General features: G+C 42.2%; 5 protein-coding genes across 7 annotated transcripts; 2 read left to right on the forward strand and 3 right to left on the reverse strand.

Annotated features, from left to right (window-relative positions):
• Positions 1-8754: 8754 nt before the first annotated feature.
• LOC115857756 (interferon-induced protein with tetratricopeptide repeats 5) lies at positions 8755-18994 on the reverse strand. Of its 2 annotated transcripts, none has more exons than XM_030865031.2 (2): positions 18856-18994; positions 8755-12789 (listed from the first exon to the last, which is right to left on the reverse strand). In XM_030865031.2, the coding sequence occupies exons 1-2, from the start codon at positions 18858-18860 to the stop codon at positions 11346-11348; spliced, it is 1449 nt and encodes a 482-aa protein (XP_030720891.1). In that variant the 5' UTR covers positions 18861-18994; the 3' UTR covers positions 8755-11345. The 2 variants fall into 2 exon arrangements, with proteins under 2 accessions (XP_030720891.1, XP_060142755.1); XM_060286772.1 differs by lacking the exon at positions 18856-18994 and adding an exon at positions 15171-15273.
• Positions 18995-19028: 34 nt separating this feature from the next.
• Positions 19029-106811, forward strand: LIPA (lipase A, lysosomal acid type). 2 transcript variants are annotated; one of them, XM_030865035.2, is made up of 10 exons: positions 19029-19167; positions 73052-73163; positions 75227-75344; positions 91658-91856; positions 92978-93087; positions 94637-94773; positions 97498-97644; positions 98530-98601; positions 105053-105124; positions 105999-106811. In XM_030865035.2, exons 2-10 carry the CDS (start codon positions 73053-73055, stop codon positions 106230-106232), a joined length of 1200 nt encoding a protein of 399 aa, XP_030720895.2. In that variant the 5' UTR covers positions 19029-19167; position 73052; the 3' UTR covers positions 106233-106811. The 2 variants fall into 2 exon arrangements, with proteins under 2 accessions (XP_030720895.2, XP_060142756.1); XM_060286773.1 differs by lacking the exon at positions 19029-19167 and adding an exon at positions 70013-70310.
• Positions 25334-34943, reverse strand: LOC115857757 (interferon-induced protein with tetratricopeptide repeats 1-like). The gene is made up of 2 exons (XM_030865032.2): positions 34822-34943; positions 25334-27417 (listed from the first exon to the last, which is right to left on the reverse strand). The coding sequence occupies exons 1-2, from the start codon at positions 34824-34826 to the stop codon at positions 25980-25982; spliced, it is 1443 nt and encodes a 480-aa protein (XP_030720892.1). The 5' UTR covers positions 34827-34943; the 3' UTR covers positions 25334-25979.
• LOC115857761 (interferon-induced protein with tetratricopeptide repeats 2) lies at positions 41193-42673 on the reverse strand. Its single transcript, XM_030865037.2, is given in 2 exon segments — positions 41193-41935; positions 41938-42673. Coding segments are annotated over 2 exon segments (1233 nt in total). The 5' UTR covers positions 42659-42673; the 3' UTR covers positions 41193-41423.
• A 152-nt stretch (positions 106812-106963) lies between the features above and the next one.
• Positions 106964-114643, forward strand: CH25H (cholesterol 25-hydroxylase). Its single transcript, XM_030865036.2, has 3 exons — positions 106964-109490; positions 111337-112528; positions 112928-114643. The coding sequence occupies exon 3, from the start codon at positions 113046-113048 to the stop codon at positions 113856-113858; it is 813 nt and encodes a 270-aa protein (XP_030720896.1). The 5' UTR covers positions 106964-109490; positions 111337-112528; positions 112928-113045; the 3' UTR covers positions 113859-114643.
• The last annotated feature ends 29536 nt before the right edge of the window (positions 114644-144179 follow it).

Below are 144179 nucleotides of genomic sequence, written 5' to 3' on the forward strand. Positions count from 1 at the left end.
CAATCAGTATAGATGGGAGGATCCTGGATTGGAAATTTCCAAGAATCTTTCCAAGAGTCTGGTTCTATCAAGACCACTACTTCCAGGCTAAGTGGCTTAATTTGCTGTCTATTGATCCAGGCTCCTCTTTGGGAGTATTTGTCGGGGCGGGGAGTGGGGGGATGGGAGGATGTGGAGAAGGCTGGGCAGCATGCTTTGTCCCACCTTCCGCATTACCAAAGTCACGCTTTCTCAGTCAAGAGGTGAGTTCTTTCTGAAGTGCCTATACCATTGCCCAGTGATGATGAAGATGGTAATATCTATTTGGCACTCATCTTCCTGGTCCCAATAGGTCTAATTTGGAAATTGTTTATTGAAATGAAATAGTGTGAATTCAAGGTAGATATGAGTTTTTCTTCTCATGCTTCAAAGTTTGTCTTTTTTTTTCAAACTCCACTGAACCATACATTTTTATACATGTTGCCAGAGCAGCTACCAGTAAGAGATGACTGGGATTTTGTCCCATTAGCACAGAGAAATATTTGGTGGGAGGATTGGGAAAAATATTAAATAATGATAAAAAGATTGATGTTTAAAACATTTTATTATGAAAATTTCCAAACATATACAAAACCAGAAAGAAAAGTACAATGAACTTGATGTACCCATCCCCCAGCATTTATCTACCCCTTTCCCTACACCCCTGATGAAGCTGTTTGAAATATGTTGACAGAACAAGGAATAACTAAACTTGGCAAGAACATGCTAGCGGAGGGTATGGGTGGTCAGTATCACCTATTCAAGAGCCACATCATTACCTACAAAGCTGATGGGGACCCCTTGCTTGCCGCAGTCTTCCTTTGGGCGTCTGAATTGCAGGCTAAAACTCTTCCTGCTTCGTTCCCAGCCCCGATGTGGTCTATCTACCTGAAGCTTAAGGAGGTGTCAAATAAGTGAAAAGTGCTTCTGAATTCTGGGAGAGAGTGATCACTATTACTTTCATTATTCCTCGTAATTATTTAAGTGTCAGAGCCCTCTTTGAGGGGTCCAGGACCTAGGATTGGTCTAAAATTAAATACAAAGCACTTTTTTTTTTTTTTTTTTTTTGCGGTACGCGGGCCTCTCACTGTTATGGCCTCTCCCGTTGCGGAGCACAGGCTCCGGACGCGCAGGCTCAGCGGCCATGGCTCACGGGCCCAGCCGCTCCGCGGCATGTGGAATCCTCCCAGACCGGGGCACTTACCACTGAGTCCAGTGCGTAATTCATAGTCACTCAATAAACACTTGGTGAATGAGTGAAAACAATAAGTGAGCAAATGAAAAAAAGAACGAAGGAAGAAACAGCTAAAGAGCATTATAATGCAGCAAGGGTAGGGCTGACTGAAGGTCAGGTTTGCTTGAAGTAGCTCTTGTACCCAGAATGCATAGGAAATGTTAGATGTTCCCAATTCAGTGGCCCTAAATAGGACACCTGGTAAGAAGTGTCACGTAAATAGCAGGAGCTCCAGAGCACTGAGTATCATGGGGCAGGTTTGGGAAAGGGAATAAAGGTGGCAAAGAGAAGAGTTGGTAGAAATATATTAATTAAAACTTTAGATTAAGGCCTGAATGTAAAAATGATACAACTGTGTTGAACCCAGACAGACGTAATTAAATAGCTCTGTTGTGATCAAATTGAGTGGGAGGCCTGGGCAAGAGGCACTGCCCGTGCAAAGGAGCCCTGGAATATTGGGAAAAGGTGGAGCGCAGGAGTCTCATCGTGAAAAGATGGGGTTTCAGTTACAGGGACCACACAAGCTGCTTTTACTTTACATGAAAACCCTGCTCCAGGATTTGGCCGGGAGCAGAAGCCCCTGACTGGCGTCTTGCCCGGTACTGTGGCTGGCCTCTAACTCACAGGGCATGACTGAAAATCAGACGGCGTACTGGCTAACTTTTTTAAGAGTTGGTGAGAGGAGTTAATCAACCAAAACCATTTATTAAGCACCTCCTTGGAATCTGGCACCATGTTATATATGGTGGGGAATTCAAAATACACGTACCACCCCTTCCATGATCTCAGGTGTACTTCCTAATTGGTAAATTGAAACTAACTCAGGTGAGAATAATCCCAAGAGGTGTTTAAACGCTGACTGAGGCTAAGGGCGTTGGTTCTCTGGGCGTCAGGAGAGGAAGAATTCGTGCTCTGCCAGAGAAATTTGAGATGATTCCGAGGAACTCAGGTATGGAATTGAGTGGGTTGGAAACAGCCTCTACTCTTTTCAGGGGAAGAAGCTGGGGAGTAAGGGAAGAGGATGTGGGGAAGCCTCTTTATGTGGCTACCTGAAGTTCTAGTCGATTCCTAAGGCCAATGCAAAATCAAACACAAGCTGACACTAATAAATGTTCTGGTGAGGGGATCCACAAAGGTGTCTGGAACTTTGGGGACTGCTGGGATTTTGGGCTGCATTTGGCTAAATTAAAAACAGGGATTTTCAGGGCCTGGGGTTATACTTTAACAATTACCTCTCAACTCTAAAAAGGAATCATTTAGGGCTTCCCTGGTGGCGCAGTGGTTGAGAGTCCGCCTGCTGATGCAGGGGACACGGGTTCGTGCCGCGGTCCGGGAAGATCCCACATGCCGCGGAGCGGCTGGGCCCGTGAGCCATGGCCGCTGAGCCTGCGCGTCCGGAGCCTGTGCTCCGCAACGGGAGAGGCCACAACAGTGAGAGGCCCGCGTACCGAAAAAAAAAAAAAAAGGAATTATTTGTAAGTTTTTTCTTCTTAAATAGTCCAGAGATTCAAGAAAGTTTTTGTTTTGGTTTGTTTTGTTTGTTTTGTTTTGTTTTTCAAATAACTACATGTTATGCAGCGCTGCCATCTGCTGGAATTAGACCACTTCCCAAAAGTTGGTGATGCCTCCGATTACAGTTTAATTGGACAAGGCCAGCCTTAGAACAAAGTTTGTTGTTCCCTTCTCTTCCCTCCCCTAGTCCCTGCTCACTACCCATCCCACATGTATCCTCTTCCTCTTGCAAGTACAAATATAGGGATAAAGATGCTGTGTTGTATTTTTCAGGATATATTTTCATTGCCTAGGTCACTTCTCTATGTAGAATATCGAAGTTAATATGAGTGATAATTTTAATTGACTTAACTAGGGCTAACCATAGGTAAAATTTAATGTGAAAAAAAATATTTTGAGCCCTCTGTGGCCTTCTTTGGGAATTCAGATTGCCATCCTGGGTCCCATTCTTGGTCCCCTACTATTGTGTTAATTGATTTGATATGAGTTGAAAAAGGATTAAGTTAAAGTGTAAGATGAAATCTCAAACACATACCAGAAGTCAAATTTTGAGAAATGTTGAAACCAAATGACATAGGGGAGTGTATTCTGTATAATTTGGAAACATAAAATGTCATGCTGGTTATACTGTATACCAATTATGACAGATTTAGTGATTGAATTTACTTTTAAATGTGTACTTCCCATGAAATTGTGAAGGGATGTTATTTATAGCAACAATTGCCTTCAAAGAGAGTGTATCATGTTAAAATGAAAGACTCTTTTGTTGAACTAAACAACTAAATGAATTTGGTTATGCATAAGTGTGTCTGTGGCTGTATATGAGGATAAGAGAAAACTGAATTACTCTGTTTCAGGAAAACAGTGGAATTGGTTTTTTTTTCAGGAGAAGAGTAGAGATAGGGAAGGAGATAAGGCCCAGAATCATGGCAAGAGGCAGGAATATCAAGAAACGGTTGAGGGTGTTTCCTTCTTTCTTTCTCTTTTCCCTTCAATCCATCTCTCTCTTTTCTTTCTTTCCTTCTTTCTTTCTCCCCATCTCCTCTCCTCTCTTTCCTTCTATGCTTTCTCCTGCTCTCTTCCTTAAAAAAGTGATTATATAATATTAAATTACTAAGTTGTGGATTCTCCTCTCCTAAACTTTATCAATAAAGGGTTTTTATATACAAATGGCCTGTAAATGGCTTTCATTTTTGGTGTTTGTTTGGTTTTTATGTTTGTTGTTTGTTTTGGTGAGATTGAGGTGTAAGGTTACCAGTGTTAAGGTGGTATGGAAAAGGGAAATCATGTGAAGAGGTGAAGTGCCTCTTAAACTAAATTAGTATTCAGTGGAATTAGGGGCTCAGAGCTACTTTCCAAAGTCCATGGCTTGGAGGCTCAAGGCAAACTCAGGGGATATTAAGGGGCAGGTGATCCCAGACTACTTCTTGTCGTTTCATGAGTTACAGCACCCTCCTTCCTTGCCTTCTTGTGTTGTTCTCCACACTGGGTAAAGTTCTGATTCTGGTTGGTATGTGCATGGGAGATATATCCTACTTCCCAAGGGCAAAGAATGGGATATTCTGGCTTCTAATTGTTTACTGGTTTTTCAACCTTCCAAAGTAGGTTTGCTTCCTTTTTCGAGGAATTTATTCCAAATCTCTGATTTCTAACATCCAACTCTTAAGCCCCTCCCTTAGACTGAGTCCCTTGATTTCTCAGGCCATTCTCTCCAGGGGTTTCAGAGCAGCTTTTTTTTTTCGGTATGCGGGCCTCTCACTGTTGTGGCCTCTCCCGTTGCGGAGCACAGGCTCCGGACGTGCAGGCTCAGCAGCCACGGCTCACGGGCCCAGCCGCTCCGCGGCATGTGGGATCTTCCCGGACCAGGGCACGAACCCGTGTCCCCTGCATCAGCAGGTGGACTCTCAACCACTGCGCCACCAGGGAAGCCCTCGGAGCAGCTTTTAATCCCTTTCACAATTCCTTCCAGGGAGTTCTGGGACTCTGTGAAAGTGTTGGGTGACCTATGATTGTAGAATGTCTGTGCTTTGTGTGATTCTCTGTAGCATTCTCCTACAGTTTCTGTAAAGATTGGTCCTATCGTCCCATATCCTTCATTACAAATTTTAAAGCTATTTAGAAAATATTGATTAGTGGTTAAATGTTAGATTCTAGAACCAGATACCCAGGGTTTGAATCTCTTTCTACCTCTTATTAGCTACGTGACCTTGGGCTTACTTAATCTCTCTCAATTTCAGTGTACTCATATGCAAAAGGAAATAACAAAAATGCTTATCTATAGAGATTTTGTGAGGATTTTATAAGTTTAATACATGTAATGCACTTAAAACAGCACCTAGTACATATTATATTCTATGTAGCTATGAGTTAGCTATGGCTATTCACATGACACTATAGTCTATATATGTGGCTGAACTAGGATTCCCTCCTTCCTAGGGCTTTGCTCCAATCTGGTGGTGAGTTAGGGACATGTTTGGAGGAAGGTGACCTATAGGCTCACTTTTGAACTCTTGGGTATTCATCTCTTTCTTCCTCACCCCATTTTACCCTTTATCAAATTGGAATGGAAGAAGTTTCAACAGGAATGGCTTTTCCTGAAGAATAGGAAAGGCCAGTGTGTTCAGTGTCTTTGGTGTTAAATCCAAGTGACATCAATCCATGCTTGTCCTTCAGAGTTTATCCACGAGGCATCTGTGTGCTCCCATGAGATTTGGCTTTCCCAAAGCTTACACATCTCACCTTCATTATTTTGTTGTTTTCTCTTCCTAGAGCCCATCATGAAAGGAGATATTGAGAATTCTAGTTCATCACTTATAAAGGACCCCTAGGTTCTGAGCAGATAGAATATATACATGGCATTTCTGTGCATGTTCCTAGTAATTAGATCTGTTTTTTAATTCACTTAAAGTGAAGTACAGCGAAACACTTAACAAATTTATCTTAGCAAATAAGACACTGCCAGAGAAGGTGGGAGTTTTGTTTGGGGTGGGATAGGTATGTGTGGCTTGATACAGGAAAAGAAGAAGCTAAGGCAGAAAAGAAACCACATCTCAGTGATCCAGAGAACTTTGGCTAAGAAGAGAATTGCAGAGGAATGGGAGGCTGTGGTCCTGGGAGAGAAGTGGGAGAGAAGAGTGGAGAGGTAAGATCCTCCCCAAACCTCTGATTCTACATTATTCTTGCTTATTCCTTGTTATTTCCCCTAACCTTTTTATTCAGAGAGCTTCCACATAACAGGGTAAAAGTTGTATCTAAACTTGGACTGTTGTTAACTTTAACCTAACATATGTAGTTTCCCTTAGGATTTCTACTTACAAATGGAATGCATAGGATGTAGAGCAGACAAGACCATCCCCCCAAAGTTATTACAGTCGTTTCCTTACCTAGATGATCCTCAGAATCCCTTTGGGTGCTTTACAAATATATAGGCCCCACCCCTGGAGGTTCTAGTTTAGTAGGTCTTTCATGGGACCTGGGAATTTGATATTTAAAAAACTTCACCAGTGGTTCTGATTTAGGGTTAGGTTTATGAACCACTGATACAATGCAGAGAGAGTGGACTGTAAATGAGGTCAGATCTGGTCCTAGCGCTACCACTTAGTAACTAAGTAGCTTGTGTGATTCTGATAATGTTAACTAACTTCTGAGCGTTGCTCTATTTATTTGCAGTGTTGAAATAGTTAAATAAGGTATAATATTAAAGTATCTTATAATTAATGCAAAGCAGTTATTTTTATATGGGCCTTTACCATTACATATATATATATATATACACACACACACACACACATATAGCTGTACATATATATGTACAAGCTGACCACGTGGGTAATCTGGCTGTCCTTTGATGTCTAGGTCATCCCATACTCACTTTTATCATCTACCTTTTCCACTTTGAATTTGGACAAGTCCAGTTCAAGGCCTGTAGACCTCACAGCAGCTGTGAATAAGCTGGTGATGGCTTCTTCAGCCTCTGCTCAGCTTTATTGGATATAAGTCATTATTTCAGTCAACACAGCCATCTTTGGTACTTCAGATACATTCACAGCCATAATTCTACCTATTTCTAAAAATTTTATTTATTTATTTATTTATTTATAGCTGCGTTGGGTCTTCGTTGCTGCACGCGGGCTTTCTCTAGTTGCAGTGAGCAGGGGCTACTCTTCGTTGCAGTGCGTGGGCTTCTCATTGTGGTGGCTTCTTTTGTTGTGGAGCACAGGCTCTAGGCACGCAGGTTTCAGTAGTTGTGGCATGCAGGCTTCAGTAGTTTTGGCTCGTGGGCTCTAGAGCGCAGGCTCAGTAGTTGTGGCGCACGGGCTTAGTTGCTCCGTGACATGTGGGATCTTCCTGGACCAGGGCTCAAACCTGTGTCCCCTACATTGGCAGGCGGGTTCTTAACCACTGCGCCACCGGGGAAGCCCATAATTCTACCTATTTTTTGAAGTTGTCTGAATTACAGTTGGTAGCAGTTGCTACAATGTGAGTATAACTTCTTCCCTTGCTCCACTTTCCATACCCCACTCCCCCTACCCATGATGCTGAGAACAGATCTGTAGGAATAAAGAGGGATAAGAGAACCAGACTGAAATCTCAACAGAAAAAGTTTACTGGGGGCTTCAGTAATGACTAGAGCTAGAATGACTACCTCCTTTTTGAAATACTTCACTTGCTATAGACATGTATGGAATGGGGAAGAAGACAAAATTTGAATCTACATGACTTTGGTATTTTTGGCTGCCAGTATCCAATCCCGATTTTCTCGATAATTCCATCCCTGCACCTTGCAGTCCATGCTTCTAAGGAAGTTAACTTTCTCCTCATTCCTGTCTTTCTGTGCCAGCTATGTCTCAGGCCTAACTAATGAACATGGTCTCTTCCTGTCTGGCCATGATGACTTATTTGAAAATGGTTCCATAACCTATGACAGTCCTATCACACTGCAAACCTGGACTTCTCAGATGGTTCAGGGAAGAGATGTGCTCTTTTCCACTGCATAGAGACAAGAGTGCATGTGGCAGCCATCTTAGGATCACAAAGGTAGTTTTCTCAGAATGGAGCCAAATTTGATAAATCAGTGCTGAGAAGTAGAGACAGTGATTGTGTCTTGGCCACAGTGCTTTGAAATGATTAAGCCTTGTTTGAAAACACGATTTACTTTTGTTTCTTACTGGTTTAAAGACAGATTATGCCAGGTTTTCTATTTTCTGTCATTTACAGTGGATAGCATCTTATATACAAATATTTATACAATTTCTTTAAGAGATGTGGGTCATCTGAATTGAAGTACTGAATGCTACCAAGGAACATAAAACACTTTCAAAAGCCAAATGGTCAGGTATAGGATATGTAAGGCATGCCTTAAAACGGCATGTGTGGAAAAACCTACACATAAGTAGATAGGAAGTGGATGTTATTATTTTGGCTACATTAATATACATATAGTTCATAGAAAAGATAAGGGATAATTCTACCAGAGTCCTAAAACCTCACTTTAGGTATGAAGTTAAACCCTGTGCACAAACCCTTGCCAAAGGATAAAGACAATTTGAAGAGAATTCAAAATAACCATGATGGGGAGGAGACTGCAATATGTCTTATGGCGGTGGGTGAAAGGAAATGGAATGTTTAACTCAAGTTTCAGGGGACACAGGGCAATTGTCTTCAATTACTTTAAGATATGTGTAGTAGACATTTGGTTTTTGGCAACTCAGTGTCACGACTTCACATAACAGCCATATGTATTTGGTGATTCATTTGTTCCTTCAAATTTATCTGAAATTAGTGCTGCCCCTGGACTATTAAATTACATCATTCATTATATTTTCATTTTTGCTTAGGTCAGTTTAGCTGAGTTTTTTGATTTGCAATTAAGAGTTTTAACTAATACAAAATGTCATCTCTAAAAAGCATTAGATCTTTGAAGTCCCTAAGGACAGACCAAAATGTGTAAACTACACGCTAGAAGTCTTCAGTTAAATGGCAGAAACAAATTTTATTTTTTTAATAAATTTATTTTTGGCTGCATTGGGTCTTCGTCGCTGCGCGCGGGCTTTTTCTGGTTGTGGCAAGCGGGGGCTACTCTTCGCTGTGGTACGCAGGTTTCTCATTGCGGTGGCTTCTCTTGTTGCAGAGCTCAGGCTCTAGGCGTGCGGGCTTCCGTAGTTGTGGCTCACGGGCTCTGGAGTACAGGCTCAGTAGTCGTGGCGCACAGGCTTAGTTGCTCCGCGGCATGTGGGATCTTTCTGGACCAGGGATCTAACCCGTGTCCCCTGCATTGGCAGGTGGATTCTTAACCACTGCACCACTAGGGAAGTCCCAAATTTCTAAGAATAAGGACTATCTGAAGACAAAAATTATTGTTTAGGAAGATAATTCAACCTTCAAATTTTGATGGTTAATTAATAAAGGTGAATTTTGAGGTCTTTTTTAAACTGAAGAGTCTATGAAAGTATCTCTAAATAAAGTTTAGGAAGGCAAGCACAATACTGACAAAATTTAAAGTTATTATAAATATTAATTTTAGTTCAACTTATATAGTTGTATTATTCATATGCTGATTTTATACTTTCTTAGTGTTATGCTTCTTATATATTTCAATATTTTAATATCTAGTGGATTTTAAAATCACTTAATAGACCTTAAAGTCTAATGTTTAAATAGAGAGGCTTGTATAGTTGTATCTTTGTTTTGATATCACAACTGTAATTTTATTGCATATGAAGTCTCTACTTGGGAACATAACCTTAATCGTAACATTATTCCCAATGGGAGAAAATGACTTGCTGCAAAATAAGCTATTTGCTGCAAAACAGGACAAATGCTTCCACTGATAGGTTAGGACTTCAGTCCTGAATTACTGAAATACTTAAAGACCATTCCCTTGCCTGTTCTTAATTCTTGAATAAACAAGTGAAATCAGCGAAATAAATAAAACCAGCAGGGAGATAAGTAAAACGAACCTTAAAAAAAATTTAATTCATGAGATACACTGCAGTATTTATGTATGTTTGAATATGCTGAGAAAAAAATATCTGGAAGGATACCTATCAAATTATTAACAGTTTACCTTGGGCATGTGGAACTGGGGTAGGGCGAAGGAAGTGCTCTTTTAAATTCATATACTTTAGTATTGTTTGAAATTTTACAATGAGAGTTCACTACTTCTATAATAATCAAAACTATAATAGAAATTTAAAAAATAAAAATAGTAACAAAAAGTAAAAAACACAGTAGTTTTAGGAGGTATGGAGAATATATACAGTATATATTACAGTAGTTTTAAGAGCTACATTGAAGGTATGGAGAATTAAATCATATGGCATATTTTTCCACTAACACTGTGGTGGTAAATATAATTGTGTCGTCTATAATCAAGGAAACAACATTAAAGAAGCCACTTTTAGCAACATCCCGATTTAAAAAGTCCTCTGGGGTAAAAGCCCTTAAGCAGTGACCCTTCAAAGTGGATATTAAAACTGAAAACAGGGCTTAACTATTCCTAGAGGATCTACAGGAAAACATGTCAATCTGAAAACTTCAGACAAAAGGAAAAGCTTCATAGAAGTAACTTTGGAATACTAAAACAGTTAACCAAAGGCCAGAAATTGTGTGGATGAGAATTCCAACCAGTCCAGACCCAAAACTAAATCACTGAAATCTTGGTAATCTGGGGATGTAGGTTAGGGGCATCTACTTTACCCATTTGTTTATCATTTCTCCCAACTTCTCAATTGGTCCGCTTTTTATCTCAATGATTTTAACCTAAAAATACTGCAATTTTAATTGGAAGGAATAAAATTAATTCCATCTAGATTAACTTTAGGTTTATTCTTCTAGTTAAAAGAACTAGAAAAATTTGAAACTAATGACTTTCCATTATCCATTTTTTTCCTCATCACTATTTCTAGCTACTTAATGAATATTTTGGGAGGTAATACTTTGGATTTCTCATGGGTCCCTGAAGTTCTGTATATGGGGAAATCTTTTTTCTCATGTTCTAGTATTTTCTCCTTTTATTGAAGTCATCAGGGATGACAAACTTCTATTATAAACTTTTTTCTTCCAACAAAGAGGATTCTTTAGGTAACTATCATGTTGATGGTTAAATATCCTCAAAGTTGGAACATCTGTAACTAGAGGTTTCCGTCTTTTGCAAGCTACATAGTTAAGTGCTTAACTAATATAATTTTGCACTCCTTAAAAGACTGTTCCTGACATAGGTGTCAAAGGCATGTGTAGGATTATACTCGCAGCATAAGGAAGTGATATGGAAAACTTCACAAAATCTAATCAGAAAATTATTATAAATAGCAGAGATAAAGGATATAAAGTCATAATGACCATACTTTATAAAGTTACAACAGCTGGAATTTTACTGTTTCTCAATGGATTACTGTATTTTAATTAAAAAAAAAGATTCATCATAACTAAATATATAAAGTATTTAGCATGATGCCAGATACAAAATAACAATTCAATAAAACTTAGCTCTATAATGAACAATGGATTAAAACAATAAAGAAAAATATAAGAAACCAAAATGGAGGAAAAAAGCTTAGAACTAATTTCCTGGAGTATGTATTTAAATGGAAAGTCGAAGCTCACAGAGAGCAGTAAGAAATTCTGCATTTTCTGGATCTATCTTTTGGGCCCTTTCATAGTACTCAGCAGCTTGCCTCTTTTCTCCCTCCAGCTTGTAAACAAACCCTAGGGCACTTAAACTCTGCACATCTGAATCATTGTGACCAAGTCTCTTGGAAGCCAATTTCTTTAGAGCACTTGTCAGTTTAGTACGCAGAGATGACCTGTCTTTGACCTTTAAGGCTTCTAAATAATGGTGGATGGCAGTATTTTCTGATTTACAGTGAAATTCCTGAAAGCGGCCATAGTGGTAGTGGATCTGATGTTTGTGGTCATCAGTTATGTTCTCCAGACGAAGAGCTTTCTGAAAAATGTCTTCAGCGTTGCCATACTGGCCTCCCTCAGCATACATGTTGGCCAGGTCCGTGTAGGCAAATGCAAACATAGAATCTCGCTCCACAGCTTCTTTGAAATGAAATATAGCTGATGTAATCAGCTCATCAACTTTCAGTTTATCCTTTCCTTTAGGTCTGTTGCGAGTGGCCTTCTTGATTTGGATCATTTGTGCCCTATAGCAAAGTCCCATTTGGTGATGCAGGAAAGAAGAGGTTGGTGTTGCCTCTAAGGCCTTTTTCAAAAGTTCAAGAGCTTTGTCCCAGGAATTTTTTCTCCTATAGAATTTGGCTGCATAACGAAGAACGTAAGGTTGGGATGATATTTGGTCCAGGATTTCTTCAATATACTTTTCCCCTTCGGCTTCTGCATGTACATCTTGAAGCTTCAGCGCCAGAAAAACCTTAATATAGGAATTATCTGGGTTCAGGGTAACAGCTTTCCGCAGGGGGCCCAGAGAAAAGCTCTTTATAGACCCTTCTCTGTCAGAATCATCCAGCCGATACACTGTGATGGCATAGCCGATGTTAAATTCTGGATTGTCGGGTTCTGCTTCCAGAGCCTTCTCAAAAGCTGCTTTAGCCTTTTGGTAATACTTTCCTCCAAATTTCAAGAGTGCCCACCCTTTCTCACAGTCAATCTCTGGACGCTCCAACTTGTAGTCAGAAGGACTGGACAATTTCTTGCAGACGTTCCCTACCTTGTCTATATACTTCTGAGCTTCTTTAAGCTGGTCCATGTGATAATAAACCCAGGCATAGTTTCCCCAAGTGACCAGACTTTGTACTTCTTCTTTGTCCGAGTGTTCTCGCTGTATTATTTCTTCTGCTTGTTTCAAGCACTCTAGAGCATCTTTATTTTGGCCCTTCAGGTGTTTCACATAGGCCAACAGGTTATAAAGAGTGAGTCTGGATTTTGTGGTAAGAAATTCAAGCTGTTGCCCAATTGTATCTTCTACATCAAACAGATCAATGTCTTCCTTAAGTAAGTTCCATGTGAAGTGACATTCTAACTCCAACAGAATGGCCTTCAATGAGTCCTTAGGAATTTCACTGTCAAAGATAAAATCCTTTTTAATTTTTGAAGAAATAAAGGAAATAATAAATTTTTAAAGCTTAAACAGGTTGTTAAGCAAAGAACTGTATTTTATCTATTTGATCTTACAGTTAAAGCACTAGGTTTCTATAACTCTATACACAGAGGAAACTAGTATAGTTATGTCCTAAAATATTTCATTAAATTCACATTATTTATTGCAAAACCAATTCTGGAGAGATGACAGCATTTTCTATGTTATAGGGTATCTAGTTCCTTTTGGCAGTCACTAACCCACAAGGACCACCTATTTTTAGGGAGGGGAATTTAAAATATCGTATTTACTAGTTCTGAAAATTAATAATAATAGATATATACACAGTTAATAAACAACATAAAAATTTCTTTTCTGTATTATGAGTAGTGAAGGGAAAGAGGAGAAGGTGAGAAATAAGAAAAATAAGTACACTGAAGGAGAGAGAAGCCACATGAATATATAATTTTTGCAGAGAAATAAAGAAACAAACAAAGGAAACCCCACAGAGAAAAAAAAAGACACAGAGTCAGAAAGGAACAGGAACACCAAGAGACGGGAAGAAGTATAAGTTTGAGATATAACAAAGATTTAGAGAAAATGGGGAAAAAGCAAAGGGAGGGTTAGTAGGTTTTGATGTTATGTGGAATATCCTTCTGACCTTTAGGATTGTGGGCATAAATAAAGGCTACCACCTATTATTAACTTAACATTACCCTTAATGTTCACTTCACAAATATTTGTTGAACTCCCTTTGTGTGAAGCACAGTGTTATCTCTGCAGGGCCTAGTTTCATCTCTGAAGCTAGGAAGCTGAAGGGGAAAGGAAGGGACAGGAAGTATTTATTCATTACCGAAAGACTTTTATGTGCAAGATGTTCTGAATAACCCTGGGGATGTAACTGTGAATAAGACACAGCCCTGCTTATACAGAGCTTATAAGTACACTAAGTACACAGTCAATTACAACTCAGCATTCCAGTAAAGTTCCATGGAAGTGACTCAGGAAGGGCACATAGTCCAGTGTTGTGGACATCTGGGGCCTTCATTTGGTGGAACATCTCCCCCTACTCTCAGTCCATGTGATCTGAGACAGGCTGTCTACACTTTCTTCCAGTCTGTAGGAAAGCACACATATTCCAGCCATTCCTTGGACCCAGTGATATATTCAGAGATAATCCAATTAAAATATAATTTTGCTGAAATGGGGCTTTGCTGGAACTCTCTTCCAAAAATTTTAAGCTTGTAGAATATAAGCTGGAGTTGCTGGTGGCCATCTTTCCAAACTCTTGGGGACAGCCTGCCTGAGAAAGAATCAAGCATAGAGGAAAGCAGGGCTTAGACAGGAATAAAGACAGATTGCTTGTGGTGCTGATTAAATACCTGGATCACCCTATCCATCCCTGGACTTCTACTTTTTTAAGGAAATAATCTCTCTTTTTGCTTAAGCCAGTTTGAACTGGGTTTCTCCTGTCTGCAACTGACAAAATCCTGATTAATATACCTAGTTTTGCTGATGGTAGTGGCGAGGCAGTCAGGAAAGACTTTCTAAATCTACAATCGGCCACAATTAAGGGTTGAAAGAAATTTACAGAAAAAAAAAAGCTACTTAAGGCTTCTCTCAAAGAGGGAAATATTCTAATTATCGGATGAATAATGTACAGTGTGTGTATTTCCCTTTATGCTGTGCACAGGACTCTCCTCCTTATATGTATGTATGCATATTTGTATAAATGTTTACGGGAACTATAGTATTTCTATCAAGAAACATTTATTGGGGACTTTCCTGGTGGTCCAGTGGTTAATAATCCGCCTTCCAATGCAGGGGATACGGGTTCGATACCTGGTTGGGGAACTAAGATCTCACATGCCACGGGGCAACTAAGCCCGCACGCCGCAGCTACTGAGCCCGCACACTCTGGAGCCCACGCACCACAACTAGAGAGAAACCCGCACGCCGCAATAAAGAGCCCACGTGCCACAACGAAAGATCCCGCATGCTGCAACGAGGATCCCGTGTGCCGCAACTAAGACCCAATGCAGCCAAATAAATGAAAAAAAGAAGGAAACATTTATTGATCACCTCATGTCATACGTGCCAGGCAATATGCTGGTTGTAGTGAATACAGTAATGAGCAAGATAGAAAAAGGCCTTTTCTTCATGGTAATTCTATTATAGGAGAGGAGGGAACAAAAGGGGTTGACAGAAAATAAACATGTAAACAAATCAACAGACAACATAATTCCAGACAGTAGTAAGTGTTAAGAAAAAAAAAAATCAGAGTAATGGGATTATGTGGTGGTGGTGGTAGTGGTGGTGTACTTTAGTTATGATTGTCGAGGAATTCTTTTAGTTGGGGCTGACCTGTGCATTGCAGGATATTTAGTAGCATCCCTGGCCTTGACCCAGTAGATGTAACTAGCATTCCTCCGGTGGTGACAACCGAAACTGTCTCCAGACATCACCAAATGTCCCCTGGGGGAGCAAAAATCACCCTGGTTGAGAAGCACTGGCTTAGACCATTCTGCCCTCAGATCTTTTATGACTTCCTCCTTTTCATTGTTGAGATCTTACTTCAACTCAATTGCCCCTTTCTAATCTTAATAATCAGTAGGGGAGCAGATAAACCAAGAAATCTCGTGTCATGAAAGCCTAAAGAAGAAAATGTTGATTTTGAAAAAAGAGAAATGTTTAATGTGCACAATGATCCTAAGAGGTTGAGAAAATGAGGACAGAGATCACTGTTTGGGGAGGAGTAAAGTTGTGGGGGAACTTGTTGTTTTAACAGAACGGTAGGGATGAAAATATTACTGGAGTGGGTTGAGGAGATAATGGGAAGAGGAGAAGAAGTGGATATGGTCACTCCTTCAAGGAATTTTACTTATTTAATTTTTATAACAGTGTCTTATTATTTTCACAATTTTATGGATGAGGGCTGGGAAACAGAGTTTAAATTACATGTCCAAGGTTACACAGCTATAAAGTGTCCAAGCACAGATTCAAACCTAGTTCTGCCTGACTTAAACAAAAGGTTATGCCTTTTAACCATAATGCTATACTACCCCTTTCACATAAAAATTGACGTTGTTTTTAAGAATAGTTTGCTTTAAAATATAGGATATGTCTAATGTATGTAAAATTCACTTTGCCTGGGAAGGACTTAAAAGAAAACAAGAGATTTTAGAGCGGCTTAAAGAGCAGGTAAGAGGTTGTGTAACTGCCCATTGGAAAGGACATGTCAGACAGTTAAAGGTCTCAGGATAAGAAAACAATGGTTTCAAATACGAGCCCTCAATCTAAAGTCATAGCATTCTGCATTGTTGGAGCTGTTTTGAGATGGAGCTGCTTCTCACTAGGACACGCTGTGGAGGGGCAGAGAGGGTGATTAATGATTCTTTCAAATAACAAAAGAGCTGGGTGGAAATGTATTAAAAGTGATCTGAAGGAAGGACAAAAATCTTAGTTATCAAAGATATAATTATCATCATTATTCATGTAAGGGAATTAAAATACCTTTTTTTCCATAATCCAAAGATATGCTGATGATCTTCCAAGGTATTTCTTCTATCTCTGATCTCTCCCCTGAATTCCAGACTTATCTAACTTTTAGTTTACACCTTCAATTAGAAGTTCAGTTGGCATCTCAAGTAAATATAGAAATTATAGAAATCTGGGTTCCTTGAGCCTGTTCCTCCCTTGGTTTTCCCCACCTTGTTCGGTACCTCTTAGTTCCACAGGCCAAATAACCTAGGAGTCATCTTTGATTCCTATTCTTCAATAGGAAGTCCTGTTAATTCTATCACCCAAATACATCTCAAATCCATCCACTTTTTTCCATTTCCACTGCTAGTCTAGGAAAATAGGAAAGACTATTACCTTTCCTTTGAGCTGTGGCAAAAATCTGGTCTCTGTTTCCACTCTTGGTCCCCATACAGTATTAGTAAACTTTTAAAAATGTAAACCAGATTACGTCAATCTTCTGGTTTAAAATCTCCCAATAGCTTCCCAACACCCTTAGATTTTAATCTAGCCTTTGCCATGTCTTACAAGTCCCTAAAGGAGCTGGACTTGTCTACCCACCCAACCTTGTCTTCTCCTACTCTCCTCCTCATTAACTGTGTTTTAGACATACTGACCTTCTTCCTATCTTGAACATATCAAGTTCAAGGCCTTTTACACCTGTTGTTTTTACTCTACTTAAAAAGCTCTGCTCCTAAATCTTTGTATGACTAGCTCTTTCCTTTAACTCAGCTCAAATATTCCTTACCCAAGAGGCCGCCTGTGGTAGAGCTATCTAAAATCACCCCCTCCATTCTAGGTCACTCTCTTAGCACTATTTTATTTTCCTTATAGCTGTTATCACTTTCTGAATTATGTTGATTATTTACTCATTCATTCTTGGTTGTCTATTTCCCCCATTTAAATGAGAATAAGGACCTTACTCCAGTTTTATGTTTTTCACCTCTGTGTCCCCAGCATCTGTGATTTCAGGCATATAAGAGAAACTCAATAATAAATATTTGTTGAGTGAATGCAATTATATACTGGTAGCTTCTGGCATTTCCAGCCCAGAGGCATGAGCCTAGCATGAAAAAAAAAAAAAAGCACCTGAATTTCAGATGAGGGAATTCCTGCTAGCTCTTCCCATCTTGCTAATGGCTCCAAACTTTCTGCCACTTCAGTCTCCCCTATCCAACATGGGCTTACCAGCCCTCTGCCCAACCACAGAGTAAAATGAACATCTGCCTCTGCACAAGGACGATGAGGACGGAGGGCTGCCCCAGGCATTATGATGTGGCTGTGAGATCTCCAAGGGACATTCAGTTAGCCGTGTAAGTGCTTTGCCCACACTCTGGAATTTATGCACAACTGGACACTTATGACAAGTTTTACTTTTTCAACTATGTCTACTTAATTTTTAAACTTTGTCTTTGGGAAGCTGGCAGAGAGAGGCTATTGTGTCTCAAGAGGCAACATCTATCTTCAGGTAATTTTGTGTGTGTGGGGGGGGTGTTTTTTGTTTTTGTTTTTTGCCAGGAAGGAGTAGTCTTTCATTTTTCTTGGGAGACAGTTAGTGCCCAATGGGGTCCACCCCTCTTCCACACCAACCTGCATCTACATACTGTGCACCCGCCTTTCCTTCCCTATTTCTTCAGGCTCCTTCCTGATACTTCCCACCTCCCTCCCTTCTTACAAATGGTAGAAGTGAGGCATTTATTAAATATTTTTAGTCAACATTTGCAAGTATTATGTGCCCCCTTCTACAGTCCTAAGAGATGGATGCTATCAATTTCTACAGGTAAGAAACAGACCCACCGAACTGAAGAAACTTTGCTTTGGGTCACCCAACTCGTAGGTGGTCAAAGTCAGGATTTAGAACAAAGGGCTCTACGGGCTTCAGGGGCCCAAGGTCGGAATCTCCCACTCCTCAGCTTCCCGATGGAGAGCGTTAACTACCCACGTGCAGGGCAGGGGACCGGATTACATGGGTCAGCCTAGGACCACCCACCACACGCCAGTCAAGGAGACGAGAAAGAAAGCCTCATAAAACGGTGGATGGGGTGGAACTAGAGCAATCTGTCCATGGTACAAAGGAGGGGGAGAAGTCAGACCCAGGAATCACAAGGCAAAATGGCAGGAACGGACGCGTGTGACGCCGGGCGCTGAGGCCTGCGGGGACCGGCCACGCAGAAGCCGCCCGCACCGGTCCGGGGCCGGCGACGACCAAAGCCGCAGGGAGGTGACAGGCCCGCGGGACGCGTCGCCCGGCACCACCAGCCCCGCCGCCCCCCGGCCCGACAGTCCCGACCGCGGACGCCCGGGGCTCCAAAGAAGGGTCCGCTCGGCCACCCTCCCCAGCAGGCCCGCCTTCAGCCGTCCCGGGCCCGGACGGGGCTCCCGGGGAGCGCCGCCAACGCAGATGCCTGGCGGCCGGGCTCGGCCCCTTCAAAGGCCGCAGCGCTGCGCTGGAAATGGAATACGCGAGAAACGCGGGTGTGCCACAAAGGCCCCACGGAGTTGGGGAGAAGAAGCGGGCAGAAGCCCTCACCTCATGGTGGCTGGGCTCTGAGTCCGTCTTGGGAGGCGCCGGTCCTCTCCGCTTCTCCCCTCAGCGCTCGGCTGCTGCGCGGACTGAGCGGCCCCGTGCGTGTGCGCGCGCGCGAGCAAGATGACCGCAGCGCTAGTCCGCGTGCGCGCGCGCGGGGGCGTCCGCTTTGTTCAAGGCAGGACCCGAGCGGGAAGAGGAAACTAGAAAGTGAATCTGATCCCCGACTAGGCGGAGTCCAGCCCCGGAAAACAGAAACTTCTGGAAGAGCTAGTTGAGTGGGCCCCGGAGCCGGCTGAGGAGTCTCAGTGAGAGGTTTGCGCGGCGCGGGGTCGTTCGGGGTGGAATTTACAGCTGGGCCTCGAGACTTCGGTATTGGCTCTCACCTATCTCGCTGAGGCCACTTGCCTCAAGATTAGCTTTCTTGGGGATGGTTGTTTGTTGTTGTTGTTGTTTTAACTAAAATGACAGGAGATTGCTCAGCGTTATTTTGGTTGGGTGGAGGCGATGCTCTTTACAGCTTTCTGCGTCCTAGGCTGGAACTCAAGTCTTGATTCAGCCAACACAGGTGCAGTGCCGTGCACTTGTGCCATGATTTCCATTGGGTAAATCTAGAGAAACTTGGGGGCCAAAATGTGTATACATTCAACATTTTGGTAGCTATTGCCGAATAGCTTTGAAAAGATGTTTATACACCCCCCACCCACAATTGTATGAAAGTTCCCTTGCCTTCCATGCCCTTGCCAACCGAGCTTCCTATAATAAGGTCCCAATAAAGATGAGGTGGTATTAGGAATCTAAGCAGAAAATAGCGAACGCCAATACACTAAAAATTTTGTCCCCTTCGAATTCAATCATTCATTTCTTCAACAAGTTTTATTAAATAACTCCTAAGAGCCAGACATTGCTGAAGGCCCTGTCAATATAGCTGGGAATAAAAGAGGCAAGGGGCAAGCCCTACCCCGTTCACCGTCTTCTGCATTTTGTTCCTGGTTGTGCACAGAGAGGGGAGATAATTCTCAAACTTTGAGAAAACGTGTTCATCATCGAAACGTTTCAAAGGCACCAGCTTATCACTTTTATACCATCCTAGTCACTTTGCTTTCAAATGAATGGGCAGTGATGTACAGTTTTTACTATGTGGTCACTAGTTTTAAAAGTGCTGACTTTTTCATTCAGTTTTGCTGGAAAAAGGGGCCTGTAGATAAAGTCAGTTCTTGCTTCCCCAGAATCACGGCAAACATGGCTAACAGTGTAGGTACAGAAGTGTAGTTAGTTGTGTGTTTGTGATTTTATTGCTCTCCTATTTGTTTGGAGATAATTTTTAGTGTGAGAGGTAAAGATAAAGAACATATAAAACATTTTTTGTTAGGTGGTGCTATGGAGAAAAAAGCAGAGAGAAGGTTGGAGTGCAAAGTGTTTTGCTGTTATAAATACCTTGGTGAGGGAAGGTTTCACTGAGAACGTGACAGTTGAGCAAAGATCTGAAGGGGGTGAACGAATGAGCACTGTAGATATGGGGCTAAGGAAGAGCGTTCCAGGCTGGGGGAACGGTAAGTGCAAGGCCTGGAGGTGCAAGCATACTTGGCAAGCGCAGATGGTGTGGTTGGAGTGCAGAGAGTAGGGAAAACGTCCTAAGAAATGAGGCCGGAGCGGTAATGTGGATGTGTACACACCCACCTACACAGTGGGTGTGTAGTCTGTTGTAATGTTTAAGTGGGAAGCCACATTTTAGAAAAAGTACTGAATGGTTTATTTGGAGGTAGAAAAATAAGCCCAGAATTTCCTCCTTCCTAAGGATGTAGAACATTTAATAGAGCTCTGTTTGAAAAAATTTCCAGTGCGTAGGTAGTGTTTTTTCTTCCTTGTTCGTACTCCTTTCCTTTCCTTTCTTTTAGCTGTATCTGGGCCAAGAGATAGTCTTTGCTTATTAAGGTTTGCGTGGACAGCAACTAAACAATCAATGATAAAAACCAAAAGGGAAAAAAGGATCCTGGTTATCATCTTATATTGTTTAGGAATTCAAATTCAGAAAGACAAAAACCATCTATAAAAATTTTAAAGGAATATACACTTTCACGATTGGGAAGAAGCAAAGACCCGACTGTTGAGTAGGTGTTGAACATGCTGAAAGTACTGGATGGAATTTGAATCTCAGTCTTTTTTTCACAGACTGTTGGATTGGGTGGATTCTTGGGAAAATTAATCGTGTATTACCTTCTGAATTTATTCTCATCAACCTGTGAAACACAGCAACTAGAGAAAAAGAGAAATAGAACATGAAACATGGCAGCTGATCAAAAATCTGCTTGGGAAACTGAAACTTAAGTAATAACTCTTCCAAGAAATAGATATAAGCCAGAGTTTCTCAACCTTGACACTATTGACAGTTTAGGATGTTTAAGCAGCAATCTTACATCTCTCCACTAGATGTCAGTAGCACCCTGCAGTTGTGACAAATGAAATTGTCTCCATATAATGCCAAATCCAACTTTTTTTGTTTTTTGTTTTTGTCCCGAGGGGCAAAATCCTCCTCTTCCCTCTTCCCCACAGTTGAGAATCATGTAAGTAATACCCTCATGTATATACCTAATTTATTTGAATTAGTCTTCCAGCACAGCCCGAAAGAAAGAGGAGGTGGACTTTAGGTAGGAGAGGGAAAGTGGATACAGATGAAGGGAAGTTGGGGGTGATACTGGAGTTCAAGAGATGGCCTGGGTGAGAGGATTGATATCCAGGGGAATGGCAGTAAAGGCCTACTCCCTTCAGCATGGGCTTCAAAGTGGAGGTGCCTGTATCACATTTGGTCTGGCTGGGGACAAGATACAGAGCTATGGACACAGACTGAGGGTGGGCAGTTCAAGCTGGGGCAGGCTGTAGGGTAGAGGCTTTTAGTCCCAATGCAGTTCCAGCTCTAGCAGCATCGTGAGAATAGAGACATTGGTGGCCAGGATGATCCTCAAGGAGGCAGAGCCAGTGGTGGTGGGTAGACAGCAGTTAGCAAGGACTTGGGCTGGGGCACCTATAATAGTAGTGAATGGCAGGAGGTATGGCTTGGCTTGATTCAGGGTACATGAGAGACCCCCGCTGGGCACCTGGGGGGAACTCTAAATAAGGACACCGACTGAGGTTCTGTCAGTCATTTCCATGGGAGTAACAAGCTCCTGAAATTCAGCTGTCAATCTAAAGCCATCAGTTACCGCTTGGTAATCCCTGGATATATTCATTTGTAAGCTTGGCAATAGTATCTTTAGTACCAAAGAGCATCTGTTTTCCTGGATTTGCTGCTTGTTGTTTTCCTCTGCAAACATCCAGGCTGTCACACATTTTAGTTTTACTGAGCTCCGGGAAGTGCAGAGATCTCTTCCAGAGTTGGGAAGGATGGGAGAGAGAGGTGGTATTAGGTTATAAGTTATACACACTTAAGTAAATGTGATCTCTGAAGGTTGTCAAACACATCTCACACAAACACCTTACATAATCCAGAGATTTATTTTACTTTATTTATTTTATTTTATTTTATTTATTTTACTTTATTTTATTTTACTTTATTTTATTTTATTTTTAATTTATTATTTAATTTTTAATTTATTTATTTTATTTTTAATTTATTTAATTATTTATTTTAATTTATTTTATTTTAATTTATTTTAATGAGCTCTGCTTTCTGGGTACAAACGATGTATAACAATACCTGGGAAAAACTGCCTAGTTGAGAATTGACCACTTATCCAATAATTATTTACTTTTAATATTTCTGACTCGGGGAATTGGCAGTGAGTTAGACTTATTTTAGTACCTTACAGCCTCCTCCCACCAACACAAGCACTTTAAGTTATGTTTTTGTTAATCTAATAAATCTCTTGTTTTAGTGATAAGGAAATTGTGAAGATTGCTTCTGTGTAACTCTGATGCCTGCCCCTCAATGATATAAATTTTGCTCACTTCATTTCCTATAGAATTTCAGTAGAAAGCCAAAGCCTTGCCCAATATTTCTGGGAATTCCCTGGGGACTTGTATTTTCTGTGGATTAGGGGTCCGCACCAGGAAATACAGGCAGCCTCCAGAATCTGGAAAAGGTACCAAAAGAATTGTCCCCTAGAGCCTCTGGAGGGAATTTGTGCCAACACCTTGATTTCAGGCCAATGAAACCAATTTCAGACTTCTCATCTCTAGAACCATAAGATAATAAATTAGTGTGGTTTTAAGCCACCAAGTTTGTGGTAATTTATTAGAGCCACGACAGGAAATTAATACATCCTCCCCCCCAGACACACACAAGAATGAAAAAACAATAACATTGCTTCCTTAATTTTCCTTTTAAAAACATTATTTGTTGTGCATTGTCTATCAATAAAATATCATAATCAAAGATGATTGCTACAGACGGTCTCTCAGATCCTTTAGCATCCTTTTAATATTTCTTTTTTCTTTTTTTTAACATCTTTATTGTTAAAGAGTATAATTGCTTATTGCTTATTGTTAAAGAGTATAATTGCTTTACAATGGTGTGTTAGTTTCTGCTTTATAACAAAGTGAATCAGCTATACATATACATATATCCCCATATCTCTTCCCTCTTGTGTCTCCCTCACTCCCACCCACCCTCCCTATCTCACCCCTCTAGGTGGTCACAAAGCACCGAGCTGATCTCCCTGTGCCATGCAACTGCTTCCCACTAGCTATCTGTTTTACATTTGGTAGTGTATATATGTCAGTGCTACTCTCTCACTTCGTCCCAGCTTACCCTTCCCCCTCCCCATGTCCTCAGGTCCATTCTCTACATCTGAGTCTTTATTCCTGTCCTGCCCCTAGGTTCTTCAGAACCATTTTTTTGTTTTAGATTCCATATATATGTGTTAGAATATGGTATTTGTTTTTCTCTTTCTGACTTACTTCACTCTGTATGACAGACTCTAGGTCCATCCGCCTCACTACAAATAACTCAATTTCATTTCTTTTTATGGCTTAGTAATATTCCATTGTGTATATGTGCCACATCTTCTTTATCCATTCATCTGTCGATGGACACTTAGGTTGCTTGCATGTCCTGGCTCTTGTAAATAGACCTGCAATGAACATTGGGGTGCATGTGTCTTTGAATTATGGTTTTCTCTGAGTATATGCCCAGTAGTGTGATTCCTGGGTCATATGGTAGTTCTATTTTTAGTTTTTTAAGGAAACTCCACACTGTTCTCCATAGTGGCTGTATCAATTTACATTCCCACCAACAGTGCAAGAGGGTTCCCCTTTCTCCACACCCTCTCCAGCATTTATTGTTTGTAGATTTTTTGATGATGGCCATTCTGACGGGCGTGAGGTGATACCTTACTGCAGTTTTGATTTGCATTTCTCTAATGATTAGTGATGTTGAGCATCCTTTCATGTGTTTGTTGGTAATCTGTATATCTTCTTTGGAGAAAGGTCAATACCAGCAAATGACTGAATCAATAACACTTCAAACAAAATGGCATAAAACAAGAGAAACTACTTGGCACAGTTTGACAATGAATTAAATTTCAAACATCTTCATGGGGAAAACTGACCTTTAATTGACTGTGTATTTGTTTTACTGTCTTTCTCACTAGATTGTAAGCTGCATGAGGTTTGGGGAAAATGTCTGCTTTGTTTCACTGAAGGGTAGCAGAATATGCCACCCCCAAATATGCCACCTTGCCATAGGATTATTTTGAGCTAAAGGCAGTTGAAAAGAAGCAGATATAAGGAAAGCTCTCTGCTCTCCCCCGTCTTCCTGAAAAAAATGTCTCTCCTCCTCTACCGGGAAGGAGAGAAGTTGATCACCTGAGACAACTCTAGTCCCTAATCAACCCAGAGACACAAACAGAAAAATATACATAACAAACCTTATAAGCAGGCTATTATCTTCCATTAGTTTCCCTCATATATTTGCCTTCCTATAATTTGCCACTTAGAAACTAAAGTTCTTTGCCTTTGCCTTATCACTTCGCTAAAAATGTATTGTTTGTTTGTTAGGATGCTATGTAAACCCACCCCTTTGAATTACTCATCACTGGGTACTCCCCTGGATATGCCCAATGCATGTGTTAATAAACTTGTTTGTTTTTCTCTTGTTAATCTGTCTTTTTTCAGTTTAATTTAAGGCCCAAGCCAATGAACCTAAGATGGGTACAGGAAAAATAATTTTCCCTCCCCTACATCACCATAGTATTTTTGGTATCTAGCACTGAAAACTATTTATTGATAAAATGAATAAATTGAACATTTTATTTTACGTAAGTCCAGTGGGTTTTTTTTTAATAGATCTTTATTGGAGTATAATTGCTTCACAATACTGTGTTAGTTTCTGTTGTACACCAAAGTGAATCAGCCATATGCATACACATGTCCCCATATCCCCTCCCTCTTGAGCCTCCCTCCCATCCTCTGTATCCCACCCCTCTAGGTCATCACAAAGCACCGAGCTGATCTTCCTGTTCTCTGCAGCTGCTTCCCACTAGCTATTTTACAATCAGTGGTGTATATATGTCGATGCTACTCTCACTTCGCCCCAGCTTCCCCCTCCCACCCCGTGTCCTCAAGTCCATTCTCTATGTCTACATCTTTATTCCTGCCCTGCAACTAGGTTCATCAGTATCATTTTTTTGTTTTAGAGTCCATATATAGTTAGAATACAGTATTTGTTTTTCTCTTTCATACTTACTTCACTCTATATGACAGACTCTAGGTCCATCCACCTCACTACAGATAACACAATTTCATTTCTTTTTATGGCTGAGTAATATTCCATTGTTTATATGTGCCACATCTTCTTTATCCATTCATCTGTCGATGGACATTTAGGTTGGTTCTATGTCAAGGCCAGTGTTTTACTTGCTACAAATCTACTCAACAAACTTTTTTTTTCTACTATATAACATTCACAGAGAAATGGTTCTTCTCTCTCTTCCTCTCTCTCTTTCACACACAGAGACCTGTATAGTCTGTTTCACTATTTTCCCAATACAACCAATGTTTTATCAGGTTTGAGTAACTGTTCAAAGATTACATCATTGCAGTGAATTACATGTTTCTGAAAGCAGCAAGCAGAAAAGATGATTAGTATATGTTGATGTAAAATCAAATGATATGTAAGAGTGGTCCATATTTCAGTGCGTACAGGTCACAAACACAGAGTTCTCCAAGACAGGATCCAGCCTCAGGGCCTGCTCGTAGTACTCCAGGGCTTCATTCATTTCTCCTCGTACTTTGTGGGTGAACCCAAGGATGCACAAGCTTTCTATATCGGATGCATCTCTCTGAAGTTTCTTTAAAGCAAATTTCTTCAAAGAACTGATACTTTTATTCCTTGCTAATGATGCCATTTCTACTTTTACTGCTTTTAAATAATGGCTGATTGCATCAACTTCAGATTTTTTGTGAAATTCCAGAAATTGGCCATAGTGGAAATGTACCTGTTGCAGCATATATTGGTTGAGTGATTCCATGCGTAACACCTGTTGATAAGCATCTTCAGCTTTTTTGTGGTCACCTGCTTCTGTGTACATTTCTGCCAGGTCTATGTAAGCAAACTCAAATGTGGGCTTTTGTTGCACAGCAAATGCAAAATGAGATATGGCTGATTGTATTATTCTGTTGATGTTTTCTTTATCCTGTCCTTTAGGCTGCCAGTTTGTAGCTCTCTTTATTTGGATAATTTGTGACTTGTAGCAAAGCCCCATCTGGTGATGCAGCGTGACAGAGGAGGGTGTTGCTTTCAAGGCCAGTTTTAAGAACTGAAGAGCTTCATCCAGAGAGCCTTTTCTTCGGTAAAACGTGGCAGTATATCGGAAGACATAGATCTTTGAGGACCCGTTGGTCAGTGCTTCTTTAATGTATTTTTCTCCTTCAGCTTCTCGTCCTGCACCTTGAAGCTCCAGGGCAAGGAGAGCCTTAAGATATGCATCTTTTGGGTTTAGCCTGACAGCCTGTTGTAGGGTATTCAGACAAAATTCCCCAGTACGCTTTGCTGCTTTGTTAAAGCTCTCCAGGCGATAGACGGTGATTGCATACCCAGCGCTGAATTCAGGGTTTTCAGGGTCCACTTCCAGAGCCTTTTCAAAGCAGACCTTGGCCCGTTCATAATTCTTTCCTCCACATTTCAGCAAGGCCCATCCTTCCTCACAGTCCATATAAGGACACTCCATTCTATAGCTGGAGGAATTTGCAAGCTTCCTGCGAGTGTTCTTCACCTTGTCCAGGTAAATCTGGGCTTCTGCATGTCGGCCCATGTGGTAATGCAGCCAGGCATAGTCGCCCCAGGTAACCAGACTTCTCATGTCTGAGTGGTTGGCATGTTCTTGCTGGGTTAAGTCTTCAGCTTCTTTCAAACTCTTCAAGGCTTCCTCATTCTGGCCTCTCAGGTGTTTCACATAGGCCAGTAAGTTGTATATTCCCACTTTGTATGTGTTGTCTAGGAACTCAATCTCCTCCAAGACCCTGTTTTCTAATTCAGGTATTTCAGTGTCGTCAATGACCAACTCCCATGTAAAGTGACATCTCAACTGTTCCAGTTTATCCTTGATCTGATCTTCATCAGCATTAGTACTATAAAAACAAAAGCAGATTTTCTTTGTTAGGTGACAAACAGCCAATAGAAATAAGCTAGACAAAACACTGCGTATTTAGAGCTTAGCCTTGAAAAGGGCACGCCTGCTTTGATCTTCCTTTGAGTTCCTGTATTTCTAAGATCCCTGTGGCCTTTAAATGCAGTTTGCTTGGCTTCATACACTGGCCCCAGCACTTTCTACCCATGCAGCCTCTCTGTGCTTCAGAGTCTCTTTTGTAAAGTGGGGAAAATAATAGACTTATCACACAGGATTTGGTGAGAATTAATAAGCCTATCTATGGAAAGCACTTAGAGCATACAGATTTCATGCTATGTAAGAGTTTCCTAGGAGACTGGTTCAAGATGGCAGAGTAGAAGGACATGCGCTCACTCCCTCTTGCAAGAGCACCGGAATCACAACTAACTGCTGAACAATCATCGACAGGAGGACACTGGAACTCACCAAAAAAGACACCCCACACCCAAAGACAAAGGGGAAGCCACAGTGAGACGGTAGGAGGGCCACAATCACAATAAAGTAAAATCCCATAACCGCTGGGTGGGTGACTCAGAATCTGGAGAACAATTATACCACCGAAGTCCACCCACTGGAGTGAAGGTTCTGAGCCTCACGTCAGGCTTCCCAACCTGGGGGTCCGACAAGGGAGGAGGAATTCCCAGAGAATCAGACTTTGAAAGCTAGCGGGATTTGATTGCAGGACCTTGACAGGACTGGGGGAAACAGAGACTCCACTCTTGGAGGGCACACACAAAGTAGTGTGTGCATCAGGACCCAGGGGAAGGAGCAGTGACCCCATAGGAGACTGAACCAGACCTACCTGCTAGTGTTGGAGGGTCTCCTGAAGAGCCCAGGGACAGCTGTGGCTCACCGCAGGGACAAGAACACGGACAGCAGAAGTTCTGGGAAGTACTCCTTGGCGTGAGCCCTCCCAGAGTCTGCCATTAGCCCCACCAAACAGCCGGTAGGCTCCCGTGCTGGGTCACCTCAGGCCAAACAACCAACTGGGAGGGAACTCAGCCCCATTCATCAGCAGACAAGTAGATTAAAGTTTTACTGAGCTCTGCCCACCAGAGCAACACCCAGCTCTACCCCCCACCAGTCCCTCCCATCAGGAAACTTGCACAAGCCTCTTAGATAGCCTCATCCACCAGAGGACAGTCAGCAGAAGCAAGAAGAACTACAATCCTGCAACCTGTGAAAGGAAAACCACATTCACAGAAAGATAGACAAAATGAAAGGCAGAGGACTATGTACCAGATGAAGGAACAAGATAAAATCCCAGAAAAACAACTAAATGAAGTGGAGATAGGCAACTTTCCAGAAAAAGAATTCAGAATAATGATAGTGAAGGTGATCCAGGACCTTGGAAAAAGAATGGAGGCAAAGATCGAGAAGATGCAACAAATGTTTAACAAAGACCTAGACGAATTAACCAACCACTAGAAGAATTAAAGAACAAACAAACAGAGACGAACAATACAATAACTGAAATGAAAAATATACTAGAAGGAATCAGTAGCAGAATAACTGAGGCAGAAGAACGGATAAGTGACCTAGAAGACAGGTTGGTGGAATTCACTGCCATGGAACAGAATAAAGAAAAAAGAATGAAAAGAAATGAAGACAGCCTAAGAGACGTCTGGGACAACATTAAATGCACCAACATTCACATTATAGGGGTTGCAGAAGGAGAAGACAGAGAGAAACGACCCAAGAAAATATTTGAAGAGATTATAGTCAGAAACTTCCCTAACATGGGAAAGGAAACAGCCACCCAAGTCCAGGAAGCACAGAGAGTCCCAGGCAGGATAAACCCAAGGAGAAACACTCTGAGACACATAGTAATCAAATTGACAAAAATTAAAGACAAAGAAAAATTATTGAAAGCAACAAGGGAAAAACAACAAATAACATACAAGGGAACTCCCATCTTACAAATTCAAATTTACAGGATTTTTACTTAACCTAATTGATCCTACATCTGTGTATTTTTTCCTCCCAAATTGAATATCTCTTTTCTATGTGATACCAGCGTACATATGATCTATTCCACAATACACTGACAACAGTCTCAGAATAACAAACTCAGAACACCTTCAAAATGATTGCTGAGTAGAGTTTAGCGGTTTTGTTTTTGTTTTTGTTTTTTGCTGTTCTTTCATCGTAAGATATAACCTTCTAAAGATGTAGAGTCGAATTACAATGTATTAAAAAAACCACTTGGAATACTTCTCTGTGTGGTTTTATCCTTTATCTCACATATATTTTGGTTCATTTGCCTCATTTTGATTTACTTCTAGAATACTTCTTTTTTTTTACTTTTTTATCCTAACATTTTATTATGAACATTGTTAAACATAGAGTTCAGAGAATTTTCCAACAAACACTAATACACTCACCACCTAGATTCTACAGTTAACATTTTACCATATTTGCTTTATTACATATCTATTCAGCCATCAATTTCTCTATCCACCCATGAATTTATCTTATTTTTTTGTTGTGTAAGAAGGTAATCAGTGCAATTAATTGATAAAACATTTCAGCATGCATATTGTTGTAACTTTAGTCAGACCTTGTTTACAAGGAAAAGACGATATTCCTGCTCTAGTAGTTTTCTTCTGGTTAAATCTAATAAATCTGCTCTTAGTTTAGTATCAAAGTTGAAATGGGTGTTACTTGTGTGTTCCCCAGGTATCATCTGAATGACCCCACTCAAAACTCCCTTACCCTCTGCCATTGGTCAATTCCAGCTCTCAGGGATCAGGTAGCATAAGTCAACCTTTTAATTCCATGGCCTGTAGAAGTAAATCCACCCCCACTCCCAATATTTAAAAAAATTCTTGGTAGGGTTTATATTCCCATGGCTTCCTTGCCTCAGGTCTTCTACTGCTATGTAAGTTGCCTCTGTGTTTTTCTACTTCCACCCAAACAAAGAATATACAAAAAGCATACAATCTTTTAAAAATCTCACCAGTAAAATACATGCAGAAACTTTATTAGCTTATTGAGTTGTTAACTTTATTGAATGTTTTTGGAGAAAATATTTTAGGGAGAGAAAGGAGAAGATTATATCACATACCACAAAGCAAACACTTAAAAGATACATGAAGGTATTTGTGTCATTTTTAGCTTGCACATCCTAAACAGGTTTTTCCCTTACTTTGCCTTTCCACAGTACATTTTAACTTTGCTTAGGTGTGAATAAATGTCCAGCCAAGTGTTTGGAGCACATAGGTCTCTCATGATTGCCAGTAGCTGGACAAATGTAAATTTTAAAGTTTGAATTTATTTTGAGGTTATAGACTTGGCTCACTAACCAGCAAATCTGGGAACTCAAATCACATCTGAACCCTGTTTTCTAAATCAGATATTTGTGTCTTCAATTAGCAACTCCCATGTAAAGTGACATCTCAATTGACCCAGGCTATGTTCCATGAGATTTCCATTTGATTCATCACTGTATTTGTATTTTTTAGGAGGATTCAATCTAATGGAAATGAAGCCAGTACTTTGAATACTCAAATATTATCCGTCCCCCGTGTCCTTGCCTTCTTTATCTGTTGCCTCCCAGGATTCTATGGTCACGTCATTAGGACAAAAAGCACGTTGGTGTAAAAACCCTGAGGAAATGCTAATTACTTCATGGTGCCAACAGGCAGGTAATGTGAAGTCTAAAAGGCAGCTGGAAAGAAATTAATTCTGCTAATGTTAAAATGATTTCAGCATCACCCTCAACACTGCAAACCCCTTCTTTCCTTCTGCCCCCTCTCAGCATTGTAGTACACCACTAATGCTGTCAGAAGAAATGTGGAGAGAGGGTTCACAGAAGTGTAGATTCCTAACTCATCTTTTCCATATTCCCAACACATAAACATGTTTTGGTTTTCTCACTTCCCAGGAAGGGTTCTGAGTGAAACATGAGAGCCAAATATGCAGGGCCTAGTAATTTGCGTTCTAATAGAGCACTCAGGTCGGGTGTGGTACAGGGAATATGCCACGCAGTTTGAGAGACTCTGTGACACTTACTCCCTGTTTATAGTTCACACGGGAAGTCTAGCAGGTCGGTAAGAAGACGGTTCACGTAGACATATCCCCCAGTCCTGTCAGAGCATATTTCAAGGCAAAAGCGACTTCATTATGAAGTTTCATAGTGCTGAACTAATCCTTAGCACGTTTGCTGAGAAGTAAGCGTGCTTTTAAAATAACCACAGCAACCATAACAAAACACACAAAGCTCTGATTTTGTCCCTTCAAATATAAGAAACAAAAGGGGGACCGGGACCTGCAGCAACTTTCCTCCAGGCCCCAGCTCTCATTGACCAGATTTTGCCTGAAGGGATCTGAGCATGCCCTCCTAGGCTCTCTCAACATCCCTTCCCAGCTGCCAGCTGCCAGCTCTGCTGGGAGCACCTCCCTCAGCGCCTGACTCTGTAAATCGGGAAGAGCCACAGAAATAAAAGTGCATGAATTGGTAACATAGGTCAGATAGATGATTAGTGAAATGCATATTTAATCTACTAGCAAAAACTGACTCAGCATAATTCAGGAAGTTGCACTCAAGAACAAGATTTGGGAGAGATTCTCAACTTCCTATCAGAGAACCAGGGAACATTGACCTCATGATGGCTGTTTCCCTGCAATTCTGAAAAGCTGGGGTTCAGGCAGATTTTATTTTCTGCTGTGGGTTGCAAGCAAATGCAGAGGAGGTTTCCACTCAGGATGCTAGCTGTTAGGTCTGTGCTTTTATAAAATAGAAAAGGAAAACAAAACTGAGGGAATGCTATCAAGATTCCTGCTGAGGAGAAACTGCAACTGAACATGCAGAGCTGAGCTCAATTCTCCACTGGGAGTACCATTCTACACAGATTCTGCAACTGTGCTTGAGAATTTGAAAGAAGGCATTGTCGATGCCATGCACATTATAGGCCCTCCTCCCAGAGATTCAGATGCAACCTAGGGGCGGGCTTGGGCTCCGGACTCTGCATTTTAACAAGCACCCTGGAAATTCTGTTGCAGAAGTCCCTGTATTGTGATTTGAGAAGCATAGTCCTGGAGGTATTTTGTTTTCTGTTTTGTTTTGTTTTTTTTGGCAGTACAGTATGCGGGATCTTAGTTCCCCCACCAGGGGATTGGACTCATGCCCGCTGCAATGGAAGTGAAGAGTATTAACCACTGGACTGCCAGGGAAGTCCCTAGAGGTATTTTGAAAAGCAGTTTCCCATTTACTTGTAGGAGATCATGTAAGTATCAAACAGTGAGTCAGACATCTAGAAGAAAGGAAAATAACCACAGAAAGCCTGGACTTCGGTTTTCTCTTTGACCAGCCCTGGGGTATTTCTTGAATCACATCACAGCCTCATTTCCTCACTTCTAAAATGGCCTGGAATAAATTTCCTTTTTTCTTCCATCCAAATGATAGGAAACTGTGCTGTAGGGAGATGCACTTTTACCTTCATCTCAGGTGTGGCTCTGGGCACTCTAAGGACTGATCTTCCCTCTCCAAATAGGGACCCGAGGGTCCAGACCTCCCAGTCCCTGCCCCTCCTCTCTAATGTGAGCATAATTAAAAGCATTAATACATTTCACCCGTTTGGCCTTTGTACCCAGAAGAAGCCCAGCCCTGGAGTTTGGCACCTTAGTAACGACCCTGCTCTGACACACTCTCTATATGACTTCTTGGCCAAGTAATTTGCCCTCTGAGGCCCATTTTTCTCATCTAGAAAGTGAAGCTAATAAAAAATAATAGCGTTCCCTTCCTAGGGCTACTGGGAGGATGATGATAGATAATGCGTGTAGAGCCCTGGACAGAGTGCACTTCCAACTACAAGGAAACTGTTACTGCCATGGTAACTGGCATATCAGTGTTATCATTTTAAGTGAATTCTGAGTGTGCAAAGGGGCCAACAGATTTCCTCAGTGGATGGGGCAGAGGAGGGCACTCATTAGCCAGCCAGCAGGTATGAGGTGTTTCCCCAGGTGGCTTCCCCGTTTGGAAATTTTTAGCACAGCCGAGAAGGAACAGCCTAACTTGCCCCTGTCCCTACAGCCTCTGGGAACAGGGCACCTTGACGTGGGCCTCAGTCCAGCATAGTCCAGAGAGCCTCCCTCAGAATTGCTCAGGTCCGTGGCTCTGGACACACCCAAGCACAGATCACTGCCAAACTTCTTAGGCAGACTGGCTACCAAGGCACTGGGCAGGGCTAGGTTTTTCTGGTCAACTCACTCATGCAGACATGATTCACATCACTCATGCCTGGGAGCCCATCACATAGGGGAAGTGACCTGAGGCATTTAGCAGTGAATTCCTCATATCCACCCCATCCCCAGATACAAGCCTGCAGAGCATTTGGGAGCCCTTGGGTCGCCCTGTCCTCATTCCCTGAATGGTCACTAGGGTGCTCCCTCCCCAGCCAGTCAACCCCTCGATCCCTTCCCAGGTGTTTGATGGGAAAGTTTTCCTTTTCTCTCAGCTGTTTTTTTCCTGAGGCTCTAACTGATGTTAGAACTCAAGCAGGTCTATATGAATTTTTGAAAATCAAATTTACTAAGATTATGCTTTACATTTAATAAAATGAACCCATTTAAAGTGTAGTTTGATGAATTTTGACAAACATATATACCCATGTAACCACCACCACTATCTCTCTATAGACTATTTGCATCATCCCCTGTGTACCCTCCTCGTCAAGCCCAGTCTCACCCTCCACCAACCCCAGGCAACCGTTGCTCTGCTTTCCTTCATTAGAAATTAGATCAGTATTAGGAAAGAGATTAGGTCATTATGTTTTGAAGAGAAATTATTTTCTGCTGCTCACAAGTTCTCATTACAGCAATAAAAATAAACTCCCAGCTTCCAGTTTGTTTTCCTATAAGAAATGGGAAAAATGTCCATCTGTAAGGATTGTTTTTTCCACTTCTCACCTTGAAGTGATCAAACTTTCAGGGCAAAATTACCAACATGAGTTGCCTTTTTACTACCAATTTCATCTTTAATAACATCTGCTGAAAAGAAATGCTTCCTTTTAAAATGACAAGAAGAAAGCCTCTTAGTTCTTTCCAAGAAAACAACAGAAAAAACCTCAAAAGAGTAATTTGCTTAGATCTGACTTTGAACCAGCAAACTTTGTAGCTGATTGGATCTAACCACTCCTGCCAAGCCTCCCTCACATCCGGCTCCTGGCTCCCAGCTCCACCCGTGAAGCTTAGGGAGCCGGAGTGCACACACCAGAAAAAGTCACAGAAATAAAAAGTACCCATATTGGTAAAGGCATGTTTAGTCCACAAGCAACAGGACAACTCTGGAACTTGCCTGCACCCAAGAAGCTCAGCTTACAATTTGGTTTCAAGATCGAGGGTGCTTGCAAGGTATCTCACTGACCTCATGATGGTGATCTGTTCTCTGCTGTTCTGAAAAGCTGGGGTCCAAGCTGATTTGCTCTTCAGAAATCTTTCACGTCTGCCTCAAGTAAATACTGAGGGGGCTATAAAAGAGGGATGTGGGGTAGGGAGAATGCATCAGCTGATATTTTCTCCCAATCTCTGAGTGACTGCCTTTATGAAACCGAAGAGGATTTGGAAAGTGAAACTGATTTAAAATCAAGAGGAGGAAAAAGAAACTTAAGAATCTGTCATGACTCAGTAGAAGTAAATCGTTTAAAAATCATGACTGGGGACTTCCCTGGCGGTCCAGTGGTTAAGACTCTGTGCTTCCACTGCAGGGGGCGTGGGTTCCATCCCTGGTGGGGGAACTAAGATCCCACAAGCCTCGGGGCACAGCAAAAAAAAAAAAAAAAATCGCACTCCCAGGAATCTGACCCTAACTCTAGGGTGGGTCCCAGGAAATTGCTTTTTTAAGGAAGTCTGTAGGAGATTCTGGTGTAGGGGTTTCTGGGAGCACATATTGTGAAAGACTGCTCCAGAAATATGTTGTAAAAAGTAACTTCGTCAAGTCAATTTACTTGTGGGAGACAATTTGCACCTTGAGACCTGGATTTAATTCTCTGTGTTATTTACTAGCTCTGGGATTATCCATGAGTCAAATCACTGAGCCTGATTTTTTTTCCCCCATGCTAAATGTAAGAAGCCAAGCCCTGGGGTAAACCCTGAGCACTTTCAATCTCTGAGGTCTAAGGCAATCGTTCAGTTCTTCCAGCTATAAAATGGGAAATAGTAACACATATAATATTGTTGGCAAGCTGCCTAGCTGATAAATTTACATATTTATGCTTTAAGTTCTGAAGGAGTGATAATACCCTGAGAGATTTTTTTAAATAAAATTTTCTATGATGTAAATATCCGTGAAAATATAGGGAATATAGTTCTCATGGCTGATTTGAAGATGCAAGAATCGTCAGTTGCGTAGGAGAAAGGCTCCCTCCATTCTGAAGCTGCAGAAGGTGAGAGAGAGAGATGCTTGTGTAACAAAACTGACACCTGTTTGTCTTTTCCCAACAATGGGAGCACCATAAGATACTTCGAGTTCAGAGACTGTGTTATGTCCAGCCAAAGTAACCTGCAACTGGGAAAGTCTATAATTCTGTTGGTTGTCTGACTTAACTATTTGTTATCCTGGTAGTGATAAAGTGACATCCCTTTATATCTTTTATAGTGTCACCCAGGTAAGAGGGGCCCCTGCTTTTGGCCCACATACCACAGACACACAAGATGTAAATTTGTGAAGGAACACATGGCATCTCTGTTACTGAGAATCCAGTGCTTAATCCTGGCATAGCGAGACTTGAAACCTTAAACGTCCCACATGCCACAGACACACAAAATGTAAATTTTTTAAGGAACACATGGCATCTCTGTTACTGAGAAGCTGGTGCTTAATCCTGGCATAGCGAGACCTGAAACCTTAAACATCCAGCCCAGGGAAAATGTGTCTCTATCTCTTGCCTTCTTTGCTCAAAGAGAAATGAAATTGTGTCATAAAAATGTCTGTGTGGTGAGGGTGCTGATTTTAGGGATAGACACTGCTTTGAAGTGCGGAAATGATCGGAAGTGATTAGATCAGAGAAAAGGCAAAGTTACTGAACTGGCCAAAGCCTTCCTCTCAGCCTGAATGCAATCGATCTTACATTATGAAGTTATTTTCCAGTACAGTTGCACCAGCTGCCCATTTCTTGCTGCTTTTCTTGTTCTAATTCCTGGCTTACGCAGCACTCATGAATTAGCATGGTATTTGCAACAGCTGCCTATGGTAGTTGAATAACATTCTGTGTGTGAAGAAATTCATAGTGTGCTTAAATTTGTACACATGTACATTTAGACTTACATGGTGAATCACATTTTCTTCTGCTTTTAAACTCTTCCTTTGTGCCAATTTGCTGATGAATGGTTCCTGAGAATGGGTATTTAAAAATAAAACAAGTGGGACCAGATTTTCATACCCACACCCTACTCAGAAAATAGAATATAGAATTTCTCCAGCATGTCTCTTGGGTGCAAAAGTAATGATGGTACTTAAAATGTTAGTAATAAGAAGGGCACAACACAGTGCCAACAAACTTAGAGGTTAAAAATAGAAGGTGATGAAAGGAAAGCTTGCTTTCTTTATATACATTTATAACAAGAGTAGTCATTCTTTTTTTAAATAGCCATATTGAAATATAATCCACATACCGTACAATTCACCCATTTAAACTATACAGTTCAATAGTTTCAGCATTTCACAGAGCTGTGCAACCGTCACCACAGTCAATTTTAGAATATTCTCATTACCCCAAAAAGAAGCCCTACCCCCCTTTGCTCTCACCTCCAGTCCTTCCATCCCTCCCAGGCCTAGGCAACCACCAATCTACTTTCTGTCTCTTATAGATTCACCTACTTTGGACATTTCGTATAAATAGAATCATACAATATGTGACCTTTTGTGACTGGCTTCTTTCATTTAGCATAATATTTTCAAATTTCATCCATGGTGTAGCATGTATCAGTAAGGACTTTATTTTTATTGCTGAATAATATTCCACTGTACGGAGATACTTTATTTAATATATCAGTTCATCAGTGGGTGGATCCACCTTTCGGCTACTGTGAATACTACTATAAACATTCATGTACAGATTTATGTGAATGTGCGTTTCCATTTCTCTTGGGTATATACCTAGGAATAAAATGGCTGGGTCCTGTGGTAATTTTCTGTGTCTAACCATTTGAGGAGCTGCCAAACTGTTTTTCCAATGGCACTGTACCATTTTTACAGAGAAGATTTTAGTCAGTTTCCCTCTTTGTGGCCTCCCAATAAGGTATAGATTACCTTCTTGGGAGGCAACTATGCTGTAAATCATAAGGAAATTTTGTAATTAGTCAAAGCAAGTTACTTCTCCCCAAAAGAGCTGATGGGGGAAATGGTGGAGGAAGGGAGGGAACAGGAGTACATGGTCTCTAGTTGGAACCCACATTTTCCACACTGGCATCCAGGGTTGACCCTGCACATGGTAGGGACCCTATCTGTGTTTATCTTCAGGATTCTCACACGTCCATGCTTCCAGTCGCCCTGGACACACATTGTACAAGTCAGCTGACATGAAGTGGAAAGAAAGATGAAAGTTTCTGTGGAAAAGGGGGCTGGGGGCAGAGGCTGATGAATCTTTTGCTGAGGACTCTGAGGCTGAGGAATAATTAGTATCACTTAGAACCCAAGCAGGATGAGAGAAATTCTCCTCATGCCTTCATGGGCATCAACACACTTGAGAATGTCTTTGGCAGGGATATCAGTACTCCCCAGGTGACAATCAAATACAGAGAATGACGAGCTGTATTGAAGCAGTTTTGTGGGCAGAGGACATTGTGGGTGCTGGAGCCATGCAAGAAGCAGATGTTATCAGATAAGTCTGACAGACTTGTTCATCCACACTTAGGAGACACCTGTTGGGGGCTTGTTATTTATCTGGTGAGTATCTGAGGGGAGGGAAATGCACTGAGAGATAGGTTAAGAGCCAGGGAATTACAAGGCATTCCAATTAATGTGGCTCCATTTGTTATTTCTGGGTAGTGAGATTTCAGGAAACAAGAGCTACATACATAATTGTTTTGATTGTTTTCGAATCATGTCTCTTAGCTTTAAGTCCTCGAATAAATATTAAGTGTAATGTGACATACATCTCTTCCCTACCCTTTCTACCTTTTTTCGTTTCGGGCTCCTGTTCCAGCTAGGGTTTTGGTGGCATGACATGCAAGGACAAGGTCACGTACACCTTCTTTAGCATTCTGCAGGCACCGATGGTCCTCTCTCAAGGTCAGCATGCCTGCCCATCTTACCCTCCACTCAGAACACTCGCAGTTTTTCTCCCCAGGCACCAGATCCGATAATAAGTTACTCAGGCCAAGTTAGCTAAATCTTCGCCTGCAACGGACACTTGTCCAAGTCAGTGCCATCGAATAAGTTTACCTTTGCGGCTGGTATGAATTGTATTTTCCACCGGAGGCCTCTTGAGAAACAAGAGAGACTTCATGGCTTCCTGTCTCTCTCTGTTCTTCACTTAACAGAAAAAATTCTCCCACGTGTGTTTAGATTGCCTCCAGGATGGGGCCTACCACAGAATTGGAGATACTCCTCCTTTCTCGTAATGGACATCAGAAGAGGAGAGAGAATGTGGGTGGAAGCACAAGATGTTAACAAGATCTAGCAGAGAGAAGGGCAGCAGGCCACCTGCTTCCCTATGGGGGCAGGGTGTTTATGTACACGGGGTGCTTGGTGGTGGTGTCAGGGTGTAAGCTGAAGCCCTGGACTCTTAAAGCTGTAGAAGAAATGGTGGTTCTATTCAGTGGTCATGAAGTTAGACCAGTCCGTGTTACATGGAGCCAGTTCATGCTCAGTGTAACATTGTATTTATCAGTAGTTGAGTCTGGAAGATTTAAGGTACAGTAAAATTTCAGAAAAAACAGAACACGCCTTTATGTCCCATCGCACCTAAGTTATTTATTAATTAAATCGATGACTTTTTCAGGCATTCACACTATGTATACTGATGATCTCAAGTGCACACCACGCTGTTTTTAAAACAAAAAATATTCACTATACTGTGCATTAAACCTCCAGGTCTTATTTATCTACCAGTTGGAAGCTTATACCCTTAAACTACATCTCTCCTATTCCCCCCCACACCCCAGCCCCTGACAACCACCATGTAAATTTAAATTAATTCCAACAGGCAATCATTTTGCAACCCAGAGGGTGACGGGTGGTCTCATGCTGGGTCAGCTGACTGTTTTGATTCACACCAACCTTGATGTCTGTCCCTGGCCATTCAATATTTACCCAGAAAATCCCAACTGCCCCAGGCGTACCATGACTTTTGTGGTTTCCCTCAAGATTTTCAGGGTTAAATGACGTTTTATATCACCTAATATACAATATTTCTAATGGGGGAAAAAAACCTCCATTATTATTTCCTAAGACCTTTCACTAGGTCCTTAACCACCAAATAATTCCTCTGTCCAGCCGCTTTCCTATCATCTTGAACCTGTGCTCATCAAAGCATTTTTGAATAAAGCAAGTCTTCATGTTATAAAGAAATTTTCCCAATAGTGGCTAAGAAAATGAAGTTCTCTCCATATGATTATAATGTACAATGACAACCCAGCATTCTTCTCTCCTTCTCTTTTGCCTACTCTTCCCCCATTCCTACTGGTAAGACATTTTTCCATATAAGTTTTAAAGAAAAGTATTATTTTGGTTTCTAGCATATTGTACAGAATCTACTTTTTAATCCTTCACATGCTGTGTTATGATTACGGGGCGGGGGGCAGAAAGGAGGTGAAATCTCTCCACATGCCTCCTGAAACTCTTGTATTGTGGTTGCCTGACCCCATTTCTTTTAGATATGTTCCTTCTAGATTTGACCTGTTCTCTGCTTTCTTTTTCTAAAAACTCTCCTCCCCCTTCAGTTAATGGGACAGTTGAACTCATGTTGTTTGTAGAGTTTGTAGAGACAATCCTAGATGGAGGCTTTTCTGAGGAGATGGGGGGAAAAGGCAGAAGGTAGAGAGAGAGGACAGCCAGCCCTCTCTAGGCTTTGGTCCCCCGGCCTTTGGATGGACACAACACATTCGTGTCTATGCAGGGTGTCAGGGAGGGGAAATTTCGCCTTACCCTTTGGGGTTCCTCTGGCTGATCTAATAATTAAATTGACACAAGACAAATGAACAGGAGAAAATCTAAGTTAATTTCATACATATGGAGGTCTCATAGATACAGCCTAAGAAGTGACCAAAGCAAGCAGCTTTTATATCTTTTAGGCAAAGAAATAATAAATTTGTGAGGAATTGACAAGGCAAAGAAACTTGGGCTTGGGGACTAATTAGTGGAGAATCTAAGCAGACCTGGTTTACATAGCCTTCTCAGCCCTCAATTCCCTATCTGGCGACAAGGATGTCTCGCTACCTCCTGCTACAGTGAGGGTACCTTTCACGTGGGAGATTTATTTCCTGCTTTCAGAGGAGGGTCAGAGTGTTCTTCTTGCACTGGCTGTTTTCTCAAGCAACAAATTCAAAATAATCAATATGCCATTGGCATATTTTGGGGCAGCCTGCGTTGAACTGTATCACAGGGCCAATCTGTACAGGATCTAAAATGACTCCAAGGATGGAAAAAACATTGCTAAAAAGGACCACAGTGTTACAGGTGTGAGGTATCTGACTGCTTTATAGAAACATAGAAAAAAACCCCAAGACATCACCCCACAGAGGGAATGTCACAGTGCCAACTGCTCCCAAGAGGTCAATCGGGAAATAGCCCCTTTACTGAGCCCCAGGACCTGCCCCCAGTCTGGTCCCCCTCCCAGAACTCCCTGAGCAATTCAAGTGTTAACACTTGCCTAGCAGAGTTTCTCCTTAACCCTGATCCAGTACTGTGGCCAGGGTCTAAGTCCATGCCTATGCCACACCAGTTGTTAAATATTTTGAATACCCACTTGGCGGAAGGGTTTCAGCTCCCTTCCAGCAGTAGCCCTATGGGTACCACATTCCGATTCCTTATTCCTCAGCTAAAGATGCTAAAGGGATGAGGTTTCCAGAGTCCAAACCCCTCTCAGAGTTTTTCTCTGCTGGCTGCATTTCTCCATTCAGTTCCTGAAGAAACGCCAAGAGATGCAAAGCCTTAGGATCTGCTCCGTTTTTTGAGAGCTTGATTTTGGCAAATTTTTGCAGTCTGTTTTACATTTTTTCTCTCTCCTTTGACTCCTGGTTTATTTTCACACCCGTCGTAAAATGGTGGATGGCCTTGTCTTCACACTTCGTTTGATACAGCTGAAAGTTGCCATATCGCAGATGGAGCGCTTGTTTGGCTACAGGAGGAAGCTCTTTGCTGAATTCTTTTTGAAAGTAATACTCTGCTTCTTCATACCGACCGGCTTGTGAGGAGAGGCAGGCGAGATAGAAGCAGATGTGGAAGAAATTTCCACCGCTCTCATCAGCTCTCTTTAAATGACCTAGAGCGTGTCCTATTAGTTCCTGTAACTTCTCCCTTTTCCCACCCATTTCTGTATTTCAAGGACTTTGGCCCTATAGTAGCACCCAATGTGGCGATGCAGGTAGGTGTTGTTTGGCACGCATTTTAGAGCCTTTCTCAGGAGTTCTATAGCTTGGTCCAGGTCACCTTTTCTTCAATACAGCTTTGCTGCCCCACGAAGCACATGTGTTGCCAATGGGGCTTTCTCCAAAGCTTCTTTGACTAACCTCTCTCCTTCACCTTCTTTATTAATCTTTTGAAGTTTCAGGGCCAGGAGGACTTTGACATACTGGTTGTCAGGATTCAGCTGAATGGCTTGCCTCAAAGGGTCAACGGGATTCTGAGACGGTGGCCAGTTATCCAGATGGTAGCTCGCGATGGCCAGTCCAGAGGAGAATTCTGGGTTCTTGGGTTTCTTTTCCAGAGCCTTCTCAAAACACACCTTGGCCCTTTCATTTTGGTTTCCTCCACACCTTAACCGTGTCCACCCTCCCTCACAATCCATCTCAGGACTCTCAGTTCTGTAGGGGCTGAAATACTTCCGGCATACTTGTTGCACCTCGTCTACATAAACCTGAGCTTCTGAGAATCTTCCCAGGTGGTAGTAGACCCAGGCGTAGTTCCCCCAGGTGACCAGGCTTCTGATCTCTGCCTGGTCAGCGTGCTCTCGCTGGATGAACTCTTCAGCCTGCTGTAAGCATCCCAGGGCTGCCTTGTGCTGGCCTCTGCAGTGTTTTATGTAGGCCAATATGTTGCACATTGTGGCTTGGAATTCGCTGTTCTGAAACTCAATCAGGTTACACACTCTGTCTTCAAAATCATCCAAGGAATTTTCTCCCTCTACCAAGTTCCAGGTGAAATGGCATTTTAGTTGCCGTACGCTGCTGTCCAAGGAGTTCTTTGTGGTCTCTCTGTGGGGGGAAAAAACAGAAAGATGAACACTCTGAGACATAGCACAGATTCACCAGACAAGAAATGGGGAGCCTGACAAATAGCATTCTCCTTCTCGTAAAGGGTGTCAACCCCAATCAAAAAAGAATATTCTATTGGAAGACTGGGATTGAAACATATACACTATTGATACTATGTATAAGATAGACAACTGATGGGAACACACTGTATAGCACAGGGAACTCTACATAATGCACTGTGGTAACCTAAGTGGGAGGGAAGTCCAAAAGGGAGGGGATATCTGTATGTGTCTGGCTGATTCATTTTGTTGGGCAGTAGAGGCTAACACAACATTGTAAAGCAACCATACTCCAATAAAAGTTAATTAAAAAATTTTTTTTTAAGGAATATCCTTTCCAGGCTTCCCTGGTGGCGCAGTGGTTGAGAGTCCGCCTGCCGATGCAGGGGACATGGGTTCGTGCCCCGGTCCGGGAAGATCCCGCATGCCACGGAGCGGCTGGGCCCATGAGCCATGGCCGCTGAGCCTGCGCGTCCGGAGCCTGTGCCCCGCAACGGGAGAGGCCACAACAGTGAGAGGCCCGCGTACCACAAACAAACAAACAAAAGTGATGAAGTAAATGCTCCTTTGGGATGAGTTGAGAAAACAAGAAGTGAGGAGATAGTTCCTCTGAGAAGTTTCGCTGTAAAGGCAGGAAGTAGGGTGGCTATGGCTGGAGATGGCTGAGGGGAGATTATTTTTGAAAGTGGGTGATATTAGTGAATGTTTATGTGCTGATGAGAGTGATGCAGTAGGGATGGAAAAACTGATACCAAAGAGCTGATAATTGCTGTAGAGAAGTCTTTAACGAGGTGAAATGGGATGTGAACTAGAACAAAATTATGATGCTCAACCATTTTTTTTAAAACACTAGGGATAATTCATCCAAACTATGGAGGGGAAGGCAGGCTGAAGGCATAGATTTAGGCAGGTAGAAGATTTGATAGGGACATGTGAGGGTGGTTCTCTAAGTTTGCCTCTTAGGGAAGGTATACACCAAAATGTTAGCAATACTTTTTATCTTTATTTATTTCTCTGTGTTTCCTTCTCCTCTACCTCTAAGTTTTTGCTTTTGAGCATGCATTTTGTAAACCAAGAAACGTAAGCATTATGACTCCATGGAGTCAGGACTCGATAGTTTCCACTTGCCCCTTCAGATCCACTCTGCAACCTTCCCCACCAGACTGTCACCGTCAGAGAGGGAGCTCCATGGTCTCTGGCTTCCCAGTGGGTTTGGCCAAAGGGAGACACAAGAGCTCAGAGGGAGGGAGTGGTATCCTCGAGTATTCACTTCTGGGGCTTCCACCCTGCAGAACGTTCCTCTCCTGAAGCCCACAGGTGCTGTCAGTTGGCCTTCTGTTTACAATTCTTTTTTCAGGTTCCTATAACTTCTTTCTCTTGCGGCTTGGGAACCTAGTGTGTTATTAGCCCCAGTGTATTACATCATCTCTTCTTATCTCTGAACCCAAACCAATTCTTATTCAACTTTCTTTAATTACTCAGCTTGAGTTCAACATCAGTTTCCTGCCAGGAACCTGATTTACACAGAAAAAGAAAGGAAACCTTAAAAACCAGGACTCAGGACCTGAGAACTAATTGGCAGATGAAATTAGCACATTCTTTTTGTGACCTTGTGCAAGTTGTTTAGCCTTTCTGAGCTTAGATTTCTTATATCTTTTGTGAGGATTAAATGAGATACATATAAAGTGCCTGTAACATTGCCTGGCACATGGAAAGCATCTGAAAATGTTATTTGTTACTACTGTTATCATTATGGGCAACAACAAGCTACATTAATCAAGTGAGGCCATTCACAGGGATCATCTTATTTGATATTCACAACAGGCCCAGGAGGTAGGTGGTCAATAACCCCATTTTCAGATGAGGAACTGAAAGAGCTAGTTTCTTACACAGTATCACACAGCAAATACACTGCCATTTCAGCCAACCAAATGTGTGTGTGTGTGTCTGTGTGTGTACAGGAAAAGAAACGTCATTGTTGAGCAATGCATTCTTGATTTCTGGGATGATGACAGAAGTCGTAGCACCAGAAGCCTCTGCTAATAATAGCAGCAGCACCAAGAAATGAAACCATTCTGCATCGATCTTCAGGGAAGTCACCTCCCTTCCATCAGACATAGAAATGACAGTTCTTGCTGGGAGCCCCAGACCCCATCCTTACCCATAGTCTCTTGTCACAGTCCAAGGATCAGGGGAAATTTTCTTCATCTTGCCAGATTTCAGTAGCATAAACAGTATTGTTGTTTGAGTCAATGAATACAAGATCCAGGATGCTAAGGGACAGACATCAGTCAAAAATGATTTTTTTAAAAAAATCCCTTTATTGCCTAATTAAGAATCTATGAAGACATGATCTGCCCTGGTTAGCTGTCCAACACAGAGGTCTCTCTTTTTAACTTGTGGGCTGCTTCTGGGGACTGAGCAGAGCAGAGACTTGAGCATCCCCCCTTTTAAGAGGACCCACACCAAAGGCTGCCTGGAATCAGGCACTGTGGACCTATCCTATGTCCGTGGATATGGTCCTTTCCCTCAAGATCATCTGTCTCCTTCTCTAATTATCCCCAAATGACTGGCAATGACGACATCCATATATGTCTCTCATTTTCACTTGGGTTTCCATTCTCTCTTCTCTAACAAAGACAGTTCAAAGCAACAAGTGTGCAAATATTCTTACAGCAGAATGCAAGACCAGAGGCAATCCTTTGCTCTATTTTAGATTCTTGTTATTATTTAATTAAAGTATGTCTCATAGGAAGCATTGAAACATTTCAAATAACCAAAAAATACCCCAGAGGGTGTCTGCACTTTTGTCCAGGGGTCCCTGGCACACCATCAGCAGTTTCTACCATCTGGTGAGTCTCAAGGATCCCAGGAATGGTAATCACAGCTATAATAATGTTCTCTAGCAGAGATTGCTAACATTTTTAAAGGGCCAGATAGTAACTATTTTCAGCATTGTGGGCAACACAGTCTCTGTCTCAACCCCTTAACTCTGCTGTTACACTACAAAAGCAGTCATAGACAATACATGTTCCAGTAAGACATATTTATGAAAGCAACTGGCAGTAGGGTGTTAGTCCTTGCTCTATGGCCCAATACATTCTTCATATTCACAGAGCATCTTGAGGAAATGGCACATAGTGTTATTCACTCTACCTCCTTTTACTTCAAATTTCTGTTATTTTTTTAAAAATTTATTATTATTATTATTGTGGTATTTTTTGGCTGCGCTGCACGACATACAGGATGGTTCCCTGACCAGGGATCGAACCTGGGCCTCTGCAGTGAAAGCGCCACATCCTCACCACTAGGCCACCAGGGAACTCCCAAATTCCTGTAATTACAACAAATGACCTACAGGAATATCTCATTGAACATCCCAAACATACCATCTCTGTCTATACATTGGCTAAATCTTTTGACTAAGTGATCGATAAAGTCCTGACAATTGTGGCCTGGTCCTCTCCTTAGCAGGCTCCTCGCTGCTCCCCACTTTACAGTATTTTTCCTAGCAGACTTCTTTCCTGGCTGTCAAAAATGTGATCTGATTGATACTTAGGTAAATTGGGGCAGACTTGGTTTCTTAAACAGGAAACAAAAAGCAGTAACCATGGAAGAAGTCTTGGTGGCAAAACACTTGCTAGGGTTTTACTAAAAGGTGCAGAGTGCTGTGAAGATTTAAATGAAGAAGTGATCACATAAAATTCTCTGAGGCATAAATGGTTAGAAGATTTGCTGCAGAAGCAGCTCTTGGATGCTTGCTGAAGGATGCTGGAATGTTATTGAGGTGGGAGCACTGCTGGAGACTTCCAAAGACTTACCAAGTAACACAAGAACAGTGAAGGCTTTATTGGGCAACAGAGAGCATTCCATTTGATGGCATGTCGTTGTTTAGAGCTAGAGAGAAAAGTTGGAGGCAAATGTGGGAAGCCTTGAATCAAAGGCATTATAAGAGGATTGTCCTCTCTAGAATGGGTATTATGGTTACGCCAAGATGAGCAGAAAGTTTCTTCTTGAGTATCAGCTCCCATGAATTGGTAGCTGTTGTCGCCCGTGGTCACTGGAAGGAGTAGTGGTGTATTGATACATACATATATATATAATAACAGCATGATTCCAGTGGTATATTTCTAGCATGACACAATAACCCAGCCAGATGTTTTCCTTTCCCCAGATTTCCAGGTATAGCTGACTCACCCCTGTCAATCCACCACAGCCTGTCGATGTCCAAATGCCTGAAGCCCAAAGCTCCAGATTTCTGCAGCTCCACGTGGGTTTCTGTGTTCAGGGCCTCCTGAGTTCCTTCTTCCCAGACTCCATGTTTATGGTGTTTGTTTTGACCTAGATGTGAAATTAACACCTCCGCACAACACCCCTAAAATACCCATTCACACAGTGCAACAAACGATTTTGCATTTGTTGCCAAAAAAAAGCCAGGTCACCCAGCTTCCTCCCAGCGCTGAATCCCTTTTGTCAGAGGACACCCGGTCCCCACACCCCATCTCTTTCCTTCCTGTATCCAGGGACAAGATGTCCTCCCACTCTGAACACAGAAAATGAACCAGTTTATTTTTCTCAAAAAAAGAAAAAAAAACATGAAGAAAGAAAATAGAACCCCCCACACACAAAAGGAATTGAGATGCCAGTTGCTACTTTAAAAAGGAAAAGTCAACTCATTCCACACTAAAATGCTAGTGGAATCCCAGTGTTCTGAGACTGTGGATAAATTTTCTTTGTGGTTTTCTGTATTTTCTTAATTTTATGAGTAGTCCTTTTCAAGAACTACAAAAGAAAAATGGTGTTTTTCAAGCACTCACTTCTGAAGGGGCTGTGGAAACCTTTGCCGGGAAAGAAGATGGACAGGCCACCACCGCCCAGCTCACAAGGGGCCAGTGAGGTGGCCAAGCCCGCCCCCTAGTGGGGAAACCTGACAGCGCCCTCCACCCCTCCAGGGTCCGTTAAAATTGTCCTTGCAGAGAAAGCTCCTTGACATCCGTCTTGACAATGATTTTTTTGGATATGGCACCAGAAGCACAAGCACTAAAAGCAAAAGTAAACAAATGAGACTACATCAGGACATGAACACTACATGACACTGTCCTTCTGTTGCTTTCTTCTCTCTTCCTTTTCTAATTTCAGTGTGTTCACTCTCCCCAAACACTCCTAAGGGTGAAGGCGGTGTGTGGAGCCCTGCAGATTTCCCCACTCTGCCTAACACAGCGCCTTGCCCATGGTAACCACAGTACTTGATTGAAAAGCAGAACACTTCACCACAATTAAAGGTGACCCAGTGGGAGTCCCTGATCCCCAGGATTCCCAGCTGCTCTTCCAGGAGAAGCTGCTGGGTGAGTGGAGACCTGAGTGGAGATGCTGAGATGCTCCCAGATACTGGACACCTCCTGACTGACAGGCCTGACATGGCTAAGAGAGACTGAGGGGAGAGAGGAGGACCATACGACCACAAGTTTTTGATGCAAATAGGATATGATAGCCTTAATAGGTTCTAATCTTGGAGATTTTTTTCATTTGTTTGTTATCCACATCTATGCAAAGTAAATTCTTTTTATTGATCAATTTCACTAAATTATAACAAGTCTTACAAGTTCTTTTCATTGGCTTTGTAAAATAAGCTTGTTTTCAATGAGTTCCAGCAATGACAGGCTTTCAATAAATGTAACTGGTTTCATACCCCTACTGTCACCAGTGATTCCCAGGTCATTCCAGCCTGGAGTCAAAACCGGGATCTCCATGAGAGAAACAGAAGAGTGAAGTAAAACCCTGTTTCCCTGGCTCCATTTCCACCCACAAGAGCAGAATCCAGCCCTGCCCTAGTCTACCCCCCACTCCCAAATATGTCTGGGAGCTCCATGGAATCTCCATGGGGCTTCTTCCTGCTTCCTGTGCCATGGTGACACTCCTGCCACTGCTCTCTCCAAAGCCCAAGCTGAGCCTGGTGTCCTTGGCCAGCCCACCTGCTCCCCAGTGAACTGGCAGAAAGGTTTGCCTTGACTCCCTGCATGTAGCTGGGTTACCACATATGGAAACTGTAGTGACAGAAGAGCTTTTATGTACTTTTACCTACACAAGTAAGAGCCTAGGCTGGGCAGGAAGGGAAGGCAGATCTAGAATGAAAAATACTCCCCAAACCTCCCCTCCCTTTCACACTGAGTCACGTTCCTCACACCAAATCTGTGTTCCCATTTTCTCTTCCGTTACCTTAAAATCTATCCAAGACACTCCTAGTCATTTCTGCAAATGGCCCCCAGAAGGGCACCACCCCATACAGCGACGCACCAGTAACAATTAACCCCGGAATGCCCCCAGTGGCATGGTGGGGTCAGACTCAGCTTAGTACCACTTAAGTTTTTAAGCCACGATCCTGCTTCTCTTGCCTGGACGCACACACACTAATCATACACATCAGCCCACACACATACACACACGAGCATATACACATGTACACACACTGATTTGTCTCCTATTTGAAATATTTCTATCTCCAATCACTCTTTTTTTTTAGTTTTTATTTTATGTTTTTATACAGCAGGTTCTTATTAGTTATCCATTTTATACATATTAGTGTATACATGTCAATCCCAATCTGCCAGTTCATCTCACCACCACCCCCACCTCCCCCACCACCACTTTCCCCCCTTGCTGTCCGTATGTTTGTTCTCTACATCTGTGTCTCAATTTCTGCCCTGCACACTGGTTCATCTGTACCATTTTCCTAGGTTCCACATATATGCGTTAATGAACGATATTTGTTTTTCTCTTTCTGACTTACTTCACTCTGTATGACAATCTCTAGATCCATCCGCGTCTCTACAGATGACCCAATTTCGTTACTTTTTAATGGCTGAGTAATATTCCATTGTATATATGTACCATTTCTTCTTTATCCATTTGTCTGTCAATGGGCATTTAGGTTGCTTCCATGAACTGGCTATTGTAAATAGTGCTGCAATGAACATGGGGGTGCATGTGACTTTTTTTTTTGTTTGTTTTTTTGTGGTACATGGGCCTCTCACTGTTGTGGCCTCTCCCGTTGCGGAGCACAGGCTCCGGATGCGCAGGCTCAGTGGCCATGGCTCACGGGCCCAGCCGCTCCGCGGCATATGGGATCTTCCTGGGACATGAACCCGTGTCCCCTGCATCGGCAGGTGGACTCTCAACCACTGCACCACCAGGGAAGCCCTGCATGTGTATATGCCCAGTAGTGGGATTGCTGGGTCATATGGTAATTCTATTTTTAGCTTTTTAAGGAACCTCCATACTGTTCTCCATAGTGGCTGTATCAATTTACATTCCCACCAACAGTGCAAGAGGGTTCCCTTTTCTCCACACCCTCTCCAGCATTTGTCGTTTGTAGATTTTCCATTGATGCCCATTCTGACTGGTGTGAGGTGATACCTCATTCTAGTTTTGATTTGCATTTCTGATAATTAGTGATGTTGAGCAGCTTTTCATGTGCTTCTTGGCCATCTGTATGTCTTCTTTGGAGAAATGTCTATTTAGGTCTTCTGCCCATTTTTGGATTGTGTTGTTTGTATTTTTAATATTGAGCTGCATGAGCTGTTTATATATTTTGGAGATTAATCCTTTGTCCATTAATTCATTTGCAAATATTTTCTCCCATTCTGAGGGTTGTCTTTTCATCTTGTTTGTAGTTTCCTTTGCTGTGCAAAAACTTTTAAGTTTCATTAGGTCCCATTTGTTTATTTTTGTTTTTCTTTCCATTACTCTAGGAGGTGGATCAAAAAAGATCTTGCTGTGTTTTATGTCAGAGAGTGTTCTTCCTATGTTTTCTTCTAAGAGTTTTATAGTGTCCGGTCTTACATTTAGGTTTTTAATCCATTTTGAGTTTATTTTTGTGTATAGTGTTACGGAACGTTCTAATTTCATTCTTTTACATGTAGCTGTCCAGTTTTCCCAGCACCACTTATTGAAGAGACTGTCTTGTCTCCATTGTATATCCTTGCCTCCTTTGTTATAGATTAGTTGACCATAGGTGTGTGGGTTTATCTCTGGGCTTTCTATCCTGTTCCATTGATCTATATTTCTGTTTTTGTGCCAGTACCATATTGTCTTGATTACTGTAGCTTTGTAGTATAGTTTGAAGTCAGGGAGTCTGATTCCTCCAGCTCCGTGTTTTTTCCTCAAGACCGCTTTGTCTATTCAGGGTCTTTTGTGTCTCCATACAAATTTTAAGATTTTTTGTTCTAGTTCTGTAAAAAATGCCATTGGTAATTTGATAGGGATTGCATTGAATCTGTAGATTGCTTTGGGTAGTATAGTCATTTTCACAATGTTGATTCTCCCAATCCAAGAACATGGTATATCTCTCCATCTGTTTGTATCATCTTTAATTTCTTTCATCAGTGTCTTATAGTTTTCTGCATACAGGTCTTTTGTCTCCCTAGGTAGGATTATTCCTAGGTATTTTATTCTTTTTGTTGCAGTGGTAAATGAGAGCGTTTCCTTAATTTCTCTTTCAGATTTTTCATCATTCTTGTATAGGAATGCAAGAGATTTCTGTGCATTAATTTTGTAACCTGCAACTTTACCAAATTCATTGATTAGCTCTAGTAGTTTTCTGGTGGCATCTTTAGGATTCTCTAGGTATAGTATCATGTCATCTGCAAACAGTGACAGTTTTATTTCTTCTTTTCCAATTTGTATTCCTTTTATTTCTTTTTCTTCTCTGATTGCCATGGCTAGGGGTTCCAAAACTATATTGAATAATAGTGGTGAGAGTGGACAACCTTGTCTTGTTCCTGATCTTAGGAATGCTTTCAGTTTTTCACTATTGAGAATGATGTTTGCTGTGGGTTTGTCATATATGGCCTTTATTGTGTTGAGGTAGGTTCCCTTTATGCCCACATTCTGGAAAGCTTTTATCCTAAATGGGTGTTGAATTTTGTCAAAAGCTTTTTCTGCATCTATTGAGATGATGATATGGTTTTTCTTCTTCAGTTTGTTAATATGGTGTATCACATTGATTGATTTGCATATATTGAAGAATCCTTTCATCCCTGGGATAAATCCCACTTGATTGTGGTGTATGATCCTTTTAATGTGTTGTTGGATTCTGTTTGCTAGTATTTTGTTGAGAATTTTTGCATCTACATTCATCAGTGATATTGGTCTGTAATTTTCTTTTTTTGTAGTATCTTTGTCTGGTTTTGGTATCAGAGTGATGGTGGCCTCATAGAATGAGTTTGGGAGTCCTTCCTCTGCAATTTTTTGGAAGAGTTCGAGAAGGATGGGTGTTAGCTCTTCTCTAAATGTTTGATAGAATTCACCTGTGAAGCCATCTGGTCCTGGACTTTTGTTTGCTGGAAGATTTTTAATCACAGTTTCAATTTCATTACTTGTGATTGGTCTGTTCATATTTTCTATTTCTTCCTGGTTCAGTCTTGGAAGGTTATACCTTTCTAAGAATTTGTCAGTTTCTTCCAGGTTGTCCATTTTATTGGCATAGAGTTGCTTGTAGTAGTCTCTTAGGATGTTTTGTATTTCTGCGGTGTCCACTGTAACCTCTTTTTCATTTCTAATTTTATTGATTTGAGTCCTCCCCCTCTTTTTCTTGATGAGTCTGGCTAATGGTTTATCAATTTTGTTTATCTTCTCAAAGAACCAGCTTTTAGTTTTATTGATCTTTGCTATTGTTTCCTTTGTTTCTATTTCATTTATTTCTGCTCTGATCTTTATGATTTCTTTCCTTCTACTAACTTTGGGGTTTTTTTGTTCTTCTTTCTCTAGTTCGTTTAGGTGTAAAGTTAGATTGTTTATTTGAGATGTTTGTTGTTTCTTTAGGTAGGATTTTATTTCTGTAAACTTCCCTCTTAGAACTGCTTTTGCTGCATCCCATAGGTTTTGGATCGTCGTGTTTTGTCCTTTGTCTCTAGGTATTTTTTGATTTACTCTTTGATTTCGTCAGTGATCTCTTGGTTATTTAGTAATATACTGTTTAGCCTCCATGTGCTTGTGTTTTTTATGTTTTTTTCCCCTGTAATTGATTTCTAATCTCATAGCATTGTGGTCAGAAAAGATACTTGATATGATTTCAATTTTCTTAAATTTACTGAGGCTTGATTTGTGACCCAAGATGTGATCTATCCTGGAGAATATTCTGTGTGCACTTGAGAAGAAAGTGTAATCTGCTGTTCTGGTATGGAATGTCCTATTAATATCAATAAATCTATCTGGTCTACTGTGTCATTTAAAGCTTCTGTTTCCTTATTAATTTTCTGTTTGGATGATCTGTCCATTGTTGTAAGTGAGGTGTTAAAGTCCCCCATTATTATTGTGTTACTGTCGATTTCCTCTTTTATAGCTGTTAGCATTTGCCTTATGTATTGAGGTGCTCCTATGTTGGGTGCATATATATTTACAATTTTTATATCTTCTTCTTGGATTGATCCCTTGATCATTATGTAGTGTCCTTCCTGTCTGTTGTAACATTCTTTATTTTAAAGTCTATTTTATCTGATATGAGTATTGCTACCCCAGCTTTCTTCTGATTTCCATTTGCTTGGAATATCTTTTTCCATCCCCTCACTCAGTCTCTGTGTGTCCCTAGGTCTGAACTGGGTCTCTTGTAGGCAGCATATATATGAGTCTTGTTTTGGTATCCATTCAGTGAGCCTGTGTCTTTTGGTTGGAGCATTTAATCCATTCACGTTTAAGGTAATTATAGATATGTATGATCCTATTACCATTTTCTTAATTGTTTGGGGTTTGTTTTTGTAGGTCCTTTTCTTTTCTTGTGTTTCCCACTTAGAGAAGTTCCTTTAGCATTTGTTGTAGAGCTAGTTTGATGGTGCCTAATTCTCTCAGCTTTTGCTTGTCTGTAAAGCTTTTGATTTTTCTGTCAAATCTGAATTAGATCCTTGCCAGGTAGAGTAATCTTGGTTGTAGATTCTTCCCTTTCATTACTTTAAATATATTGTGCCACTCCCTTCTGGCCTGTAGAGTTTCTGCTGAGAAATCAGCTGTTAACCTTATGGGAGTTCCCTTGTATGTTATTTGTCATTTTTCCGTTGTTGCTTTCAATAATTTCTCCTTGTCTTTAGTTTTTGCCAATTTGATTACTATGTGTCTGGGCATATTTCTCCTTGGGTTTATCCTGCCTGGGACTCTTTGTGCTTCCTGGACTTGGGTGGCTATTTCCTTTCCCATGTTAGGGAAGTTTTCAACTATAATCTCTTCAAATATTTTCTCTGGTCCTTTCTCTCACTCTTCTCCTTCTGGGACCCCTATAATGTGAACGTTGTTGTACTTAATGTTGTCTCAGAGGTTTCTTAGGCTGTCTTCATTTTCATTCTTTTTTCTTTATTATGTTCCATGGCAGTGAATTCCACCATTCTGTCTTCCAGGTCACTTATCCATTTTTCTGCCTCAGTTATTCTCCTGTTGATTCCTTCTAGTGTATTTTTCATTTCAGTTATTGTACTGTTCATCTCTGTTTGTTTGTTCTTTAATTCTTCTAGGTCTTTGTTAAGCACTTGTTGCATCTTCTAGATCTTTGCCTCCATTCTTTTTCCAAGGTCCCTGATCATCTTCACTATCATTATTCTGAATTCTTTTTCTGGAAGGTTGTCTATCTCCACTTCATTTAGTTGTTTTTCTGGGGGTTTATCTTGTTTCTTCATCTGGTACATAGCCCTCTGCCTTTTCATCTTGTCTGTCTTTCTGTGAATGTGGTTTTCGTTCCACAGGCTGCACGGTTGTAGTTCTTCTTGCTTCTGCTGTCTGCCCTTTCCTTATGCCTTTGTTAAATCATCCTCCAAACTCCAGAACTCCATACTCCAGAGGCCTTCCTTTCCACATGCTGCCTCTCCCATTCTGTGCAGGCCCTCTCCAATCACTCTTGATGTTTCTATTTGTCCCACCTTCCTGACCTTTCATAGGATGATGGAAAATGTATTTGTACAGCATCAGATCACATAAGTAGAGACCCTCCAGTTGATATTTGTCCCATTGTCACAACTCTCTGAACAAGCCAGAAATAAATCATTAGATCTTTTGGTGCCTCTGAGTTCATCATAAAAGTAGGAGAGTGGAGGTGGGAGTTGGGGGAGATATATTGAGAATAGTGACAGAGAGAGAGAGAGAGAGAGAGATAAATGAAGACTGAGAACCAGTTTGGCCTGAACTTCAAATCGGTTGAAAATATGGTGAACATGCTCCAAACCATTGGATTGGTTGAGCCCAGGCACAGTACTCCCAAACTTGGTGTAAGACAGAAATCCCCAAACAACAGAAATTTGTTCTCCACTGTTCTGGAGGCTAGAAATCCAAAATCAACGTGTTGGCAGGGCCACACTCCCTCTGAAGGCTGTAGGGGAGAATCCATTCTTGCCTCTTCTAGCTTCTGATGGGTCCTGTGTTACTTGGTTTGTGGCTGCATTACTCTAGTCTCTGCTTCTGTCTTCATATGTCTTCTTACCTGTGTGTCCCTGTGTCTTCTTTTCTGTCATAAGGACACTGTCATAGGATTTAGGGCTAATCCTAATCCAGGATGATCTCATCTCAAGATCTGTAAATTAATGAAAGATATAAATAGTAGCCTCATTGAGGGTGTACTACATGCCAGGCACTGTACGCATATTTTCCTTGTTTCTCACAAGACTGCAGCCCTGCAATCAGTTCTGCAAAGTGGGTGTTATTAGTCCCACTTTACAGATGGGAAAACCAAGGCTCAGAAAAGTTGCTCAAAGTTTTAGAGATAGAAACTAACAGATCTGACCAGGTTTAGACAGCATACCCCTTGATTGTCACATCCTTGTTGCCAATTCCATTCATTCATTCATTCCACAAACATTTATTGAACGCCTACTGCATGTGAAAGCCATTCTAGGGGCTGAAGATACCTAGAACAAAGGACAAAACAAAAATCTCTGTTTGTTCAAAGTTGAAATTCTAATGGGAGATACAGACAGGAAGCAGATATGTAAAATATGTAGTATTTTAAGTGGTGACATAGCTATGGAAAAATTATAAAGCAATATATGTACCTTGTCAAACATATCAACTGTAACAAGACATCTTTGAGATAACCGGGAGACTTGAATATATACTGGTATATGATAATGTTAGTTTCTTAGATTTGATAATGGCATGGTAGCAGTGTCTCTAAAATACATTTATTTAAAGATGCAGACTGAAGTGTTTATGTATAAACTAAGATTGCAAAAATGTTGCAAATTATTGATATTGGATGATAGATACATGAGGAAGATACTTTAAAAATTTTTTGTATGTTTAAAAAATTTCCATGATACATAGTTTGGAATAGGGGTGGCAGATAAGACATGCAATGGGTTTTGTAAGACCAAATAGGTAAATCAGGGAAGGTCACACTGAGAAGGTGACATTGGAGCAAAGACTTGAATGAGGTTGGGGAGGAAACCATATGGATCTCTGAGAATGGTCCAGCCAGAAGTAGGAGTTAGTACAGAGCCCTGAGGAAAGAGAGAAAGAGAGAAAGAGTGTGGAAAGAGAAATGTACTCCAAAGAAACTGGGCAGACTGTGAATAAGAAATCAGACTATGATACCTGCTAGTTTCCCTTCAGCTTTAGAGTTATTAATAATGTTCTTTACTGTGTCTTATGCAACAGAACATTTCAGACAGTATCATAATGCCAATTAAGTTGTGACATTATTTTGAGCCGAATCATTCAGGTTTTAAAGGCTATTGAATATTTTAAGTGTAGACATTATGAGGTATTCAAAAGCCAGAAATGATCACACCTTTCCAAACTAGAAAAGCCCACTGAAGCATACTACAGGTTTCCATTTCTAATAAGGTAATGTCACTTGCTATAACCCATACAAAAAGCTCTCTGAGGCCCTTAATATTTTTTTTAAAAGAGTAAGGGTGTTTTGAGATCAAAAAGTGAGACAATCACAATGGGTTATCCCCAGCCTTGTTGGTAGATTCATTTCTTCCCATGACCTCATGCAAAACTATTGCTTTGGAGCTCCTAGCACTTATCCAAGTCCCTGGCTGGCCCTAAATTGTCAGTCCTTCTGGCTCAGGAAGCTGCTTTTCAGTTACCTGAGAGACTTTGACCAAAGGTACCCTGTTTCCTCCTTGGCATTTTTGTGTATTTCATTTGTTACTTTCTTTTTCTCACTTTTTTCTTTTTCTCATTTTTACTTTTTATTCTTTTTTTTTCTTTATTCTTTTTATCACTCCTTTTTCAGTTTTTCTTATTAGTTTAGTTTATTTTCATTTTTGTTTGGCATTGTGTTTTGATTCAGTCATAAAGACCAGTTCATGGGGTGAACTTTGAACTGATTTTCTTTGATTTGGACCAAGCTTCTCACCAGCTCTTCCCAGATGTAAGCCGACATTAGGACGCCTCGACTCCAAGCACAGCAGTGAGTCCAGCGTGCTGCGGGGCCTCTGAGCCGTCTCTGTTGAGGAGAGACCCAGATTCACATAGTGTCCTCTAGACCCTCGAGACGGTTGGCAAGGAAGACTGGGCTACGGTGAAGTTGGCCGACACATCCTAGATGGGAAAGCAAGAGCCGTGAAGATCATTGATGAGACTCAGTGGAACTCCTCCAGCCTCCGGAGACTGTCCCGCAAAGCAGGAATCATGAAGGTTTGGATCATCTCAACATAGTGAAGTATTTGAAGTGATGGAGGCTGAGGAAACTCTCCGCCTTTGCGGAGAGGAGGACACTAGTGGAGGAGACGTGTTTGAGTACCTCGTGGCTCATGGCAGTAGGAAAGCAAAGCAGCTGAGAGCAGAGTCCACCAGGAGGGTATTGTCCACAGAGATTTAAAGGCAGAAAACCTGCTCTTGGATGTGAACATCACACTTTGGCTTCAGCAACAAATGCACCTTTTACAACAAGCTGGACACCTTCTGGGGTGGTCCCCCTCATGCTGCCAGGAACTCTTCCAGGGAAGAACCACAGGAAGTCACCCTGTCTACAATGGCCGATGGATTCCTGCCTCTTGATGGACAGAACTTCAAGAACTGCCAGAGAGGTACTAGGACAGAATATATTATATTCTCTTCTGCATGTTTATGGAATGAAAATCTGTTTAAGAAATCTCTGATTCTCAGTAAGAAGTAAGAGCAAATCATGAAGGATCCGTGGATTACTGTGGGTCATGGATATGAGGAACTAAAGCTCTACATGGAGCCACTCTCTGACGACCAGAAACCCCCAGCAGACTGAATTCATGGCGTCCATGGTTACACGTGGAGACAGAGATCCAGGACTCACTGACAGGCCGGAAAGACAAGGTAATGTTCCAATATCTGCTCCTGGGTTACAAGAGATCTGAGCCAGAGGGCTACCGGGTCACCCTGAAGCCTCAGCCTTCAGCGGATCTAACCGCAGCGCTCCTTCCCCGCCCCCAGGAACGGCACAGGGTCCCCGCCAGCTGCAAGCAGCACATTCCCACCTCTAACTGCTGCTCTGAGAACACTCCGCCGGGGAGGAACGCAGATGTGGCGGAGGATCAGGGCGCAGGGCGGAGGCCACAGCACAGCCAGCGAGCGGCAAGGGAAGAAGACCGCCTCTGCCGCCCACCCCCAGCGCCCTCTCCACCGGCACAAATCAGAGGAGGTATCCCCCGCGCTGGGAAAGCGCCAGCCTCCGTGCGGAACGGCCAAGGCAGCCTAACCGTGCGGATCCGGGGCCCCCTTGGCTTCGGCTTCGGCCACAGTCTAACCCGGCCCCGCCTGCACCAGGAATCCAAGTGCAGCCCACGGGGGCCTCCGGGCCCCGCCCCGCGGAGAGTACCTGTGAGGAGCCCAAGCCCAGCACAGCCCCCACCTGTCCCCGAGTCCACCCGTCTACCTGCAGTGTCAGTAGGGAGTGGAGCCCCGGCTCTGTCCAAAGGGAACTTCGCCCACAGGGGCAGCCCGACAGGTGCCAGACCCAGACATTCTGCCCTGAGGTGAGACCCCAGCCTCCGCCAGCGGCAAAAGCCACGATCGGCTCCACCGGGAGCTTCTTCAGGAAGTTCAAGTCCAAATCGACAGGAAGAAATCGAGGTTTGCCGGAGGAATCTGAATGAAGCTGAAAGCCAAGACAGAGGGATGACACTCCTCACTCACGTGGTGAGCAGCCGAGGCAGGGATGAAACGTGAGCCGCGCTCACTACACTTGAGATGGACGATGGAGACCACGAGCTCCGTGGAGCGGGAGGAGAGGATGCGGGGGCAGGAGAGGATGCGGGGACAGGAGACGATGCGGAGGCAGGAGACGATGCGGGGGCGGGCGGCGCTCCAAGCGAGCAGCTGCAGGTGCGGCCAAAGCAGGAACCGCAGCTGTGCGAGCAGCCGGGACTCGCGAGCAGGGAGGGCGGCCTCCCGACCTAGGGGATTGAAACGCGGACCCCCATCTCCACGCCTCCAGAAGCATCGCCTCCAGAACCCCCGCCCGGGAACTAGAGGAGGCCCTGTTCCAAGTTGAGGCCGCGCTCCCTCACCTGGAGCCAAACCGCAGCCAGGCCCGACGCCTCCCTGGAACCCTGCTCTTCTTCTTTTCTACCTGCTGGGGAGGCGCGATGCCCTGTAAGATAAACACAGGCGACTCCAGTGAGAACACACAGCTGTTTACTCAGAGGTGCCCAGAGGAGTCGCCACCATCACTTGCATTTGGCGGGGACCCCAGGCAGACAGAGCAGTGGGAAGCTCCCAGGTGGAAAGGGAAGGCTCCAGGAGCCCAGACTGGGGGCTGCTGGCACCGGGAAGCTGGAGGAGGACTAACTAGAGATGGACATCTTATGTGATTGGTTTAAGAAACGTATTTGGCTTTCTCTGCTTGGACCTGAGTTGGAAGGGGAGTATAGGTGTGGGGAGGGAAAAAAAAAAAAGGAAGCTGGCAATCATTGACCCAAGTTCTGATGCCTGTTGCATTACTGGAATAAGGAGCCCAAAGTGGTGACTTAGGTATTTCAGCTTCCAGGTTAAAGGAGCCACAGTCAACGTAGATCCATTAATTCTGGACATCTTTCCTTCTTGGAAAGATTAACATGCAGGTTAACTGTTCAAAGCTCTTCCACTGGGGGAAATTCCCATAACCACTGTCCTTTGGAACCACCCCTAAATGGGGCTAGAGTGCTACAGCTGTCTACTTTGGGGAGGTACCAAGCATATCATACAGAACCATGTATAAACTGGTCCAAATAATCTCTTCCTCAGTCAGCTAGTCACATGGAACTCCCCATGAGGCCATAGGTGAGGACTGAGAGAGAAAAGGCAATGTAGAAAGAATACGGGTCATGGGAATCTTGCTTGTGGGACTTCCTTGCGTCTTTAGGTCCTACATGGGCTCAGTTTCATCTACAGAACTTCTTGATGATGGAGAGCTCCTGTGCACACCCAACTTTATAGTTTGATTGGTCAGGCTACACCCAATTCATCATGGGTAGTCAATCACATATAGCTTGATGGCCTATCGTCAAGTATTCATTCAATCTCTACTAAGAGTCCTGAACAAGCCAGACACTGTTCCTCAAAGGAGAATAGTAATTCGCAGAGGATGACATAGCTATGCTCCAAGATCCTAAAGGTGTGTTCTGTGATTCACCTGACAAAGGCTCCATAGAGCATCACTATCTGTCACAGGCACTTTGGGCCTCTCAAATCTGTTGGGTCATGTGGCACAAGTAGCAGAGCAGCTTGCCTGCAGCTCAGACCTGTTGCAGACCCTTCTCTTGCTCTGTGGGCACTCAAAACTGGCAGCCTTTAGGATAATTCAGAAAATGGGTCAAAGTAGCAGGCTCAAACGGGGTACACATTGTCTCAGACTCCAAGGAGGCCCACTAGGCTTGGTACCTCTTTATCAGTAGGAGAAGGGAGCAGATGCAACAACTTGTATTCCACATTGGAAAGTACATGTCAACATGCCCCAGACACTGGACTCCTAGAAACGTCACTAACGTGGCAGACCTCTGAAATGTTAAGGGGCTTATTTCCACCCACTGATATACATGAGTCTTACCAAGGTGTCTAGAATGGTTGCAACTTCCTGCTTACCATGTCCAAATCAGCAGCATACCATCAGCATCACAGTGGACCAGCATGATGTCTTGGGAAATGAAGAAATATCAGTCTCTGTGAAGGAAACAGTGACAGAGGGCTGTATCCCTGAGATAAGACAGGGAAGGTGAATTTCCGGTCTGGCCAGCTGGAAGCAAACTGCTTCTATTGGTCTTTACTAACATGAATAGATAATACAGCATTTACCAGTTGCATAGCTGCATACCACCTGCCCAAGAATGGGTCAATTTTCTCCAACAATGAAAAGCAGGAACAGCAGCTAAACTGAAGTGACCATCTCATTAAGTTGACTAAAATCCACTGTCCCCAAGATCCATCTGCCCTTTGCATAGACATAGTTAAGCAATCCTTTAAAGAGAAAGAAATTGGCACTGAGACCACACAACGAACAAATGACAGACCAAGAATTCTGACTCCAAAGTCTAAGCCCAGGTCCTCACATCTTAACACCTCAGCGACTCTGTAATCACATCCAGTCGCCATCACAAATTGGACCTGCAGATTCATTACTAGGACTTAGTCTCAATTTTTGGTAAAGAAATTTTTTAAAATTCATCCTCTCTCAAATATGAAATAGATTGCAAAATAGGTGCCCCAAATATGATCCAATCCTGCAATAACTGATCTCTGATGGAAGTTTAACTCGTGACTGGCTTTCTAGATGGCGGTTTTGTAATGAATCAACATCCTTTTTTTTTTAACATCTTTATTGGAGTATAATTGCTTTACAATGGTGTGTTAGTTTCTGCTTTATAACAAAGTGAATCAGTTATACATATACATATGTCCCCATATCTCTTCCCTCTTGCGTCTCCCTCCCTCCCACCCTCCCTATCCCAACCCCTCTAGGTGGTCACAAAGCACCGAGCTGATCTCCCTGTGCTATGCAGCTGCTTCTCACTAGCTATCGATTTTACGTTTGGTAGTGTATACATGTCCATGCCACTCTCTCACCCCGTCACAGCTTACCCTTCCCTCCCCATATCCTCAAGTCCATTCTCTAGTAGGTCTGTGTCTTTATTCCCGTCTTACCCCTAGGTTCTTCATGACATTTTTTTTTTCTTAGATTCCATATATATGTGTTAGCATACGGTATTTGTCTTTCTCGGCAGCGATGGGTGCGAGCGGCGGGACTGCCGGGGGACCGAGTTGTACGTCGCCCTCCAGCCTCGCGCCCGTGTACCCGCTTGGAGCCCCAGCTCCTGGGACTCGGGCCGCCGAGTCCGGCAGAGCTCTGGGAGGCGCTGAAGCGCTAGGCGAGGCTTTGACAACGACAAGGTCACTTGCAAACTGCCCGCCGAGAGTGAAAAGGGCTTCAACTCTGTGGCCAAATTGCACAACGTGAGGAGCTTGGAGGAAACACGAACTGTTTCATCCCGTAGACCGTGCACCAAGGCGAAAAGCCACTGCGGGAAAGGATGTGGACCCGGCTAAGGCCCAGAATTCTGACAGTGATTCGCGACATTTTATGACCCGTTCCTGGCTGTTCCTCCGCAGATAACAGCCGGTCATCTAAAGCAACCTCACACAAACAGGGACCACTCGTCCCCTTCACGAACGGTGGAGAGACTTCAAAAGCGAGTCCTCAGCGGGAGAGAGCCGGCCTTCCAGCTGCAGGGCCTGCGCGCCTTCCTCTTCCGAAGCTAGTGAGTACCTCCCTCAGCATCGACATTCAAGTGAAGCAGAAGATACTCCAGCTCTGACAACCTGTTTATTGATAGGTTACAAAGGATCACAAGGTAAAAATCACTCAGAGGAAAACACAAGTACTGTACCTGTGGCTAGGCCTTCACAGTGGAACTCAGAAGGAGCCTCATTCATGGAAGTGCTAGGAATTTGGGCCAAAAACCCAGCGCCCTCACCACGAAAACTTAAAACAAATGTATTCCCTTTTGTCATTATGCAAGAAGAGGGCCTCCTGTTTCCTCTGAAGAAGGAGGCACAAGGATAAGAAGCATCTTAATGGCATCACAGCAGCTGGACATCTACCATGTCACTGTACACCTACACGGCTGCTTTCCTAGAAGGATATTTGGCACTTCAGAAAGAGCAGAAACAGTTGTGAGGAGATGCAAGCCAAGATCCCAGGACAAAGATTAGCTGAAAGACCGAACATTAAAATGCATACCTATAATCCAGAGGGTAGACTTTGGGGGAAATACCAAGGAGTAAGGGATGAAGATGGTGATCAGTTCTCTGATGATGTATTCTGAAGACGGGCATTAGGATGTTCTCCTAAATCTCTCACTGTTGAGATGTGGTTGTCTTATATCAGACTTTTGAACAAGTATCAAGACACCAGACACTTTTGAAGGCAAGAATTTTATAAAGTTACACTAAGGAAACTATTGAAAAAATGCCCAGTTCATCTGTCAGAAGATGACCTTCATGTGCTTGAATATTGTGTTTAACCACATTGTATTAAAATTTTGCACTGTATCATGCATTGGTCTGAGTATTGCTTATAATAGAGTGCTTTCTTTTTTTTTTCTTTAAGCCAAATGAAAGCAAGTGAGTCCTTTTTGTCTTATTCTCATCTCTATCAGATATTACTTATTACCTGTCTTTCAGGGAGATACTTAGTTGTGCCAGGAGTCACCTAAAATGAATTAGAAAGATATAACATCCTTCTTTTTTGGATAAAGAAGTGAGCAGTCTAGAGAATTTTATGCATATTTGCAAGGGGTTATTGAGATATTGGATGTGAAGTACTTAGGAAGACACTTACAGGAAATGCTTAACAAATGTGATTCCTCCTTCTGCCTTCCCTTAGGAAGAATGTTATCTTTCATCTTGTTCGGAATAAGGAGTACTTTTAGCATGAGCTAGAGGTGAAGGGTCTTTCTAGGTGACCAGAATTTCCTGGAGCAGCCTGGGGTCTAAGAAAGGTCTAAGATGATGCACGGAGGTGAAGGGAGTACCCATGCTTGTGCTTTTCCTGTGTTGAGTTCTTTGATCTAACAGGGGATATGTTCATTTACCGGATGTTAACGTTTGGAAAGGAAATATTTTCAAAAGCTACGGTTGAGGGACTTCCCTGGTGATCCAGTGGGTAAGACTCTGCGCTACCAATGCAGGGGGCCGGGGTTCAGTCCCTGGTCAGGGAACTAGATCTGCATGCATGCTGCAGCTAAGAGTTCGCATACTGCAACTAAAGATCCCGCGTGCTGCAACTGAGACCCAGCACAGCCAAAATAAATAAATAAAGTGCTTACCCATTAAAAAAAAAAAAGCTACAGTTGAATTATTGTCTTGCCAATATGTCACTTTAAATTTACCCCCAAAGAGAGGGAAACCTCTAGGCTGCAGAAACCTCAGTCTCACTTATACACACTTTCATGTCATCTTAAAGGATTGTATGGTTGTCTCCAGAGAAGTTAACACTTACATTACCAAAGATTTGTTTGTCTAATATGTTGGCATCTCTTCTTTTCTGAATTAATTTATTTTTATTTATTTATTTTTGGCTGCGTTGAGTCTTCGTTGCTGTGCGTGGGCTTTCTCTAGTTGCGGTGAGTGGGGGCTACTCTTCGTTGCAGTGCACGGGCTTCTCATTGTGGTGGCTTCTCTTGTTGCGGAGCACGGGCTCTAGGCGCGCGGGCATCAGTAGTTGTGGCTCACAGGCTCTAGAGCGCAGGCTCAGTAGTTGTGGCGCACGGGCTTAGTTGCTCCATGGCATGTGGGATCTCCCTGGACCAGGGATCGAACCTGTGTCCCTGGCATTGGCAGGTGGATTCTTAACCACTGTGCCATCAGGGAAGTCCCTATGTTGGCATCTTTAAACAATGTTGAAAGAAGAATAAAATATTAGAACAAATAAGAAAAATCCTTAAAGGAGAACCTTTGTTAGACCTATAAATTTTATTTCAAAGACTTTATCCTAATGGAATTACCATGCATAATAGCTGATATTGTTTTTTTTATAAATTTATTTATTTATTTGGCTGCGTTGGGTCTTCGTTGCTGCACGCGGGCTTTCTCTAGTTGCGGTGAGCGGGGGCTACTCTTCGCTGTGGTGCACAGGCTTCTCATTGCGGTGACTTCTCTTGTTGTGGAGGCTTCTCTTGTTGCGGAGCATGGGCTCTAGGCACGCGGGCTTCAGTAGTTGTGGCTTGTGGGCTCTCTAGTGCAGGCTCAGTAGTTGTGGTGCACGAGCTTAGTTGCTCCGTGGCATGTGGGATCTTCCCTGACCAGGGATCGAACCCGTGTCCCCGGCATTGGCAGGTGGATTCTTAACCACTGCGCCACCAGGGAAGTCCCTGATATTGGTTTTTAAAAATGGAAATAACTTAAACATCCAACAAAGGGGATTTGTTAGTAAATTATTGTACCTCCAAATGACAAAATCATACATGCAACCATTAAAAATGATTTTTAAAATGTTGAATGACATAGAAAGATTTCCAATATTAAGTGGGAATAAAGTAGACAACTAAATAATATGTATAGTATGAGGCCATTTTTGTAAAATTAGGTATGCAGAGGAGAATTGTGTTAGATATATACACACCAAAGTGGGAATTATATTGAACCTATATGATAACGAAAAGCCATTAATAATAAGCAAATAAACTGAATTTATAGAAAGGAATTTACTGTAAGGAAAAATGTTAAAAAAAAACCACAAACAATTAACCAACATTTATCGAGTGCTATATGCCAGACCTATTATAAGTGCTTTTTTTTTTTAACATCTTTATTGGAGTATAATTGCTTTACAATGGTGTGTTAGTTTCTGCTTTATAACGAAGTGAATCAGCTATACATATACATATATCCCCATATATCTTCCCTCTTGTGTCTCCCTCCCTCCCACCCTCCCTATCCCACCCCTCTAGGTGGTCACAAAGCACCGATCTGATCTCCCTGTGCTATGCGGCTGCTTCCCACTAGCTATCGATTTTACGTTTGGTAGTGTATATATGTCCATGCCACTCTCTCACTTTGTCCCAGCTTACCCTTCCCCCTCCCCATATCCTCAAGTCCATTCTCTAGTAGGTCTGCATCTTTATTCCCATCCTGCCCCTAGGTTCTTCATGACCAATTTTTTTTTTTTTAGATTCCGTATATATGTGTTAGCATACGGTATTTGTTTTTCTCTTTCTGACTTACTTCACTCTGTATGACAGACTCTAGGTCCATCCACCTCACTACAAATAACTCTTAAGTGCTTTTACACATTTTATCTTGTCTAAACTTTGAAATGGTCTTAGACACTACTAATTTTATTTTACAGATGAGGAAACAGGCAGAAAGAAGTTAAAAATCTTCCCCAAGTTTGCATAGCTAACAAGTTGTAGATACTGGTTTGAACTTGGGAGGTCTAATCCCTGAGTCCGCATTGTTAACCACAATTCTGGCCTTCCTCCTACTTCCCTCTGCCAGCATAGAGTGTAGAAAGATCATGTGAACATTATCTTGAATTTCCCCAATCTAGCTCCATTTTTCATCTTTTTCCATCCTGCCCTGTGAAGTGGAAGGATTATGGAATAGACTATATTAACAGGCTCCTGTGTCCTCCAGCTACTGATTGAGTTTTGTCAATGGGGAGCATTTTGGAGAAGAAGGGAGAGAGACAGTGACGGTAGAGGGTTTATTTCTCTGGTTCTCTCCCTGCTGAGAGGCTAAGTGCTATGTCAGTCTACTGAAGGGTACTGTTCCTTTCAAGGGGCCTTCTATGAGACTCTTTCCTTCCGTTTTCCAGTAGCCATCTCATCTCTTTGGGCCTAGTGATGGCTAACTGCTGTGCTGTCTTGTGATTCCCCTACCCAACAACTGTTAAATAGTCCCTTCGTAAGTCAGCTCTCTCAATCATCCCATTTTAAGTGTCCTAGTTAGAATCCAAACTGATACAAGTCGTGATACCTGTTTTCAAAAAGCTGACATTGAGCGTTTCGGGTATACACCACATGAACAGGAAGGTTGAAGCTAGTATAAGAATAGATCCTCTGTAGGAGTAAGGTTGATGGTTACAAACTAAAATATTTTAAGTTGCATGTTCATGGCCACCTGCACATTATTCTATTCTCCATTCCTTATTTTCCTCTTTTAGACAGATTAGCTGTAGAGATATCTGTAAAGCATGCTGCAGGGTGATCAAAATGCTCTCTGAAGTTTTGCAATCTTGCTGTCATAAGTAATTATATCAAAGTAATTCTCACAGCAGTTTTCAGAGCAATTTACAGACCTTGTGACACACATGGTCATCGAATCATAGAGCATTTTATAGACAGCTCTTCATCTGGAACAGATTTATGAGGTCATTAGATAGGCCCTCTATAGAAACTGAGAAACAGGAAATAGAAGCTGAGACAGACTTGAGTCAAAACATTTGTATAAGGCTTCCCTGGTGGTGCAGTGGTTGAGAGTCTGCCTGCCGATGCAGGGGACATGGGTTCGTGCCCAGGTCCGGGAAGATCCCACATGCCGCAGAGCGGCTGGGCCCGTGAGCCATGGCCGCTGAGCCTGCACGTCCAGAGCCTGTGCTCCGCAACGGGAGAGGCCACAACAGTGAGAGGCCCGCATCCCGCAAAAACAAAAAAAACAAAAACAAACAAACAAAAATTTGTATAGACTCCCTATCTTCCACTCAAGATAACATAAAGCATAATATAATAACACAGTTCTTTCCCTGCTTTCTCAGTCCTCTAATATTGAGGCCCTTCTCGTTAACTGTTGAACTATTTCCCAAGTCTGAGCAGAACAGACATTTTAGGACTTGCAGAAAAGATGTGTCTACAGTCAAGCATCACAAGTCATAACCGGGTCACTCTTCCACTCCCTTGAGGCAGCTGCCTTCTTCTTTTGTACCCAACATGATTGATGGTGATAACATATAAAAGTTTCATAAAAACAAAAAATAAATATATATTTTTCTAAATTTGAGGCAAGGAGAGAGGCTTTCATTTTCTGCTCTGACAGCTCAGTTCTGACTCACACAGGAAGGGAAAGGGTTGGAGGAGGAGGTAGAGAATAAGGAGAAATTCTAGAAAGTTGCCTACACATAAAAGGAACAAGCCAGCAGATATAAAGGTACAGAACATCTTTTAAAGCTAATGCTGCATCTGCTAGTTCTGTCTATAGTTGCTTCCTTAACTACATTCAGATCTGTGCTTTCTATAAAATGCAAATAAATTCTGCAATACTTGGAAAGACTGATCTTATGAGAGTAATTGTGAGACTGGCCTGGCTGTCTACAATTGGTTGGCACTTAGTATTGACACTGATTTCCATATTCCTAGGGTTTACAGGGTAACCAGGATCTTGTGGGAGAACCCAGCACTGCTGACCACTGTGGCCTTTACTCAGGTCTCAGTCTGCTCCCTTTCAGCCCTTCTTTTCTCCTAAAGATCCCAGGGATTTAGCCTGGTTCTTCTCTTCTTTGGAAGATTCCTTCTCTGTAATGAAATGAATGGTACAGACAAAAAGTGTAATTGCCCTCTCTCTCTCTACTTTAATAGCTCCTCTGAGTTTTTTTGTTTGTTTGTTTTTTCATTTGTCTGGTTTTGTTTTGTTTTGAACCATGAATCATTTTTAAAATGATAATATGTTATAGAACTCCAACAGAAATTTGTGGATTATAATGTTACAAGGGGTATAGAAGTCACTGCAAACAAATTGTTTAAAGACATAAGCACAATTTCATTGTTTTAAAATATCATGTAAGTGTATCACAGAACAACCACAAACTCAATAATAAGCAATGTTAAAATAAAACAACAAAAGCATTTTCAAATCAGTAAAAGCCAAAGTTCTTGCAAGGATTTATGTAGCCATACATGATGGACTTCCCCATCCTTACCTCTACCCCTGCCACCCTCTGAATCTTCACCTGGAAGCCTCCCCTGCCCCAATATTGACAGGGCAAGCTCCCCCATTTCCTTCAGGACTCAATTGGCCCCTTCTTTGTGACAAAGTGAAAAATGGCCTGCTGGCAGTTAAACTATTAAGAGGGAATGGAATAGAGAGCCCAGAAATAAACCCACGCACCTATGGCCAATTAATCTATGACAAAGGAAGCAAAAATATACAATGGAGAAAAGACACTTCAACAAGTGGTGCTGGGAAAACTGGACAGCTATATGCAAAACAATGAGATTAGAACATTTCCTCACACCATATACAAAAATAAACTCAAAATGGATTGAAGACCTAAATGTAAGACCTGAAACCATAAAACTCCTAGAAGAGAACATAGGCAGAACATTCTTTGACATAAATCATAGTAATATATACATATATTTTTAGATCTGTCTCCAAAGGCAAAGGAAACAAAAGCAAAAAAAGGGGAGGGGGAATCTAGTTACACTTAAAAGCTTTTGCACAGCAAAGGACATCACTGACAAAATAAAAAGACAACCTATGGAATGGGGAAAAATATTTACAAATGATATGACTGGCAAGGTTTTGTTGCCTTTCTCCTGAAAACCTTCCAATGGCTTCTTATCTTGGTCAGAAGAAATAGCAGAGTCGTTACAATTGGCCCCCAAGGCACCTCTAGGACTTCATGTTCTACCACTCTCCACCACGTGCATTCTGTTCCAGCCACGCTGACCAAATTTCGCTTACTAGAACCTACTAAGAATATTCCTGCCTCAGGACCTTTGCATTTGCTATTCTCTCATCTCAGAATGCTCCTTCCCCAGTATCCACATGGCTCTGAGTCACCTCCTTTTTGTTTGTGCTCAGGTGTCACTTCATCAGAGAGTCCTTTCCTGATTACCTTGTGCATAACATAGCACCCACCTTCATTATCCCTTTAGTTTTTTATTGCTCTTCATAGCACTTTCCATTACCTCATTTTTTAATTTATTCATGGTGTTTCTTCCCATTAGAATGTAAGCAGGAGAAGAGGGCTCTTGTTTGGCTACTATACCCCTAGTGTCTTAATAATGCTAGGCATCTTAGCAATAAAAATAAAATGTACAGTAAGATTACTTTGCAGCAGGCACACCGCTAAGAGCTTTATCCGTAGCATATAATTTCTTTTCATCCGTAGAGCCTATGTTTTCCGTGCTAGGCGCAGAGAGTGGCGGCCCTGCAAGAGCCCCTGGGGCAGAGCCGGGGGCAGCCGCTAGGAGACCGGGCGGGTGCGGCCTGCAGGTGTAGCTGGTAATCGACTCCGCCGGGGAGGAGGCCGCAGGGCGCCGCACCTCTTGGTCCATGGCGCATGCTCCGCTTCAGCGGCGGACCCTCTCAGAAGCGGCGGCGGCGCTAGGCCTGGGCGGTGTCTCCGCGGCACTTCCCGGCGGCCGGCTGCTCTGATTGGGGGCGCTGGTAGCCGGAGGCGGGAGCGGGCCCTGGCGTCCAGCCGTCACCGCCTCTTCCAGGTCCCAGCCGGGGACCCAGCCCCGCGAGCTGGCACTGCGGCTGTGGACAGCGGCCCGGGAGGATTGCTCAGGTGAGTGCCGGCCCCGTTGCGCTGCCAGGTGCGGGTGCCGCAGCTTCGGCTTCCCCCCACGGGCTCTGAGGCCAGGGCCCCGCACCGCTTCCAAGGCTCATTCCAGCCGGCCCTGAGCCTCCGCACGCCGGCAGGACTCTCTGCGCTGGTCTCCGGCGCGTCTTACCTGGAGCACCTGTGGATGCCTCTTCTGCAGGTGATCGCCCGAGGCATCTCGCGGTGACCCAGGAATTGAGGGCTGTCTTGAATTTGCCTGCTGTTTCCCAGGTGCCCTCGGGTTTCCTGGGCAGGCGCGGTCACCTCTGGGCTGCAGCGACACGCAGGATTTCTGATTCCCAGCTTCCCTCACCTCCTTCCTCCTTGTTCTTTACTCCTATTAACTCCCCCAGGCAGCCTGCAGACCACTCTAACTTGTTAGTCAAGGTGTGGTCGATAACGGTTTGACATCGGTCCTGGTGAATATCTTGGCGATACTATTTAACCAGTTGGCATTTTGCTTCCAGTACTTAACTTGGGTGAGGCTCAGTTTCCTGGAAAAAGGACCTAACGGTACTGCAGAAAGTTGTCGGAGGCGTAATTAACATAGTAGGTCGGAAACGCTGCCTGCGGAAGTCTGGAGCATAGCAGGAGATTAAATGGGAGCGGAAATTATTAGTGGTGGTGTTATTATTAGAAAGCTGAATGACAAGCTGCTTTGGAGCTTTTCTTCAGCCACTGAACTCTGGACTGCCCCAATCCCATTTTTCAAAATCTGTTTTGTGCACCTACACTTTGCTAGGTCCTGGGGGTTCAGAGTTGACTCAGATGCTGGCTCTGCCCTTGGGCTGGGGTAAAATGAAGACAGACAAGTACTTAATTGGATTGTTACAGTATAAAAAGGGTTGAGATAAAAATTGCTAAGAGAGCCCAGCAAAGCACATTGCATGCATCCTGGAGGAGGCTTTTTCTCTCTTGAATTTCTCAATCCTCATCCTTATGACAATTACTGGACGAGTAGGTTGAAAAACTAGTGTTTTGTTGGAAGGAAAAATCAGCTGGGTGACATTTCCAGTTGAGTGGCTTCAGCTGTTATCTTCCTGGAGCTTCCATTGTGGACAGCTGGCCCAGGTCCCAGAGGATAGGCCTGAGTGGAAACGCAGATACTGCCAGAGGCTTCACTGTTTCAAATTGTGGTTACAGACTTTCACTTTTCTTTTCAATATACTCCTTATTCCCGAGTAATAATGGGCTTTTGGAAGGTTATATTTATAATAAAAGGTAGCCCGGAACTGTACAGCCCTTCGCAACCACTGTAGAGAAATACAAACTTATGAGTAAGCACAGTGGGCTTGCTTTGCCAGTAGAGACTCAAGATAACATCCCCTCCTGTCTAGAATTTCCAGGTTCACCACTGCTGGGAGAAATCACTGTAGCACCATCAAGAGATGCACCGACAGAAGGGAGTCAGTTCACTTTTGCAATCTTCTGAGAACCAATTTCTTAAGACTTGTGGAATACTCAGTTTAAGCCCAAGACTTAAAAACAGCTGTATTAAAAAAAAAAAAAACAGCTGTATTGTATTACTGACGTACAATAGCAGGGCATATTTAGAATGTACAATTTTATGTTTTGATATGTATACACATGTGAAACTGTGATACGTTCAATATCATTAACCTGTTCATCACCCCCAAAAGATTTCCCTTTGCAATGCTTAGCTCCTGGCCCTCGTCTCCCCAGGCAGCCATTGATCTGCTTTACGTCAATAGAGATAAGGTTGCATTTTCTAGAGTTTTATAGACATGAAATCGTACATATTTATTTATATGGTCTGGCTTCTTTCACTCACCATAATTGTTTTGAGATTCATCCATGTTATTTTATGTGCATTCCTTTTTATTGCTGAGTAGTGTGTATATATCACAACATGTTGACCCATTCACCCATTAGGGGCATTTGGGTTTTTCCAGTGTTTGGCTGTTGCACAAGTCTTTGTATGGGTATACACTCATGCATCTTTTTGAATGATTATATTTATTTTAAAAAATGTGGGAGGCCTGGGCTGTTGTCCCAGCTTTGCCTCTAACCATCTGGGTGTCCTTGGAAGAGTCACTTCATTTTGCCTTTAACATCCATCTTCAAGGTCTTTGCTACACTATGATTTTGTGCCATCACTGCCAGAAACTAGATGGTCTTTGGTGATGGCTGGAGGGTCTCAGAAGCAAAGAGGGGTGGTCTTCTTTCCCTCTATTGCTCTTGCAAGCTCTCTTTTCTTTCATTACACTTTTTCCCTTGGGTGTAATTTTATGCACGAAGGGAAGTGAATAGCTAGTGGGAGCAAGAACTCATATCGCTGAACTTAAAAGTGTTTAAATTACAATTAGGAAAAGGTGGGAGGTTAACAGGCTCTGGAATTTGGGGGATCTTCCTTTTTCTCAACCTATTCTCTTCTGAGTCCTTCTTTCTGCTATTTCTCTGGGAACATTATGTTTAACCACCTGGTGAGGAGGTGAGTGGGTGTTCTGGGCTCCAAATGTCACATATTAACTGGGGGTGGCGGGTGGGAGGTTTCCCAGTAAAAGAGAATTCCTCAATTTTTGCTTCGAGGTATGGCTTGAGTCATTTGTTCTATATTTGCCCTTTACCTAACTTTTACCTGACCTAAACGTGGTTCAGAACTTTGTATGGGAGCATTATTTACTAACATAATTTTGTGTAGTAAAACTTTGTGTAGACAAGTAACAGCAGACTGTTTTATACAGAATGAAAATGTGGCTCTGGTGTTTGGTGGTCTGTTTGGTCCTTGGGACCCTGCATTCCGAGGTATCCAGAGGGAAGCTGGCACCTGTGGATCCTGAAACAAACATGAATGTGGTAAGTTTCTCAAAGTCATCTGTTTTTAAAAGCGCATCTGTGATCAATGTTAATTATTTTCTGAAATCCAGTTATGTAGCTACACGAAGCCACAAACTCTATTCTCTTTATATCACATTATGTTTTTCCTGTTCTCCGAATCTTAGATTCAGCTAGCTGGACTTTACCTAAAAGGTAATGTGTATTTTACAAACCTCATTTGCTGTTAAAACATATACTTCTTAGTAAGATAAGTGATATTTTTATACATTCATTTCATTTTTAAGTCTCACTGAATTTGTTTAAACAACAATAAAAAAAAGTGTCAAAACTTTGAAAGAATGTTAATACTCAATGTGCTGAACAAGGACGGATTAGCAATGTCCATAGTTCAATACAAAAGTCAAAGTATCTGAAAAAAAATTTGTTAGAACAAATAAGCAAAAATAGTCCCTCGAGTAATGAAAACATTTCAAAGTTATTAATCTTAAGTAAACAATTAAATCTGGCGATACCTTATTTAGGCATAAAATATCAGGAAAGTACATGTTGCTACAGAAAACAGCAGCTTTAAAACAGATGATGCAGTGACGCAACTGAAGAATCAGGCAACCTTGGAGATGGAGATAAATTTATAGTCAGCCAAGAGAGTATGACCTGATATCTGGGTCTTAAGGTTACATTTTATTTCTTGTCCCAGATCTTTTCTTTTTAAGTTTTTTTAAAATTGAAAGCATTTTTATTTAAAAATTTTTTTCCTGTAAGAATGATAAACTTAAATCCTTTCAAGTGTTTGTGGTAGAGAGAATAATGAGTACTTATTTACACTAAGTCTTCTGGATAATTGAGTTATCCATATGCCACTGAGCTCCCAATTAACAATTGCCCCATGGATTAATTGGTACAAACTGTTATGTATAAAATAGATAAACGAGGATATGTTGTACAACACAGGGAATGTAGCCAATATTTTATAATAACTATAAATGGAATTTAACCTTTAAAAATTGTGAATCACTGTGTTGCACACCTGAAACATATAATATTGTACGTCAGCTATAACCTCAGTTTAAAAAAAAAGAAAACAAAAAACAATTAATTGCCCCATGGATCTTTCCTTATGGAGTAGTGAATTTGATCATAATTCCTTACTTTTCCTCTTTTCCCTCCAGTTTTATTGAGATATAATTGACATATAACATTGTATTAGTTTAAGGTGTACAACATAATGATTTGCACTATGTATATATTGTAAAATGATTACCACAATCATTTAATTAATTTATTTATTTAACATCTTTATTGGAATATAATTGCTTTACAATGGTGTGTTCGTTTCTGCTTTATAACAAAGTGAATCAGCTATACATATACATATATCCCCATATCTCCTCCCTCTTGTGTCTCCCTCCCACCCTCCCTATCCCACCCCTATTTACAATAGCCAGGACATGGAAGCAACCTAAGCGTCCATCGACAGATGAATGGATAAAGAAGATGTGGCACATATATACAATGGAACATTACTCAGCCATAAAAAGAAACGCAGTTGAGTTATTTGTAGTGAGGTGGATGGACCTAGAGTCTGTCATACAGAGTGAAGTAAGTCAGAAAGAGAAAAACAAATAGCGTATGCTATCACAATCATTTTTTCTTTTCTTGTTCAACTCTACCTTGACATTCTAGTGTAGTTTTATTGGTCCATTGGTTAAAAACAGATTAATACTTTTTATGCTTCATTTCCCAGGATGGGGTCTCTTAAAACAAGGAAAATGGTAGATTACAGTATTACCTGGCATATTTAGAAAAGAAAGAAAGAAGTGTTTATTTGTACCTGGGAGCCAGGATGGAAACAAAGAAGCCCAAAGCTATGGTAAAATAAGACACACTTGGTGTAGAACATGTTAAAATGGTTTAGCTGAACATCTGTGAGTAGAACACAGAGGTAAAACAAGGGGAGGATTTACTTTTGCGATGGGATGTTGGCTACTAGATTGAGCAGACTGCAATTTCAGTAACAATTCATTTCTTAAGGAAAACCTGGAGAATGTCATTGACACTTTGTCTTCTCCTTTGCTCCACAGAGTGAAATTATCTCTCACTGGGGATTCCCTAGTGAGGAACACCTAGTTGTGACAGAAGATGGATATATTCTTTGCCTTAACCGAATCCCCCACGGGAGGAAGAACCATTCTGACAGAGGTATGGGTGTTTTCTATGGTGAGAAAGGAAAGCTCTGAAAATTTAACAGCATTGCTGGAATTTGGTTCTTTTTTTATGTCAGTAACCAAGTTCAGATTTAACTTGAAAACATTGAAATGGGATTATTTTTTAGACCAAAGTACTCAACATGTTACATTTATGCAAGGTGTATAAAAAACACTTCTTCGGGCTTCCCTGGTGGCGCAATGGTTGAGAATCTGCCTGCCAATGCAGGGGACACGGGTTCGAGCCCTGGTCTGGGAGGATCCCACATGCCGCGGAGCAACTAGCCCCGTGAGCCACAGTTACTGAGCCTGCGCATCTGGAGCCTGTGCTCTGCAACAAGAGAGGCCGCGATAGTGAGAGGCCCGTGCACCGCGTTGAGGAGTGGCCCCCACTTGCTGCAACTAGAGAAAGCCCTCGCACAGAAACGAAGAGCCAACACAGCCATAAATAAATAAATAAAAATTTTTAAAAAAAGGCAAAATTCCTTCCTTTTAAAAAAAAAACACTTCTTCTTTTAAAGAAATAAGGACAAGAGTCATCTAATTTCATATTTCGCTTAAAGGTTCGAAGGTCAGGTTTGTTTGAGGATATGCTAAAATCTCTGCTTTCTTTGTTATAAGGAAGCATTTCATTTAATAAAATGGTTTGAGCATTAAGTAGATAGCTCTTGCTGTTTGAAAATTACTTAATTTTTTGAATAGGTAATGTATTCCCATAGTTTAAAAATCAAAGAGAACAAAAAGATACACAGTGAAATACCTCCCTCCCATCTCATTCTCCACCTCCCCAGTTTTTTATGTATCTTTCCAAAATCTCTTTATTTTAAATTTCTTTATCTCTAAAAAAATCTCTTTAGAAGCAAACATAAATTATTCTTTTTCCTTGCTTCCCTTTTAATATAAAATGTGGCTTATAATGCACATTCTTTTGTTCCTTGAATTTTTTACTTAAGATTTTGGAGATTTTTCCATACAATACAGAGAGCACTTCATCATTTATCTCTGCTGATACATAGTATTCCACTGTATAACTGTACCATGATTTATTTAACAAGTGTCCTATTAATGGGCATTTAGACTATTTCTAGTCTTCGATTAACAAATATTGCTGCTGTAAGTAACCTTGTATGTGTGCAAGTTTATTTATAAGATACGTTTTCAGAAATAGAATTTTTGGGTCAGAGGATATATGGATTTGTGATTTTGATAGATATTGTTAAATTGCTTTTCATGTGGTCTTGTTCTGGTAATTACTCTCATAAGCAATATATGAAAATTCTTATAGTTTTGGCTTAAAATATATACATATTTTTTCTTTTTCTTATAACTCAAGCAAAACTGTGGTTTCCAATGCGGATTGAGGAATTTCTAGATAGATTACTTGAACTTGTTAGATATCAGAATAAGGATCTGATCCTTAGTCAATCATCTCTCCAGATGTAGCTTATTTTTTTTCTTTGAACATTTTCTGATTTTAGAAACTTAGGAAATTAAGGTGAGACTAAGGTAATTGGATAACTATCTCTTCTTCAATTAAAATTTTATGTGAGTAGAAAATTTTTATTCAAAGCAAACTTAAAAGCCCTCTGTGTTAATGTGAGCTTTGTATCATTATATGTTTTTCTCTTAATATAATCTGATTTATCCATGTTGTTCTGCCATAAATTCTAGCTATAATGAGCCTTTCAGTAATGTTACCTGGTCAAGACAGCCAATGCTGTTTTTGAAATTTAATTTCTAACTCTTGAGAGTTTTATGATTTACAGATCCTCTTAAAAGCATGTTACAAAATGAGCAATGAGTTACAGCAAGGGCTTCTATTTTTTCTTCTGCTCAAGACACACAAAACGTATTTTATTTCAGAGTGAACATATGATCTTGATTTCCTTCCCTTTTTTAAAAAGAAGTAAACCCTGTATACAGATTTCGGATACCATATAAAGAAAAATAGATATTGATATTATTTCTCTTAAAAGTGGTTAGTTGACTAATAATTAGTAGTGTGAGCCATTGTTAAAAAAATGCAGGGAACCACAGTAAAAACATGCTTAGAGAATGTGCCTCCTTTCTTTTTCTATATCCACCTCTAGGCTTCTCTTTCCTACAGCAATTAAAGCATATAGTGCCAGATGCCCTATGGTATGTATCTCAGCCACTGCAGGTGAAGGTGCTATGCCCTGGGAAGTGAGCATCCTTTTTTTTTTTTTTTTTTGCGGTACGCGGACCTCTCACTGTTGTGGTCTCTCCCGTTGCGGAGCACAGGCTCCGGATGCGCAGGCTCAGCGGCCATGGCTCACGGGCCTAGCCGCTCCGCGGCATGTGGGATCTTCCCGGACCGGGACATGAACCCGCGTCCCCTGCATCGGCAGGCGGACCCTCAACCACTGCGCCACCAGGGGAGCCCAGCATCCTTTTTGATTTGCTCTCAGGTGGTAGGAAGAAGAATCAGGAGAAGTCTGCCTGCCCCTAAATACTTCTGTGCTTTCTCCTCTGTAGGCCTTGGATTCTTCATCTGTAAAAACAGTCGATTGGCTGGGATGATCTCAAAGTTCCCCATTAGTCTTTATCACTCTCTGGTTCTACGGGTATATTCTATATTCATTCATTTATTGGCAGGGGTGTGTGGATTGGGGCAGTGGATACCCTTGGTTTTCAGAATGGGGAACAGACTGAATGCACTCTAAACCAAGTCTGGTGATAGCATTAAGTCCCCACCCTTTTCCTCTGTTCTGCCGGAGACCTCCCTGTAGAGGATCAGTGGTATGTATGTAACACCTGCTGTGAGCTAAGCTCAGAGACGAGTTTTGGAGGAAATCTGTGACAAGTGACTTAGTTATCTAAAGGAATTTGTGATTCTCCTGAAAACTGCATAGGTGTTTCTCTGATGGTTTGCATTTCCATGGTCCAAGGCAGAGCACGGAGCTGAGGCTCTGCACTGTCCTTCACTCCCATTCAGGAGCAGTGTTGTCAGTGGTACTAATTTGGCTTATTTAAGCCAGATAGACAAAAAGAATACACACAATCCTTCACACCCAACATGGAACCCAGCTCATCCATGCCCCTTCCTCTCCTGACTCCCCCTCTATTAATCACACCCTTGTCCTCCTGGACCTAGACCAGAAACTGCATAGTCACTCTTGACTCCCATCCTGGAGGAGCTGTCAGGTCCTCTCTAGGCTTCCCTGTTATATGGCTCCAGTTCAGCCCTTTCTTCTCTTCGCCAGGCCACCATCGTACCTTATGCTCTTATGACCATTTACTTGGCCATCTGAAATTAAGCTTAGAACCTGAGAGAGAGAAAGAATTTCAAAACAGGAATAGGGAAATTCAGTCTGCTTATCTTTTAAGAAATTAATGCTTTAAGAAAATAATGCCGTACATCTGTACTATTTATAAGTCATTACAAGATACGTTAAAACATTATTCATTTATCAAGGATGAAGTGAAGCTATTCCTCTTACCCTTCTTAATGTAGTTTTTCTCAGTTTTTGTGTTCTTCTGTGATGCTGTAACCTTACCCCTGGGTTCAGGGGTGCTAACAAAGGCATTCTTGTATGTGGATAGTTGCTAAGTTGGAGTTTCTGTGAGGGGGCTAGAGCTGGGGATCTCCTATTCTGCCATCTTGCCGATGTCACCTCCGTTATTTATTTATAGGTACCACATTCCTTGTGGAACCTTAGTTTAAAGCTGTGTGGTGAGGGCTTCCCTGGTGGCGCAGTGGTTGAGAGTCCACCTGCCGATGCAGGGGACACAGGTTCGTGCCCCGGTCCGGGAAGATCCCACATGCTACCGAGCGGCTGGGCCCGTGAGCCATGGCCACTGAGCCTGCGTGTCCGGAGCCTGTGCTCCGCAACGGGAGAGGCCACAGCGGTGAGAGGCCCATGTGCCGCAGGAAAAAAAAAAAAAAAAAGCTGTGTGGTGAGCATCTTTCAGTCCTGTCTCAGTGACCCCCTCTGATTGTATGTAGAGCCTCACTTGGGGATCACTGGAAGTTTTTTATGATCACAGGACTTGGCCACATGGCTCCTCTACCCATGCCAACTGCTCTCCTTTCTGCCAACCTCCCTGTTCTCACCCGTCTTATGTAGTTTTGCAGGATTAAGCTTCGTGGAGCGCAGGTATAATTATATGATATGGCCACTCAGCAATCTTCATGAGCGTCATAAATGAAGATAACAGTATTCCTTAATATTTTGTCCTAGCTGTTGTCTTTACTGTTCACCCTCATTTTATACAGCAGTGGACCTTTGAAGTTCACCATGGATATGTGCAAGAACTTCATGATTCCTCAAACTAGTGATTACAGTTATGGGCTATGATGTCTACGGTGACTTCCTCTGTAGAATGGGATAGAATACCTCTTTCACAAGGTTTATGAGGAGTGCTTGAGAACCACTGGTTGCCAGCTGTGTTTACCCATCATCTAAGAAACATTTATCATTTATCAACAGCACAGGTTTAAATTGGCACCATAGCCAAATTGCAAATGGTATAACTGAAGTTGTATCTGTGATAAGTATCAAAGAACTGCTCTCTCACATGCTGAAATCCAAATGAGTTATTTCCCTTTTGCTAAATTCTCCCTGGGCCTCAGCTGGTGACACAACCCTCTGGATTGGTGTTCACTCTGCCCACCATCTTTATTTCTATGCATTCCTAAAAACATCTTTTTTTTTCTGTCCTTCCAGCCCCACCCAGCTTAACATGCTGCTTGAGCATGAAGGAGACACACTTCCTCCAAACTCCCAGATGCCTTGCTAACACCCCTCCTGAGGTGTTTTTCTTCCTCTGCTTCGGGGTTAACTCACGTGTGTACTTCTCTCTCCCCGCCATCCCTCCCTGCAGCCACTCTTTGAAGGCAGAGGCTGTGTCTTTGTCACCTCTGTGTTCCTCACAGCAACCAGCAGCACCAGGTTGCCTGCGTGGGTGGCCTAATTAAGAGATATATCGGGCAGTCTTCAGAATTGGGATTCTGAAGTGCATGAAGGCAATGGATCCTCTCTCTAGTAAAATAAAATAGACATTTGTGCACACACAGATTTTTTATTAAGATGCAGAGGTTGTGTGGACTCAGTAAAGAATCCCCTGATTTATTTTTATTTAAAAAAATTTTCTTTATTGAAGTAGAGTTGATTTACAGTGTTGTGCCAGTCTCTGCTGTACAGCAAAGTGAATCAGTTATACACATATAGACATTCTTTTTTCATATTCTTTTCCATTATGGTTTATCACAAGATACTGAATATAGTTCCCTGTGCTCTACAGTAGGTCCTTGTTGTTTATCCATTCTAAATGTGATAGTTTGCATCTGCCAGCCCCAAAGTCCCAGTCCATCCCTCTCCCTCCCCTTCTCCCCCTTGGCAACCACAAGTCTGTTCTCTATGTCTGTGAGTCTGTTTCTGTTTTGTAGACAGGTTCATTTGTGCCATATTTTAGATTCCACATATAAGTGATATCATATGGTATTTGTCTTTCTCTTTCTGACTTACTTCACTTAGTATGATAATCTCTAGTTGCATCCATGTTGCTGCAAATGGCATTATTTCATTCTTTTTTATTCCATTGTATATATGTACCACATCTTCTTTATCCATTCATCTGTCGATGGACATTTAGGTGGTTTCCACGTTTTGGCTATTGTGAACAGTGCCGCTATGAACATAGGGGTGCATGTATCTTTTTGAATTACAGTTTTGTCTGGGTATATGCCCAGGAGTGGGATTGCTGGGTCATATGGTAATTCTATTTTTAGTTTTCTGAGGAACCTCCATACTGTTTTCCATAGTGGCTCTACCAATTTACATTCCCACCAAGAGTGTAGGAGGGTTCCCTTTTCTCCACACCCTCTCCAGCACTTGTTATTTGTAGACTTTTTAATGATGGGCATTCTGACCGGTGTGAGGTGGTACCTCATTGTGGTTTTGATTTGCATTTCTCTAATAATTAGCGATGTTGAGCATCTTTTCATGTGCCTACTGGCCATCTGTATGTCTTCTTTGGAGAAATGTCTTATTAAGGTCTTCTGCCCATTTTTCAATTGGGTTGTTTTTGTTGTTGTTGTTGAGCTGTATGAGCTGTTTGTATATTTTGGAGATTAAGCCTTTGTCTATTGAATCATTTGCAAATATTCTCTCCCATTCCGTAGGTTGTCTTTTCATTTTTTTATGGTTTCCTTTGCTGTGCAAAAGCTTGTAAGTTTGATTAGGTCCCATTTGTTTATTTTTGTTTTTAATTCTATTGCCTTGGGAGACTGACGTAAGAAAACAGTGGTACAATTTATGTCAGAGAATGTTTTGCCTATGCTCTCTTCTAGGAGTTTTATGGTGTCATGTCTTGTGTTTAAGTCTTTAAGCCATTTTGAGTTTGTTTTTGTGTATGATGTGAGGATGTGTTCTAACTTCATCGATTTACATGCAGCTGTCCAGCTTTCGCAATATTACTTGCTGAAGAGACTTTTTCCCATTTTATAATCTTGCCTCCTTTGTCAAAGATTAATTAACCATAGGTGTGTGGGTTTATTTTGGGGCTCTCTATTCTGTTCTATTGATCCATATGCCTGTTTTTGTACCAATTCCACACTGTTTTAAAGAATCCCCTGATTTAGGTAATCCTTTGTCTGTCTGGTCAGACCTCTACTAATTAGGAAGCTTGAAATGTGTATTTAGAAAACTGTTAGTGACCTGTGGAGTGTATGTGGGCTGTTTCTCAATGTTAAGCAAACTTCTCTATCAAGTGTTGAGCTACCCCTACTTTGCACTAACTCCAATAAGGGAATTGAAATTCAGAAATCCATCCTTTATAGGGAAGTGGTTATATTTTAATCTGCTCAGCCTTATTTCAGAAAGTCACGGGATGCTGGCACTAGAAGGATCTCAGAGTCCTGCCTGGGCCGGCAGTTTGGAGAACTTGCATTTTTTTTTTTGCGGTACGCGGGCCTCTCACTGTTGTGGCCTCTCCCGTTGCGGAGCACAGGCTCCGGACACTCAGGCTCAGCGGCCATGGCTCACGGGCCCAGCCGCTCCGCGGCATGTGGGATCTTCCCAGACCAGGGCACGAACCCGTGTCCCCTGCATCGGCAGGCGGACTCTCAACCACTACGCCACCAGAGAAGCCCGAACTTGCATTTTTAACATAACTCTCTAGTGGATTCCAAGGGAAAATCCTTGGGTTTGGGAACCCAGGTTCTAGAGCAACACTCTCATTTTACTGGGCGTGACTGTTAGGTTCAAAGAGGGAAGGGGATTTGCTTTAGGTCAAAAGTTAGTGGCCCAGCCAGTTTGACTCCGGGTTCAGTGTCCTTTGAACTGGAGTGTGCGGCCTTACGTAGTAAGTATTGAGCAACTTGATCCTATGATAGCGTATTTATTTGTTGGTTAAAACAAAGAAATAGAGAAAGGCCTTGCCTAAAACACATAAAATAGCAACAGTAACAGCGAGGCCGACTTACTTCTGCCTAACTAGGAAATAAACTGTAAAATAAAGCAATCATCAAAAAAAGCACCAACCGTGGAACATTTATGTCTGAAAAGCAGTATGTGTCTGATGGCCTGGTGAGTGAGTTCATTCTGGAGTGTGAGTAATTGCCTTCGTGCACAAACAGGGTTTTTGAACTTTGCCGTGGGGTTGCCCATTGAACTTTTTGAGTCATAATTGAAAATTCACAACGTGGCTTCTGAGTTAGGTTTCGGGGGGAAAGAGCATCAGGCTATGGTTTAAAAAAAAAACCTTGGTTTTGACTATACGTTTTAGGTTTCTGACCAATTTCTGGGTTTTCTGTTCTTCCCTTGTACGTGGTTCCTAAGGAAACCATTTCCTAAACGCAGTGCTCTAACAAGCTAAACAGAGGCCTTGATCAGCTGGGATGTAATTCCTCGCCTCCCAGTGGCACTGGACAGACGTAGGGCCATTAATCAGTGCCCGGGCTTGTTGACTCTAGCTCCCTGAGCTCACTCCCAGGCTCACTTGGACCTTGATGGTACACGGGGCAGGGGGCTGTATTCAGACCCTCTGCGTAATGGAGCATCACGAGGCAGCGTCAGCTGCACAGCACAGCTTGTCTCATATTGGCCGGTGGGAGCTGGGGCTAAGAGTCAGAGTGGAAGGGAAGAGAGCGCTGTGCCCGGCACCCCTCCCTCCTCCAGTACTCCCTCCCTGCCTGCTGCCTAACCTCAATGTCGCTTCAGGGAGGAGTTCCCCAGCTCTCACACCTGCTCAGGCTGACCCCTGGCCACGTATTCTCATCGCTCTTTCTGTGTTTCCTTCATAGCACTTAAGACAGGTAGGACAATAAATAATAGCGTATTCTGTCAGGGGTGATGCTTATAACCTCGATCCTCCCCACTAGACCATGAGCTCTCGGAGAGCCCAAACCTTTTCTGATTACTCGATGATCTCTCCGGCCCAAGGCTTCAGTCTACCTGCTTCTACAGTCCTGGTCCTCCTGGGGACCGGGTTGACCAAAGCATCTGCACTTTCTAGTGTTCCTTGCCCAAGAGCACGTTGAATTAAGGATCCCCCTGAGCTCAGAGGCACCGTACCTCTGTTTGAAGGCAGGCTGTGGTAGCAGAGAAGGGCAGGGGAAGCAGAAAGGCAGTTTGGCATGGAGATAACAAGCACTTTGGTGTCACGTAATCACATGGTTCCCGGTTCCACCATATACTAATTGTATTTACATCCTTGGGCAAATCATTTCTTTTTTCTATGCCTCAGAGTCCCTGTCTGTAACGTAGGAAGGATAACTTAAATGACGTAGTGCCATCCTGGGTACACAGTAAACTCTAATTAAGGCAGTGCCCTGGAAAGCACACATGGTATATGTGGGGTGGGTATCTCTGTGTGTGTGAATATGCGCTGTTGGGTGTTTTTTTATTTCTTTCCTTCCTTTATTCCTTCATTATTGCTTTTATTCATCAAATTTGCCTGGAGCGAGCACCACGTGGCAGACTCAGCATTGGGCGCCACGGAGGCTGCAGTGAATGAGACGGACCGATTGCTGCCTTCTGGTTGCTTAGCGATCAAAGTGACCACCACTGCGGCTGGTGGGGCGAATGGCATCCCGAGGATGGGGTGTTTTTCTTCCCTGCTCTGTGATCACGGCACTATTGTGTTTCCTTCTGCCGCGGGTCACCCCCTTTCCAGCAGGGTGACTGTGAAATGTGAGTGCAGTGATCTGGGCAGTGGCAAGGTCTGCGTGCCTTTCTGAACGCTTCCTGTGGTTGGGCCACGTGCTGCACTCTGTGTGAACTGTCACATGACTTGTCACACAGCTCTTGGATGTAAGGGCTCTTATTACCCCCTGTTACAGAGGAGGAAACCAAGGTTACAGAGGTTAATTAACTTGCTTATTATAAAGTAGCTGGTGGTTGGTAGTAAAGGCAGGATTCCCATGGCTTGTGATGGCATGTCTGCCCCTTGGGCTCTTAGCACTGCAGCAATGTCTCTGATCAAGGGACAGCGTGCAAAGTGCTTGATTTAGATAACCTGCGTACCAGCTTCCATTGCTTACGTTCCTGGTGATGAGTGCTTTGGAGATAAGCCTCTCCTTATTTCTCCCTCCAGTGAGTATAAGGTGTTGTGGCCGAGCCTTCCCACTAATGTTATTTGTTGACAGTGTTTTGGGCTGTCTTTGAGGCCCATTCTTCACATTAGAATTAGACTACAAAAATTCACCCAGTCGTCCCCTGTTGTGGATAAATAAAAGTCCACTCTTGATTATTCTGGAGTCGGAGGCCCTAGAGCTACCTTCAGGGGCCTCTTGGGTGCTGGACCCGGGATCTTCGCGTCTGGTTGGCCTCCTCTCTGGGCCAGCCTGGTGCAGCAGAGGACTGGACATGCTCCCCTTTCAATGAAGCCACTTTGAGCACAGCTATGGATGGGCTACGTCAGAAGAGCTGAGGGAGCTTGCCGAAAATAAATATTTCCAGGCTCCGTCTCTGGACTTCCTGATTCCCTAAATCAGGACCAAGGGCAGAAATGTGCGTGGAGCGCCCCCAGATGATTTTGAGATGTAGCCACTTCTAGGAAATAGTGCTTGGCTTGATTTGAAGTGGCCACGTACAAACGGAATATTTATAAGCGCTCCCCCGTCCCCTACCTCTTTATTTATTTATTTATTTTTTTCTCAGTACGGGGCCTCTCACTGTTGTGGCCTCTCCCGCTGCGGAGCACAGGCTCCGGACGCACAGGCTCAGCGGCCATGGCTCACGGGCCCAGCCGCTCCGCAGCATGTGGGATCCTCCCGGACTGGGGCACGAACCCGTGTCCCCTGCATCGGCAGGCGGACTCTCAACCACTGCGCCACCAGGGAAGCCCTACCTCTTTACTTTTGAATGACGTTTTCTTTAGAGTAGTGGTTACAGGCAAGGACTTTAGAATGGGGCTGACTTGGGTTTCAATTCTGGCTCACTGCTTAGGTGATTGTTTCAGAGCAGGTTACCTATCCTCTCTCTCCGGGCATCAGTTACCTCATCTGTACCATGGGGGTGGATCTTAACAGCTCTCTTGGCAACAGTGTAATCCATGTGGAACGTGGTGCATGATAGATAGCTGTTACTGATGAATAGTAATAATAACAACAAATCCACCAGGTGCCACAGTGCTGGCTAGAGTTTGTCTTAAGTAGTCGGGGCAGATTCAGGAAGCCCCCTGGGCCCTGGCTCTTTGGGTGATCGACAGCCTATCTTTGGCGTGGTTGAACCAGCCCTTGGACTTTGGCTTTGTCCAGTCCCATGGATGGCTGCAGGGAGGTCTAAAGTGAGGGGTGATCCCGACTTTGCATTACTCAGTATGGGGTGCCAGGGATGCGTGTGCGCCATAAGCCAGGTCCTTGTTGCCATTTTGTCTAGAACCTGCCTTTGCAGAAGGAGATGGGGGGCCCTTATGCCACTTACAGCCCGTCTTCTAAGCTTTTCTAGAAGATTTTAGGTCATGCAGGCTCCTGCCAAACTAGCAAGCAGCCAGGTCTCTCTCTTCTTCAGGCCCAGGAGACATCCTGCCCACCTCTGGGTCCTGGTTTGGGATTGGTGGCTGTGCAACTCTGCACAGGTTACTTAGCCACACTGCCTCAGAGTCCTTATCTGAAAAATGGGGGTGAAAACTCGTCCCCAAATGTATTAGTTTCCTACTGCTGCTGTAACAAACTACCACGAACTTAGTGGCTGAAAACAGCATAAATTTATTACCTTACTCTCCTGGAGGCCAGAAGTCCTAAGATCAAGGTGTTCGTAGGGCTGCCTTTTGGAGGCACTTGGGGAAGATCCATTCACTTGCCTTTTCCAGCATCTGGACGCTGCCCACATTCCTCGGCTTCTGGCCCCATCCTCCATCTTCAAAGCCAGTAGGGTAGCATTTTCCAGTCTCTCTCTGATTCTGACCCTCTTAGAAGGAGCCTTGTGATTACGCTGGGCCCACCGGATAATCTTGGATGCTACCCCATCTCAAGATCCTTAATCCCGTCTGCCAAGTTCCTTTTGCCATTAGCCTTTTCTCGGCTAAAGAATGCCACTTCATGTTGTCTTTCTTCACAGAGCTTGCGTTCTAGTAATGATTTATTACATTTGTACATTTATTATTATTGTGAGTCACTATTATTTATCAGCCATTGTACCATCCCCACTTTAGAAAAGGACATCGATACTCCAGAGAGATTGAGTAAATTCTAAAGGGTTACATATCCAGTAAGAACCAAAGTCTATTTCATGCCAACGCGCTGATCTTTGTGATCTCCTCCTCTCTTCCTCCTTCTTTTGGTTCTTTGTTGGACCTCAGCTGGTGTCTCACACCATTTTTGAGCAAGGTGGAGGCCTGTCCAGACACCGCCCTGGTAGAGAAGGCCAGTGCTTGGGAGGCAGGAGGAACTTGCCCGTGCACCCGGTCATCTTCCTCTTGTGAGGCTGTGGGCTCAGCAGATTCATTTTTGGAGGCTGAGTAATCCCCTCCTGGCTTCCACCCACGTTTGGCCCCGTCAGGCAGGCAGCGCCGTGGCGGCCTGTCACCGGGCTGCATTCCTTTGCTGGCTCTGTGCTAACTACGTAGGTGACTGTGAAGAAGTCACTTGCCCTCTCTGGGCCAAGGTACTTTTAGGCCTTTCCCTCAGCCCCCAGCCCTCGTACAGCCAGTTTGGACAAGCTAATTGCAGGGCACAGCAGGAAAGGCAGCCCTTGTCCTGACCTGTTGGTTTGTTGCTCAAAGACAGACCAGGCTGCAGGTGCTGGAGTGTGTGGGCTAGGCTGGTCCTTGGAAGAATTGCCTGAGCGGGCAAGGTTGCATATCGTGGCCTGGCCTCCTGTTCTCTGTCTCCTTCATCCATCTACTAGAGATTCCTTTCTTCCAAGCACTTGGTCCAACTCCCTCCAAAATAGCGTTCTGTCTTTGGCTTGTCATTCCCTGAGGGCCTCTGTATGTTGTGGAATGACTCTCTGTTGTTAGCCTTTCCCATAGCTGTACGTTGTAGAATGACTCTGTTGTTAGCCTTTCCCGTAGCAAAACCGCTAAGAGCATGGACCCTGGCATTAGCCTTATGTAGATTCGAACCCCAGCTCCCCCACTTTTTAGCTCTTATCCAATCTTGTGCAAATTACTTGACTTCTGTTAGCCACAATTTCTTGTTCTGTTAAATGGAGATAGTACTAACTTCATAGGATTTTCAGCACAGTGCCTTAGAGCACAGGGGTGCATAATAATATAGCTAGCTGTTAATTCAATCGGCTTCTCTCAGCAGGATGAAAAGAAATCTGATTAAAGTAATTCACTGGCTCTCTCTCGCCCTGTCACAGAGAGAGTCATGGACATATACACACTAACAAACGTAGTAAAATAGATAGCTAGTGGGAAGCAGCCGCATAGCACAGGGATATCGGCTCAGTGCTTTGTGACAGCCTGGAGGGGTGGGATAGGGAGGGTGGGAGGGAGGGAGACGCAAGAGGGAAGACATATGGGAACATATGTATATGTATAACTGATTCACTTTGTTATAAAGCAGAAACTAACACACTATTGTAAAGCAATTATACCCCAATAAAGATGTTAAAAAAAAAAAAAAAGTAATTCACTGGAAGGTGTGAATGGCAGTAGGTTTAACCCTCCTAGAGAGAAACTTCTTTTTCCTGCAAATCCTTAAATCCTTGATTGGTGGCGGGATGGGAAAGATGACATAATGCCTTCCTTTCTCCCCATTCGCCCCCTCTTAGGAGCAGGTGGGAGAAGCTGGCAGACATGTGGGTAGGCCCGTCACAGTGCCCTTGTCTATTCTGCTGCCCTTTTGCATTCGCTAAATGCCAGAGGGAAGGGACAAGCAGTTTAGCACCCATTTTCCATCCCAGGACGGGATTTGTTAATATTTTCTCTTTGTTGGTGGCCCATCGTGTCTAATGGAATCACGGGCATGGGAAGCCCAGTGGGTTGTATCCTCTGCAGCTTCCTCCTTAGAGGCCCCTTTTGTTCTGGGAGGAAAGGGAGCTGGCCACACCTGCAAGGATGTGCAGCCCTGAAGGAAGTCCTTCATATCCCCTCTATGCGCAGGTCAGACAAGGCACCATGCCCTCCCAGCGGTTCCCCAAGCTGCCTGTGCATCAGACTCCTGTAGGGAGCGTTTACATTTTACAGTACACTCTGGGGTCCCATCGGGCTGAGGCCTGGGATGCGGTGCCAGTTCTCTGCCAATCCAGGCTGCCGTTTCCTCACCCGAACCCTTTGTGGGGCAGTCTGTCTCTTACTTAAGAACCGGCTCGAATATTACTCCCCTGGCTGAGTACTTTTCTCTTTCCTCTGGGCTTTCCTGCGTGGTGGTCTGACCTTTTCCACACTGGGCTAGAAGGTAATCGTGTGTCTGTCTCCTTCACTAGAATGGAGCTCTGTGGGGGAGGGAGCATGGCTTACCCACTTTCGTGTCCCTGAATCTAACACAGTGACTAACACATAGTAGGTACCAGGACAGGTTTATACAAGATGTAACGTGTGTTCTGAATCACTCGATTTCTTTTGACTTCTAGTGCACTGCTTATTATACAGTAGAATTCTCAGTAAAAACTCTTCCGATGAATGAGTAGGACGCAGCTGAGAGGCTGAGGTTGCTGAGATGCCGTTTCTCAGCATGTGCCTTTCCCTGCCAGCCCCTTTCCTCCCCTGCTGGCATTTCCCACGAGAAAGCCGTGGGGTCTGCCATATGCTTTGAGTTCTTGGCCCGGATCCTCCAGATTTGGAAACACCTGGCTTTCCAAGAACAGATTCACTGTTTTCTTCCTGGGTGCCACCTCTTCTGTCTGTTCATTGAGCTTTTCATATTCAGCTTGAAGTGAGGGATGGGGGAATCCCAACACACAAGAAGAGAATTAGAAAAACAAGCGACTTCGATCCGCTCCCTTCCCCCGTGACAGGTGTCTTAACAAATCACTGAGTTTTCTCCACCCCCCCTCCCCCGACACACACTGGATGGCTTTGCTGTCACCCTGGGGTCTGCATGGTCTGGTTGTGCGCGCGCGCGCGTGTGTGTGTGTGTGTGTGTGTGTGTAGGTGTGTTCTCTTTGTCCTTGTGCAGTTACTTTCATTTTGTAGGTACCCAGCTGATTGTGGCATAGAGTTAATGGATGTCCACAGATTACCCTTTAATGTAAACAGTTTATTTAAATTCCAAAGTAATTAAACATATTTTCTTTGTTTCTTTTTCTATTAAACAGAGACTCTTTATAACCTGGATTGCAGTAGTGGTTGTTTTAGGCAAAGCCAAGTCCATGGAAGTTCAATGTACAGGGAGAATATAGGAACTTTGGGAAACCCTTCCATGGAGTGTAGGGCGAGGGGTCTGGGAATGTTTTAAGCCTCGTGCAGGGGTGAATGGTAGGTACGGGCTGCAGTGGGGGTATTTGCAGGTATTGTTGGAAGCCCCTCAGCCACCATAATTGGCACACGTGCATGGTGGGCACACATGCATGGTGGGCACACATGCATGGTGGGCACATGCCTGAGTTGGCCGCCTGCACTTTCCTGGGCTTCACGCTCATCTCCTGGGAAAGTGTTAGTGGCTCCTAATTGCCTGTGGGAATCCAGAAGTTATTTGTTGGTGATGCTTAAAGAGTTTCCTGGTATATCTTCAACTTGCCAACTCCTAAATTTCTCCCTTGAAGCCTTCTGTGGGGTTAGGGAGGGAAGTGCAGAGAGATTTCAGGGGAATTTGACATATTCCCCATCTAGAAAAAGTAGGCAGAGAAAAACAAATACCGTGTGCTGACACATATGTATGGCATCTAAAAAAAAATGGTTCTGAAGAACCTAGGGGTAGGACAGGAATAAAGACGCAGATGTAGAGAATGGACTTGAGGACATGGGGAGGGGGAAGGGTAAGCTGGGACGAAGTGAGAGAGTGGCACGGACATATATACACTCCCAAATGTAAAACAGATAGCTAGTGGGAAGCAGCCACCTAGCACAGGGAGATCAGCTCCGTGCTTTGTGACCACCTAGACGGGTGGGATAGGGAGGGTGGGAGGGAGATGCAAGAGGGAGGGGATGTGGGGATATATGTATACATATAGCTGAAACTAACTTTGTGATACAGCAGAAAGTAACACGACATTGTAAAGCAATTATACTCCAATAAAGATGTTAAAGAAAAAAAAAGAAAGAAAAGGTAGGCAGCTGACTCCTGGTCCCTGAAAACTGGCACCTGACCCCCCTTCCAGCTCAGTCCTGGCCTGGCTGCCCCACTCTCTATCCTGCTCTCCCCTCCTCAGTTCTCCCACCCCCACTGAAACCCGTCCTTCTTTCTCAGGACTCTGCCCTGTGAAGTTGGCTGCACAGCCTCAGGTTTCACTAAGTGTCTGAAGAGGCACAGGTTGGAACCAGCACAAGGAATCTGGCCCCCATCGTGCTCTCCTTCTGCCTCGCTCTAACTCTCCTTTCCCCAGCAGGGGCCACCGCAGTGCCCACGCTCCTTCTCTCTGACTGGTGACCAGCAGCAGCACCTCTTGGAACAAGGCAGTCCTGCCCCACTGCTCCCCATATGTTGCCAAGGTCTTTTCTTGCTTAGCCTGACTTTCTGGTCTTTTAAGGTCCAGTCTTCTTCCTCATGGCCCAGCCCCAGAGCACCTTGGGTGTGTGAGAAGTGTCTTAATGTGCCCAAGGAAAGCATACAGCTCCCAAGCGCCCTTCACACAAGTACATATAGTACAGTTACCACGGAATGATAATGCTACCTCAGTCTTGTTTCTGTTTCCTTATTTGCTTTGTGATCTTTTGTGACTTTTCTGATTAGCAAGATATCATGTTTGTTTTGAAGCTTAGTGCTGCTAACCCCTAAACATGATTGCTTTCCAGGTCCCAAACCAGTTGTGTTCCTGCAGCATGGCTTGCTGGCAGATTCCAGTAACTGGGTCACAAACCTGCCCAACAGCAGCCTGGGCTTCATTCTGGCAGACGCGGGTTTTGATGTGTGGATGGGGAACAGCAGGGGAAACACCTGGTCTCGGAAACACAAGACCCTCTCCATAGACCAAGATGAGTTCTGGGCCTTCAGGTATCTTTGAATTGATTATGACGGGGGGGTCTTTTCCCTTGGTACCCTCAACATAGACACTGGGGAGGCAAATAGACAGGAAACTCAAGATCATATGATGGGAAACTAATGGTTTATGAAAGGTTTTATGCCTTGTTAGGAATTTAATAAATAGCAGTAAGGTAAATTATAAATAAATGATTACATTTATGGGTTACATTCAATAAGGGATTTTTAGTTATTTTGACATTCCTGGTGGTGCGGGTGTCGCTGTGTAAATTGTGTACCATACCCTCTCCCTTCCTCCATAAACACGTCCTGCAACTATTCACTCCTCTTATTTCTAGAAGTTCTCCTCTTCTCTCTCTTACTTCTGGCTCTACCAGTTGATCACTGCATGATATTAGGCATGTGGCATAAGCCCTGTGTCTGTTGCCTTTTTGTAAAGTGGGGATAATAAATACCTTTCTCATAAGGTCACTGGGGGCTTAAAGGAGAGGATACAAGGAAAGAGGCTGACACAGAGCCTGGCACAGCGCAAGTGGTGGTTACAGTCAGTACACATGCGTACAGGTTCAGGGCTGTGTCTCTGTACCACGCATTAGAGAAAGTCAGCACCATGACTCCTTCGGGCTTGCTTCCCCATTTGTAAAACCAGAACCTACTCGAGGCCGTGAAACACAGGAATGAGAGCTTCTACCAAAGGCATCTCCAAGAATATACTCGTTGTTACACTGTTTGTAATAGCGAGAAATTGGAAACTACCAAATGCCCATCAGCAGTGAGTGAACAAATAAAGTGTCATGTATTTACACAATGACCAGCCGACAGCTGTATGTGACGGCAAAGATGAAGTCGGATGCAGAATGATACACGCTGTTTGATCCCATTCATAGAAAAGTTCCCACATGGATCAAACTAATTTAGGGTTTAAGAAAGGAGGATAGTGGTTATTTGGGGGAGGCATGGTTAGCAAGGAGCCCAGGGAGGCTTCTGCAGCGCTGGTAACGTTCAGTTCCCTGTGCTCAGGGCTGGTTTACCCAGCTGTGTTCAGTTTGTGATAACTCGTCCAGCAGCACACTTGTATGCTGTCGTAGTTGCATGCAATGTCTCAATGAAAAATTTCCTTGTTTGGATTACAGTTACGATGAGATGGCAAATTATGACCTACCAGCTTCAATTAACTTCATTCTGAATAAAACTGGCCAAGAACAAGTGTATTATGTGGGCCATTCTCAAGGCACCACGATAGGTATGTATAAAATAAAGATGGGAGGTTGATATAATGTTTTATTACAGTTTGTTCCTTCTTAAAAGTGAAATATAAAAAAAATAATGTTCAGATAGAGTTTTGTGTTTGTTTTTTAATGCCAGGCAGAAATAATGAATAGGGCAAAGAATTTTGGTAATATTGAGTCTTCTCTGGAAATTCAGACAAACATAAATAGATGAACATGGTGTATGGTTCCCTTGATTGAAGGAATCAATGTAAACCACAGCGTATTACATATTTTCCTAGTTAAGTGATATGGGGATGTGAGAGAGTAGAAAACAGGAAGTTGTATAAATGCAGAGACTTTTATAAAGAAAACAAGGAAATACACTGATTTTTTAAAGTGAAGTGGAATAAAGCTAGCTCCAAGGATGCCATAGTACACTTTATTTACAAATAATTTTTTAAAGTCATATATATTTTTAATTTATGCTGATGATAAAAGTATTATGTGTTCATTGTAAACAGAAACAGAAAAGTTAGCAAAGTTTTAAAAAAATAAAAATTGCCAGGAGTTCTCTGGTGGCCTAGTGGTTAGGACTTTGAGCTTTCACTGCCTCGTCCTGGGTTCAATCCCTGGTCAGGCAACTGAGATCCTTCAAGCCACGCGTCGTGGCCTACCCCCCGCCCCCCCGCCTAAAAAATGCTCGTAATTCGAGCAAACAAGAGCTCCTCTGATTAGGGACTAGAGACCTGTCCCGTAATTTATTTAATTCCCCTGTTAGTGTTTCCTATGACTCATATCTTTGTGTTCCTATCACACAATCTTCTTAGAATACATTCCTAGAAGACAGCTATGATGTGAAAGGTAGGAATGCTTTGAAGTGTCTCCTTATGCGTGGTTAAGCTGCCTTGTCCTCACTACCACTCCCCTTGGTCACCTTGAGAGCCTTCAAGCAACAAGTAACATGGACGTAATTGCCCTCCTTACTAATGGACTTAAGCATTTCTTGCATCTATATTCGTTCTTCCATGACTTGTCCATTGGTGTCCTTTGCCCCACTGCTTTCAAAATTGACATTCTGGGGTCAAGTTTAAGGCAAGAAGTGACCTGAGAGGAAGCTAAAAGATATTTTAAAGCTAGAGGATTCTAAATGTGTAAGTTCCTTTCGAGTCCTTGGCGACTGCGTTGAGCACCTTCGTACATCACTCTTGGTGAAGGGGGGGGGGGGCAGTAGGGGATGGACACAGTGCGGTGGAGCTGTTAGGAATAGTCTTCGATTCCCTGGCTTACATCATTAAAGGAACGGGAAACATCTTCTGGTTCTAGCAACCCGGATTTCTTCCAGTGCATAGGTAGGCTGAAAATCAAAACAAGCACTTAGCAAAACTTGATTTACTGGTTTAACCAAATTCAGTGTTTTTGCACGTAGGAGTTCAGAGGCCCTTGTTTCAGGAGTTTTGCCTCCTGGCATTGCTTGCACAGGTCTCAGATTGCCACTAGAAGGCGACACGCATGCCTGCCCTTGCCTTTTCAGAGAAGAGTCCCAGAAGATGGAATTCTCTTATTTTCCTTTTGTTCCCACAGGTTTCATAGCATTTTCACGGATCCCGGAGCTGGCCAAAAAGATTAAAATGTTTTTTGCCCTGGCTCCCGTGACCTCAGCCCAGTTCGCTACTAGCCCTCTAGTTAAATTAGGACGATTTTCAGATCTTCTCATTAAGGTACTTGGATTTCCCCCACCTCCACTCCCTTCCCTCACAGATTTCCTTTTTGGTTCTGAAGAATTGGCCTTTAGAGGAAGAAGGTGTGTCTTCCTCCCCTGTGTTTTGCTATCAATGGAACAGTGGGTTTTCCTCTCTCTGTGGTTTTTCTTTCCCCTTTCACCCCTACTTCCAGATCCGGGGGAGCCAGGGAAGGTGTCCTTAACTCCACACTGGAGCTCCCTGTTCTCATGGCTAACACGTCAGTGCAGATCCCCACCCACCTTACAAAGAGAGCATAGCTTAAACCTTAAACCTCCCTGAAGTTGCCCTTTATTCCATAGGGTGGGTCTGTGCTTAGGAGTAGGCAGCAGATGGGAGACAGGCGATGTGCTATTCCACATGCCCGACCCTGACCACACTGAGGGTGATCTATTATATTTTATTATATGGCTCCTAAGCAGAGGCCAGTAACTTCATCGGAGCTCAATGTGTGAACCCTCCAGGATTTGCTCAAGGAGGAAGCAGGTTTTTTTTGTTTTTTTTGCGGTACGCGGGCCTCTCACTGTTGTGGCCTATCCCGTTGCGGAGCACAGGCTCCAGACGCGCAGGCTCAGCGGCCATGGCTCATGGGCCCAGCCGCTCCGCGGCATGTGGGATCTTCCCGGACCGGGGCACGAACCTGTGTCCCCTGCATCAGCAGGCAGACTCTCAACCACTGCGCCACCAGGGAAGCCCAGGAAGCAGTTTTTATGAGGAGTTGAGAGCCAGCTGAGGCCAGATGGTCCGTTACGCACGCACTATCTATGTTTTATGTATGATAGGTGTGTACATACACATATGAAATCCTATACAGAAATATATACTTAACTTATACATATCTCTTGGCCATTTAAGAAATATGTTCACAGGACATATAGACTATACTCTGACCTTAGAGTCTGACTCTCACCTAAGATGGGATTCTCTGTACCAGTGATCAGACAGGCAGGTAAGATGTGGGCCCCTCTAACCACATTTATTTTCAATACCTTGGATAACAGAACCTTCGATTTTCATTATAAACAATTCAGAGATTACAAATAAAGTACGCTTCAACTACCAAGGCTTCTCCTAGCGCCTTCCTCAGAATTAAGCACCATGCTCAGCCTGGGGTCTTTTCCTATAGACCTTGTGTGTGAATTTGTATACCTATATAGGTCCAGAGAGAAATGTATTGTTTTGTTTCACTGTAGACAGTATCCAACTATGTAACTTGAGTACCTTGACAAAGACCCTATTTCCAAATAATGTCACATGCTGAGATACAGGGAATTAGGACTTCCACATATCTTTTTCGGGAGGGACACAATTCAACCCATAAAACTGCCTTTGTAGGCATCTGAATTTTTCACTCTGCTTGTCCCTCCAGAGGGTAGGCATCAGCGAAAGTGTAAATTATAAGGAGACAAATTTGGGTTCACTATAAAGAAGATCTTTTTCCTATTTCCTATTACACATGTACACGACGATCTGCCTTGAGGGCATAGTGATTGCCCCAGAAATACTTGAGCACAGGTCCAGGGGCCATTGGTCAGGTCTGATGTACACCAGGAGTCAGCAGATGTTTTCTGTTAAAGGTCCAGATGATAAATATTTTTGGCTTTGTGGGTCATATGGTTTCTGTTTCAACTACTGAACTCTGCCTTTGTCTTCTTTTTTTTTGGCTGCATTGGGTCTCCGTTGCTGTGCGTGGGCTTTCTCTAGTTGCGGTGAGCGGGGACTACTCTTCGTTGCGGTGCCCGGGCTTTTCATCACGGTGGCTTCTCTTGTTGCGGAGCACGGGCTGTAGGCGCGTGGCTTCAGTAGTTGTGGCACATGTGCTCAGTAGTTGTGGCTCGCGGGCCCTAGAGCACGTGGGCTTCAGTAGTTGTGGTGCACGGGCTTAGTTGCTCCGTGGCATGTGGGATCTTCCCGGACTAGGGCTCAAACCCACGTCCCCTGCATTGGCAGGTGGATTCTTAACCACTGCGCCACCAGGGAAGTCCTCTGCCTTTGTCTCATGAAAACAGCCAGAGACAATGTGTATAGAGAAAAGCATGGCCGTGTTCCAGTAAACTTTATAAAAACAGGCAGTGCTGGCAGAGGAGGCATGGGGAGTTATTGTTTAAACGGGTACAGAGTTTCAGTCTGAGATGTTGAAAGAGCTCTGGAGATGGATGGATAGTAGTGATGGTTGCACAACAATGTGAATGTACTAATGCTGCTGATCTGAACACTTAAAAATGGTTAAAATGGTAAATTTTGTATTAAGTATTAAAAAACCCCAAAGGCAGTGGGCAGGATTTGGCCCACTGGCCAGTAGCATCGGATCAGATGTATGTGTCCTAAGCAGACACATTGCTGACCAACCACAGTTTCAACTCTTTCTCAGAATTCACTAGCAATCCGTCAAAGTGAGATGAAACTTTGGGGATGGCCCTGGGATCAGGGATCATTCAGGCCCCCTCTCACTGTAAAAGTCTTCTGTGGACCTATGTGATTTTTTGCCTTCTTTTTCTCGTTTGAGACTTTAAATACACGTCTGTAACATCTGCTATTGCCTTAGTAAACATATCACACAGGTGTCCTAGTTTGAATGCCCACTGGTTGCCATTTCTCTTCTGAGGCCATCCGTGGACACGGTTGGCATGTGTCTGCTTGTGAGGTGGGACGTGGAGGCCATACACCAGAAGCAAATGCTGAGATATTCTTTTTATTTTGCAGGACTTATTTGGGGTTAAAGAATTTCTTCCCCAGAGTATGTTTGTGAAGTGGCTGAGTACACATGTTTGTACTCATGTCATTCTGAAGGAGCTTTGCGGAAATGTCTTTTTTGTTATGTGTGGATTTAATGAGAGAAATTTAAATATGGTATGTATGTTTACAATAACACTTGCTTTAAACTGTCAGTGATTTTATTTTATCTGTGAATGTGCTTCTTTGTGTTGGAGGGTGTGGGAGAGGCAGGAATGACCTCATTAGAGCTCTAAAGGCTCTTTCATTTAGCGGGTATAAGAATCGACCTTGGCAGGTACCTGGAACACCATTTGCGCCTAACCTCAGGCCAGCCATTGTCAGCTTCCTACATTGTACCTATGTGGAAACTATGGAATGAGGGAGATCGGTCGTCATTTAAATTGCAATATTTATATTTATTATAGTGATCTTTTTCTTCAAAATAATTACTATAAATGTGTTTAAATTTGGAATGGCCATTTACACACACACACAGGCACATACCCACCCATGTATATATACATTTATTTATTTATTTTATAAAATGTAAACCCTTGGCCAGCAATGTGCTGGTGTTTCTAAATACATTCGTAGTTTGTCATGTTGTATTTTGAAAACAGGTCTTAAAATTCTGGAATGAAGGCTCTAGGGAATTTTTAAGGGATGTTAATTTTTCTTGTTTCTGATGAATAAAAGCAAGGTATGATTGTTATATAAAATTTTGGAAATTCAGAAAAATATGAAGAAGAAAATAGAAATGAGCAGTAATCTCAACCAATACAGCCCCACGGTTACCATGTTGCTGTATATCCTTCATGTGTATTCTGTGTGTGTATGTGTGGTTATTCATATTTTTACAGGACGTATTTGTAGTCAAAGAATTTTTTTTCCTGCTCTTAATCTCACGTATTTGAGATTGTGGCTCTGTAGTTTTTAATGCTTCAAGGTGCAAACTGTGTTTATTATCAATGCCTCCTTCAGGCTGTTTTCATCCTTTATTTCCATGTGTTTATTTTGCAGTCTAGAGTGGCTGTGTATGCCACACACTGTCCTGCCGGAACTTCTGTGCAAAATATGTTACACTGGAGCCAGGTACTCATTCCAGGAATACAGTGGGGGGTTTGTGGAACATCGGCCTTAGAAAGTTCTGTGCATTCCATGAAGCAAATAGAAAGGTAGTCTGCTTACACATCTGAGCTGCTTTCCTTCCTGAGTCCTGGGCTCCTGTCACTATGTTTATCTCGCTTGTGTTATCCTCCCTGGGGCAGACTGTACTACGGTATGAGTTCACCAAACAGCTCTTGGGGTTGACTTGTTTGTTCTTTTCTTCCCCCTCCCCTCTGTCAGTTTTTCATTGAGTCCCAGATTTATTTTATTTCTGTGTTGCTCCAGAAAGCAAGATTTTAGAGCAGCTTTGGAGATAGAAGCTGCTATTTCAGCATTAACCTATGAACACTGTATGCCTGAAACATCAGTGGAGAAACAGAGCTAAATCAGTCAAGGATATAAGTAAGAGACACTAAATTTTAAAATAGAGTTGTGATTGTATGATCACACATCACGAAAGTATGCATGTTCATTCTAGAAAATGTATAAATTACATACGAGTATAATAATAAAAATTCTCATAAGGTGAAAAATAAAATTGTTCTGTAATCCCACACAGAGATAGAGAATGTGTACCAGGGATATAAAATGTCTCTGCATTCTACTCCATATCTCTTGCTGCGTATCATTTCAGAAAGAAGTGGTTAAAGATACAGATAGAAATCATAATTGTAGAAATAGATCGTTTACTTTTCTTCTTACTCTTTTATAGCTGTTTTTTTTTCACCTGACAATATGTCAGGGACTTTTTCTACCTCAGGACATGTTTTTGTATAACTTTTCCCCCAAAATTCTTTTTAAATATGAAATAACTCACCATTTAAGTGTCAGACCAAGATGCAGTGAGTGCCTTGGATAGCAATCTTCAAACAACTGGCAGTCACTGCCTGTATCAGAATCATGTGAGTTGCTTTTAAAAGTATACTTTTTAATATAATATTATTTTTAAAAAGTAAGGGATATTGGGTTTGTGGTAGAGCTGTTGGATTAGCTACAATCCAGGCTTTTAAACACAAAGACTCCTGTGTCCCATCCCTAGAGATTCTAATTCATTCGGACTGCAGTGTGTATACCTTTACTTTTTTTAAACATCTTTGCCGAGGTATAAGTGACATACAATATTTGAAGTGTACAATGTAGTATGTTTTGCCATAGATATACACCTGCAAAGCCATCACCACAATCAAACCAGTGAACGTATCTGTCACCCCCAGAAGCCCCCTTGAGTACCCCCTCCACCCTCTCCCATCTGCAGCGACCCATCTACTTTCTGTCACTATAGGTTACTTTGAATTTTCCAGAGTTTTGTCTAAATATAATCATACAGTATATATTTGTTTTTGTCTGGCTTCTCTCAGCATCATTATTTTGAGATTCACCCAAGTTGTCATGTGCATCAGTACTTCATTTCTTTCTGGTGCTGAGTGGTGAGAATTTATATTTTTTAAAAATTCTGCCCATTAGATTCTTCTGCCCAACTGGATTTGGGAACCTCTGATCCGGGACATCACTGGTGCTTTGGTATCCTTCCTCAGTTGTCCCAGGAACGCTGTCAGTTGTGAGTGCTGTCGGTTACCTCTCCTTGGGCTTATCCCTATGGAACCAGGCAGGACCCGGCCTGAGGCTTTTAGCCCCGTAGTGACTGTAAGGCCTAGTGTTAAGCGTCAGGGACTCAGTACCAGAGTTTGGCCTAGAAGAGGGGCATCTGGAAGGCAGGTAGCTCATGACATGCTGAGGAGTACACCTTTACCTCTGAAGGGATGTCCCGAAACCTTCAGAAGTCCTCAGATGTTCACCCCCAAACGTCCCCTCAGTCCCCTACTTTTCTCCCCAGACACTTCTCCATCTAGAGCCGCTTGTTTTCTCTGTATGCCCTGCCATCAGAAGAGCCTTATCTTTCTGAGCATTTTTACCCTCTTACCTATTGGACATTTTTCAGTAAGGTCCAGTTTCTGTCACCTCAAGAGTCAGTGCTCCCCTGTGTGGAGGACGACTGAGCCGAGCTGGGGGCTGTTGCTGAGCGGCCCACGCTGGCACCCCCGTGCCTCAGCAGAGCACAGGGGACCGCCAGCCCTAGCCTTTCAGGTACCCTTGGGAATGTGGTGCATGTCACAGCACGGTAGTCCTCCAGCCTTCTGTGCTGCAGGCCCCCACTGGCGCTGGGTTTGCCTAGAGCTCTTGGATTGCCTGCAATCCAGGCTCCTGCTCTTGTTCCAGCCCTTTTTTTTTGTGGTACGCAGGCCTCTCACTGCTGTGGCCTCTCCCGTTGCGGAGCACAGGCTCCGGGCGTGCAGGCTCAGCGGCCACGGCTCACGGGCCCAGCCGCTCCGTGGCACGTGGGATCCTCCCGGACCGGGGCACGAACCCGCGTCCCCTGCATCGGCAGGCGGACTCTCAACCACTGCGCCACCAGGGAAGCCCATTCCAGCCCTTTTGTCAAGCAGCTGACTGGGGTCGGGGGCTGCTGGCTGTGGATCAGAGCACCAGTGGTGACCACGTGGTTTTAGGTCCTCACTGCATTGCAATGTGCACCACGAACGTTTCTGAAGGCCAGATTCCCTGCAGCAGTCAGCCCTGCCCTTTGTTCCTCTGCTCCCTGTGTCATCCCTTTGTTAAGAAAATGGTTGCTTTGTGCAGCTGTTTCATAGGATCTTCTTGACTCTCCCTCCTCTGGGCTGTTGGCCAAGGGCTGCCGGCCAGGGACTGCCACTCTCTGCCTACCCAGGACGTGCTGGGGCAGCAGCCCTGGTCCCTGCTGGGAGAGGCTTCCACTGAGGGTGTGCGGGGCCTGGATCCTGGCAGGCTTGAGGGCTACAATTCAGATGTGAAGTTGGGAGGTTTCCGTGGCAGGAGTTTGGGGGTGCCCTTAAAGGCCATTCTATTCATAGTAAACTTTGAAATGGATCTTTTGTATAAGTAATTAGCATTCAGTTCTCGAAGTTCTAAACCCTAGTTCTTCACTGGTTTTTTTAATTTAGCTTAGAAATCTTCTCCTTCTCTTATAAGCCTCACACGTTTCAGAGACCCTCCGGAATCTCTAGCCCCCTTGCCAGCTATGCCCAGAGCCCAGCTACTTGCTCCTGTTTGAAGAAGGCTGGTCCTAACATATCTTTACAGCGCTGTTCAGAATTACTTAGGGTGCTATAAAAAAATACAGTTTCTTGGGTCTACCCAAGACTTGTTGAGAATCAGAATTCCTGAGGGTATGGCTCTGGGATCTGCATTTTAATAAGCACCTTGTAAGATCTGATGTTCTCTATTGTTTGAAACCTGCTGCTTAAAAAAAAAAAAAGCAAAATATACATTAGCTAGGCTCTTCAAAACACTGTAAGAGACATTTAGTAAAATTTTTGTTATACATATATGTTCATTATGAAATTTTAAAAATATGTGAGTACAAGAAGAAAATACATTACCTGTATGTCTACCACCAGGGATAACTACGATTAGTATTTGCGTATTCTAGGGGAGGTAAAATTTTTCCTTTACTCTCTTGGGGTTTCTGACTGGGACTGACATAGGACAAATTAACTGGAGAAAAGCATATGGATTTCATTTACGTGTACATGGGAGCCCTCACAAAAATGAAGACCCAAAGAAGTAACTAGGCCTGAGTGCTTATATACTAGGTTGAACAAAGGGTAGCAGTTTTAGAAAAGTAACTAAAATATATGGGGAGACTTACAAGACATGAGAGTTATTTTCACAAGGTCTTTTTGTATAGATTTCTGTCAGCCTCCTCTTTTAGACTCTGGTGATGAGCACGCTTCTTCCTCCTGGTATAGGGAGGGCTTCTTTCACATGGGAGTTTTGTGTTCTCCTTTTAGAAAGAAAAAGGAAGGTCAGCGTCCTCTTCACATCTTCTGTTTTTCAAGTGCCTTTAACTCAAAATAATCATTATGCCAAAGCGGCATATTTTGGGGTGGCATGTTCTGAACTCTTACACTGTAATCTTATTATTTTTTTTGGTATAATTGTTTCCATTACAGAAGGAGGATTATGCTACATGCACTTTTTAATAATTTTATTTTTTATTTGATCAAACAGCATTGTATTTCTGAGGTACAGGCTAAGTTGCTGTATCAAAGACCCTAAAATACAGCATCTAAATAAATAGTTTCCTTCCTCAGAATCCAGTCCAGACATCAGTGGCACACAGTTGTGGAGGAGTTGTGACTGCTTTGGGAAGTCATGCAGTGACCCAGTCCCCTCTGCACTATAGCTTGGCCATCTCTGGGGCGCTGGCCTCTTCTGCCTGGTTGAAACTGGGTCACGTTCATGGCAGTTCCAGCCCCCAGGAAGAAGGCACATGAGGGATATGGTTCCTACCCTGGCAGCCATGTGCTTAGCAAAAACTTTAGAAATTTTATTACTGAAAGGAAGAAGGCAGGAATGGGTACTGGGGGGCAGATAGCAGCCTCTGCCATGATCAGAAATGCTTTTCCAGGTCAGTAACTACACTTAAAAATATTTGTAACTGAGGACAACTTTTTATTGTTCGAATTTATTATTATTATTATTACTGTGATAGGTTTTTTGGCAATAAAACATTCTGGGATAAATATTCTTGAATTAGAGATCTGTCCTTATACATTAGGCAGATGACTTCCTTAGGATACAGTCTTAGTAGACTTAGTGATCAGAGGGTAGGCATCTCTTTAAGACTTCCAAATATGTTTGGTACTTTAGAAAGGTTGAACCTATTTACATTTTCATTACCAACAAGATGTTAAAATAATTTTTTAAATAGTTTAAAATTAACTTAAACTTAAAATATTCATATGTGGATAAAGGTCAGGTGGAAATGCTTATAATATTAGGAGAGACTTTAAAAACTGTCTCTCCTAGTATTATAAGCATTTTCACCTGACCTTTATCCACATAAGATTGCCACTTAAGTATAGCCATAGTGCATGTTCAATTTTACTTTCTGACTTTTCTCCACTTAGTATTATTTATAAACAGTTTTTCTTTCTATTGTATTATATTTGTATTTATGACAGTGGCATACCATGTGTATATTGATGTAATATAATGTATTTAACCAAGTATCTGTCATTGGATGTTAGCTTATTCGCAGGTTTTTGTTACTATGAATAGTCTTCTTCACATTTCCCTCCTTCTGAGATGCCCTTTCAAGGGCGTAGTTTGAAGTCCTATGACGCTGAGCACAAAAGTCAAATCTGAAGTTTAGCCTGAACTCTCGGCACGTCTTTCCTTTGTTTCTACACTCACTCTGGGTGCTTTATATAAAAGCCAAAGACATATGTGAGAAAGTGACAAGCTGGTGTCTGTCTATGGGGGCAGAACAACTTGCACTGATATATTTTCACTGGCATTTAGAGCTAGGGAAGAGATGCACTAACAGGTGCTGTAAATTCATATCTTATTCTGCTTGTTAAATGTGCTGCAGGTATTAATCTCTGTCATTTGCAATGGCAAATGCAGATGCTAAACATTCCCCCTGTAGTACCTCATCTCACACTGTTGTTTATTGTAGAAACCAGTAGAATTTTATGCAATTGATAAGAACTGAAGCCAAAGGCAGTTCTGACAAAGAATGCCTAGGTTTTTCCTGTTTACCAGACGCCACCCTCTGGCCAAAGCTTATTAAACAGTTTCCAATTCATTTGGTTCGCCAATTTTGGATTTAATTCTTGACATATTTTTAATTGGGGGATATAGAGGAGGTATGGATTTGCATTATTTAAAAATTTATGAATAAGTGACTTTTTGTTCATATTTTTCTATCATGCTATCCTAAATAAGCATACATTTAAATTTCATATACAATATCATTTCATGGCTCTAGTATCCTCAACTGATTAGAATTGTTCAGTGTACAGTACAATTTGGTGATTTTACTGGTACTGGTATTCAAGAAAAAGTGTTAAATGAATTAAATTTGTAAAATATTAAATAATATAACTAGTCAAATCGGATGGATATATAGGAAATATGATGGAGATTATATGTAATATAGTTACATATACAATTAATGTATTTACATACTAATATAAATACACATTAATATATTAATCCATTGTTATATGTAATATGTATTTCTTTCCCAAGTGAGATAGTGAACTCTTTGGAAAAGTTTAAGATTCAAATTCCAATAAAAAAACATCAGCGTAAAGTTTATCCAACGGGTGCAATGCTGATCCAGGATCGTTTACAGCACATATGTGTAGCTGCTTTATTGTGTCATGTAATAGCTACTTTCCAATCATACAGTGAGAAATTGAGTCATTTAGGAAAGGAGAGCAAAATTATGCCGTTTTATTTTAAATTGCAGTTTGGAAATTAAGAGTGAATCTGGGTATCGGTGTAAACTTGGTATCTGAGGGGGTGGCTTAACTCTTGCAACCTGTGATGCTATATCAGATTTCTGTGTTAGATAACTTTATTTCTCCCCCAATTATCTTCTGTCTAGCTTGTTAAATTGCAGAAGTTTCAAGCCTTCGACTGGGGAAGTAGTGCCAAGAATTATTTTCATTACAACCAGGTAAAGTCTTCAGAGTCTTTAGAATTAAAATGGGCCCTGAAAACTCATCAAGGAAGCCAGCCTGAGTTATGAGGATTCTGGCTGGGTTCAGGTGCCAGGGGAAATGGTCGGGAGGGTTGACTAGGTAGCCTTTGTTTCCCCCCAGTCAGTTCTAGAACAACCTAAGCATCCTGGTTCGTGCTTTGGACCTTGTCCTTTCCCTGGCTCTGTATAGTCATCTCTGTCATCGGTCATGGATAGTGATCAGGCAGGCACACAGACCTTAAGAGTCAGACAAGCCTATAGGGCTGTTATCTGGTGGTTGGGGGGCCTTGGCCAAATTACGTTGCCTAAACCTTTTCTTCCATATACACATGAATTGACCACTTTTTGGGTGCTAAGGGCTCTAAAATGGGAGGCACTCTGCTCATGTTTTTCTTATTTAATTCTCAGAATATCCCTGTGACATAGATGTGATGATGATTAAAGAGGAAGAAACAGAGGCTTAGGGAATTTCTATGACTTGGGTCACACCCCAGAGGGAAGGGAGGTGTGGCTATGACTCCAAAGCCCCTTCCCAACCACTTGGTTTGGTTCTACAGCTTGGCATCAACTACCTGGGAGAATGACGCCTTCCTCCCAGGGGATGAAACTCGTTACCTTGCCCAACACAGGGTAACAACTCGATAGCTAGCAGTGGTAACGGCTAGCATTCTTTTCTTGTGGGTTAGGCTTCTTTTTGTTCTGGTAATAGCAACCTGAAAAGTAACTAGAGTGATTTTCAAACTTTAGTCTTTGATTCTCAGATCAGATTGACTAATCAGTGTTTACTGGGGATTGTATTTTTGTCAATTAAAACAACAAAGACAAAGCTTTCTATGGGTTTTCATTACAGAGTTACCCTCCCTCTTACAATGTGAGAGACATGCTGGTGCGGACCGCTGTCTGGAGTGGGGGGCAGGACTGGCTCGCGGACGTCAGCGACGTCAGTGTCTTACTGACCCAGATCTCCAACTTGGTGTACCACAAGCACATTCCTGAGTGGGAGCATCTCGACTTCATCTGGGGCTTGGATGCCCCGTGGCGGCTCTATAATGAAATAATAAGTCTAATGAGGAAGTATCAGTGAACGCCAGGCTGGAGACATTTACTGTCAAGTCATGTTAAATCTGTTTGCTTAATTTCTCTAAATATACTTGTTTTCCTTTCCCAGGCGTTTCGTATTTTTATATTCAAGAAAATGATGCCGTTGAAGATGCCCAGTTCTCTCCAGTTAGGATAAGAAACGCTTTTGCTTTTTTTGTTTAATCAAACAAACTGCCCGCCCACCTTTGATCCTCTCCCATGGGGAGGAGAGTGGTCTTAAACCTGAGGAGGGGTGGGTGGTGGTTTGGAAATCCGCAGTTTCCACTGAGCGAGGCTGTGAGTGGAGACTGAGCCCTGATTGACCCCATTTGCAGGTAGTGGCTGCAGGTGCGACCCTGGATTCAAGGACTGTCCATCCAATGCTCTCCTTGGACAAATGAAGCAACCAAAGCTGGCAGAGACAATGCCATAGGGCCCCCAAAACATAGATTTAGGAGTCTAATGTGATCTCTCCCACTACTCTGTAAGCTTGAAGATATATCTTACTTATCTCTGTATGCCCAGAATCTAACACAATACCTGGAATATTAGTGAGTTAATAAATATATGCGGACTGACAGAATGTGTGACAAGCGATGGACTTTGTCATTTAGCTATATGAAATTAGATGCACAAGTAACATCTGGGCGGGTCTGAAGTGGAATCTGATTTTTCATGGCAACTAAAGTGAAATCGTAAAGAAAAGAGTAAAATTGTACTAGATGCGAAGGATCTACGTCCCCAGGAGGATGCCACTCTCCCCACTGGCCTTATGTCCCCCTCAAGAAAGAACAATGCTTTCTCCTTTGACGAAGGCAAACTGGTTTGGCCAACCAGGTACAAGATTCTTGGGTCAGGGCCAGAAAGAACAGGACAGTGAGTGGCTGTTTTTGTTTGTTGTTTTCCAGCAGCAGTGGGAGAGAGCTCGTCAGAGAATGGCTTCTGTGTCCTGGGTGACTTGGTTTCCCTTCTTTGGTTGCTGCCGTGGAGTCTCCTTCAGATGCCCTTGAGAACTTGTGGTCAGTCAATCTGCCACTCAGACCACGGGAATGAATGAGCAGGGGCTACATTCTATAGAGTCCACCTGTTGGAGTGTTTTTCTCTTCACCTCCTTCCCAAACTGTTCTTTGGGGATTTTTCTTCAGTATGTGGGCCAGTCCAGAGGTGGAGATGTTGCATGGTGGTTTTTACTACAGTTGGGCTACACGGTGCATTTGCCTTTGTTGCTGGCCTCTTGCTCCTGATGCAGCTGTGTAGGCTCTTATATCCTTACAACCCTAGCTGCATTCATGTAGCTTTATTTTACCGTTGGCTGACAGTACAGAACAAGATTGGACCTTGTACCTTGAGAAGTCCTGTAACAGGTTGGGAGGAGTTCTGACTCTCTTCTTTTCCACTGGGTTTGCTATATATTCTTTTGAGCAGAGCACAGAGATCTCCACAGACCTCTAGGGCAAGGAGAAGACTAGTTAATATTCCGTCAACTTGGAACTCCAAGATCTTGTGTTTACTTGGGTAAAGCCACTGCATGAAGTCACAATTGAGAATGAAGTCATTTTTTTCATTCGCCATAAGGGGGCGCTCTTGGCTCTGCTTCTTAACCTTTTCTGGGCTAGGCAGAGAACTTTGCTGATTTAGGAGGCAACTGGTAATTTGAGGACTGATAAGACCAACCATGTCTGTGGTCATTTCTGTCCAGGATTATAACTAATTCTTGCCTAATTCGTAATATCTGAAAAATGTTCTCAAAGAATAACTGTGCCCCAAATGGGACATGAAAATAAAAACTTGCCTAATAGCTAAGAGTGGTCAGAACCTCAGACATGAGGAGGAAGTGGGGAATGCTTTAACCAAGGCTTCACACTTATTAAGACTGTTGATATTATCTCCAAACCATGATTATTTTGTGTTTGTGGGTATGAAATGTGTTAATTTCTTAAATGTATGCCTTTAAAGTATCCTGTAATTTTAACTCGTCATTTTTTTTTTGATATATGGAGAGATTTTCAAAATGTGACCCCTGAAAGACAACATCAAGTTATCATAACTCTGATTTTAAAAAGTTTGTCAGTGATTCATTCAAGAGTATTTATTGAGTATTTATTGTACTGTGCAAGGTACAGATTTCAAGATCAATTCCAAACTAAACAAGTAAAACCTTCTCTACCAACTTGGTTTAGTAGTACTAAAACAAATACTTTGCATTTTTACACTGTGCCTTCCGGGGTTTTAAAGCCTTCTCATAAGGCTTTGATCTTTACAGCACCCCTTTGACGGGTAAGGTGAGTATTTTCTCTGCTTTACAGGCAACGGTATGCCTTTTAATGGGGATGATTTTATATACTTTAAATATTTTAAGCAGGTTGTTGAGAGTTCCAACAATGTCAGTAGAAGCACCCACTTACATGTGACACAGATGGATCAAAATATAAAGAGAACACTTTTAAAACCAAGTATGTCTCAGCATCTGTGTCAAATAAGGCCATCAAGGACTCTCTTGGGGGAGCTTATACCCTCCCCCCACCAAGTTCTTCATCAGCATCCCCTACTGTTTTGGTGTTGATAATTATTGTTTTCTGAGTCTCTTGTAAACTGCCCTATAAGTGGAACTTCGATGCCGCACTCCAACACCAAACTCCTCCTGTAGAGGTACCTACCTTGAAATTGACACTGACCAAGTTCTGCTCTCAGTTTGGCTCTTACTTCCTATTGAACCCTAGCTAGTCTTGACTTTTCTGAGACTGAGTCTTCATGTTTACAAGGAGGGATTAGATTTTGATCTTTGAGTTTGCTCCAGCCTCTATGAGTTTTACGTGTTACAGCTGTAAAACGTTAAAACACTTCTCATCTCTGATACCCAGGAATAATCGTTTCGGCTAGACAGATGCCAACACAGTCTCACCTAATTATGGAAAGAAAAAATAATCGTAAAGGCCATGCAAAAAAAAGAAATTGTGTCATTGGTAAAGGGTTTTTCCAACTACATCTTCTATTTTTTTCTTGTGGGGAGGTGGGGGCATTACACGTTGTCTTTTGGTGAGTTGGTACCAAAGAGCTTTGAGATTGTGTTAAACAGGCACAGACCCGATTGGTGTACTCTCAGAAGAGTGATTGGATCTCTGTCAGAAAGACCACGCCAAGATAAAAATACACAGAAGTCGAAACCAACTGGAGAAGCACAAGAAATAGTGTGGCCAAAATCCTAATACCATCACAAGTCAGTAAACACCCCCTTCTATGGAAAACCATCCCAGTAATCCCAGTAAGTAAATAGACTTAAATGATATCAACCAGTGCCCCAGAAAAAATTCCTTTTTAAGCCTCTATTTAAAGCCAATATCTTCTAAAATGAGCATTGAGTTCACAGATATCTTTTGAACCTCATATGATGCTTGACACTGTGGGAAAAAAATCCTAGACGATAGACTCTGTGCCCTAAAAAGACCTATTCATCTAGCAAGCCATTAACTAAATTTTGTGTAAGTTTAAAGTGTTTAAAGGTGCATGTTTGCCAGTGCAGGAAGTGGCATTACTTAAGGCTAAATAGGGCTCAATTTTATTTGGGTCCATTAAGTGGGGTGCTGGTTTTGATCGGTCAAAATGTTGTGCCTACTGTTTCAGCATCCTCCGTGAGAGAGAGTGGACAACTGATGAGATTTTAACTGACCACTTTCCCCGAGACAATTGCATTTGTAGATAGGAGGACACAGACTTCTGTCCTGGGGCGGGGGGTGCTTCATGGGCTGGAAAGGCAGAGAAGCTGGTGGCTATTCTTCAAAGTGCTGCTGCGAGTAAGAGGGGAGAGCCTGGGCCAAGCAGGCTGAAGCTGTGGCTTCAGGTCTTGCTGCTCAGGGTTTTATGGAGCATATTCTAACAGGCTTAGAGATAGAGGCTGGAAGAACCAAGTAAGGAAAAGAACGTGATGGTTGAGGCTGGGGTCTCAGAGGAGGCAGTCCTGATAGCAATCTATTAGCTAAATCCAAATTAAGCAAATGAAGCCACCTACTTAAATCTGAGAGATTCCAAAGCATTCAAGCATGAGAGCTGAAGCCAAAGAAAAGAACAGCATGTGCTGAACGGAAATTTGAAGGTTGACTTAATGTCTGTGGAGGGCAAATCTGAGTGACATCGTACTTCTGAGCAGAATTCATTTGGAAGTGTGAGAAAGTGAGCTTTGATGGTCCCTCTGGAGCACTGAGGAGCCCAAGAGTGAAGGCTTAGTAAATGGCATAAGAGACATTCAATAGTGTGGTGTAATTCTCAAACTTCTTCTTAAAAAATCACCCCACCCCCCCCAACACCCCCCAAAAAAAGTAAAGGAGAAAAAGCCCTCCTCTTCTCTCTGAGTTGCTGCATGAGTTACACAAAATTCAAAGGTAGGGTGATGTCTGCCAGGAATGGGAAAGAAGAAGTGCCTGGGTTGTCCTAAAGGTGAACTGCAAAGAGCAGTGGAGGAGGGGGAAGATTGAAGAGAAGCCTAGAAAGGACAGGCTGTCTAACTGGGAGAAACCCCCCCAGCAGGGAAGCCAAGGGCCTGCATGGTACCTGTCTCTGCTACCATCCAGATATCCAAGCAACATTAGAAAATTCACCCCCTTTCCTTTTTCGCATTGGCTGTCAAGAAGCTCAAAGCTGCTTCTGAACATTTATCTGATCAAGACACAAGCAGAATATCGTAATATTCTTATGGCCAACTGAGTTTTAAAAAAATAAAAAAGGCTGCAGTAGGGCCAGAGGCTGGGGGTTCCAGAGAATGGGCATCTAAGGAATATCCATATTCCATTAGTGGCAGTTCAAGGAGGTTCTGAATTATGAATTGACCTATTATAGGGGTGTGTGTGTATACATACACATAAAACATCCCATATATATCTTATATATTAATATATATGTTATGAATTGGACTATTACATATCATCTATTTTAGGCCCATATATTGGTCTATATTTTTGTTGTACTTATTTCCTCATAGTATATGGCTTTTTATCTTTTATTTCTCTTTACATAACTTTATTTGATGTTAAATGAAAACTTCCTCAATTATTCTTTAGGTAAAATGTGGAGTACACATTTAAAATAATATGTCTCATTCTGTAACTCTGTTCCAGGCACTATACTTTTCCTTCTGTAAGGCCATGGCAATAATCATCTTGGCCGTGTGGCAAACCCTGCTCTTCTAAGGACTGGATGAAATCACTTCAAGTAAAACACTTAGTTAATGCCTGGCAGACGTTACATAGTAACTTTAACATTATTGTTATTGTTTTCTCCTTTAATGCTTGCAGTAGCCTCATGCGGCGGCTACTATTGTTATTTCCCTTTGGAAAGGAAGGGGTGATAAGAATACGCAAAGCTTCATGGAGAGAGGCTCTGGCCCCATCCTCATTGTGAGGCAAGAAGAGGCAAAGCTAGGGTTAGGAGCGATCCCTGGCTTCGAAGTTTCCGTCCCAAACTTCTATCCTCTAGGCCCCCCTTGTGTCTGGCCCCCGGGTCAAACGCGGAGGTTGCTTTTCATGCAAGTTCTGGGGTCACCCCCGGCCCCCGCCCCGACCCAGCACAGCTCTCTTAGTACCGACTTCCTCAGGCTCAGTCCAGGCCAGTCGACTCCAGCTGATGGTGGAGAAACGCAGAGGTGAGCGTGGCCTCGCCGGTGGGCTCTCTGAGCCTGGGATGGTTTGGGGGAATAGGCGTCAAGGACGTGGGGCAAGTTGGCTTCGCGAAGCCAGCAAGGGAAAGGTAGGGAGGGCGTGACATCATCTGTTCAATCAACAGCCTCCCCTGAGGCTTCCAGAATGCAAAAATACTCCCTTGATTCTCAAAGTGGGTGGTTTACTGATTTCACAGCTTCCACCCCAAATTGAGATGCAGCGGCTTTTAGCCAGATCTGGGCAGGCTCTGGATGTTAAATCCAGCCCTTGACTTACTTTTTTCTCTTTTTTTGTAAAGTGAAGGATAACAGTCGCGGTCCCCTTTCATCCCTCCGTGCCTCCAGGTTCCCGTCGCTGGTCTGGGCGACCCCGGCGCGCCGCGAAGGGACGACCCGCCCGCCAGGTTTGGGGGCTCCTCCGGGGGAGTCTGCGTGAGGTGGGATCCGGAGCAGTCCGCGAGCTGGCGGGCATAGCTCCTCACCGGAGACACTGAAACTGGAGGAGGTTCCCGTCCCGCCAATCTGATTTCCTGCGCTGCTCGCCGCCGCGCGCCGCTGAAGACCCGCGGTTAATTGCAAAAGGGTAGTTTGCTGATCACTGCTGGTTAGATCAATACGGCGAGAGCAGAAAGAAAAGATCCGAAATACGAAAGGTACGTGGCTTTTAAAAGTTTTTTAATGCAGTTACACTTGTATCTTTATTAAAACACATAGACGCAATTTTACGTATGCATGAAAAAACACAAGTAATTCTGCACTGGTTGCAAAGGAGCTCTTTCCGGTGATGATGGAAATATTCTTCATCTTGTTTGGGAATGGTGATGATCCATGAATTGAGTTGTCAGAACTCGTAGAAACTCTACACTGAAGATCTGTGCATGGTATCGTGTGTAAATTGTACGTCAATTAGAAAATCAGAACGTAATCTTGCATGCATAGAAAGTACTGCGTGCCGTTGCGTAACTGCATACATGAATGCCGATTAAATGCAGCTGTAGATGAGTATTTATAGCAACTAAGCGCAACTCTGTTGGATTATTTAATTATGCAAGCTCCCCGAAGCCGGGAAGGGGAGAAAAACGGCGGCTGACATCACTCGGGGCGGGGCCGAAAGCCCTAAGAAAAGTCGGTAGGACCCGAGCGGCAGCCGCAGCCAGACACCAGCTCATCATGAGCAGCCGCAACGGCTCCGAGCTCCACGTCCTCTGCAGCTCCGGCCAGCTGTTCTTGCAGCCCCTCTGGGACCGCCTCAGGACCTGGGAGGCCCTCATCCAGTCGCCCTTCTTCCCCGTCTTCTTCTCCATCACCACCTACGTGGGCTTCTGCCTGCCCTTCGTGGTGCTGGACGTCCTGTGCCCCTGGGTGCCCGCGCTACGGCGCTACAAGATCCACCCGGACTTCTCGCCGTCGGCTTGGCAGCAGCTGCCCTGTCTGGGGCAGACGCTCTACCAGCACGTGGTGTTCGTGTTCCCCATGACACTGCTGCACTGGGCGGCCAGCCCCGCCCTCCTGCCCCCCGAAGCCCCCGAGCTGCTCCAGCTGGTCCGCCACGTCGTGCTCTGCCTGCTGCTCTTCGACACCGAGTTCTTCGTGTGGCACGTGCTGCACCACAAGGTGCCCTGGCTGTACCGGACCTTCCACAAGATGCACCACCAGAACTCGGCCCCGTTCGCGCTGGCCACGCAATACATGAGCGTCGGGGAGCTGTTATCCTTGGGTTTCTTTGACATGATGAACGTCTTGCTGCTCCAGTGCCACCCGCTCACTGTCCTGACCTTCCACGTGGTCAACATCTGGCTGTCGGTAGAGGACCACTCGGGCTACGACTTCCCCTGGTCCACGCACAAACTGGTACCTTTCGGGTGGTATGGGGGCGTGGAACACCACGACCTGCATCACTCCCAGTTTACCTGCAACTTCGCCCCTTACTTCACACACTGGGACAAAATACTGGGAACTCTGCGGTCTGCTCGCGCCAAGTGACATGCAGGCACCCCTCCCGGCGTAGTAGTGTGTGCTGTGGTGAGGGGTGGGTGTACCTCAGACGTTGTGCATTTCACCCTTGAATCGGGAGAGACGCCCTTGAGGTTGCTTTTTTGTTTTATTTGCTGGAAACTTACAGAGAAAATCTGATGTATTTTTCACAATCTAGTAATTTACGTAATGTTTGTATATCAACAATTATATTCTTGATGTGGAATTTCAGCTCACTTCAATAGCCTTGATATCTGGGTACAAAGTATCCAAAATCACTGGCGTATTTAAATAATCTCTGAAAGGGTTTGTTTGAAGAACAAGGAGTTTTACTCTGTTTGAAGGTGTCCTAGAACTAGGCTAAAATAATATATTTTTATGGAGAATCTGATCTGTGACTCTGTAAACAATGAAACATGTTCCTGCTGGACAGTGACTAAGATTATTGTGCCTTTTTTCTTTGTTTTCATAGAGCTGTATATTTATATCGAAGGAAACGTTATTTATGTTTGAAAAAAAGTTAAAAAAGGACATAAACCAAACAAGTACTGGCTTCTGGCATTTTCACTGGCATTTTGACTGATAGAAACTGGAATGAGAACAGGGAGCTGGGATGGCAGGTGCTCTTCAGAGTCTGCGTCAGCCCAGCTGTGGAAAGAGGAATCTGGTGGTGGCAGGTTTGGGGGAGGGGAAGCTTGTAGGAAAGGAGGTCAGAGAAGGGATCTGTTTGTTGGTTTGGGTCTAGAGATTTCACAGAGGGAAAAACACTGTTGTTCTGGTTGTGTTTTAGTTGATTTCTGTGTAACAGAAAACTGATAAAACTTACTCTGTAAAGTTTTACAGAGAGATTAACACTGGGCCACCATTGCATTATTTGGGGGGGAAAGGGCGGTGTTGGGGGATGAGTAGAATTAGTGAAGTGCCTTGCTTTGCAAAACGGGTAAGTCAAGTGTGTGCTTTAAAGGGGCTGATAGGTAGGGGAGGGATTATGAGTGAGCCCCCCCTTTTCATAAAGCCATCTAATACAAATGACCATCACACATTGTCTCTACAATCTGAGATTTTTGTATGTTCACTTTTCTTTATGAAGACTTACATGCAAACTGCATACTCGTTTCTCAAAGAAAGAAAAAAGTGAAATTTGGCCCTAGATCCCTAGTTCCTCACTTGCAAAAGGAGATTGATTGTGTCCCAGATGTTCTCATAGATTACTTGTGACAGTAAATGTGCCTATAACTGACTGCACACCTGTCACCCATCATGTACCCCATTCTGCTGCTGCATAATTGTTTTAATTTTATCTTTGGAACACCGTTTAGATAGATAGGGTAAAGGTAAAAAATCAAGACACTTTAGACAGAAGATCTAAAGAGAGGCAGCTTTGCATGGAATTCTAGGCTCATAATATATGCACCAAACTATCTTGTTTAAAGATGAAAAAAATCCATCTAAAGACTTGATATCCATACTCTGCCAAATGAACCTCCCTAGAAATATGTTGCAGTGCTCCAAACCTTTGCAAGATGCAATCAGAGTGCCTGGCTGCCCCTCTGATTTTCTCACATTCCCTCCCAATGGGCGTGCCCTCTTGGCTTCTGCTGAAGTCACCTCCTCCTCTGTCCGCAGCAGGACCATGCTGGCACTTAAAGATTATATCAAGAATAAAAAGTGAAATTCGCAAGCGCAGGTAGTGAGGGGAAAATGCCTCACTGGAGGTAGTGTGTTATTATCATGAGCCAAACGGTGAGCAGAGAAAGAAAAGGGGGATGAACAGGCTGGGGTAGAATATATACTATTAGTTGCTTTGAGCAGCTTTAGGCATGCAAAAGCAGTCTGCAAATCCTGGATAATGACAATTTGTTACAGCTCCCTCCCAGAGAATTTTTGAAATGGGTCATAATGCCTCACTGTGTAAGGGAATTTCCCATTTAGGACAAATTGTACACGTGGAAATTACTTGGGTTCAGAACACTTTCTCAGAGTTGGATGTCTTAGCAGTTTCTGATACCTTGGGGGGTGGAACTAGGGGGGTGAAGAGGATGAGCAATTTCTTGGATAGTTTTGAGAGAAGAAGAACAATGATAATAACGAAATAATGCACATTTGCATGAATTTTCTCACATTGTTTCACTTGTTCCTTACACTCTAAGGGATGTAGAATAGTTATTATTTTTTAAATTTTAATTATTATTATAATTAAAATAATATAAAAATATAATATATTTTAATATAATATATATAATAATATAATATAAAATATATATATAATAATATAATATAAAAAATAATTATCATTATTTTTTCATGATATGGATGGAGACTTGGTATCTGCACCGGTCAAGTGACTTGCTCCAGATGATAAAGTACTAGGATTTGGAGCTGGTTCTTGAACTTAGGTCTTGTAGTGTATACTGTACCTGTCTTTGGGTGGCGCTTATGGTAATCTTCACAACTGCCAGTGAGCTACAAACCCTGCAACACCAACAAATGGCCTCCCTCTGCTATTCCTCCCCTGTCAAACACAGCATCCGCCATGAATTCAAAGCCTCTGCTTGGCAGGGGAGAAAGCCAGATTAATCTCAGCAGGGCTTGGGAAAGCATGAAGCAGGTCAGAGGCTCTGTTTTCTGTACCCTCGTTGCACATCAGGGAAGAGTACACATGCTGAAGCCAGATTGCCCTGGGAGGGGTGTGGGGGGAAACTTGACTTGGGACTTAACAAACTGAGTGACTCTGGACAAGTTACTTAACCTCTCTGTGCTTGGCTTCCTCATCTGTAAAATGTAGTTAATTACAGAACCTACCTCCTAGAGCTGTTGTGAGAGATTTTGAGCTACTCTGTGTGAGTGCTAGGTGGGTTGGAGGTCTGGACTGTATTTGTGTTTGCTACAAATGATGCTTCACGATGTGAGCTCCAGGACTGTACCAGGATCGTAATCTTCTGTCCACACAGATGTTTGAGCTCTCCTGTCTACAGGGAACCAAAAAAAGTGTTGGAAAGAGCCAGAGGTCTGTGTTTGTCTGATTCTGTTTCCTCACCTCTGAGTCATCCCACTCCCAACTCTTCCTGAGACTTTCACTCCCTATTCACTGCTATCTTCCTAATGATCAAATCCAACGATTTCCCACCCTTGATTTTCCATCTCCTTGGCTTTTTTTTTTTTTTTTTTTTTGCAGTACGCGGGCCTCTCACTGTTGTGGCCTCTCCCGTTGCAGAGCACAGGCTCCAGACGCGCAGGCCCAGCGGCCACGGCTCACGGGCCCAGCTTCTCCACAGCATGTGGGATCTTCCCGGACCGGGGCACGAACCCGTGACCCCTGCATCGGCAGGCGGACTCTCAACCACTGCGCCACCAGGGAAGCCCCTTGGCTTTGTTTTTAAGGTATTTGTTTCTGCTCACCAGCCTCTTAGAATGTGGTTCTTGCTTGGTTTTAGTGATGCTTCTCTATGTTGTTTTCCTTCCCAATTCTCCAGCTGTTTCTCCTTCCTTCAGTGGCTGCACGCTCTCCTCAGCAGGGAGGCCAGCCTCAAGGTGCTTCTCATTTTATTAAAAAGTATCTGTGTTGTGTGTAATGACGATCCTTCCTACCATCTTCTGGTGCACCCTCTAAATCTCTGCTTGCATTGCATTCCGGTGCACACGTGGGCACTTCTACGTGCACAGGCCATGTGAATGTGTATAAGTGCACGACATATGTATACACACTGTCTATGTACCTACCACGTACAGACTATATGTCCACACACTGTTATACGGACACAGACATGCATTTGCCCAGTATATGTGTATGTGAACATACACAGTATATGTATGAACACTATATATGTACAAACATACTTTATACACCCTATACATGTATATATGTACCCATAATATACACTATATATATACATGTTCAAACGTGACATATATGTGTACATATATAGAGACATTATATACGTACATCTACCATATATTATATATGTGTATGTAATATGCATATGTATATGTATATATACAGATATATGTGTATATGTATATGTATACATATGTATATTCAGGTATATGTGTATATATACGGATATGTGTGTATATATATATATATACACTCCTCTCTCTAACTACACACACACACTGCTATTTCGGTCCTGTTTAACATTCATCTGTGCCCCTAGTACTATGCCTCGTTCTTGATAAATACTGGTTCAGTGTTGTGTGAATCCTGGAAGCAGTAGAAACACAGATTTGCCATTAATCATGTTTTTCTTCATTTATTCCATCTTCCATCACTAGTCCATCCTAGCTTCCTAACTAAGGCCATGCCCACAACCCATAATCTCTGTTCTAGAGAAGTTCACAGTCTACTGGGAAGGAGCATCAGGCAAGCAAATGCATCTAATCTAACGTAGTTAGTGCCACACTGGGGGTGTGTTAACAGGTTGTTAAGGGAGCCCAAAGAAAGACAGGTCCTTTGAACACCAGAAATCATGAAAAATTTGTATGCATTCACTGGGCGGGGTAAAGGGCATACCTGGAAGAAGAAACAGCACGTAAATCAGAGAGGGATGAAATAACAGGATATGCCAGAAACATGGTGGGAAGCTCCAAGCACTGGGTGACCAAGGAAGGAACGTCAAGGCATGTTGTCTCACCACTTGACAAGCTATTGAAGCTGCTTCGAACCGCTTGCTCGTTTGCCTATGTCACAGGGATTTGGGAGATGGTGTGGAAAATTGCTTTGAAATGAACATTAGGCCTTGCTATTATTTGTTGATTTATAATGAGGATGAATTGAAAACTGGACTTGGAAATGACATGCTAATAAGCTTAGGTTGTATTCTTTAGGCAATGGTGGGGGACAGGGGTGAGAGTTCCACAGACCTTAAGCAAAGGGGTGATGTGATCAGATCTGATGGAAGAAGATAAGTGGCAGCAGAGAATGGTAGTGGTGATTCCAGTTAGGACCGTTGCAAGTTCTGCCTGGATTCTAATCCTGCCTCCACCATTGATGAACTTTGTGTGTTTGAGCAGATTACTTCATCTAAGGCTCAGATTCTTCATCTGGAAAAACAGGGTGATAATACCTACTTGTAGAATTATGGTGAGGAATAAGGAGGATATTTAGAGAATTTAGCACTCTGCCCCACATAGAGCAAAAACTGTAAATAGTAGCTCTTTTGTTAGAAGTTGTTACAAAAGGGTAATAATTGCAAGTGTGAGATGATAAGCCTGCAGCAAAACAAGCTGAGAGAGAGGTGGAGACTAAGACATAGATTTCTCTTTTAACATAAAAATAACACATGGTCATGGAAAAATTTCAAACCTAGAGAACAGTGTAAGGTAAAAAGTAACAACCATCCCCATTCAATGAATTTACTTCCACCACAGATATAATCAAAGTTAACCCTTTTTAGGATGCCAAACAGAAAGTCAGTCATTCAGTGTCTTTTTCTCTCTTTCTCCCTTTCAGCTGGGATGCATTAAGTGGTTTTCATTGAATGAGTGCATTAAAATAAAAGGAAGTTAGTGTGAACAGAAGTTCTCTGGACAAAGGCCCAAGAGCATTTCCTCCTTCTAAATATCTTTTGCTTATTTCTTTTTTCTATTCCTTTTGATCACTACTCAAAACAAGAAGAGAAACTCAAGTTGTCTCTCTTCACAGCGCACAGAACTGCCCGGGGCCAGAGGAAAAGCGAGGTTTTCCTTGCTTCCCCTTCTCACGCCTAGAGCGTTTCTTTGGTGCCTCTTACCGTGACTTTACTTTCTGCCTTCCAGCGAAGCAGTTGCCTTCTCTGCCGGGGAGAGAGGTCTCTGAAAGAAGAGGTCATGTCTTACAGATCTTTGATTCCTTCAAGGATCTTGCACTTGAACAATGCTCAATAAATGTCTCTGGAGGGGAGGCTCCAGGGCTTGGAGGCCGAAGAGCCTGAGGTTGAGCTGCCTGATTTTCTGTTTGGGGAGAAATCATTGAATCATGCTGAACATCAGTTTCTCTCTCTGTGAAATGGGTGGAGGTTGGAGTGATAATAACTGGCATTGCCTACTTCCTCAGGCTGCTGGGATGCCCCAATGAGATAGAGCAGCGAGTGGCTGAGTGGGTGTGGGACGATGTGGACCTTCGGCAGCTGGGGGGCACCAAGCTGCTATGGCTGCCATCTCCCTCCATCTCTGCCACAACCACACTCCTCCATGGATGGAGGGCTTCCTCCATCCAGCCCCTGCCTCTTGCGCTCCATACCTTCTGTTACTTGTATTCCCGTCCTCTGCATGCCCTGGCTCTTGCTGCCCTGCTGAATCTCAGGAGAATATAGGAAGAGAGGCGGGCTTTAGAGGGACCAGGAGTGGAGGAAGCTGGCCCCAGGGTAGCGCTGTTTGCAGAAGTAGCCGGAGCGGTAGTATTTGTGCCGGAGTCAGAAGTCGTGTCAATCTGAGACACGCCAGGAGAGGGCTCTTCTTTCTGTACCAAGGACCGGCTCCAAGCCAGGAGCTGCAGCCTGCTGGATAAGTGGAATTTGGCCGCAAAAGGCTTTTGAAAGAAGAAGCCCCTTGGAGTTGGACAGTAACTGAAAAGAAGTCACCCTTCACTAGGCAGTTTGAGTTCCTTGTCATGAGGTGAAAAGGAAGAGTGACCCACGCTTGGCAGTGGGTTTGATCTGCCTGAGATCCAGCATCGCCTAGGGAGGATAGCTCACATGCTGACACTGTCAAGCTCGGAGATTCTACAAATGCTAAGGCTGAGACACCACTGTCCAGTTTCCCTATTTTATGAATAAGGAAACTGAGGCTCAGAGATGGGAAGTAACTTTCCCGGGGTCACACAGCTGGGTTAGAACTCAAAGACCCGTGATCTTCCTGCTTTTCCCTTCTGCTTCCCTCCCACCCTCTGGGTCCTCAGAGCCACTGGGAGCTGTCTCCTGCTGAGTAGCAGAAATGCAGTTAGGGGACACTGCTTAGGAATTGTTGTGATCCATATTCTTCATTAATCATTTGGATAAACACAACATAAACAGCTCTGCTGATTTGTAGGAACTTGAGTGAAGCATTTATTTCAAATTTTGCTGAGGTCTATTTTGCATACCTTCATGCAGAGCTGGTGTGAACTTTTCTTTCATTCCTGTGAACTCTGAAAATCTTGTTTTAGAAAATGTTTAAGAAAGCCTCCCTGCAATGGACTACAACTCAGCAATAAGCAAAAATGAACTCGATGCATACAACAACAAAGATGAATCTTAAAATAACTATGCTGAGTAAAGGAAGCCAGACCAAAAAAATGTGTACTATATGGTTCCATGTATATAAAATTCCAGGAAATGTAAATGAATTCATATGACAGAAATTCATATGACTGCAGTTGTTTGGGGGAGGAAGAGTGGCTGCAAAGATGGATCACTAAGGGGCACGAGAAAACTTTTAGGAATGATGAATATGTTCAGTACCTTTGGTTGTGGGACTGGTTTCATAGGTGTATACATATGTCAAAATTTATTGAATTTTATACTTTAAATATGTGTAGTTTATTGGATATCAGTTATACTAGATGATGACGATGATGGTGATAAGTTAATCCAGGACCTCATGTTTTTTTGTTGGTTTTGGGTTTTTTTGGTTTTGTTTTTTGCAGTATGCGGGCCTCTCACTGTTGTGGCCTCTCCCGTTGTGGAGCACAGGCTCCGGACGCGCAGGCTCAGCGGCCATGGCTCACGGGCCCAGCCGCTCCGCGGCATGTGGGTTCCTCCTGGACCGGGGCACGAACCCGTGTCCCCTGCATCGGCAGGCGGACTCTCAACCACTGCGCCACCAGGGAAGCCCTCAGTGTAGTTTTAATATACTATTCTTTTATTATGAGTGAGGTTATGTATTCTTTCATAGGCTTGAAAGTTATTTGTATCTTTATTCCCATAAACTGTTTGTATTCTTTATCCATTTTCTCTTGTGTTGTTGTTCTCTTTCTTAAACATTTCTGGGGATTATATATTTTAGAGTGATTAGTCTTTTGCTGGGATGAATTGTTAATAGTTTTCCCAGCTTGTTAATTTATTTTTTGATTTGTTTATGGTGAGTTTTACCCAAGTAAAGTCATTAATTTTTTTTTAAAGAATTGAACTTAGTTTTTTAATGGTTTTTTGATTTTGAGTCAAATAATAAAGGCCTTCTCCACTACCCTAAGGTTATAAAGAATTCTTGTTTCTTGAGGCCATTTGTGGTTTAATATTTTATACATATATACATATAATATACACTGACATTTTGTGAGAGGTGAAGCCAATTATAGTTTTTTCCCAATAGCAATGCAGTTATCTGGACTCCACTTATTGAATTCATTATTTCTTTTATTTGCCTGTCAGCCTATTTAGTACCTGTTAGTTATTGGAGCTTCATAATATGTTTTATTATCTGGTAGGGCTAGTCACCTCTCATTGCTACTTTTTTTTTCCCCCCCAAAGAATTTTTAACCAGTCTTGTTTGTTTATCTTTCTTTATAAACTTTCAAATGATTTGTTCTGGGTCCCTTCAGTCTCCCCCAAACCCCGTTGGTTTTATTTACTGCTACTAAAATAAATTTATAAATTAGCTTAATTAGAACCGATATCTTTATTATGTTGGACCTTTCTATTAAGAACATGGTGTAGGAGGACAAAATTTGCCACCCCAAAATGTCTCTTTGGCATGTGGATTATTTGAGCTGAAAACAATCAAGGCCCAAAAGACTCAGGAAGAAACTTCAGGCTTCTAGTTCACTCTATGTCCTACTGTCTCTGCAGGCCCAGCAAACACTTGTTTACCAAACTTTTCTTCTTCCCTCTCCATGTGAATTACCTTCCTCCTCTGTGATGTCCTAAACCACTGCCCCCAAGGTTCCCTTTTGTCTTTAGCTGAAGATGGTATATTTCAGGTGAGGGTTTCAGCCATTTTGGTGAGTTACTCCATTTTACTGGGTCTTTTGTTTGATTTTCTCCTGTTAATCTGTCTCTCATCAGTTTAATTCTTAGACCAGCCAGAAGAACCTAGAAGGGTAGAGGAATGTTTCTTCCTGCCCAACAATGGTATGTCTTTCCAGTGTTTTACATCTCTCTTTACATAGAATTGATGAAATAAAAATCCACATTTTAAGGCAAGACAAGAAACATTTAAACATAAAGCTTTTTTCTCTACCTTTTGGCCTCTTCCTTCCCCTCTAGTGTGCATATCATGCATCTGCATTATGTGTTAACCAGACCTCCCCAATGGCAGAAATACCGACTCAACCATAAAGGTCAATTTTTCTTCTTCTGGCGCCGACCATGTAACTCCTTAGAAGATAACATTCCTTTCTCAGTCTTTTAAGGCAGGATGACCCAGTCCTCATCTACATAAAGTTCACCAAAGATGTATGTGCAGACATCTTCAGTGAACTTTGTGCACAATGCCAGTACATCATTCCCCTTAAAGATAACAACTGGGGGCTTCCCTGGTGGCGCAGTGGTTGAGAGTCCGCCTGCCGATGCAGGGGACACGGGTTTGTGCCCCGGTCCGGGAGAATCCCACATGCAGCGGAGCGGCTGGGCCCGTGAGCCATGGCCGCTAGGCCTGCGCGTCTGGAGCCTGTGCTCCACAATGGGAGAGGCCACAGCAGTGAGAGGCCCGTGTACCGCAAAAAAAAAAAAAAAAAAGCAATTGGTGCAGAACAGATGGGTCAGACTACCTGGGAAGAAACTGTGCAGCACCTAATGGAAGTTCTTAGCTTAAATACTTACTTGTGACCTTATAAATGCACTCTGCCTATTTTATAAGATTATTGTTTCTTGCATTACCAAGTGTGTGACTGAGCCTCAGATAAAATCAGTGATGACTTGATACAATTGATCAAAAATATAGTTCTATAAGATTAATGATTATAATACTGTAACTCTAAATACGGGAAGAAGCAACAAGAGGAAACCGTTTCCTGGACCATAACAGACTAGTAAGACGGGTGGCCCAGAGGCATTTGGTTGCTGTTAACAGGGTCTAGACCAGAGTGCACAGTGAGTGGCCTATCAACGAATCCTCACCTGACCTGGGAATGAGCATTCCTAGCTCCGTGGGACAAATTGGTTACAAAATGCCTCTCAAACTTTGGTTGAAATTAAGACAGAAAGAGAAGGGATCGTAGAATAAAGAATGTTTGCCACTGTCCAGTTCTACAAGACGATTCATTAGCCACTGAGTTGCTGACCTACCACATACCCTAACAGGAATTCAGGGCAAAGATCAGGATGAGGTACTTTGTTGTCTGGGAAAACTGACAGAACTGTTACTTAGATAATTAGATATTTCTAGAAGAAGATTTTGTAAACCCAGTTTCTTGCATCTTCCCATGCTCAGAAAAGCACTAAAACCATTAACCAAGGTATCTGTTCCTTGAGAAGAGCAGTAACTTTCCACCGAGATGTGTGCTTGACTCATGCATGCCTTCACTAAAATCACATATTTACTGGCCCGCCTTTTACCTCTTCAGAACATTCTCAGAGCTCTCTGAGAGACTGTCTCCTGGCTTATAATCCTCAGGTTGGCTCAAATCAAATGTTTCATTTCTTTCTTAGATTGACGACTGATGAATTATTTTGTTGACAAGATCATACACAATTTTTGTAATCTTATTCCTGTTTTACCGTTTCTTTTGCTACTTTTAATGTTTTTTCCGCCTCTCTTTATATCTTTCTATGAGTCTTGTTTGTATTGGTGAAAGATACTGATTTTTAAACAAATGCATACCCATCGCTGTACCAAATTCTTATTTCTTATTCTTTTAGTTTTTTAATTTTTATTTATTTATTTACTTATTTATGGCCGCGTTGGGTCTTCATCGCTGTGCGCGGGCTTTCTCTAGTTGTGGCGAGCGGGGGCTATTCTTCACTGCAGTGCGCAGGCTTCTCATTGCGGTGGCTTCTCTTGTTGCGAAGCACAGGCTCTAGGGCACGCAGGCTTCAGTAGTTGTGGTATGCGAGCTCAGTAATTGTGGCTTGCGGGCTCTAGAGCGCAGGCTCAGTAGTTGTGGCACGTGGGGTTAGTTGCTCCGTGACATGTGGGATCTTCCGGGACCAGGGCTCGAACCTGTGTCCCCTGTATTGGCAGGCAGATTCTTAACCACTGTGCCACCAGGGAAGTCCCTTATTTCTTATTCTTAAGCATGCATTTGCTTTTCAATTTATTCTCTTAGGTTTTTAAATATTTACAATGATATTATCTGCAAGTGACTATAGTTTTACCTCCTGCTTTCTAAACTGTCTGTAATTTTTCCTTGTATCATGGATTTACTGGTACCTCTAGTAAAATATTGAATAATAGTGGTGAAGGAAGACATTCTTGTCCACTTGCTGACTCTTGTAGGAAGTTCTCCAGTTTTCCTTACAATAAGCATGATACTAGTTGGCCTGAGATAGATTTTCTTTTATCGTATTGAGGAATGATTCATCTTTTCCCATTATTATTTTTAATAAAGAAAGGTTATTGAATTTGTCAAATGCCCTTTAGTGTCTACAGAGATGATATGACCTATTAATGCGATCTATTAAAAACCCTTCATTAGTGTGATCTCATAGTCTGATAAATTAAATTAATAGATTTCATCATCAAACTATTCTTACATCGCTGGAATAAAAACTATTTGGTACTCTTGGTATTATTCTTGCAGTATGCTGCTGGATTTGCTTTGCCAACATTTTTTTTTAGAATTTTCCCCCAATATTCATTACTGAGTTTGAATATTGTGGTGTGGATGCATGTCAGAATGGGGGAGGGGGGAGCAAGAGGAAAGAGAGAGAGACGGGAGGGAGAAAGGCAGAAGAAGGAGGAGACAGAGGAGGAGGTCAGTCAGGAGGTGTTTGTCAAGTTTTTGTATTGAGGTTGCATTCACTTTATAAAAAGAATATGAGAGCTTCCCTTCTCTCTCTGTGCTCTGAGACAAGTAACATTGAAATACCCTGCTCTTTAAAATCATTGTACCCTGTGAAATGTCTGATCCTGGTATATTTTGGGATGGAAGGTAGAGCAGTTCTTCTCTGCTTGCTGTATGCATACCTATCAATTTCCTAAATTATATTTTAAATTATATTTAAATTTGTATTTTCCTAGAAAAATACTCATTTCAGCCATGTTTGCAAATTTATTTGTATTAAGTTCAGCAAAAAAAATTTTTTTATGATTGTCTTATTGTTTCTGTACTTATTCTTTCTTATTTTGTATGTCAAACACCCCTTCTTATTTGGAAGGAAAGTTTGAATGGTTATAAAAATTTTGGTTCCCATTTTCTTAAACATCTTGCCATCTTGCTCTACCCTATCCTGGAGTTGAATGTCGCTATGGACAAATTTAAGGCCAAACTGATTTTTTTCTCTCTTAGGAACTTGATCTTGGCTGGGATGTCTGAAGGGATGTTTATCTTTCAAGTACAATAACTTTATTAGGATATGTCTTCACATCCAAATAAATTCTGAGTCATTTTCCAGGGCATATGGTATTCTTTCAATATGAAGATTTGGAACTTCTTTTATTTCAGGAATTTTTTTTAATTATAATTTTTATAATATATCTTTGTAAATATTTGTTCTGATCCATTGTTCCTGTCTTCTTTGGATTTCCTTCTCCTATTTCTATATCTGTTTATCCCTCAAATCTTGTTGAAGACAAGGGATATAGCTTCTGCCTTTCAAAGTGAACTCTTCTCTTTTAGAAAATTTATTTGCTGGCACATTCTAAGATCTGCCACTGATCAGCCTTCCTACAATTCTTTATGCTTCCTTTTGTGTGACTTCTTACCGACCTCATGTATATTTCAAGACCCTACACATATGGAGTGTTTTAAAATCTCTTAGTTCTACTGAAAAGATACTTTAGTTGTTGTTATTCTTGTTGTCCTTTCTCCTCCTCTTTTCTCTGTGTGATTTCAGGAGTAGAAGAAAATGCTGCCCTAACAATTCATTTTCATGTGGCAAAATTATATTAATTAAAAATACAATATACATACAATAATCTTCAAAACTGTCAAATATGGTTTTACTGTTCCATTTTAATCTTCTAGGGACATTTGTTGATAATGATGTGTCTCATATTGTGGCCTCTAACTTCACAAATTTCTCTTTTCTCTGCTTTCCTCCTTCTCCTCCTTCTTCTTCTTCTAAATCTTGAGTTCTGTTCACACCCTTCAGCCACATAGCCACTGAGATCTTGACTTTGGAGTAAGACAGACCTGGGTTCAAGGGCAAGTGCTTGCAGCCCTGACCCCTTACTGTCTCTGCTCTTCTTAGCCCCTTTCTCCTCTCTCCATCATCAAAGGCACCACAGTAGACATGCTATGTGGTTACCACTGTTGTTTGGTCCGCCCAACAGTCATTCCCATTCCTTTTGGTTCCATGCGTACCTCTCACTATGAGGTTAAAAAAATTCTAGATGTTCACCTCTCTCTCTCTTTCTCTCTCAGCTGCTGCAAGTTGTTTTTCTAATAAGCTGATCATGCCAGAGATGGGAACTCTCTGACCTTTCCAGTAGTTGTTTTAACTTACATCCAAATTTTAAGAAAATACACAACCCATATATGATTTCAATTTGCCTTACTCTTTTGATCCTTGTTTTTTATTGGCAAATAAAGGGTGTTATTCCTCTTCTTTTTGTGCAGTAATTACTCGAGAAACTCTGTTCTAGTCAGTGGTGAGTTCAAGAAGAGAAGGATATGAGCCCTAGGATTTAAAAAATCAGTTAACCCATTTCCTTTGGAATCACCCACCAGCAACCCTTCAGTAACTCATCAATAACCATGAGGGCTTTGTTTTCAAACCCTCAAAGAGAAAGGGTGGGGAGAGGCGGGGTTTTAAAACACCAGAACTGGGTGCCTGCAGCGAGTATGGTGGATTCCTGAAGCCATTTAGTTACATCCGTTTTCTTCACCTTCTCACCCCAGATGGGCTTGTGCTCTGCTGTGATTTTATTTCCAAAGGCTCCTGCATCCATGCTCTTGCCATTGTTGCAGATTTCTGCAGAGAGGAATCCCACAGGCAATGATTGTCCTAAGATGATGGAGGGGGAAAGGCAAGAGCAGAACTTACTCTGCTTTTCTCCAACTGATCTTTTCACAGTGCCAGCCACCCTCCACCGAGGCTGTAGCCATTACTCAGTGCATTGGCCAACACACACACACACACACACACACACACACACACACACACACACACACACACACACACACACACACACACACACACACACACACACACACACACACACACACCAGTTCAAAATAGTCTTCCATCTCCCAAGGGGTTTCTTCTCTTCTGCTCTGCTCCTCCCCCTTTCTTCCTCCTCTACTCCCCTCCCCTCTCTTCCTCCTTTTTCTTCATCTCCTCTTCCTTTTTAGCCTCCTTCTTTCTCCTCTTTAATTCCTAAAGTCTATATATTCTTCTATAGAAGAATATATAGTTTCTTTGGGTCTGATTTTGCTGAAGGAGCCAGCATCCTGTGAAAATTCACCATCTTTGCTGGCATCCTGCCTATTATGGTGACAGCAATAATTAGGCTGTCTGGAGTGTTGTTTACTTCAGTGAATATCACGCAATCAATCCTTTGAAGATCAGTAGAGTTTTGAGCAGTGTCTCTGCAAACAGTAAAAACATAACTTTTGTTCTGTTTCTTTTTTCTGGCTAACTTCACTTGTTACATTTTACTGAAAAAGTCCCTGAGGGATATTTGACTTTGTTTGGAACTACTGCTGAAAAATGTAAAACAATAATGTAACCAAAGACTTCAGTTAAGTCACACAGAAAGCTCTGGCTACTTAAGAGGTTGTGATAGTTAATTTTATAAGCCAATGGTGATAGTTAATTTTATAAGCCAATGGTGATAGTTAATTTTATAAGCCAGTGGCTATGGTGCCCAGTTGTTTGGTCGAGCTGTTGCTGTCAAGGTGTTTCGCAGATGTGATTACTACCATCAGTTGACTTCAGGTAAAGGAGATTTCCCTCCATAGTGTGGGTGGGCCTCATCCAATCAGCTGAAGAACTCAAGAGCAAAAACAGATTTCTCAGAGAAGGAATTCTGCTTCACGACTGTAACATAGAAATCTTGCCTGAGTTTCCAGACAGCCAGCTTGCCTTACAGGTTTAAAACTTGGTAGTGTCTACAATCACATGAACCAATTCCTTAAAACAAAGTTCTCTCTATAAATACCTACATACAGGTAGCTCCTGCTTTTCAAAAGTTTGCTTGATGCCACTTTGCTCTTGTGGAAGACCTACATTAGAACCTGTAGGTTCAAACGAAATCCAAAAATTTTTGCTTTTCAGAAAAAAGGCAAAAAGTAAAAATAGTGTTCAGCGTTTGTTTTCCAGTTATTTTGGCGAGGCAGTGCACGGGCAGGGCAGTGGGAGTGGTGTCACCAAGCTCCTTTCCCAGGAACTACACTCAGCATACAGCCACCATAGCTTTGAGCTCTGTGAGCATCTGTGCTTTATCTCGATTTATTTTGTGCATCTGTTAACAAGATGTGTCCTAAGGTAATTGCTTCTTCACTGTATGCCATTTTGACTCACAAAAGGTTTCACAGGAATGCTCTGCTTTCAGAGAGCAGGGGAAACCTGTATCCTGTTGGTTCTGTTTCTCTGGAGAACCCTGACTGATGCAGAGGTCATATCACATGTTTTCTTGAAAGTGAAAAAGGCTTTTAAATCAAAGTTGGTTAGATAATTTCTCAGGTGTCAGTTTACCGGGGGGTAAGTAGAAGCAGGTGGTAACTGCTGCTTGATTAGACCTGCCCCATTAGACAGAGGCATGATAGAATAGCTTCCTTTGGAGCAGAACTCAAAACCAAATTTACCCGAGGTAAATGGACACTTAGATGGGAAATAATGAGGTAATCAAATGCTTTTTCCCAGAAATATATATATATATATATATATATATATGTTTGTTTGTTTGTTTTTGCCAAAGTGCACATCTCTTGAACCAGAGCCAGCAGCCCTTTAGGCCCTGCACGTCTTTAGCTGTATTCATTAATTCTTACATTCATTCATTCCTGCTTGAAACATTTACTGAATAGGGCAGGGACTCTCTCTGTCCTGTTCACCACTGTATCGCCAGCATGTAACACAGTGCCTGGGATGTGGCAAACATTCATGGAGTTTTTGTTGACTTAATGATAGACATCTTTTTTTTTTAACATATTTACTGGTGTATAATTGCTTTACATTGTCGTGTTAGTTTCTGCTGTATAACAGAGTGAATCAGCTATACATATACATATATCCCCTCCCTCTTGCGTCTCCCTCCCACCCTCCCTATCCCACCCCTCTAGGTGGTCACAAAGCACCGAGCTGATCTCCCTGTGCTATGCGGCTGCTTCCCACTAGCTATCTATTTTACATTTGGTAGTGTATATATGTCCACGCCACTCTCTCACTTCGTCCCAGCTTACCCTTCCCCCTCCCCATGTCTCCAAGTCCATTCTCTACGTCTGCGTCTTTATTCCTGTCCTGCCCCTAGGTTACGTGTCAACTGAATGAATAATTAAGCTGGAATATCTGTAGAGTGTTTTCAGCTTCTTTGCTCCAAGTCGCCTTCTGTTGTTAAGTATTCAGGATGACCCGCCTTGTTCCCCCGCAGTAGAAACCCTTCAAGTCGAAGGCCCTGGGGTCGCATCTGCTGCCTAATACTGACGCCAGGTTTGGGTCCAGGTTTGAAAGGCGGTGCTGAAGAAGGTTTAATTCAGCAGCTTGTTCCTGTGCATGCCCTGTCCTTGGACTTCTGTGCCTGTAAGAGGGCATTTGAAGTCCACTTGGTTAGGGTGTGCTTCCTGTCTTTACCACGAATGATTAAGGCCATGGTACAAAGGCAGGGGTGGTGCAGTATAATGTCCTGAGCTTTGGGCTGCCTTGGATGTGGGTTCAAATTGAAGTCCTGCCTTGAGCCTTGGTTTCCTCATCTGAAGAAACGCATGTGATAAGACCCCTCTTGCAGAGTTGTTGTTCTAAGTGTGCTTTAACACTAAAAAGCACATAGGGGACACTCAGTACATGTTGATTCCTTCCTCATTCTGGGATCTAGGTCTATCTTGCTTTTCCTTGTGCTTACAGTGAATGCCATGACTTGGCAAGCCAGTGTACATCTGCGGGGAAACATTTTCTCACTATCCAAGAAAATGTTGAAACTGGGTATTATATTCCAAACATGCAACAAGAGATGTTGTTTCAACAATTTATTCACAAGCACTTACTGAGTGTTAAATTTGCACCAGACACTTCAATGCACTAGGGATTCAATGATGAACAGGAAGAAAAGTTCATGCTTGCATGGAGCTTATGTAATATAAGGAAAATTAAAATGTGTCATTAAAATATGATAGAGAGGGCTGATGGCTGGTTTAAATTTGGTGGTCAGGAAAGTTTCTCTGAAAAAGCTTCATTTAACCTGAGATCCTAGGAACAAGAAGGAGGCAATCATGTGATGATTAGAAGGAAGAGGATTCTAGGCAGAAGGAATCACTCCTTCAACAACCTAAGATATGTTGGTGTGGTTAAAGAACAGAACGAAGGCCATTGTGAGTCAAGAGTAGTAATTGAAGGAAGAGCCTTAATGCACTCCTGTGCAATGTGAATGTTCAAAAGGGGTGATTTTGTTTGCAATGTTTCTCAAGTTTATTGGACCAGAAAACCGTTTTTGCATAGGGTATCTATTAACATTTCTTGGCAAATAATGTTCCTACACCAGTTTCTGATTTATTTCTGCTTCTAGGCTTCCCTGCCCTTGATCCAGTTACAATTCCGACTAAACATTATTTGGAGAGAAGTCATGCGATGCCAGGTTTTGAACAGATTTCTTGTCTCTCCCTATGGCGGGTGCTAGTCCCAGTTTTCCTAGCTGAGAGTTCTGAGGCTCTGGTCTGGTCCAGTCAGGAGTCATTACAGGCTCCTTCCACAAGTGCACTGAGAAGGCATCTTTTCTTCAGTAACAGCAGCCTCTAAGGCTTTCTTTCCAAGTATAGATTGCTGTTCATGTTTGAGTCCTGTGATTAATTTGAGTGATGCCTGGGGAAGGTCTTTGAATTGAAAGAGTTTTGCTTGAGGCCATGGTAATCTACCTCTCTCCTTCTCTCAACCCCGTGCAACTGTCCAGACTCATTCTCACAGTAATTATCCTAACAGAAGAAGATTTACTGTTATTCTTGTGTAAGTAAAATGGCTATTTAAGTTTAAGTACAAGATATTTGCAGATGAAGAAATACATCCTCCACAAAAGCTATAATGCCACAGTTAATAATGTTGTACCTGGATCTTAAGCCAGGACTTTTAATTCCAAAGTTTATTTCCCTTTACACTGTACTCTGCTACCTTCCTAAAACTTAAGAGTTCTGTTACCAGTGAGACTCATGGTCTATCCCTAGTTTGCAAACTCTTTTTTTATGCCTCCACATTCTTTATATGTCCAATACATCCACAAGCAGTAACTTCTATTTATTTTTATTTTACTATTTTCATTACACAAAATAAAGGATGATGGCATGCTTCCATGCCGATTTTATTTGTGAAAATAAATGTTTATTTCAAGTATGAAAAGTAATGTTTAAACATTATCCAAAAATTCTGTTCAGTTCAACAAGTATAAAACAAGACTTCTGACAAAATTTCTGATACAATCTCACCAGGAAAGCATGCCGTCATCTTTTATTTTGTGTGAAATGTGAGTAAGCCCCTATTGACAATCCCTGGTGTATCCAGTCCCATATTCCATTTCTCTGCATTAAGAGATGTGGCACGTGGGATCTTAGTTCCCTAACCAGGGATCAAACCTGTTCCCCCTGCAGTGGAAGCACAGAGTCTTAACCTCTGGACCACCAGGGAAGTCCCAAGAGATGTTTAAAGAGAAGATACACTGTGTTTCTTGAAATCAACCACCAAAAGAAGCTGCTGTTTCTCCCTCAACCCCCATCCCACCTCACCGCAGGAGCTTCTTGTAGACTCATCAACTGGGATCAGGGCTAATACATTTCTTTCCTCCAATCTCTTCTCAAAGGAAGTTATCTTTTTTCTTGTGCCAGTGGCTTAGGGCTATAAAATATCGTACACTTACCACCTGCCATATAAAAGAGCTCTCTGTGAAGTAGGAGAGTGTAATCTGGCTTCTTATGACTGACCTCTAATGGGTTTCAGTGCCCTGGGAATTTTAAACATACTTAACACTTTTGGGGGGTCTGAAAGATGTTTGGTCTATCAAGGTTGTTTGGGGAGGCAACTGGCTGCCTACGAAGAAATCCTACAGGATAAAATTGAATTGCAGGCTCCATGAGAACAGGATCTTTGTCTTGTCCATCACTGTTCTCAGAACCTGCCATGATGCTGGAAATACAATACTTGTATTTGCCAAGTCAAATTTTTGCCAAGTCAAAGTGAGTCACCATCTCATGGCATCCAATGTGCAGCCCAGACTCTGGTCTTAAACTGTATACCCAGACTCTTAGCTTTACTGACAACCCCCATGGATTAAGTGGCCAACTTCTTATTTAACAAGCGGGGGACATCCCTTGCCCAGGATGCAGTTTCCAGTATTTTGGTATCTAGGGAGCTGACCTAGGTGCCAGGTGGTTGCTTGTTTAATTCTGAGCCCCCTTAGCTACATTGACCCTAATGAGCCTCCTTGCCTCATCTGTGCTTCTCCAAACTGCACTTCTGTAAATTTTCCAGCCCATTAGTTGTTACATTCTTGCTTTACTTGAATTGTAATCCCTCCTTCATCAAGATAGCCGTTCCCACAGAAGTAGTTATTTTTACGACTTAGAATATTGTTTTTCCTTCATCTTAAAAGTGAAGTTCATCCTCAAAGGGCAACTGAATTTCCCTTATTTCCTAGTCCTTGGGGAGAATGGAATTTTTGCATTCACCTATCTCTAAAATCACCCTGAAGAAACCACCAATGTTCTTCATTTTTGGCATTAAGCAGAGACCTTTACTTATATGGTTTGTTTCTTGGCTCTATCATAGCAAAAATGCTAATTGCTTCCTCATTTATTATAATTGTTCTCAGGTTTTTTTTTTTCAGGATTTCAAGTCTTGATTCTTAGTATCTTTCATGCTTATAAGAAAGCCTTTCTCAGGAATATGAGATTCACGTAGGAGAATAGGACATGCTGCTCTATCCTCTGAGTCATGTTGGCCATGTTGTGTTAGAACAGCCTGAAGACATTTGGAGAAAATGAAAGTCTATTTCATCTATCTGAGTCATTCAAGCACAGACTTTTTTCCCATAAATGTAAACTCAAGCTAAGGTGCCAAAGTTCATAGAGTTTCACTTGCCTAAGGGTTCATGTTACATACAAATTAGGCTAAACCATATTAAAAATACAATTTTCAACTTAAACTCAGCAAACATGAATGTAAAGCTCTTTCTGTATGTAAATGGAGGACCACAAAAGGACCTTAGAAGTATGTTCTCCTTAGGTGCAGAATAGAGTGATAGGTTAGTCTCTTCCATTGAAGTATGATGTTTGTCTTTACACACTTGAGTTGTTGGAACCAAGTGTGGGAGCGAGCTTACACTTACTCTTTTATATTATATCCCTTAAATTTGACCTTTTCCTCCAGTGGACTAGGATCTTTTTGGATTCTACTCAACTTGGCTTTTTGTCTCCTGTACATTTTGATAGGCAGGTTCTCTCTGACTGCATATTAGTCACTGGAGAAGAAGTGTAAAACAGGATAGCAAGGAGGACAGGTCCCAGTAATGGACAGGTGTCAGTGATAGGGCTCCTCAATTCTCCTACATCTGTAGAGAAACTGTTCCCTCCCAGTTCGTTCTTCTTGATTCCCAGCTGTCTGAAAAAAAAAATAAGAAAAATAAACCCTCTGTGCAACCAAGAGGGAGAAAGCGAACAGATGTTTGTTGAGTGACTGCTACATGCTAGGAGCCTACTGGTCTGGAAGCTTTATGCTAATTGATGTTATCTAATAGCATCTTCGTTACAACCTAAAGAAAAATGTGTTATTATGACTACTTTATAGGCAGGGAAACTGAGGCTACAGGAAATGCAATAATTTGCTAAAGCCCACTTGGCATATAAGTGAGGGAGCTAGGATTCCAACCTAGGTCACCAGGTGCCATATTGGTCCTCTAGCTCCTTAAGTTTCCTCCCTTCAAACCTCATTGTCCCTCAAACTCTTCTGAGGGTGTGATCTGCTCAATTTCAAATTCAACATTGAGTTTTTAGAATTTACCTTGCCCATCCTCCATTCTTGTAGCACTTCTCCCATTCTCCATAATTTCTCAATAGTGTATAAACACCAGTTCAATAATTACATCTATACTTTCTTTTAGCATCCTGGGACCTATTTCAACTCTGTTAGAAAACTTGGCTCATTTTGAATATTTATATGCTTTCTAAAGGCCTTAAACCTCTCTTTAGCCATTTTTCTTCTATTTTCCTTGCCTAAAAATCCTTCTCTTTGAAAGAGATAAGTAAAATCAGTGTCAGTAGTTTCATGGTCACTTTATAATCTTTTCCCATTTGCCATGTGTCTCCAGCTGAGAGGCTTACACTTTTTTTTTTAGTATCTTCTTGTTCTAAATACAAATTTAAAGGCTCATTTGAGGACAGAAACTTTCTGGAATATATTTTGGCACTTCAAGTGTGATATACCCTTTGATCAAACAATATCACTTCAAATGTTGGTCAATGAGATAATCACACATGTGACAAGCTTTCACTTCAAGGATGTTCATTGCAGCGTTACGTATAATATTAAAAAATTACAAACAACTCAAAAGTTCAATAGTATGATATTTGTTAATTAATATGGTAAAGCCATAACATAATAATGATCAGTAATTTAAATTCACTTTGATACTTGATGACAAAAGGTAAGATATACAATGTGTTACTGGATGAAAAAGAACTTGAAAAGCTATTTAGAATAAAATTACATTATTTGTAAAAACGTACATAGAAAGAAAACTTGTAGGAGAGACATCAAAATGTTCACTGTGGTTATTGATGGGCTATAGGAGTGTGAGATAATTTTGTTTTCCATTTTGCTTATATGCATATTCAAAATTTTCTATGAAGAACTTGTATTACTTTACAATTAATAAAATTTGTTTTAAAATTTATTTTTATAAAGAAATTTCTTTTTTTTTCCTGAGCTTTAGCTTTTTGAGACTCTTCTTAAGAAGTCCATTATGTACCTTTGACATGCATTTTCCTTTCATATTTTCTACCTGCCCTCTAAAATAAGAACATAGTAAAGAGCTTCCTATCTAACCCCAGAGCTTTCTTTAGCTGCCTTCTCCGTTATTTCTCACATGACTTTATTGTCTGAATTCCCTTAAGAATGTTCCGTCTTGCTAGAACAGCTTACATTTCAGAGTCTCAGGTCATGAGATTTCTCTTTCTTTCCCACTTTATTTTTTGGCTTTTTTAAAAAACACACTTTATCTTTTAGAACAGTTTTAGTTCACAGCACAACTGAGAGAAAAGTACAAGAGCATTCCCATATACTCCCTGCCCCCTCACCCAGTCTCCCCGTCCATCAACATCCCACGCCAGAGTGGTGCATTTGTTACAATCAGTGATCTACGCTGACACATCATGATCACCCAAATTCCTAGTTTGCATTACGTGCACTCTTGGTGTTGTACATTCTATGGGTTTTGACAACTGTATAATGACATGCATCCACCATTACAGTATCATACAGAGTAGTTTCATTGGTCTAAAAATCCTCTCTGCTCTGCCTATTCATCCTTCCCTCCCCCCACACCCCATGGTAATCCCTGATCCTTTAATGGTCTCCATAATTTTGGCTTTTCCAGAATGTAATAGAGTTGGAAACATAAAATATGTAGCCTTTCAGATTGGTTTCTCTCACTTAGAAATATGAAATTGAGGTTCCTCCATGTTTTTTCATGGCTTTCTAGCTCATTTCTTTCTAGTGCTGAATAGTACTCTGTTGTCTGAATGTACCACAGTTTATTTATCCATTCACTTACTGAAGGGTATCTTCATACTTCCAAGTTTTGGTAATTATGAATAAAGCTGCTGTAAGCATCCAGTTTAGGTTTTTGTGTGGACATAAGTTTTCAGCTTATTTGGGTAAACATCAAGGGGCATGAGTATGTTTAGTTTTGTAAGAAACAGCCAAACTATCTTCCCAAGTGGCTGTACCATTTTGCATTCTCACTAGCAATTAGTTCTTGTTGCTCTACATCCCCATCAGCATTTGGTGTTGTCAGTGTTTTGGATTTTGACCATTTTAAAAGGTGTGTAGTGGTATCTCATTATTATTATATTTGCAATTCCCTAATGAAATATGATGTTGAGCATCTTTTCATGTACTTAATTGCCATCTGTATAAATTCTTTGGTGGAGTGTCTATTCAGGTCTTTTGTTCATTCTTTAATCAGGTTGTTTGTTCTCTTATTGTTGAGTTTTATGAATTTTTGGTATATTTAGGTAACAGTCCTTTATCAGATACGTCTTCTGCAAATATTTTCTTCCAGTGTCTATGACTTGTCTTCCCATTCTCTGGATAGTGTTTTTGCAGAGCAGAAGTTTTAAAATTTTAATGAAGTCCATCTTACCAATGATTTCTTTCATGGATTGTGCCTTTGGTGTTGTACTGAAATACCATCACCATCCCCAAGATTATCTAGATTTCTCCTCTAAAACCTAGGGGTTTTATATTTTTACATTTGACATTTAGGTCTATGATCTATTTGGAATTAAAATTTGTGAAGCGTGTAAAGTCTGTATATGGATTCACTATTTTTTGCTAGGTGGATGTCCAATTGTTCTAGCACCAATTGTTGAAAAGACCATCTTTTCTTTATTGTATTACTTTTGTTCCCTTGTCAAAGGTTAGTTAACTATATTTATGTGGGTCTGTTTCCCCTTTGTGGATAATTCAACCTGGAAATAGCTTTCACTTTCTTTGAAGCTGAAACTAAGCTTCAAAACTAAGGTCACAAATGTATTCAGTTCTCTAATTTTGGCTAATTTAATCAGATATCCAGATAGGAGAGGTTTTCTGTTGCTACTATATTTCATTCTGTGCTGATTTAGTTATCTTTGTCAGGAATACACTTTTATGTCCTTTGTCTAGTAAGTGGGAATTCTAGAACTTATTCACTAATCATTATTTCTATACTTTCCCATTTTCTCTAATTCCCCACCATCAGATTTATGCATTTCTTCTGGGTCTACAAACATTTATAATTTACCATCTTTATATCAGCACCAACATCTTTCAGAGATTCAGAGAGGCCCAAGCCATTAAAGTATTTTTGAAGTTAACCGATTATTTAAAAATGATAAAAAATAAGAATACAGTGTTAAAAATCACGGTATATTTTAATTATATATTTTTAAATACAGTTTTTCATAGAGAAAAAATTCAATTTAATTACTAAATAATAATTATAAGATTTTATTTAAAATGTTAATTCCTATCATGATACTCAGTTTGTCTGCCTAGTCGCGAGGATTGTGGGATCTTAGTTCCCTGAGCAGGGATCCAACCCGGGCCCCCTGCAGTGGAAGCGCAGAGTCCTAACTGCTGGACTGCCAGGGAATTCCCCTCCTTATCCTCCTTTACTAAGATAATAATTTTTTTTCAGAGCTGAAATGAGACCAGCTGAACAATTAGATTTCTTGGCAGTAAGGGGTGGTCTATGACAGTGTCCTATTCAGTGGAGATAGCAGCCAGCCCTGGGGGAAGGAGTCCCTTCTAAATAAAACAAGCAGCAACCTTTGCAACTGGGCTGCAACAATCCTCATCACACCAATGCTTTTGAAAAAGGAATATTCTTCTTCTATTATTGCATTTTGAGTGTGAATTCCATTTAATAAAATAGTATTGATTATTGATATTTATCGTATTAGGCTTGCGTCTTTATGTTAAGAACTCAAATGCACTGTCTTTATGTCCCTTGTTCTGTGCCTTAGCAGACGGACATCTGCAGCGGGAGGATGTTTCTAACTCTATTCGTTTTCATTCGATAAATGCTTCCCAGTGATTTCTTTCTGCGGTGACTTCCTAGAGTTTCTTCCACTGATAACCTCCTTCTCCATGAGTGACCCTTAAAGTTCTCCACACCACCATCCTCAGCCTAGATTATATAGCCCCTTCTTTATCCTGTAACACAGAAGATATAATGACCAGAATCTTCTTTCTCTCCTTTTTTTCCCCCTTCTCTCCTTTTCTTTTAAAACTCTTCTCCTGCATTTCCCTGTTAAATTTTTTTTTCCATTCTTCTTCTATTTCTGGTATTCATTTATAGGAGTCACCAATCCCTGGCATAATCCAGGGAAAACTATCCTAGGCTCAGATGACTCAACCCAGCCCCCAACTCCCATCTGTTATGCGCTGGCTGCAATGGCTCTTAACAGTTAGTTCTTCTCTCCACCAGGTTCTACTTGGCTGGTGCCCACACCTGTCCTCTGCCTCCTGTACTTTCTGGGATGCCTCCTTGAGAGTCACGGACAGCCCTCTGCCCCTTCTAATCACCTTGAGTAGCCATGATGCCTCCTTTCCACCATACCCTTCCCTCTCACATAGACAAAATTTATTTTTTCCTTAAACTCTCTTTAAGGTTGGCTTTGCAGACGTATTACTCCCAGAGAAGTTAAAAGACTCCTAATACCACAAAGTTACTGGAAAAACCACAGGTAGAATTTCCAATCTAGAATGTTTGAATAGATGACATGAAACCAAACTTAATATTGCTACTGATTCAAATTCATGTCTGTGCAAAGCTAGGCAATTATGTATGTTGGGAAGCTGACAGAGCAACGTTGGGACATGCTATCTGGTGAGCGGCCTCTCTTGTTTGGTTGCAAGTTTCCACTTCCTGACAAGTCTTGTTTTGCTGCCCAGCTGGTACAAATGCACAGCAGGGAGCCAGGATAAGCAGAAAGCCAGAACATACAGGAAAATATAACTCATCTTGCAGGTGGTGTTAGTTTTTCAGACACCTACTCACTTTTTCCTTTCTGCACCTAGGTTAGAACCCATTTGTCAACCTATTGGAGAGTTGACCACCAGCCAGATTGCAATTCCGATCCAATTTGCAGAGAGTAAGTCTTGATTACTTGCACAGAGGGAAGACGAGTGTCGATTTTAGCTTCTCAAGGCCACACATAGTTTGTTGTCTAATTTATGTAAAGGAAACCACTAAGATTGGACTTACTGGAAAGCATCCTGGGTGGTTGCCCCTGAGTAGTGCCAAGCTGTGACCCTCACTTCCTACATATACCTCTCCCAGGGCCAGTCATGCATCTGCTACCAGCACTAAAGATATCAAGGCTCTGGTTTAGGTCATGCATATCTTCAGTCTTCAGTTCATCAACTCTGGACTCAATTTCTTCATCTTTGAAATGAGAATATTACCACTTATCTTGCAAGATTGTGCTAAAAATTAAATTATTTCAAAGTATACATTAGATGTACAACAGAAATTCTATTCATTATTTATGGAATATTTATTGAGCATCTACAGTGAGCCAGACACTATACTAGGGATGGAGTCTCTGTCCTTAGAATGCTTATAGTTAATCTAGTGGAAGAGACAAAAATTTTACAGATAATCTTACAAATAATGCTATAATTACAATAAAAACTAAGAAAATAAACAGGACGCTATGTTAGTTCCTGCCATCACTTAACCCTACGTGTGGTACAATACTGGAAATCAGCAGTTTTTAATATAAGCAAGAAAGAAAACATTTTAGCATCCATTTCTTAGTAGAAAATTGGAGCTATTACATAATGGGTTTTATGATATATACCAGAAAAGTTGAAAGAGTTGTCCCATAGATAATAATTTGTTTTGCCTTAATCTTCTCAAAAAGGAAATGAAAATCAATCCAATTCAAACCAAACAAGCAAAGCAACTAACTCAACAGCAAATCCATCAACCAACAAACATAAAATAATTAAACAGCAAGAGGTTTCTAACATTACAGAAATTGATTGCAGTGACACATTTCAAAATAAAATAATAATAATGAGAGTAGCTGATATTTATTCAGTTCTTCTCATGTCCCAGTCCTGTGCTAACTGCTTTCCTGGATGCCCTCATTTATTCTTCATAACTCTTCCAGGTATGCAGTGGAATATTCACATTTTACAGATGGAAGAATTAAGAGTTAGAAAATAACCAGCCAGGAGTCTCACTGTACCAGAAAGACTGAGTTGGGTCTCCAGTAAAGATCCTTGTGACCAAAAACCCTTGTGCTATTAACCATCACACAATAAAGCATTTATCTAAAAATAAAATGATTGATGAACCAATTTTGGAAAGAATTAGACTCTCAGACCATTCACGAATAAATTCCAGGTAGGTAAAATATCTAAATAAAAAATACAAAACTCCATGAAAAGATAAAATGTAGAAAGTATTTTTATATTATTAAGGGTGGAGAAGGCTTTGCTAAGTATGGCATCAGCCCATAATTTATAAAAGAAAGACTGATAGGACTAATTTAAAATGTTGTTAGGGCAAAAGAAAACACAAACAAAGTTAAAAAGGAAATAACAACTGAGAAAAAAATTTGTAATCTAGGTAACAAAGAGTAGAGGTCTATAAAGAAATCAATAAACCAAATAAAGAAAACAAGTGGAAAAATAAATAGATTAATAATATGAATATAACTGTCACAGTAAGATTAACTTTACTGATCATTAAATAGCAAATCAAAACTGTAATTATTATTTCTTAAATATTTTCAAATTAAAAAAATTCAATCAAATGTCAAACACAAATAAATACCAACAATTTGTCAAATATTAAAAAGCTATTATAATTTTAACTGTTTCATCTCTTGATCTCTTTTAGTTCTAAGATGTATCCTAACAAATATTTCCACATCTGTGCAAAAATTCAGGTATGAAACTTAAATATTACATTTCATGAAATAGAGAAAAATAGAAAAAACTAACTACTGTCCATGTAATTTAGTGGAAACAGGTCCTTCAGGAAGAATGCAGGTGTTACCATATGATGGACTTTGCAGTTATTAAAAAAATGTTGACCTATATATTCTGATAAGAAGGGTGTGATTTGTTACAAAATAGGAAAGCACATTGTTGAACAGTATTATTTCATTTGTTTTATAAAACTGTATCTCTGTATACACAGAAAAATAGCTGAGACATAAGTACTCAAATATTAGTAATAGTTACCTCTAGGAAATAGAAAGAAGAAGCTTCAGTATCTACTTTTGTATTGTTTAAATTTTCAACACACACACACACACACACACACACGTATTTCTTCAAAAGTTTGAGACAAGTCAGAAATAAAACATTTAGTCATCTCATAAAGTACAAAAAGAGATTATTTATTTAAGACCCAACTGACCAAAATGTGATTTTATTCTAAGGATGATGGTTGGATGGTCACTTTCATTCTGCTGTAGCTATTTTGGGGAATTTCTCAAGATTGTTTTCTTTTTCTTTCTGAGGATTTCAGTGGTTCTTTCTGGATTTTTTTCCCCCTGGAGGAAAGAAAAAGACTATTCTATCTAAGTGGTGATGTGGACCTGTCTGTTGGCTTGGAGAGGTAACCAAGTGTAAGCAGCACCTCTGTTCTCACTGCACACACAGCCGCCACCCTCAGTGCTGAGGCTACTGTTTACACATAGGACCACGGCTCTAATTCTTCACCTTCATTAACTCCCAAAGGAAATCCCAGTTCTTGTGAGCAGCTCCCAAGTTTTAACTGCCAAGCCTGAGACAGAAGAGTTGTGCCTTTTTAAGTAGATAATGTTGTTCATTAAAAGACAACAGAATTTGATCAACTTTGGGCTGGATGGTCATCAGCTGGGATAGGAGGTTCTGATAACAGCGGGGCTATCATTCACACTGGCCACAGGGGCACTCATGGGATTCCTAAACGGAAGTCATTAAAAACTATCTCATCATTAAGTTCAAGATGTTAAAAGTAGCCTATGAAATGGAAAAAGTTAATGGAATTTAGTTGGAATGAATGCTGAAGAGAGATGATTAATAAGTGAATCCTTCCTTCCTTCCTTCCTTCCTTCCTTCCTTCCTTTCTTTCTTATCAATTGAACAAAATTTAAATACTTGCTTAATCTTGCAAGAAGATATCTGAGGTGTGCTCGGACACACAAATAATCAGGCGATATTTCCTTAAAGTTTTCTTGAGTCATCCCTCGCACCCTCAAAGTCTGTTTTCAGAAGTCTCCTTTTACTTACTTTCCATCGCTCTCCAGTTGTTCTGGCCTCCAGCATGTTTTCCTTCCTCCCTGCCTGTCTTCTTTCCTTGCTTTATTACTAAATGTAAATTTCACCTTCCTGTTAATTATATAAGTAATTCCTATAGAATTTACATGATATAAATTCAAATAATTCAGATAATCAGAAGGTCCCTTTGGAAAAAAAAGTCCCCTTGAGCACTGATCCCTAGTCTCACTCCCATTCCCAGAGGTAACCATTGTTATTAGTTGATATGTATCCTTCCATGTCTTTTCTTCTACAATTACTAGGTTGGATCATATGAAATTGTTTTTTTGTTTTTGTTTTGTAGAACACAGATGGTTGAATATCAGCAATTTTATATGATGTACCCTTCTCTCTCTCTCTCTCTTTCTCTAGATATATGTATATATATACACACACACATAGACACACACGGAGGTGTAGAGTAATATTTTGTGGATTAAAAAAACATTAATAGAATCATTTCATACTATTTTATATATTTATATATTCATACATATTTTATTGCAATTTTTCACATAGATCCTGGAGATCTTCTAGGTCCATGCATGTAGCGCTACCCTATTCTTTTTAACTGCAAGTAAAATTCTTTAGTATAGATCATTTATTTACCTTTTCCATTCCTCTCTCTCTCTAACTTATCTATTATAAATCCTGTAATACCTGCACATGCCTCTTTGCTTATATGAGAATATTAAACATTTTATTTTTGAAAGCAAACGTTTATGTAAGGAAACGAGTTAGAAATAAGTTTGGTATTATTCCAATAGAATCAGTGCATAGTATGGGGTTAGAGTAGTCAATATTGGGTCCACTCTTTTATTTTTCCAACTAGAAAATTGGAGATTTAAGCTTGAGATAGTGGTGGTAAGGTGAGTGATACTTTGAAATTCTCTTTGTCTAAGAGTGTCCTATATGGGTTCAACATTTTTCAGTCTGGCTTTGAGGGTCTTCCAGTTCTGTGTGTCTCCTCTGCTATTTGGCCCTTAGGAAGTTCTCCCTGAGGTCGCAAGTGGGTCATCCTTTTTATTGTAAACACAGAAACAGAATTTCAACAGCCAGATTCTGTGCTTCTTAATTTACTAATCTGTTCCATGGTGCCATGGGGTTTAAAAGATGT

Source organism: Globicephala melas, chromosome 16, assembly GCF_963455315.2.
Source record: "Globicephala melas chromosome 16, mGloMel1.2, whole genome shotgun sequence".
Taxonomy (NCBI): domain Eukaryota; kingdom Metazoa; phylum Chordata; class Mammalia; order Artiodactyla; family Delphinidae; genus Globicephala; species Globicephala melas.

Coding starts and splice junctions, on each gene's coding strand:
- LOC115857756 (XM_060286772.1), bottom strand. CDS start 15,268: ATGTCTGGAGACAGTTTCGGTTGTCACCACCGGAGGAATGCTAGTTAC. Junction 12,790..15,170: donor AAATATCCTGCAATGCACAG/GTCAGCCCCAAC, acceptor TATCTTTGACAG/TGAAATTCCTAAGGACTCAT.
- LIPA (XM_030865035.2), top strand. CDS start 73,053: ATGAAAATGTGGCTCTGGTGTTTGGTGGTCTGTTTGGTCCTTGGGACC. Junction 73,164..75,226: donor CTGAAACAAACATGAATGTG/GTAAGTTTCTCA, acceptor TTTGCTCCACAG/AGTGAAATTATCTCTCACTG. Junction 105,125..105,998: donor ATTATTTTCATTACAACCAG/GTAAAGTCTTCA, acceptor TTTTCATTACAG/AGTTACCCTCCCTCTTACAA.
- CH25H (XM_030865036.2), top strand. CDS start 113,046: ATGAGCAGCCGCAACGGCTCCGAGCTCCACGTCCTCTGCAGCTCCGGC.